General features: G+C 35.8%; 2 protein-coding genes and 3 long non-coding RNA genes across 6 annotated transcripts in view; all 5 read right to left on the minus strand.

The window, feature by feature from the left end:
- Positions 1 to 3,509: 3,509 nt before the first annotated feature.
- LOC147076645 (gelsolin-like) lies at positions 3,510 to 97,664 on the minus strand. The gene is made up of 23 exons (XM_085940386.1): positions 97,555 to 97,664; positions 80,013 to 80,254; positions 77,060 to 77,137; positions 42,820 to 42,894; positions 41,470 to 41,662; positions 39,492 to 39,607; positions 33,785 to 33,962; positions 24,553 to 24,653; positions 23,326 to 23,445; positions 21,099 to 21,167; positions 19,490 to 19,552; positions 18,743 to 18,854; positions 16,628 to 16,748; positions 15,058 to 15,214; positions 13,758 to 13,823; positions 12,653 to 12,725; positions 11,301 to 11,395; positions 9,504 to 9,629; positions 7,892 to 8,012; positions 6,854 to 6,996; positions 6,561 to 6,671; positions 5,192 to 5,317; positions 3,510 to 4,581 (listed from the first exon to the last, which is right to left on the minus strand). Exons 2-23 carry the CDS (start codon positions 80,208 to 80,210, stop codon positions 4,522 to 4,524), a joined length of 2,502 nt encoding a protein of 833 aa, XP_085796512.1. The 5' UTR covers positions 80,211 to 80,254; positions 97,555 to 97,664; the 3' UTR covers positions 3,510 to 4,521.
- A 13,124-nt stretch (positions 97,665 to 110,788) lies between these two features.
- On the minus strand, positions 110,789 to 114,008 carry LOC147076646 (uncharacterized). Its single transcript, XR_015069347.1, has 2 exons — positions 113,855 to 114,008; positions 110,789 to 111,137 (listed from the first exon to the last, which is right to left on the minus strand). It is a non-coding gene; the product is annotated as an uncharacterized LOC147076646 (long non-coding RNA).
- Positions 114,009 to 114,545: 537 nt separating this feature from the next.
- Positions 114,546 to 117,680, minus strand: LOC147076647 (uncharacterized). 2 transcript variants are annotated; one of them, XR_015069346.1, is made up of 4 exons: positions 117,570 to 117,680; positions 116,134 to 116,643; positions 115,419 to 115,943; positions 114,546 to 114,665 (listed from the first exon to the last, which is right to left on the minus strand). It is a non-coding gene; the product is annotated as an uncharacterized LOC147076647 (long non-coding RNA). The 2 variants fall into 2 exon arrangements; XR_015069345.1 differs by lacking the exon at positions 114,546 to 114,665 and having other exon boundaries at positions 115,302 to 115,943.
- Positions 117,681 to 128,343: 10,663 nt separating this feature from the next.
- LOC147076648 (uncharacterized) lies at positions 128,344 to 133,589 on the minus strand. The gene is made up of 2 exons (XM_085940387.1): positions 133,520 to 133,589; positions 128,344 to 128,839 (listed from the first exon to the last, which is right to left on the minus strand). Exons 1-2 carry the CDS (start codon positions 133,562 to 133,564, stop codon positions 128,369 to 128,371), a joined length of 516 nt encoding a protein of 171 aa, XP_085796513.1. The 5' UTR covers positions 133,565 to 133,589; the 3' UTR covers positions 128,344 to 128,368.
- Positions 133,590 to 142,161: 8,572 nt separating this feature from the next.
- The window catches only part of LOC147076649 (uncharacterized), a 2,816-nt gene continuing 798 nt past the window's right edge, over positions 142,162 to 144,179 (minus strand). Inside the window, exon 2 of the long non-coding RNA XR_015069348.1 lies at positions 142,162 to 143,767. This is a non-coding gene — a long non-coding RNA (uncharacterized LOC147076649). The remainder of the gene's footprint in view (positions 143,768 to 144,179) is intronic.

Here is a 144,179-nt window from a genome sequence, read left to right on the forward strand (position 1 = left end):
CGAAGAACAAAGCTGGGATGGATTGCTTTCGGACGTCTGAATAGAGAGTAACCTACCATTATGTCTTAAGCGTAGGGTGTTCGACCAATGTGTGCTACCCGTGCTCACGTATGGCTGCGAGATGTGGACCCTCAACACGAGAGATGTACAAAGGCTAAGAGTCACACAGTGAGGCATGGAGAGGTGTATATTGGGCATCACGCGAAAGAGAAACGAATGGGTTAGGAAGCAGACAGGAGTACGCGATGTAATAGACGTTGCCAAACAGCTGAAATGAAGATGGGCGGGGCACATTGCTCGCCGAAAGGACAAATGCCGTCATCCAGTAGTACCCAAGGGGCACGAAACGGCCACAGGGTCGCCCTAAAATGACGCTGGATTGACGAACTGGTAAAGTTCGGCGGAAATACGTGGCAGCGAACGACACAGAAGCTTGGGGAAGCCTTCATCCAGCAGTGGGTTGACCCCAGCTGATGATGCTGATGATTTAATTATTGAAGTAGTGAAGTAGATAATGATTGAAATTATAGTAATTATATCGTTTTCATTTAAATACTTTTCAAACGTTTGCTTGACAATCAAAGTGTGACAAGGTAATAATTAGTTTGTTATTGTAAAAAGCGACACAATAAATTAACGTTATTTGTAACAAGTTGAAAATATTATAATATTTCTGTTTTGTTTATCGTAATATTGATAATGTTCTTGTAATCACAATTTGTAACGTAGAGTTGTAAACTCTCTAGGTTTAAAGTAGTATGTGGTGTCAGATATGAAACACAATTTTGAAAATGATATAGGTATCTCTAGAAACGTCATTTTTAATTAGAATATTATACTCGATTCAAATTTTAGAGATTGAACATATTTTTTGTTGCTGAACTAAGTCATATCTAAGAATGTTGACAGGTGGCACTCCCACCTGGTAATATGTTCTAGTACCTATCGTATATATTTACAGGGCCGGCTCTACCTTAAGGGTTCATAGGGACCATCCCCACATCATTACTATGGGGAGAGTGTGTAAAAAACGTCCGAATTTTTTATCATTGTCATAATATACCTACTTAATTAAATGAATTATTTAATTTATTTCATCTATCTACACCCGTCGCAATTTTAGAGAGATGTTTATTATTATTATATAAATAAATAAAGCAATAATTTATAGTATATTATGTAATAACATAATAATGATTACGCGGTATTAAAATAATCTTTTAAATTAAATACGCTATATTTCACGGTGACACCTATGTACCTACAAGTTAAGAAAGCTATGGCGTCTATTTTTCGCTAATCGGGGTCACTCAGTCCCATCCCGTTGCTGCGATACAAATCTCCTTCTACAAAGTATGTGAATGCATTAGCGTTATTATACGCATACTAGGGATCGCATAGAAGGACCCATAGGTGAGTAAAAATGCTCGTTGTATGTTGTTGTTCAAAACTGATGATGGTAAATAAATAATAATTATTATTATTAATTAAGTTTATATTTATAAGCATGAATTTTAGATGTGATTAAGTAATGACGATGAAGTAAAGAAATCATATTATTATAACTAGCTTCGTTTATAATGTAACTACCTATAATAATATGATAATGTAGGTAGGTACATAGTTGTACATATATTTGATAATTAATGACTAAACCCCACCACTTAGAAAGTCGACGAGCCGCCACTGTATATTTATATAAAATTCTGAATGCTTCAAAATTGGTTACACGTAAATTGTACGTAAAACATTTCAGCGTGGCACAGTTCACCGTGCACTTTCTTATCGGAAAGAGATGACCGTATACGATATCGTATATCGACCATGTCCGAACCTAATAGGATCATAATATGGACCTCCACATAGTAGAGGTTTGTATTAACAGATTTTGTATTTTACGAGAAATGGATGTCAGCCACTTGCTCAACCTATTAGGTCCATACCCTGACTCACACACAAATTAAAAAACAATATGTGTGCTTGCCAGACCCAGGATTCGAACCTGGGACCCACGGCGTGATAGTCCCGGCCACCGTGCGTGTATACTATACGGAATCCAATAATCATATTAGCTTCAATATGAACAATAGTGCAATTTTCATAGTTGATTTGGCAAAATTCATGAATTCAAGAATCACCTTACTTACACTTACGACCATAATAAATTTCCAATACAAAATTTCTCGGTGAAGTGTGATACGGCGAACTGCATAATATGTAGAAATTTCTGGACACGCCCTGAGCCTGGGCCCCCAGGCTAGAGCCATGTCAGCCCGCCTGTTGTTGTGACTACAGCCATCGTCTTTGACGGCTTTAATCATTTATAATCATCCTAAGTACACTCAGGACCATGGCCCCCATAAGGGGGGGGGGGGCTGACAGGGCTCTAGCCTAGGGGCCCGGGTTCAGGGGGAGCCCGGCATTTTTCAATTTCAATTTATTTATTTTACATATTGTGGACATTACAAATTATAAGTTTAAGACGTTCACAACATGACATTTAGAAACAAAGAAATATTATTAAAACAGTATTAGGTAAAAGAGATAGATCAGTATTAACTTATTATACAGTAGAAATATGTACTTAAATACAAAAAAATATATATATATAAAGTATATAGGTACATGGAAGTACACCAGATGAGTTAAGCAGACCCTATTTTAAGAATTTATAAAACAAAGTCCACCTATACTCATCCTCACATAGATGGAATATATCAACATCCGAAGCGATTTGGTTGAATAGAGTTATTGCCCTCCCAATTGGCATCACCAATGGCAGGTTAGTTCTGCTCCTCGGGAGAACAAACAACTGTTGCTCCCGATTTCTAAGATAGTTATCAGGGACACACAAGTCAATACTACCAAGAATGGCAGAGTTCTCATTCACACCACGTATAAGTCGAAAAAAATACGTGGCCAAATATTGATATCTTCTAGCACTTAAACTACAGTATATAAGCATACCTACCTAAGTGAATCGGTTGGATAAAGCCACGGATAGTATCCATATAACCTCAAATAAAGGAGTCTCAAAAATTTCTTTTGGACTCGCTCCACCATAAGGTCATATTTCAACTGATGAGGGGCCCAAGCAATCGACCCACTCTCAAGCCGGCATGGCAGTTCGACCACATAATTGAGATAAACACACATCGTAAATTTGCTCTTATAGTAAAAAAAGTCGCCTGCGGCACTATTTTACTTCAGGGTTATTACCATTTTAAAATAGGTATAATAATTATGGTTGTGCGATGCAATTTTTGGTTATTTTGCGATGATACTCGACAACTCCATAATTAGAAATGTTATTAATCGCTAAAAATAGATAAACAGAATTTTTATTGACCTCCAACACCATTTAGAAAACGCCGCTGTAGAGCGTCAGACTGCCTTTAACCTTTGTAATAGGTAGGGGGGCCCGCCAAAGATCCTGGCCTGGTGGTCCGCTTCAGGATGTGGGGGCCATGCTCAGGACACAATAAAATACATTAAATTAAAACAAAATATTAAATTTTATATATTTTTTAATGTATAATCTTATTAAAAATACAAAAATGTACAAATTTTGTTGATAAATTCTCTTTTTTCTTCATTAAATATTAGTTTTAAATATTAAAAGTATAACAAGTGTGTTTTGTTTTATTTTCTATACTAATCCTGAAGACATTAAATGGTAATATTTATACCTCTATATAATAAAATATATTATTATTTTGTAAAAAAATTGTGACAAATTTTTAAATGAAGATTTGACGATTCCAACATCGGAAGACTACGTTTTTGTGCGAATAAAATCAAATTAAGATTAATCAATCGAGTCGTTGAAAATTGAAATCCTGTTAAGTCCAAACTGTCTTTATAAGACAGCTAAGTCCCTTGTAATATTATTATTTCATATAAAAGCCAAAGTTTGGTAACTTGAGTTAGTTTTTTCTTTTAACCATGTCCAATTGTAATAGATTCATATGGGTCACCACAGTATGAAGGTTTGTATTAACAGATTTTTTTGTTTTTCACGAGAAATAGATGTTAGCCACTTGCTCAACATATTAAGTCCATACTTTGACACAAAATAATATGCATATCTGCCAGAATCAGGATTCAAACTTGGGATCTACGACATTTACAGTGTAAGAATTCATTGTAAGTCCAACTGAGTTGAACAAAAAAGATATGTCTACTATAATGCCTACATAATTATATAGCTGATATTAATGGTATTTCAGATTAAAATTGATTTTAAAACATGACAAGGTTAGGTTAGTTGGACTAAACATAAACCATTTACAACTGAAGAACTTATTCATTGTAAGTCCAACCAAGTTAACAAAACACCTAAGTAAGTAAGTACTTTTTATAATACCATTCATTGTAGTTAGTTTGTAATTCCTTTACTGTTTTAACTGATCGACTTAAACTATTTCAATTTTCAACGCCTGGATGTTTTCTACTTGTAAATACTATTGTTACAATTAATATTAACGTTAAGTTGTTCTTCTTTGACAAGGCACTGTAGGATTACATAACCTCATTCAATTGGATCGCTCTGCTTTTGACGTCATCGTAAGACAGTTGGTTCTGAAAAAATAAATTAAAAATAATTAGTAAAATGAAAACTATTTGGAACTAGACAGGCAGTCCCGGAAACATACAATGACCACCTCTCATTAATTCTTTCAGCATTTACAAACACAAGGCTGTGGCGAATGGTAAAGGTAGGCTGTTGAGATTTGACATAAATAGTGCACACTAAACTTTGTCTTGAATGGGAATGGCTGGAGAAATATTCATCTCGATGTCTGGAACTTACGACTGTCCTCGGTTAAAACTAAAAGCCGTCTATTTGATGCCTGCATTCTGACAGTACTAGGCTCAGAGCAACGGTATACTGAGCTTCAAGAGCAGATGTTTGCGACAAATACTGGGTGTGCGGATGATTTTAGAAGTAACGTCACTGATAAGAGAGCGAACCATGCAGCCTCTCATCATGCAGAGAGTGAAAAGGTGATTTAATTTTTGACAAATTCAAGTTATATTACTGATAAATCTGCAATGCGAAATGACTTGCAGCTAATTTAATCATCATACTAAACACATCTGTACTCAATTTCTCATAAAACATATAGAGCAAGGTTTTATTCAATGATCTTCTAAAATGAGATCTCATCAAGAAGAACGATGTACTTACGGTCCACATGTCTTCGTCCCATTCCTCGAACATCCTCTTGAAGATGTGAGGCTCCTTTCCTTGCTTGACGATCACAAGGACGGTGGACGCTGAGGTCCTGTCGGACGGGTCCGTCCTCAAGTGCTCCTGTTGGCAAATTAAAAGGTAAATTGGCATTTTCTTACATTCGCCTAATTGAAATTTGCTTTGTATTAATGAATAAACAGCTCTTTAAAGGCGTACACTTTGCCACTTGTCCACTGTGGGTGCAAATATATCCCTGGTTAACACATTATTAAAAATGCTGTCAAACAAGATCTTTTTGTCAACGTGTTAAAACTGTGAACTAATTAGCACCTCCTACTTTTAACTGCAATTCGACTGCAACGACTTCTAGTTATTGACGACTTGTCCACGTCTTAAAACTGAGAAATAACAAGCCCCTCCTATTTAGTTTATCGCACTTCGACTACAGCGGCTCGCGGTTATCGCCTAGATCTTCTTGACGGACACTACAATACGATTCTACCATTAATTACTCATTAATTACTCATTAATTACTCGTAAATATTAATTACCTAAGTGTATCGAACTCTTCTCTCCGTCTCTGCTCTGATTTCTCATCGTGAATGAGTCATCGTCGCAGATGCGGGTTGTTTCTTTACTCATTGTTTCAATGACGAGTTTCATAATGTCTTTCAATTATTTATTTGCTATACTTATGACCTATCTATGTACCTATCGTGGAACATAGTTGCTTGAGTTATAAATTTGTTTACCGTTAAAATGTAAAACAAATGAGGTGTCTAATACCAAAAAGCGATAAGTCCACATAAAGTCAAAAACGAGAAAAAAATACGCACAATATATTCTTTGTATAATTTTACACAATATGTATTGATCTATAAATTCCAAAACGCGACATAACCCTATGAAAAAAAATATTTTAAGTCTCGATTTATTACAAAAAGCGCCAAGTCCGTGTTTCTTATTATTTAAAGCTTGGTTGATTTCGCGCGTGTTTAAGTCAACCAATAAGGGAACGTTCAATATTGAAAAGGGCGTCTCCCATGCTGTTGCATCTGGTAAACTCATGACAGTGCCACGGAAATATGTGCCTTATGCGGAGTAAATTAAAAAGTGAGATACAAATAGCGCTACGTCCAATTTTATTTTGCCTATATTTATTACATTTAAGAGTTTATCGGCTGAAACAAATTGCCATTTGGTTCTAATTTCGACATAGAATACAACGGAAAAAATAATCTCACGTTAAAACAAATAATTGAAGCTTGAAACATAAAAACGTCGTTTCCTGAAAATATTGAATTGTGGACTTGTCGCTTTTTGTAATTAGATGCCTCAAATGTAATTAATTGAATAAACTCACTTCAACTGCAGCCTGCACAGCATCTTTCTCTTGCTGGGAAGCGTGGGTTCCGATCCAAGCGTAGATCTCTTCACCGGAGTCCAAAAGGAACATAGAATCATCGTCGAGGTCCTGCAATTCGATAATTCAATTTATAGAACCAATTACGAAAAATGTTAGAAGCTAACAAAGAGAGCTATGTTGGACTACCTATCCAATAACGGCATGTAATAAAGCAAATAGGCAACGATGCCAGAATCAGGACTGAAAAGGGCAGGCTCACGAATAAACATTAATATAATAATTATTATTACATGTTGCACGTATCCGCCGATGTCCTGCAGTTTAACCTTTCCGGCGTAGTTGACATGGGCCTGCAGAAGATGTGGCTCCCTTCCTACCCTCAGCCTGGACTTTTGATGTGTGGAAGTCTCGGGGATGGAGTCAGGTGCACCACCTGGAAGACAGAAATTTAAAAAAATTACATTTAACTATATTGTAAAACCATTAAAACCTTTTTGCATCTTCCTAGGTCATGCCAGCATGCCGTAGCTCCACTGTATATATTTCGTTTTGCAAAATCCTATCTACCATGATGTGTAGCCCCAGATATGTAAGGCTATACTTCAGTAGAGGTATGGTCTAAAAAGATCGTGGCTAGACGATACGCGGATTATGCAAATGACGCGTGCCGAACGAAATATAATTTGTCATATAAATACAACATTCGTACATTTAATGTTCTGTTTATTGTTCTATTAGTAACAATAATAATGTATTCATTGACATGTTTTCTTTTTCAAGTAAATGGGTAACATTTTTAGTCATCTTTATACGATTTAAGAATTAATATCCCCGTCGCCATCACGAAACAAATTGACGTATTCACACCTCGACGTTCGCTCTCAAACTGCCAGCGAATTTCGTCGCGCCTATAGTTGAAAATTATTTGCCGTTTCACTGAAGTATCGCCTTAATGAGATCCCTGAGGCTGATGCTGTGAAACTAAATACTGGATATCTGGCAAAATTTTTGTGAGGAACAAACGAAGGCCTCCTCTTTTGGAAATATTCAAGCGGTTTCTTTCTTTGGTCATAATATGATTAACAGCCCTAAAGCATGATTCTTGAATTTTATGAAAGCATAGTGAAAATGTTTTTAAAACCCCTACCGCCCACCATGAATGCTGGAACGCCCACTAGTGGTCGGTAGGGACCAGGTTGACTACTCCTGATGTAGAGAATTAACTTATCCCTAGTCGCACTTGAGCTTAGATTTTGTCAGGCCTTGATTCCAGTTTTACAGTTACAGTGAAGTGTGGTCATAATCATTGGATGAATTATTTAACTCACCAAGAATTTCCCAGAAACCTTCAGGTTCTTGCTCATCTTGGACGACTTCCAGCTCTTTGTCTTTGCCGAACAACGTATCAGCGAAGCTTTGGTATGTGCTCTTCTCTTCGGAAGACGATCCCTGCAATACATAATTACAACAATTACTATAAATTACTAAGCGAATAATTTTATAAAAACATGACTAAAATTTAAAGAATTAGACAGTAATCAGCAAGGAATGGTTCTCCGAAATGTGTCATTAATACAGTGTTTTCCAAACAGGTTCCACTAGCTATAACTAAAAATTCTATCAGGGTTATTGGTTTTTATATGATAATATTATAATTTTAGAAGGCGGTCTCCGTTTCTTTCTGGCGCTACAATCCTACGTGTGTTTTAGCATCCATGCAGTTCTGTGCAATGCCGCTTCTATCTAGTTTAGAAAACTCAAAGTCTTTAAATTCAACTAAACACTATCTTCTACGAGGTCGACTAGATCTTTGTTTACTTTCTGACTTCCCAAATGTAAGTTTGTCATTTGTGACTCCCATCTAAGGAAGGCACTCCAATTAATTAATGGACAACTCGTTATTGTATCTTTGTCTCCACATTGACTATGTGTCATGGATGGATCCAAAGTGTACCCATGCACAGGTTTCCGTACCATATATCACAACTGGTCTTATTAGTGTTTTGTACAAGATGCATTTCAAGTCACCTTGGTTAGTCCGAGGCGAGATTTTTAGCACAATTTTAGTCTTCTTTTAATTTCGATTTCCATGCTACCCTCATAGTTAATAGAGGACTTCAGTGGGTGTATTCTATACACAAAGCAGCTATTGGTGGCTATCAATGGTAGTTTATCATATTATTTATAATATATTGAGGCAGTTAATTGTTACAATAAGTTAACCGTCTAAACTGTCAAAAAGTGCTATGTTTTAACAGCCCCTCTCTTGGCTGTATTAACTTTAAGAGTTTTGACAGTTTAGACAGCTAACTTATCGTCGCTATAGGATTGGTTTCCCGAATATCCGTTTTTGTCGAAATCGACCTTTTAATGCAGAATGTTTTTTTTGTATCTAATTGGACTAGAACCATCCCTTTATTTAAACTACTTTGTAATGGTAATGAATACATCATTCATATGCTGTAAAAATAACAATTTAAATATATCCATGTATTTAAATATAGGATTATGAAATTTGTTTTTCGTCTCCTGAACATTTGGTCTATTCGGGAAACCAATCGTACAGCGACGTTATTATAACAATTATAATACCTCAATATATAAATATGATAAACTTGCCTTCATAGCTGCCGATAGCAGTCTTGTGTATAGAATAGATACGCAAGTACACACAATTTTTGACCCTCTCAAAAGGGCTGCTGTGCACCCTGAAAGTATTACAAAGCTTGTCCAGCCATCTGGATACAACCATATATTTGATTTTCTCTACATTGACAGTGAGTTCTAGTGTGCTGGTTCTCAAGGTTTTCTCAAGTTCCAAAATTATACTTCTCTGACAGTAATTTCGCTCCGGCTGGATGTTAAAAAATACTAGTTATAAATTTTTCAAGAACACTTAAAACTATGCTATACAAAGATTATTAGAAAAGATTGTCCTACCTTTCCTAACCATACGTAGTTTTTCTCTGGTGTCTCCAACAGCATGACGTCATCGTGCGAGAAGGATGATGATACTTCGGGAACCTGTTCAGCGCGCATATCATCACCTTCTTCATTGCCATGGATCTGTAATCACAAAGAAATATTTTCAAATATCTGATAATGTGTAAAAATGTTGAAGGCAGAAAGATGGAGTTTTGGTATTATTATGAATTTTAAATTAAAAAAATGAAGCGAAAAACAAAAGAAAGAAATTGTAGACACTAATTGACAATACGCTATGACCCGTATGACACCTTTTAGCCGGCTCGCACATCACAACTCGCCTCGTGTGCCTAACCGCCATAAATCAAAGCTTCCGAGAACGGGCAGGCGGTGTTCCTTGATAAAACCTCGCACATCTGCCTAGCAATATCGACAGTCTGGAGAGAAATGGCCGTTTGTGCAGCTGTGCGCGTGCGCGGAGTCGACTTTTATTAGATACAACATGCAGGCTGTATGAAATGCGACATGTTACATCTGCGGATCGTCTCGCGTCGCAGTTGCATTGGCCAATCTGCGAAGCTCCATTTGATAACGTTTGTTTCTTGGTTTACGATGACGTCACATCGACGAATTCGTCGTAAGACGCATGCGGCGAGTTCTGATGTGCGAGCCCACTTACAGTAGTGGCGAAGGGTGGAGGTAGGCTATTAAGATCCAACAATGTGTGGATAGTGTTTGTTAGTTTTTACAATTCAATTAAACAATGCCTAATCCAAGCCGTAGTAGAAAATAGTCAAAAAATATTTTAGGCGTCTAATTCCAAAAAGCGATAAGTCCACATTTGGTCAAAATCGAAAAAAAAAAAATACACAATATATTCTTTGTATAATTTTACACAATATGTATTGATCTATAAATTCCAAAACGCGACATAAACCTGTGAAAAAAAATATTTTAAGTCTCGATTTATTACAAAAAGCGCCAAGTCTGTGTTTCATAATATTTAAAGCTTGGTTGAATTCGCTAATTCAACCAATAAGGGAACGTTCAATATTGAAAAGGGCGTCTCCCATGCTGTAGCACCTGGTAAACTCATGACAGTGCCACTGAATTATCTGCCTTATGCGGAATAAATTAAAAAGTGACATACAAATAGCGCTACGTCCAATTTTATTTTGCCTATATTTATTACATTTAAGAGTTTATCGGCTGAAACAAATTGCCATTTGGTTCTAATTTCGACATAGAGTACAATGGAAAAAATAACCTCACGTTAAAACAAATTATTGAAGCTTGAAACATAAAAACGTTGTAATTAGACGCCTCATTTGTTTATCTATAAAATATCTAAAGTTATGCCATTATACCATAGATAATTTTGGATACCTACTTAATAGATAGAAGAATATTTTTTATCGATTACAGTTTGGCTTAGGCACGGCTTAATGAATTTTAAAAAACTAACGAATAATATGTATTCTTAGTTCAACGAAAACAAATAAGTATGACTGAAAAAATGTGCACTATTTTTGTCGGATCGCCCATAGCATACCTAAACTATTACAGTTTGGTTTACACAGGGTTTAATTGAATTTAAAAAACTAACCAGCACCATCTGCAAAGTGTATTCTTAGTTCAATGAAAACAAATAAGTATGACTGACAAAGTTTAGTGTGCATTATTTATGTTGAATCTTAAGAGCCTCCAAGCCTCACCACTGGTTTATACTATAAGTATGTTGAGGAAAATAATCCTGGATTTACGAGGCTTACAAGATGATGATTAATAGAGTATGTATAGCAAAACACTCACCTTGTATAATCTGGTACCGTCGGTATCATAGCTGTCTTTTTCGTTGAGGTTCTTGAAGGATGATGCATGGCCTCCAAGATGCATGACGAGTTTTCCTGGAAATATGACAAAGATTATCGGTGAGAACAATTTACACCTGAGGGCATGGCTCCCACAAAGGTGGGGCTGATAGGGCTTTAGCCTGGGGGCCCGGCGTAGCGACTCGACCAGATAACTATGTTCAACAAAATTGCTTCGGGTGTTGATATTATATTCCACCTACGTGAGAATGAGTATAGGTGGACGTTATTTTATAAATTTTTAAAATAGGATCTGCTTAACTCATCCGGTGTACTTCCATGTACCTATCTAATTAATATTTCTGTATGTACATATTTCTACTGTTTAATAACATACCGATCTCTCTCTTTTTTATGTAATACTGTTTTATATTTCTTTGTTTCTAAATGTTATGTTGTGAACGTCTTAAACTTATAATTTGTAATGTCCACAATATGTTAAAAATATATAAATTGAATTGAATTGAATAAGTGAGATAAACACACATCACAAATTTGCTCTCATAGCAAAAAAAGTCTTTGCAAAAGGCGCTATTTTCATTCGGTAATTTTATTATTTAAAATTATAATATGCTTGTACAATACAATTTTTAATTGTGTATCGATACTCGACAACTCCACAATTCAAATGGATGTATTAAAAGACACTAAATATATATGACTAGATAATAACTAATTAATCACCACATTTAAATAGCATGCTAATAATATCTAATGGCCACCTAATCGTTATACACTAGGCGCGTCGTTAGCGTCCAATAAGTTAATTTTACCGCGTACTCCATTTGGAAAACGCTACTGTACACCATCATAGTGCCTTTATCCTTAGCGATATGTAGGGGGGCCCGCTTCAGGATGTGGAGGCGATGCCTGAGGGTATTGCATGTTCTAATATGACAAAGTAATAATTATATTATCACTGAGAATAATTTTCACCTGACGGAGTTCCACGGTCAGATCTGAATGTTCAAGTCTGTGATCCGAGGTGACGGTCCGATGTAGCAGCCTTCACATTAAATTTATGTACACCACTTGTCCACTGTCCACTTGTGTTTGGTGACAAATTTCGCGTCAGTCTAATGAAAGTGCTACGTTCCAATAAGACCAATCATTGTCTTATATGGCTTGGACACCTGATAGATACACCAAAAACATGTAAAGGCGTCTTATCTGCCGTTATCCGAAATAATTATTTTTGTTTTTGGAGGCCGCCATATTTCCAGATACCCTTCAAAAGTAAATCCAGTCCAGCCTGAACTTCCTACTCTAATATTTGAAGGTTATGTAACTCACCCTTGAACATCCTCAGGAAATGTTTGGGTTCTTCTCCTTGCGGTACCCTGACCTGCACAGCCACTCCGTCCAGCTGAAATGTAAAAAAGTAATATTTTATTTAAGGAAATCATTCTTCGAAAGTCAGATCCTCGCCGGTAGGTATCCACGGTCTAAAGCAGGTCAGAAGAACGTCAGATAGAACACTGAGCTATACAGTCAGTAAAATGATTCTATTATAGCTCTATCAATCAAGATTGGGAGACTGTTGGAGAAAATTGATTTTTAAATTCCAATAATTATTAGGCAGTGGTGAAGAGTGGAGGTAGGCTGTTAAGATCTGACATAAATAGTGCACACTAAAATCTGTCAGTCATCCATATTTGTTTTCATTGAACCAAGACCACAATTTACAAATGGTATTATTTGTTAGTTTTTAAAATTCAATTAAACCCTGCCTAATCCAAGCCATTGTAACAGTCAAAAAATATTCGTTTATTTATAAAATATCTAAAGTTATGCCATTAAATTATACATTATTTTAGATATTTTATACATGAGAGAATATTTTATATAGATTATGGTTTGGTTTATGCAGGGCTTAATGAATTTTAAAAAACTAACCAACACCATTTGTAGTTTTAGTTCATTAAAAACAAATGAAAAGACAAAATTTAGAGTGCATTATTTATGTCGGATCCAGCCTACCTCTACCCTTTGCTACTGATATTAGATTGTGTTCATTTCTTTAAAATTATGTGATGTTATATTGAAACCACCCAGCGTAATGTGTGATTAAAACAAAGCGAAAATTTCAAACAATCAACAAATCGTCGCTATAGGATTGGTTTGTCGAATATCCGTTTTGTCGAAATTGACCTTTTAATGGAGAATGTTTTTTTGTATCTTAATGGACCAGAACCTTCCTTTTCTTTAAATTACTTTGTAATGGTAATGAATGCATCATTCACATGCTGTCAAAACAACAATTTAAATATCTCCATGTATTTAAATATGGGATTATGAAATTTGTTTTTCGTGTCCTGAACATTTCGTCTATTCGACAAACCAATCCTACAGCGACGAAAAAGTCATTCCATATATGGTAAATATGGTAGGAATTTACCTTGTTGTCCATGGCAACGGCTTGCATTGCGGCGGCTGCCTTTTCGTCGATAGTGGAGTCTTTGCCCTGAAATAATTAAACAAAAATATATAACCAAAATGATAACATTAGTGTGACCATATGCTATAAACTTATTGTATATTATCTGGAGGTATGAAGAATCGTTGTTGCTTGGTTTTTGAGATGAGGGTTTATTAGTTGATACAAGAATACACTGGATGGAGTAATAAGGATGATGACATCAGATTATAATCACGAGGTAATGATGTACTGGTGAGATTGATATTAGCAGTGACATCCCGTGGGGGTAAGCAGATTGAGCGTCTCTTGGGGGTGGCAGTTACTCGAAGGGCGGCAAATCGAGGAGAATCATTAGGTATATCTAGAAATAGCTACCAAAACTTAGTAATAACAAAAATATCTTTCAATTTAAAAAAAACCAGCTCACTGCTTGGAAACAAAATGTAGGGATTAATTAACATACAAGGTTTGACAGGACTGTATTTTTTGTCGTGTTCGCGATGTCTAGTTTACTTACGTTGTTCTTGGATGTTACGTCATTGATGACCATCAATGACACGTGCAGATTTTAGAATTATTGGTAGGTACCTACATACTTATCTAATGTAAAATTGTAAAAAAATACCGGTGTATTGAAATATTCATTCGGTATTGCAATCCCTAGATTACTATGTCGAGTGAATAACTCGTGACAATAGCAGCACGTCTTGTGACGGAATCGATGAGTTGAGTGAGTTTTCATAGATTGTTCTTCTTATTTATATTATTGTAGTACATATATTACCATAGATATTGTCATAATTCTCAATGAAAACAAACACTACTGGTCTAGTTATGATTGAGGAATCGCTGTATATATAAAGAACATTTTTATATAAAGAAAAATTTGGCTCCTGCAGTTGGGTGTTTTGTGTGAAGAACGATAACGCATTTATTTGTAGGCTTAGGAGTTTGAAATTTTGTGTGAGCATAGAAAACATGCCATCAAAATCGCATTTTTGGTCAAAAGTATAGTTGGCTGGTTTGCAGTTTAAGCAGTCAATATTATGTTTGTCTTGCGATTGAACATGGCTTAAAAAAAAAACATTGTGATCAGGTACGGTGCAAGTGGATACAATTCCTATGTTACATAGGCCAGAATCCGATCGAATCGAATCGATCCGAAATTATATAAATCTAAAATTCGTAGCTATTTCAAGCATTGTTTTTTCTAGGTGGTTTTTTTTTAGGTCACTTTTCTATATTTTAATCTCAGTTTGTATAGAAAATAATTACTCACCAGCCAGAAGTAAATGACGAAACCGCTTCCCTCCTTGACTTCGTACTTGATGACGTACGAGTCTCCCTGGTAGAACTGTCCAAACTTGGCTCCGTTCTCGTCACTTCTCTCGGGATCTGAAGAGTCTGCGACTTCCACCAACTCCAGGCGTTCGATTCTATGCAAGGAATGATAAAACGAAGCCATCGGTGACAATTTGTTTCTTAAAAAAGCCATTTTTCTTTTATTCAACGAATAATTCATAGAATGTAACATTCCAGAATAATATATTGAACATACATGACTTGAAAACACCTCAGATATATCGTTGCTATAGGATTGGTTTGTGGAATATCGGTTTTTGTCGAAATCAAACTCTCAATGCAGAATGTTTTTTTGTATCTAAATGGACCAGAACCATCCTTTTCTTTAAATTACTTTGCAATGGTAATGAATACATCATTCATATGCTGTAAAAATAACAATTTAAATATCTCCATGTATTTAAATATAGGATTATGAAATTTGTTTTTCGTCTCCTGAACATTTGTCTATTCGACAAACCAATCCTACAGCGACGATATATCCACTAGAAAAAAATACGATGCTCGACGGGATTTGAACCCGTATAACCACTGGTATTGCGCCAACTGTACATTAACCAATTATGCTACGAGGTATCTAATTACTACAATTTAAACTAGTAGGTCATACATGAAATGCTTATCAAATTGCGCTATTATTGACTATCAGTTTTTGTATATTAAATCGAGGAATATTATAGTATTTTTTTCAAATATGATTTTTCTAGTATATATCTGACGTGTTTTCAAGTTATGAATGTTCAATATATGGAATGTTATATTCTCAAAATCTTGTGAATTATTCATTGAATAAAAGAAATGGTTTATCAAATATAGTTAGCAAGTTCAAGTAGACGTTGTTACACTCCCGAATGGTCCCCATTTGGGGATGACTCTGTGTATCTGGAGAGGCCCAAGTCGGTATCAAACCAACAAAAAGTAAGGGTTGATTACGAAAATAAATAATAATAAAGCCGGCGATGCTGTAAATCCCGGCCGTTTAAAAATATCTGCAACGTCGCCATTGTCGCCTTTTCGACAACGCTTCTTGCTGGGAGCAAAACATAAAATGGCGGGTAATACGCGGCTGACGGCCAAATAGTAAACATTGTTAACTCGCTCTACGCATAAAATAAATTATTAAAAATCTAACTATTATTATAATATATTAACCCAAATAAAACTCGTCGTTTTTGATCACAATTCCGGTGTGTTATTTGTCCACCTCCAAGTCCCGAATCCAGACGAAAAACCACAAAGAATAAAAGTGACAGCGTGTTTTCACTTTCGAAAATGGAGGGAAATGACAACGTTATAACTAAAATATTTGGCGAGAACCGGGTGTTGGTTAGTAATTAAGATAATTTTTATTCCTTGATTTAATACACAAAAACTGATAGGTAGTCAATAATAATATCTGAGGTGTTTTCAAGGTATGTATGTTCAATTGATTTTTCACGCAAAGTATAGAAGAAAGCAACTATCGCCGGCTGTGGTTGTTTTGTCACCTGTAAACAATGGCGTGTCCATCCCCTCTGTCGGGCATGAATCCTCTCGCTGAACCGGACTTTGCAACCTTCTTGATGCGGGCGGTGGCTACTTCGGTGTCGGATGAATACATCTCCTCGTCTAAAAATACCAAAGACATTGAATTACTTTAAACATATAACTTTCTCATAATATATCCAACATCGTCACCTTTCAATTATTTTGGCAGAGTACATTCAAATCCTTACGAACGCTCAAAGCAACCGAATACTTTCCAGTTTTAAGAGCAGATGTTTGCTGCGGCTACTGAGTGTAGCGGCTACATGTAAATTGTACTTAAAACATTTTACCGTGGCACAGTCCGCCGTGAGCTTTCTTATCGGAAAGAGATGACCGTATACTATACGGTCTGATATACAATTTTGATGATATGTGACGATGGGATAATGGGGGAGGTGGTAAAAAAATGACATTATTTTTCAACTACCAACTTGATCGTGTTGACGCTAGATTTGATCAGTTCGTATATTATGAACTGCTCAGTTGGTAGTGGTAATAATTATAAATAAACCAAAAAATATCTGTTGGTCAACTTAGTGGCAACACTAAACAGCAGTGGCGAAGGGTGGAGCTAGGCTGTTAAGATCCGCCGTAAACAGTGCACATTAAACTTTTTCAGACATACATATTTGTTTTCATTGAAATAAGACTACAATTTACAGATTGTTAGTGTTGGTTAGTTTTTAAAATTCAATTAAACCCTGAGAAACCAAGCCATAAAGCCGCGTTAACACGGTCCAAGTACGATCCAAGTCTACTTGGATAGGAATAATTAGTATGAAGATGGCTCATCCAAGTGACAGCTTCATACTATTTATTCCTATCCAAGTGCACTCGTATGTGACATCTTCATACTAATTATTCCTATCCAAGCTACTTGGACCTCGTCCTACTCACCCAAGTTAACTTGGATAGGAATAAATAGTATGGAGCTTTCACTTGGATAGGAATAAATAGTATGAAGCTGTCACTTGGATGAGACATCTTCATACTAATCATTCCTATCCAAGTCTACTTGGATCGTACTTGGACCGTGTCAACACGGCTTAATAGATAATAGTCAAAAAATACATGTCTATCTACAAAATATCTAAAATTATGCAATTAAATCATACATAACTGTGAATATTTTATAGATAGAATAATATTTTTTATTTATTATAGTTTGGTTTAGTCAGGGCTTAATGAATTAAAAAAATTAACCAACAATATGTGTAATGTGTATTTTTAATCCAACGGAAACGAATAACTATGAATGAAAAAGTGTGCACAATTTTGTCGTATTGCCCAAATTAGACCAAAACTATTATGGTTTCGTTTAGGCATGGTTTAATTGATTTTTAAAAACTAACTAACACCATTTTGTAAATTGTAGTCTTAGTTCAATAAAAACAAATACATAAAAAATGACTAATAAAGTTTAGTGTGCACTATTTATAGCGAATTTTAACAGCCTACCTCCACCCTTCGCCACTGCTAAATAGTCTTCTCTCATATTATTTTGTTACTTTAAATGCCAATGGAAACTATTGGAGATGACAATTAGACAAGCAACGTTGCTTATTGTATTTACTAGGATATTATTTATGTTTTGTATTTTTATTGTCTGTTAATATAATGAATAATGTCAGCCACCCTTCATTTCATTATGTGAATGTCTTACATCAAATTTGTGTTGTTATGTCAAACGCTAGATAGGATACGCCACATGTGGCCATACTTGGAAGCTTTGAATATTTTTGTACGTTTTCGGTAATCTTTGACACGATTTTGCCCAAAAATAGGAATAATTGTTCCAATCCTGAGAATCCTGCTTTACTGAAATCAATTATTTACAACAAAGACTCAACAAAGTGAAAATAATAATAATTATTCTTAATAATTTTTTTATGAGGAATGGTTGCTAGCCAGGCCACTCACTCACCTAAACTATTGGATCTTTGCACTAGATCAAATACACATTGAAAAAACAATGTACATTTTTTTTTCCAGCTGCGTAATCAAACCTGTGACTCACAGCTTTATAGACATCCGCTAACCTTGTTAAGTAGAATACAATAATTAAATATCTTTACCGCTGGCGGATCTGACCAGTCTGGTATGAGTCGCTCCGTGGTCTCTCCATGTTGAGAAGTACTGCTTGAAAGCCGCTGGTTCGGTTCCCTGGGGCACCCTGGTGACATGAACCTGCACATAAAATAACAATAATTCAGAACTGATGTTTTTTTTATCGGTTCACCCTCATACTGGAATGATCGGCTAATAAATAGCATATTTTGTTCAATGAAAACTTATAATAATAAGTATGACTAACAAAGTTTAGTGTGCACTATTTAAGTCAGATCTCTATAATAGAGCCTGTACCACGTGCATGGATTTACTTGCACCAATAGTATGTATTTTAAACTATCGCGATAATAATTATTTACGTGTAAAAATGCTGACTGTCTCTCCAATATTATTCTTCAAGAGCAAGTGAAACGCGATGTTATCATTTTATGGTACTATTTGACATGTCGTGAAAATCGATTAACCTCTAAATGAGTCTGCGTGGTGTAGTTGGTTTTTTTACTGATAGGTTCACCACTATCGTTCTACCGCGCAGGCGCAGATATCACACAGTCCAATTGTCGCGTGAAAATTCAGAGACTTCTGAACTTTTTTAATCCATGCATGCAATCTTGCAGCGTGCACGATAATAGGTGTTTACATGTGCATTTTTTGTTATTGCCACGATAATACGTATTGTCAGCAGTAAATCCATGCATCTGTAAAAGGGGTATAAAATCGAAGAGTTGAAAAATATGGATGGTTCTTCTTACCCATGACGGATAGTTCTTGGTTCTCATGTACTCGTCAGCCTTTGACATGACCTCCGCCCTTTCCTATAAAAACAAAACAAAAACAAGAATGTAAGGTACTTTGAAGATCTTCAAATAGAATTTGTATCGGTGCAAATATGGGCTTGGAGATCAATGAGACATGAACAAAGTTTAGGTATGCCCATTATGATCAACAAAGTAAATAGTCCCCAATACTGCAATCGGCTGCTATAGGTGGCTATCTAGGGTAGTTTATCATATTTATGTATTGAGGTATTATGATTGTTACAATAAGTTAGTTGTAATTGTTAATAAGTGCTATTGAGATATCCAGGGTTCCAGGGGCTAGCTCAGGTGTCGATCGAACCCCGGATTCACAAACAAACGATTGGAATAGATATAAAACAAGGTCTTTCGTGCTCGTAGCGTGGTCTTCTTATATTTTTAATTTTAAGTTTCACAAATTTATATTTGGGCTTTTACAATTGTAGTCATCAGGTTCGTATGGTTTGAAAACCAGACAGACGCTCACTAACTTTTCTTCTCGGGGTTCCCTTTTTTTGAAATTCCTCCGAGCCCACGCCGACTTACCAAGAGCCCTAGTGATTAGCCAAATCTGATCAGATGATCTTTGGATTCGGCGAATCACGAGCCTAACCCTGGCGCCGGCTCGCGAAGATTTTACCGTTGCGCAATGCGCGGCAAAATTTACAACATTTGAATTTTATATTTTATTTAGTCTTAAAATTATCTCTTACATCCATCATCATTTATACTTTAAAATTTAATTTAATTACACCTTCGCCCAGTAAGTGATTTTCACACACCGGACGAAGGCCTTTACCTATGAATAAAAATATTTACGTAGTCGAGCAAGGAATCAGATTAGATGTTTTATGAAGCCGTTTCTAGAGGTTAGGGTTACATTTCGGCTTATAACTACTGAATTACTATTTTACACCGGGAGAAGCCAGCCTGTAATAGGGATGTATCACTTTGTTTTAACAGCACCTCTCTCGACTGTGTTGACTTTAATATATAAATAATATGATAAACTACACTAGCCTTGAGTATAGAATAGATGTGCAGATCACCGAATCAACTACCTCTTCGAGTGTGTCGATAGTATTGTTTATCTTGGTTTCTTGGTAACAAACAAGAATGTCATTAGTGAAGAAATAAAACGGAGAGTCATTACATTCAAGGGTGCTACATTGGTCTACAAAATCAGCTAAAGTCTCACATCCTCTCCTGCTGCGTTGGATATGTATGAGCCCATATTAGAAGAAGAAGAATGGCGTATTCGGCATAACCTGGAGGTATACAACCTCTTCCAAGAAGAATGTATCTTCACATTCGTTTAACTTGGTACACTCCAATGGGCGGGCTATATAGTTTGAATGGAAAGTAGACTGGCAGACCCAAATTCCAGTGGTTGTATAAAATGTCAACAAATATGCTAGAGCGGCTGGCACAAACATTTGGAGGACACTGGTCTAATATAGAAGAGTTGGGGATGAGGCTAGGATCCGCCCTGGGCTATTGGAACATTTATAAAGTTCTATTATTCATGTATCATAAATTTTAATTGATAGATTCACTTAGGTACCTTTTGGTTGCATTTCTTTCCGACCCACACGTAGATGCCTCCGGTGACAGTATCAAGAACGAAGCAGTCCTGGAACATAACAATAAATCAGATATTAGATTACATCCATAATAATGGCTTACCGACACGCTCTGTCAGCGCTGGATTAACCTATAAGGAAAATATGCCCGTGCTTAAGGCCTAATTAGACCAGCTGACTTGCAGACCCAACCAGATTTGATGATCGTCATCTCGATCGTGTCAACGCTTGATTTGATTGGTTCATAATATCGAGGGCTTAGTGTCAAACAACACTATCTACAAAAGTGCAACTTTACAGGATAGCCAAAAATCGTTATTTTAGATTCTTGTAACTCAACAAGGAAAATGTTTATTTAAAACCTAATGTTAATATTTTATAATTTATTGTGTATTGTACATTTATCTTGCTTATGATGATGTTAAGATTTATAGGGATAGTTTTTAAAAAATATGAAAACAAGGGTAACTTCTGTAGTTAGCGTTAAACTTTACTGACGATTTAATAAGAAATTAGAAAAGATTGTACATGTAAAATAACGTTATCTCAAAAAAAAAAACACTTTTTTGTAGATAACGTTGTCTGACTTTAAGCACTCGATATAAGCTCAATAATTGCTAGTGTGAGCAATTATAACGTTTTACGTAGGCGAAGTCGCGAGAAGCATTGAGCGGCATGCACAACTCAAACATATAACCGTGTGTGAAAATGTTCGTACCTAAATAGTCTTTTTTTGGTTGTACATTTATACATTTGAGTTGCGCGCGCCGCTCATCGCTTCGCTGATGTCGCTCACGTAAGACGAGCCGTAAGTAAACCAACAAATGAAATTTAGACAAGTAACAAGTTGCTGATTGTATTAACGAGGATATTATTTTTGTTTTGTATTATTATTGTCTGTTAAAATAATGAGTAACGTCAGGCAGCGTCCATTATATAAACGTCAAATTTGTGTTGTTATGTCAAACGCAAGACAGGACACGCTCGCGCAGCCTCTCTTAAATGTTGAAGGCTAATTATTCAGATATTTTCGAACGTTCTCGGTAATCTTCGACACGACCGTGCCCGAAAAATAGGTATTAATTATTGTTCTAACTGGTCAGGACTCTAGGGAACAACTCAAAAGTGACTTTTCACAATGGCAAACACTCGGGCCTGACAGTAGTTGGCTTTAGAATCTGCCAGCATTGTGACGTCAACAACGATCGTGGTTAGCATTTCTTTCTGATATTATGAACAATGATAATAAATCATCGTTTAGAATTCAAAGAGTTTAAAAACATATTCTTTAATTTAAAATTATTTTTATTTAAACATCACGCTGAATTCTCTTTTAGACATGCCGCATTAAAATACTAAAGCACAACGGATGCCTCAGATGGTTGCACCAATTCATGAGTATCCCAGTCTTACACTGACACAGGCCATGTGTGTCACTGTAATAAAATTCCGAAAGGGGCCTGGAAATTGCCTGTGATATAAGAGTTTGTGTGTTACTTGACTTTAGTCCAGGGGTAGTCAACCTTTTTATACCTACCGCCCACTTTTATGTATCTCAGTAGGGAATAAAATTTTCTAACCGCCCACCGGTTTTACAGTAATGGTGATTTATAAAGAGTAGTGAAGTAACTTTTCTTTATAAAATTTATAAAGCAGAGTTACAGCAAGTTAAAGCATATCATAATAATTACTTATCAAATACTTTCTGTCAGACTTTCGCTAAGTTTGGCAGAATAAATCTTTATAAAACAACTTACTGTAGTTAAATCTATCTTTTTATTTATACTTTGCATACATAGAAGCATCAAGTCTGATGAAATTACATTTAATAAACATAGTGTTTAAAACCGCTACCGCCCACCATAAAAGCTTGAATGCCTACTAGTGGGCAGTAGGGACCAGGTTGACCACCCCTGCTTTAGACGGATACATTCTTTTTAACTTTTGGTCTCTGTTCTAACGTTGTGCGTTAAAGTATACATAAATAATCTTGTTTCTATCTGAATGTGATTTTTTTATTAGATATTATATGGGGTGCCAAAATTCTAAGTACTTAGGACCCCTGAGGGTATTAATCCGGCCCTGGATCCTGCCTCGCAACATACAGGAAGCACGTGGTGACGTCTCTATATCCACTCTTAGGCTTACTTTAGACTATAATGTGAAAGCAAATAATTTAAAAGTCTAATAAAATGAGTTTCTTCTTACATTTTCATTGAGTTGGTCCTGTCTGAAAGGCTTCTGTGCGATCTTGATGGCTTCCAATTTGCCAGACTCATCGGTGATCCTATACAGCGAAACCGCTTCTTCTTCGGACCTCTCAAAAGCCTAGAAAGTGAATAGAACAATCATTATCAATATATAAATAAATTTGAATTTATTTGGTACAATGCAATTTTAATATAACCAAATAAATATGTCATGGTGAGGGTGTGGAGTTTGCTTGACTTTGACAGGGGAATTAAGTGGCTTGCTCAAAGCACACAGCAAGAAGCCTGCCATCTTACTCACACTTTCGTTGCAATGTCGTCATTAGAAGGGTCATATTGTCAAATATTTTTTTTTTGAAAATTTGAAGAGATCATGTCACCGGTTAGCAGTGGCGAGGGGTTGAGGTAGGCTGTTTAGATTCGACATAAATAGTCTACACTAAACTTTGTCAGACATACTTGTTTTCATTGAACTAAGAATACAATTTTAGAGATGGTGCTGGTTAGTTTTTAATTAAACCCTGGCTAACCGAACCATAATAGTTTAGATATGCTATGGGCGATCCAATAAAAATGGTACTTATGCACATTTTCAGTAATACTTATTTGTTTTCGTTAAATTAAGAATACATAATAAATTACAGAAGGTGTTGGGTAGTTTTTAAAATTCATTAAGCCCTGCGTAAACCAAACCATAATCGATATAAAATATTCTCTCATGTATAAAATATCTAAAATTATGTATAATTTAATGGCATAACTTTAGACATTTATAGATAAACGAATATTCTTTGATATCTAAATTGGCTTGGATTAGGCAGGGTTTCATTGAATTTTAAAAACTAACAAACACTATCTACACATTGTAGTCTTAACACAATGAAAATAAATACGTTTGACTGACAAATTTAGTGTGCACTATTTATGTCAGATCTTAACAGCCTACCTCCACCCTTCACCGCTTCCGGTTAGTAACTTTGATTTAAAATACAAAAGCTGATTGCCAATTAATGACAAAATTTAGAAAGCGCTTCAGTAAGAATTGTAAAAATACTAGTTAATGTTGTCACAATTAGATAGGACACACATAGCGAAGTGGTTAGAGCACATCGATTCGAAATCCTTTGGGTCGTATTTTTTTCAAAAAGATTTTTTCTAGTGGTTGTATACATTTCTCTGAGGTGTTTTCAAATTATATGTACCTAATTATTTAATTATTCCTTACTTGGTCGTCTCCTCCGGAGCTCTCTTCAGGAACGGTGTCCTTGGAACCGGATCCCAGAGCAGTGAAGAAGTTCTCAAAGTCCATCAAGCTAGAGAATTCATCTGAAATAATTCAGGATACAATATTAATGATATGATATATTTTATTATAGTGACACCCCGGAAGTCCGGGTAGGGAGGGGAGTCGGGGCCGCACGGCCGATCCGACCTCAGAGCTCGACTCGCCGGTCAACCGGGCGTCAATGAGGCCCTCGTAGCGTGCCGTCGGCAGAACGCGGGAGACACACGACCAGCTTCCACCCTTCGACTAGCTCAGAATAGTTCAAGGCGGTCAATAGTAGCTGGTTTTTAGTCCGGTAGAGCACGTTCAGTGCACGGTAGGTCTTGACAGTTGGGGGTAAATGCAGGATTGACGGGATGGAAAAATGATGAACGCACGTTGTTCGTAGCACCAATCGTTGCCGAAAGTTTTATTACCTAATTAGTTAGGTTCACGAAAAAAAATTACACAACACACATTACATACACAACACAATATTACTACACATTAACAATCTCACACTTTATAAATTTTTAACAGCCCTAAATTTATTAAAAACGGGCGCCTAGGCTGTCAATTAAAAATTAAGCTTCCACAGGGCACACAGCCTGTCGCGTTTGGGAGTCTTACGCTAACTAACTTTCTACCTGCAGTGTTGCGGCTAGCTCTCCTTCTTTTGAGCTTTATCGCTGTCTCTTTCAATCTACCCCTGAACGACCACCCCTCTCTATCATTCTTGCATGCGGCGAATGTTTGGCTTTTGCCTGGGTTTTACCGTAAGGGTCGTCCAAGCTACCTTTTTGGCAGGCAGACTGAAAGTTACAGAGATTTCTAAGAATTGAGCCCAAAAGAAGCAACATTTATAGTTGATTACTAAAGAGCATTTTATGCATAAAACGGCGATGGAAGGATTTTGGCGGGATATGAGAAACATGAATGTGGCATCCATATCTTCGCTCGTGATTTACTATTAAGGGGTCCTCCATGCCCGTAGAAACGTGGAGGTATCAAGCGGCCCCATTCAGATTCGAGCGAAGTGCCCATTCTGTTTCCCGCCATCGTCCCTCCATCCTCGCTCGTATTACCGCAACACAGCGGTGTGCTCCTTGCCCCATTTACTTTATTGACGGTGACATGACCAAACTCAATAAGTTTACATATAACGGGCCCTTCTTAGGGTCAGTTTAAAATTATATTCTCGCAAGTAATTCATTACAATTCAAGAAAGGCATCGGGGCGTCGCCATGAGCAACCTAAGTTCACATAGTTTTTTTTTCAGACATGAAATATAATTCGTATCTATAAGGAATTTACATTACAAGACCGGACGTCATTGTCCGCCTCCGTATCCTGCTTGAAGAGCTTATTAATTAATCTTATTAATAACGACCCTTTTCCATTACAAAAATATTTTTTTTTTTTAAACAATGCCTTTCGCTACCTTTCGCACACGTCACGAGTCTCCATGACGCAGCTACATTCGCGACTTCTATTTTAAGCTTACAACTTTCATGGTTATAAACAAGCACTAAGCAGCACTCACACACGGTTATTCTGGGTCCTCGCCATTTGGTCGCAACACCCAACCGTTTACCGCTACTTTGGGTTTACCAACGAGACTATCCCCCACCGTTCATATCCCGAGGGAGGGTCAGACAGACCTTTGCGTGGTCGATCCCTCGCCCACATGCTCAGAGCGTGAACATCGCCCCCCATCGTTCAACCACCAGCAGAGTATACCTCGCTGCAGTGCCCCCGCGGTGGACAGTGATAACCAGCCTCAGTATATCCTGTCACCTAAGTAGCGGTTACAAAAACAAAGCACAATCTTACAAGGTGGAATCTGGCATGAACGACATCGTTACAGGCTCATCACCTTCAGTTCGCTACCAATTACGCACACCGGTATTCTTACTCGGTGACGCTACATTTGCGAGAAATTATGTTTTGACAGGCATAATCACAAAGCAACATCTATTACACATTACAATAAAAGAAAAAGAAGACAATTTAACAGCAATCGACTTCTGGGTAGAACTCTATCATTCCTGCCTCACTACGCTAGTAACAACATATTTTTAAATCACAACAGAAATTCAAGACATAACTAGGATGAAAACCACAATTACAATCAATAAACAAAGTATAAAACCTTAAAAACTCGTCCCTCCGCCATGAGGTGACCCTGATGCAAGCTTCCTACCTACGTTTCGAACCGCAAGAAGAAGGCGGGTAACTGAAGTACCCACATCGCTAGGTTGCGAGCGATTGCGTCAACGACGTTTTCGACTCGTATGGCGGCAGTCCGTGCTATTTTAATTTCTACCTGTTTATTTCTACGCACCGTTTTAGGTCGCGTACGTCTACGGTGGCTATCCCCACCGATTTCCGTGGTCTGAAACCTCCTCGATTTATATCCTTCTCGGTGAAGGCCCCCCCTTGCACCTTTATATAAATACCTTGAATTTCTAACTATAAGGGTAGATTCCACACCACCCGTATCCACTCTTCTTCAAAAGAGTAGATGGTGGAGCATCGCCCGTTTTAGCTCCGCTGAAGGCCTATCCTCATCGCCTACTTCAACACTACACTACTTCGCTACTTCACCCTCCTACATTTTCCAAGATAGCTACGTCAATCGCTGACCCGTGTCACATCATTCCTCTCACCTTCCGGTTTCTCCTGGGTTATATAATCAACATTTATATCTACAATGTTGCCGGTGTCGGCCACTTATTTCTACCTAGAATATACGCACCCACAGCTCCTAGTAACTATATTCTACCGCTATAACTTATCTAATCAGGTATATTTAGACATCTCTTTTTTTTTTTTTTTTTTTTAAATTTAAAAGAAAACAATATGCAATAGCACACCCCACCGGCCACGCATAGGGGCTCAAGCTCTGCGCGCCAGCATGGGAATAGGTATCCCACCAAGATACCTATCGTTTGAAATTAAAGGCATCCCGCTTGCCTATTCTACAGCGATGTCACACATATTATTCGTAAGTAATCCTAGTATTCTACTTCTAACCCTAACTAGCAGTTGGCCATTACGGGTAATTACGTCACTAAGTTACACATTTTTTTTTTTTTTTAACGAATTACTTTTACAGTTCGAGGGCGAGGACTCCTATTGGTCAGATGCGCTGGGTACCGCCCTATCCGCACTATCAGCGGGCTCGTTTGCTGAACCCTCGGCACTAACATCATTGTCACGAAGCGGCGGCGTAGGCTCCGTCGGCACCTGCGCCTCTACCCTCTCCCATTCTACATCAGGCCCCCTGGGCACTATTTTCCTTATCTCATCGACGTGCACCTTGACAGGTTTATTGCGCCGTTCTACCCAATATCCTTTCGCTCCCGCACGCATAAGTATAGTATGTGGTCCCGACCACCTCGGTAGTAAGCCCGCGCATTCCCTCGAACGCGGCATCGGGTGTCGTTTCACATAGATCTTTTCACCGATTTCGTACGTCGGTGGTCTACCAGTACCGGCGTCACGACGCCCGTCGAAATACGCCCGTTTTCGGCGCTGAACTTCGGCGTCGATTTCATCTCGGTCGAATGTGTCCGTCAAACTCGGGTCTACCGGTATAGGGTGTCTCCAATCACCTGGTCGCGTCATTTCTCTCCCTAACGCTACTTCGGCGGGCGTTAATCCGGTGGCGGCGTTACGCCGGCACCGTAGATTGAATAAAATCTCAGGTAAGTACGTGTCCCACCGGTTCTGATCGCGACCTTGTATTCTCATCCTCAAGCACTTCTTTATTTCTTGATTACGCCTCTCTGTAGGGTTCGCACGCGGGTTGTAGACGGCCGTGGTCCAGTGATCCGCTCCCCATTCTTCTAACGATTGTGCCCACCGCGGGTGGAGAAACTGCGGTCCGTTATCTGTTAGGATCGCGCGGGGGTACCCATGTTGTTGTAAGACGCGTTCCTCAAGTAGTGGTATAATCGTCGCCACCTTGGCCGTCCTCACCGCAAATGCCTCGAGCCAGCGCGAGAATAAGTCGGTTACGACAAGAACAAACCTGTTCCGGTGTCTCGTTGTGGGGTAGGGCCCCATAAGATCTAGCGCAATGACCTCCCACGCCCTCTTGGCTTCGACGTGCGAAGTCTGCGGCGCAGCTGTCTGTAATGCGCCGCGCTTCCGCGTGGCGCAGATGACGCAACTTCTCACGTACCCTTCCACATCTGCCCTCTGTGCCTTCCAATAAAATTTTCGCCTTATCGTCAATTCCGTTTCTTCCGCTCCAGGGTGATCCCTCTCGTCATGAAACGCATGCATCACCTCTTTTCGGACACTCGACGGTACGACGATCGTCGGCTCATGATGGGCACATAACCTCAGTAGCATACCGTCTCTTAGCACTAAGCTAGGGTACTTCGGATCCACCCCGCGGCTCCTTTGCAAATGCGCTATTACATCGGCAGTCGTACGATCGGCCTTCTGTCTTTCCAAGACGATGTCGGCGACGTGTCGCACTTCTGTCAACATAGCCAAGCGTTCATTCGGGCGCGTCGGCACACCCATTCTTTCGCCTTCCTCTCCGGGGCTTATTACTTGTCCAGCTGGTTCCTGCGGGTATCTAGACAGATGGTCGGCTAGATAATTTTCGGAGCCCGGACAATGCTCGGTGGTGAAATGAAATTCAGATAGCATCATCGCCCATCGCGCGAGTTTTCCGCGTTGGTTTTTGGCTGTATTTAACCATGTTAGCGCTTGGTTATCGGTAATCAAGGTGAATTTCCGATCTTCCAGGTACCCTCGGTACCGGTTAATTCCCCAAACGGCGGCCAGCGTTTCTAACTCATTGGAATGGTATCGCGTCTCGGCATCATTCAACCTCTTGCTGGCGTACGAAATAACATCCTGCCCACCATCGCTTCTAGGTTGGAACAGGACTGCGGCGATACCGTGTCCGCTCGCATCAGTTTGTAGGCAATACGGCCGAGCAAAATCGGGCCTGGCGAGTCGCAGGGGTTGTGCAAACGCGCGCTTTACCTGCCGGAAAGCCTCATCGGCCGCCTCTGTCCAACGGAATTTAACTGTAATCCTCAACAGCCGAGTAATGGGCGCTGCGATTTCCGCAAAGCGTGGTATATACTCCCGTAACCACCCGCATAGCCCCAGAAAAGCCCTTACTTCTCGGCGCGTTTTTGGTGCTGCTGCCGCTTCAATTTCGGCCAAGTGATGACCTTGTGGTTCGTTGCCTGTTGCTGTAACACGGTGTCCAAGATAGTTGACTTCCCGTCTCCCAATATGACACTTGGCAGCGGCTACACGCAACTCATGTCGTTGCAGGCGTTCCATCACCATTCGCAAGTGGTTGGCGTGTTCCTCCCACGTCTGGCTGTACACGATTATGTCGTCGAGATATACCAGACATATCTTATTGATAAGTCCGACCAGCACCTCCTGACTCATCAGGCGCTGAAAGGACCCCACTGCGCCGCGGGCGCCAAACGGCAAGACGCGAAACTGGTAACAGCTCCCGTCAGCCGTGGTAAAAGCCGTCAGTGGTTTCGTCGAAGGGTGGAGGGGTAACTGCCAATAGCCATGACGAAGATCCAGAGAGGAAAATATCTTCGCGGTCCCCAAATCCTTCAACGTTTCCAATATCAAAGGTATCGTTGTCGCCTCTTCGCGGGTGGCGGCATTAAGCCGTCGGTAATCCACACAGAATCTTGCCTTGCCATCCCTGCACTCCGCCTGAGCCTACGCGGGTGCGAAGGATCCGCCAGCTTTCCTCATTCTTGGGCGGCCGCCGGAACTCTGTCTGGGCAGTCAGAGGCATAGTGCCCCGTACCCCGACACTCGTAGCACGTCAGTACTTTCGATGACGGACCACCACGGTAATTCCTCCATCCTCTTTTATCGCTGGCCGCCGCATCACCACTAGTCCGTTCGTCGCGGGCATGGCTCGCGCCACCGCCCGTTCCGTCTGGCCCCTCCGGTCGCCGTTTTCCAGCCGCGCCGTTTTTCTGTTGACCTGTCCTCCAGTTTTCGCGCGGTTGAGTCGACCGTTCAGCGCATCCGCTGGTGCACCTACATCTGCAGTTCAATTGCGGTGCCTGCTTCTTTGTGGCGTTGTTGCCACGGGGTGGTGTTGCATCTTCGTCATAGTCCGGTAGCGGCTCTGGTCTGGGTTCCAGTTTGGCAGCTACTTCGGCCAATTGTTCGAGGGTCTTCCAGGGCCGCTGGTCTACGCGCGCCTGATCCCTCTCTGACAATAGCCTATAAAATAACAGCGCCAATGTGGCGCTCGGAGTTGTCGGAAGGAGTATGTCTGACAACTCTTTCTTCCCCCAAAGGAACTCGAAGGCATCCTCCTTCGGCCCTTGTCGCTTCCGTTTGAGCTCTGTTTCCTGCTCATGGCGCCTGATCGGTGATTCAAAATAATTGTGCATCTTATGCGTAAAGATGCGCCAACTTATGGTAGGCGTCACGGTATTCGCCCAATTTCTAGCTTCCCCGCGTAGTTGTTTTAAGGCGATGGAAGTCCACATCATTTCCGGGCTCTTAGCTACTTTGAAATGAGCCTCACACGCTTCTAAGAACGTCTTCACGAGTAATCGCGCACCGCCGTCGAATGTAACTTCTAATTCTGGCTTCGGCCCACATCGTCGTGGTGACGGCTCCCTGGGCGGGGCGGCCACGGGCCTCGATTTTTCTATTATCTCCGAGCTAGGTGGCGTGAACACCTGTCCACACTGGAGCTCACTCACGGACATGTCGCTTGCTTCCGTTACAGGAGAGTCGATAGGCATGTTGATGCGATTTAAATCGATTAATCGCCACTGCGGTATTTCGATTCCTCCCGATTTTGAACGGGTTATCATCAGCTTTTTACTTTTCACTCGCTGAGTTGAATAGCCACTGTTAAGTTTGTATTCTGATTATTCATTAGAAAATAGCACTTATAATTTAATATGAAAAATCGAAAATAGTAAAAGTTGGAGTTCACTATTTTATCGTTATTATCGTATTCTCGAGCACGTACGGTTCATGAAAGACGAAAATTAAAAAAATAAATTTGAAAAAAAATTAAAACTTTTATGAAAATATTAAAAGTTTAATTTAAAAATCCATCATGATTAAATGTTTTCACTGCATTTGTATGCATCGACAATTGTTCGTATTACAAAATAAGAGAAAAATATAACTTGAAGAAAAAAAAAAAATATGTCCAACTGACAGATGACAGCTGTCAAAAGCGACAAATAACAACACTCACAACCGATCCAAGATGGCGGGTGTCAACAGACTCAGCATTTTCAAGATGGCGGACGATCACAACACCACAAGCGTCAAAATTACAGTCGTCAACCACAACAACCGTCCTCCCACTGTCACAAATGTCAAAATGTCACTGTCCACGTCAACTGTCTAATACTTTAAGCACACTAAATTTATAACACTGAATTTAGCACTGACTCTTCATTTCAGGATATCGGTTCGGTGAAGCTCCTTCAGTTCTTCACTGCCCTATTTCTGACAGATGCTTGCCAACATGACAAGTACTGTCACAGGTCCACGTTGGGCTCGCCAAGCTTGACACCCCGGAAGTCCGGGTAGGGAGGGGAGTCGGGGCCGCACGGCCGATCCGACCTCAGAGCTCGACTCGCCGGTCAACCGGGCGTCAATGAGGCCCTCGTAGCGTGCCGTCGGCAGAACGCGGGAGACACACGACCAGCTTCCACCCTTCGACTAGCTCAGAATAGTTCAAGGCGGTCAATAGTAGCTGGTTTTTAGTCCGGTAGAGCACGTTCAGTGCACGGTAGGTCTTGACAGTTGGGGGTAAATGCAGGATTGACGGGATGGAAAAATGATGAACGCACGTTGTTCGTAGCACCAATCGTTGCCGAAAGTTTTATTACCTAATTAGTTAGGTTCACGAAAAAAAATTACACAACACACATTACATACACAACACAATATTACTACACATTAACAATCTCACACTTTATAAATTTTTAACAGCCCTAAATTTATTAAAAACGGGCGCCTAGGCTGTCAATTAAAAATTAAGCTTCCACAGGGCACACAGCCTGTCGCGTTTGGGAGTCTTACGCTAACTAACTTTCTACCTGCAGTGTTGCGGCTAGCTCTCCTTCTTTTGAGCTTTATCGCTGTCTCTTTCAATCTACCCCTGAACGACCACCCCTCTCTATCATTCTTGCATGCGGCGAATGTTTGGCTTTTGCCTGGGTTTTACCGTAAGGGTCGTCCAAGCTACCTTTTTGGCAGGCAGACTGAAAGTTACAGAGATTTCTAAGAATTGAGCCCAAAAGAAGCAACATTTATAGTTGATTACTAAAGAGCATTTTATGCATAAAACGGCGATGGAAGGATTTTGGCGGGATATGAGAAACATGAATGTGGCATCCATATCTTCGCTCGTGATTTACTATTAAGGGGTCCTCCATGCCCGTAGAAACGTGGAGGTATCAATAGTTCATGCTCATTGTGATTGTAGAAGAATTTGTACTATACTAAGAACAATGTTATACAACTTGCGGCTTGTGGCCTGTGAGCGACGTATTTTATTAAAATTATAATATACATAATATTATGTAAGTACAGGTATTTATATTAAGCAATTGTACGTAAAACATTTCACCATTGCACAGTTCTCCGTGAGCTTTCTTATCGGAAAGAGATGACCATATGGGCCTCCACAGAGTGGAGGTTTGTATTAACAGATTTTATTTTTACGACAAATGGATGTCAGCCACTTGCTCAACCTATTAGGACCATACTCTGACTCATTCACAAATTGAAAAACAATATGTGAACTTGCCAGACCCAGGATTCGAACCTGGAACCCTCGACACTATAGACCGGCGCTTAATCCACGCGGCCATCGTGGGTGTGCCGAAAGAGCTTGGACGGTCTTTAATATACTGCCATATATTTCCGATACAACATTTCACAGTGAAGTGTGATACGGCGAACTGCATGCGTAGAAGTTTCTGGACACGATAGTTTTCAGCACCGCAGGAGAAAAAAATCTCTTTATCATCAAATCTAGGTATTTATCTACTATTATTCTGTTTCATTTTATTTAGAATGCACGATCTATAGCATTGCATCACCAGCTGTCTACCCCCTGTAATGACTTTATACACGAACAATGACGGACGAACAAAGTTTAATAGATTGTTATAATATTATAATAGCTCACCAATAATCTCCACTCTAGCACGCCCTGCGTGATCCTGGTCCCTGATTTGATTGGCGGCTGAAATGGCCTTCAGTTTTTCAACCCTCTTGGCCTTGGCTCCAACGTAGACGTAGATTGAGTTTCCAACGTCCAGGATAAAGCAGTCTCCGGTGTTCATTGAAGATAGATCAGGCCCAACCTTTAACAGGAGACAAGATAATGAAAATCACCGAATAAAAATAGTTTATAATAAGAGGAAATCATATATTTTTTTAGAACGTTTCGTTGAAATAATGTGACTTCCCTCCTTGATCCATTATACGGTTGTATACCATGGCATAACGGACATTAGGCACATTTCAAAGTCTTTCATGCTGTGCAGTGACAGTTTTCATTACGTGGATGACCTAGGCGCTGACAGGTTTAGAGGTCCCTTTGTGTGATATTTCTGTGGATTATTTATTTCTGTGGATTATAATAATTAGAGGTCTGGATTATTTGTTAGGTTAACCTAACCAAACCTAACCTAACCTAACCTAACCTAACTCAACCTAACCTAACCTAAACTAACCCAAACTAACATATAATCCAGTTTGTCGGCTATTTTCAAAATGCGTTTTCCACTGTATCCGCTTTAACCGAACAGTACCGTTTTTACTATTTACTATAATAATAATGTTGCCAGGTTTGCTCCTAATCGGAGCATATTGGCCTCAACACAGTGGACACAATCCTACAGAATTTTTACAAGGAATAGATATTAACCATTCGCCCAACATATTAGGTCCTTACACTAGATCAAAATATACATTTTGAAAAAATAAGTTAAAAGTCTTGGTCTTGGTTAATTTAGTCAATAAACGTGTGCTACGCAGTCACTTTATGATATACATCTGTCCATGACCCCCACATCCTGAAGTGGGCCCCCAGGCTAGGATCTCTATAGCCCCCCCCCCCTACCTATCGCTAACGATAAAGGCAGTGTGACAAAGTAGCGTTTTTTAAATGGTGTACGCGGTGAAAGTAATGTGTATATTTAGTGTTTTTTTGTATATTTTAATACATTTTTTTTCTATTAGAGAGAATTTGTGATGTACGTATAAATCACTTATCTGGTCGACTCGCCACACCGGGGCCTTCCTGAGCTCGGGCTCCCAGGCTAGAGCCCTGTAAGCCCCCCTTTGTGGGGGCCATGTATCTGTGTTTTCAATGCAGCAATGATACTCGTATTATGTAAGTATCTTTATCATAATTATTATTGTCCCACTCAAATGCATAAATTCTCTTCGAGGAGTGTCGTTGAGGGTGAGAGATTCAGGGAATGGGACAACTGGACACCAGGACAATTGGACGCCGCACTGTCGTAGATACGTAAACAGAATGTAGACGATGAATTTTAATCAGTTTCTATCTACTACTTAGTAGTTTTAATTCATTTTACTCTTGACATACTGTTTTCTTTATTGCGGATTGAGAATTACCATGCCTAAGGCTTTATATAAAAATAAAGAACTCTTTTTTCGTCGGAACTTAAACATATGCATGATTAAATCATTATTTACGTGTGCATATTTAAATTCTCACCAACTATTAAATCATAATATGGCGATATTACATTTATTACAAATTGATTTAATAAGCATTTCCATGCAGTGACGTCCCGTGGGGGTAGGCAGATTGAGCGTCGCTTGGGGGCGGCAGTTGCTTGAAGGGCGGCAAATCGAGGAGAATCATTAGGTATATATAGAAATAGGTACATAAACTTAGTAATAACGTAAATATCTTTTCATTAAAAAATTGAGCTCACTGGTTGGAAACAAAATGTACCTATTAATTAACATGTAAGGTTTAACGTGAATGAATTTTTTTGTCGATTTCGTGATGTCTAGTTTACTTCCATTGTTCTTGTACGTGACGTCCTTGATGACCAGTAATGACACGTGCAGATTTGCGAATTATATTTTAATTATAGGTAGGTACATAATAACCTAATAAATTTATTCAAATATTTTTGCCAGTCACTCAGTGAAAGTTGTCAGATGTATTTTTAAATGTATTTGAAACCGTGGACCCGCAATATTATCTACTGAAGTAGAGATGGCGTTTAAATTAAATTTAGCGATATATATTTTGTTACTAATGTATCCATACAACACATTTTTTTTAATATTGGAGTCATGAAAGGATGGTAAAAAATACTGTATAAAAATACTGTAAGTATAAAAAAGTAGATTGGAGTGAGTTGCGTGAGATTTTTGATGTGAATGAGGCGGTACAATACTTTTATAATGTTGTATATAATGTGTTTAATAAATGTTTTTCAAGGAAGTCACTATGTCGAGGTGGAAGACGATATCCGAAATGGTTTTCTCGGGAGATTATTAGAGACATTAGTGTCAAACACTACTATCATACAGCCTGGAAGGCTAAGCATGGTCAGCATGACTATGAAATGTTTGGCCTTTATCGTATGAGAGTGAGCCAAGCTGTTCGGCTGGCCTATCGAACATATCGCACCGTGAGTGTAAAACCAACGTATGTGCAAATTACATAGTTTGGAGATATAAGGGTTTGAAGTTTTCATTTGGTCAGGATAAATAGAGTTTCTAAAATAAAACCATAATATTTGGTGTATGTATACATTATGACATGTTCTTTTATTAATTTTATTTTTTTTCATATAAATCCATCAAGATTACAAGTTTTAGCAGTTGCTATGGTTTTACACTTTCATGATGCATAGAAAATGTTGATATTTCGCAGTTACCTGAATTGCAGTAAGATTTTTATTGGGAACTTTGGTAATACCATTATAATATAATATATTATATAATTATTAAATAAATCAAGAATGATATTTACCTATAATATTTTGATATTTTAAGCTTACTAACTATAATTTATTAAAATAGATGCATACAATTTTAAACCAAAATAAAAATAGCAAATTACAATAATTGTAATGTTTTTATAATTAATTTTATCGACGTCAATTATTATCTGAATCTGTATTTAAATGTTTAGATGAAAGTTTTTTTTATAAAAATTGTGGTGTATTTCTGGTATCACTTTTGATGAACATAGGGAAATCAAGTCATTTAATTTTGCTTCGGAGATCCGAGGTGGTTTTATAAATGCTTTGTGTAGTTGAGGTTGTACTGATTGACGTCCGCCCTGACGTTTTCTAATATTTATTACATCAAACACTTCTGTTTCATACTTATTTTTATAGAACAGGCAATAAGGATTGTTTTTCCTCACTTCAATAACGCGAATGTCTACCCAACTAACCTTTTTACTATTTTCGTTGAGTTGAAAATTATTGCCCATTTCATTTGCTAACTTGTGAAAATCAAAAATCTCGTCAGTGCCAATTTCCAGTGAATCACTGGAATCCACTGTATTGGTATATAAATTGGACCTGACTTCAAGACTATTTTTTTGTTTCTCTATGCAAGAGTGTTATAGAGTCACCCTCATTCTAGGTGTGTCCTACGACCAAAAAGTTGTGTGTGATTTTTGGGATATTAAAATTCTGGACGGCGTATAAATACATTGCTGTAATAAATTTATTTTTATTCTGTCCGGCACAATTATCCGAATAAAAAAAGACTTCCTTCCCAATTGATTGGTCTTCCAAAAATTTTACAACACAAGAACCAATTGCATTGGCCCCTTTTTTGTAGTCCCTTCATGCTAAACAAAACAGTAACCATTTTTATTATTAATGTGTGTAAGATGCTAAAATTATAGGTTGAAAGCTTTCTTTTATATAATAGCACTGATATCTGGGCATTTGGTGTTGATAATACGGCCTGCAGATTATAGCAACATACTATTTTATTCGTCTTTCGCCTTCTGTGTTCTCGATAATTGTTTTTTTTTTTTGATGAATGTCATATATTATTTAACTTGAAATATATTTTTCTCTTCGCTACTGCAATTTTTATATTTTTCACAAAAGTCACATAGGTCCTTGTTTGGTTGAAAAAAGCCTATATTATAATGGGTATTGTTCCTCTTGCAAACCAGCAGCATCCTTATCTATATCCAACATGGGTTCTTCAGCATCAGGAAATGTACTTGTCACATTTTTGAAAATCTGTAACATTGCAAAAACAAAAATATCATAGATCTAATTGATATACTGTTGTGTTAATTGAAAGAGTTTATTATTGTAGGTGCATAAAATAAATACATAGGTACATAAGATAAGTCGATAATAATAAGTTTCATAACAATAATAATATTAAGGTTAGTTTTGTATATCATTTTAGTATAATATTTATCACAAAGTCTTACCTTTTTAGAAGTTTTTCAGCTTTTAAAGCTAACTCCACCATCATTCGAATCCTTAAACTCATATTTGATAAAAAATAAAATACACTGCACTACATTACTTGAATCAAAGGAAACAATAATGTATTGTAGAATACATCTGGATGCGTTATCTAAGTCTTAACACTGAATCATTTCAATAATTGCCTGCTATCACAATAATAAAAACAATGCCACATTGCATTCACCAAAAGAATGCGTCTGATGCTCGGGTTTCACAATTAGTCATGGATAATCATTTGCAGATACTATGGTTTTACATTAACAATGGAAGTAAATCTTTGTATTGTAAAACCCAAATATCTGTCTTTTTTAATGAAAATTTTTAAGTTTGCAGTAACTTCAATTTTACATTATCAAGTTTATGACTTTTGCAGTTGTTTTGCATTTAAATCTCGAAATTGAAAAATTTACACTTGCTATGGTTTTACACTCACGGTGCGATATATGGAATCGGTAAAGGAATGCATTCGCGAAAATCCTAAATCGTTTTGGGATTATATAAAATCATTAAGAAAGGATGGTGGATTTGCCAATGCGATGACTTGGAAGGGCGAAGAGGTGACTGGACATAGAATGGCAGAAGCATTTGCTGGTCATTTCAGGTCCGTCTACGCAAGTACCTAGTACTCCGAATCTGGATGTCGCCTCAACGTCAAGAAAACGATCGTGCGGTGCCCAATCCGTTGACATCTTCCCAATTGATGAACGTGAAGTGTTTAGATTTATTAAAAAACTTAAGAATACGCGCTCTTTGGGACCGGATAACGTCCCTACATTTTTTTTAAAGGGGTACTGTATAAAAATGGGGCGGCATATTGGCGCTGCTTAGGGGCGGCATTATGTCTAGGGACGTGACTGTTTCCATGTAGGTATCAAGTTATAGCTAACTTTGTAAATCAATGACCGCGACAATAATCTTTGTACCTATATCTGTTCTCACTTAGTTAGTTAATAGCCTAATTATTACATAATTATTATAAGTTGATAAAATAATAATCAGTACGTCATGATTGATGAAAAGAGAATTATTCGATTGTAAGTTTTCGACCGAAGCACATTGCTCTGTGCTGTGATTCACATTATTGTAACAATTGTACACCTGTACTTATGCAAGTTAAATAAACTCACACCCTTCATAATCACGACAACGACTTCTCACCTCTCCTCGTCACAACACCATTGGCCCTCACATCGACGACCCCTACTAATAATATAATAATAAATTTAAATATAAATAATAATATTAAATATTTTTTTTAAAGTACGTATAAGTACCTAACGTATTTTGGAATTGCGTGGCGTCCAGTTGTCCGGCGCCAAATCGTCCTAGACCCGAGATTCACTACCTACATAATTAATATTATGTAATTGATTTTTGTTTCCATACCTGTCTGACTCGGATATTCTTCTTCCCTTTGACCTGGAACATGCGCTTCTCGGCTCCAGCATTGGTTGTAACGTGGGTGAATCCACTCGCGTGTCCTCCATCTAAATACCGGATTGCTAGAAACACAAGAACGACGAAGATTATTATCAAATTTATTAACTTCTTCATCATTACTTCTCCTTCATCAGCAAGAATCATTAATGGAAGAAGAGATAGTACGTCAGACAAGATTAAGCTATTTTGAAAGTGACATATCCGAATGGAAATTGGTGATTGGTGATTGGCGATGATGGTGGTATTTCTAGTGAGCTTGGAATCCGCATGGATGTGGCGCGCTCTGCGTTCAACCAACTTGGAGTCGCATGGAGGTCAAGGCTGTATTCTGTGAGGACCAAATGTCGTTTGTTTAACGCGTGCGTGCTACCTGTGCTCCTGTAGGTATGGCTGTGAGACATGGCATCTTACTAAGCTTCAAGAGTCTCGGCTTTTGAGCTTTGAGAGTCGATGTCTCCGCCGAATCTTAGGGGTACAATGGTACGACCGTGTTACAAACACCCGAGTTCGTGAGCAGACACAACAGCCTTCGGTGATTGAAGTTACACTTCAAGCAAGAAGTTACACCACAGCCTCAAGGGTTCCGTCGCCGTGGCCGGCCCTCCCTCACCCTGCAGCGATGCTACAAAAGCGACCTACGTGCTGCAGGTCTGACATGGCGGGAGGCGCAGGAGTTGGCGATGGACCGAGGGAAGTGGCGCCAACTTGTGCTTACCCTATGCCCCAATGTTGGGACGTTACAGGGTGAAAGAAGAAGACATTGAGATGTAACTAGTCTGGTCACCAGAGGGGGGGATGCAGTGGTGTTGTCGAAGGACAAAAGGTTTTTCCGCTATGAATTTTGTCATACATGGACAATCGACGCCATCTTGGTAAATTGGTGACCATTGACGATTTCCACGTAATTCTACCAACTGTTAAAATGGCGACAATCTAATGGAGTTATCAAGACTGGCATTGAATGCGTTTGGCAGCCTGAATAGTATCTTCAAAATTATTGACTTCCCATTGTGTCTTAACCCATAGCTTACGGGCCGCACAAAATTGTGTTTTTGCTAATTACTTTTCAAATGCAAATTAACATATTAATTACAAAATTAATTAAAAGGGCCCGTAAGCATTGTGTTAAGCCTAAAATGTTCAACCAATGTGCGGTACCAACTCACGTTTGCATGTGAAGCATGCATTCTTAATGTAAGACACATCTGAGTAACACGGAAAGGAGCATGTTGGCCATAACGTGGAAAGATCACAAAAGTAAGCAGACAAAAGTACGCTATGTGATAGAGGTCGCTAAGTAGTGCGTAGTTCTCTGACTTTCATTTGGGGGCTCCGAGTTTGACCACGGTAAGGTCACAATCTATTCAAGTGATTTTCTCAAAGCCTGGGTGCTTGTTATTGTTTCACTTATATTACTAAATACACTATTGTCATTGGTCTTCATAAAATGAAGTAGATAAAGTGACAATGAGCTGGACATGTCACTCGATGAGCTTGCGGATAACCGCTAGACAAATGCCATCATATAGTGGTACCTAATAGACACTAAACGATACTGGGACGCCCTAAACCCGCTGGAAAGGTCAGTGGATATAATATGTACGTTGGCAGCGAAGTACTATGGATAGAGAATAGTTTAGAGAGCTATGGGAGGCATTCATCCAGCAGTGGATCGACCACGGATGATGATTAATGATTATGATCAATTGTTATTGATATCAATATTTTACTAATTAATTATTGATAAACTCTCTTGCAATACACAAATTTCTTCGAGTATCGTCTGCAATTTTATTATTACAGCCCACTAAACTTTGTCACAAAATAAACTCTGCCACTAGTCCAAAATGTTGATGAAAGAAGGAGGGCTAACAGCATAATATGGTAACAACCCAAGTACCAGCAAAAATGTGTACCCACTCACCAGGTTTATAGTATCCCAAGAAGAGTGGCGATTCGTGTCCTTGGACCTCTCTGTACTGAATGGGACCACCTCCCAGATGGTCATCCAGAGCGACAGTCAGGAAAGCAGCAGCACCGCTCTCATCTTGAGATGTCTTACTGCCCAGCCAGAAGTGAAGATCGTGCGAAAGGCGTTTTTTCGAATCCTCTTTGGTCTGAAAAGTCAAAGATAAAAAGAACTTTTTATATACCTACCACATTTTTAAATTTTCTGTTGAATCATATTATAAACTTGGAAATTATATGTACCTATTAATAAATACTTTTTTGTACTTGATAGAAATACTGAATAAATAATATTTATTCAGTATTAAGTATATTATAGAATACTGAAATGTCATTTTGACATTGGTATTGATTTCCATAGTAACGTACGTATATATTAATAATTTAGTTGCTAGGACCCCCTTAGCAACCAATAATAGTGTTTAATTTAAAGGAATTTTTTCCGAAACATACAAAACAGAATTAACTGAAAATGAATTCAATTCTGCTTAAAAATGGCTAAAAGTATTAAAATAATGCATTGTCGTCGTGTTCTGATATATATTCTAAAAGTTTCAAATGTCTAGCTAGTCGGGAAGTTAGTTAAAAATCTTCAATCGTCCAATACAAATCTTGGACAAACAAGAAAAAATCTGTACCGGACAAACAAGAATACGAGCTAGTAAAAACGTGGTAAATAATTATTTTTAAAGAGGAAAATATGACACTATGAATGAAAGCTGAGGCTTTTTAATTATGTTTATGGCTATACTTACCTCAGTTGAGGCATGGTCTAAAAAGATCGTGGCTAGGCGATGGGTTGCGGGTGCAAATGACGCATGCCGAACGAAATATAATTTGTCATAAAAATCCTACATGCGTCCAATTAATGTTCTGTTTATTGTTCTATTAGTAACAATAATAATATATGCATTGACATTTTTTCTTTTTCAAGTACCTAAATGGGTAACGTTTTTTGTCATCTTTACACGATGTAATAATTAATAGCCCCGTCGCCATCACGAAACAAATTTACGTATTCACACCTCGACGCTCACTCTCCGAATCCCAGCGAGTCCAAAATTTCGTCGCGCCTATAGTTGAAAATTATTTGCCGATTCACTGATGTATCGTCTTAAGGGCGACACTTTCTGTAAGGATATCATTGTCCGTATTATGGCAGTACTACAGTTTTCCCGAGACTATGTCGGCGACGCCAAGTCGGCTGCGCCAAACCGGCCACGCCAATTTGGACACGCCAAACGATGTCAAATCGTTACGTTCGCATTATGAAATTTAGTCAAATAGTAAATGGTAAATAACTCACATTCAGGATGATGTAGGAATCCCCTGTGTAGAATTTTCCATACTCTGCCTTTGAAACGGGCACCGGTTCGAAATTCTGAAACAAAAATAACAGAACATTATAGTCAGATACAATATTATTATTACCAATATATACTGATAAAAAAAATAGTCCACGCACTTTACAGAGTCACTGTTGTACGCTAAAATTGCTTCGCATCTGTTTTGGTATTATTTGTGTGTGCATTAAGGCCTGTAATAAAACACTACTTAGAACCGCCTGCAATTATTACCGTATCACCAATTGGTTAGGCGTACAGTGCAGGGTCGTAAAGGGCGGAGTTTCTATTGTTATTGAGAGTCACTGGTCATAAACAAGTCATAAACTTATTCTTTGGATTCGTCTACAGAGTGTTCATATAGTGATTGTTATCTGGTTATCTATATAGCTGGGCGCGTCTTTAGTGTCAAATGTATGAAATTATGTTCTTCCTATTATTGATTTTACTTTAACAGCATTATACTTATGTGTTGAAAATGCCAATTGTAATTATTGTTCTCCGAAGTCCTAATGATTATATGTATAATTAAATGACATTGCCAACGAAATTATGTATTTCCGGTATTATAATTGTTTATTTCTCTATAAATTTATAACTAATATATTCAATAACGATAATGAGATCGGTAAGGCTAATTCATAAATTCCAAAACATTGTATATTCCCAATCCCAACTAAATAAATAATAATACACGATGTTTTCATTGAATTGTAATTATCGGTATAAGTAAATAATATATAGGTACCTATGTTCTAATGTACGCATTTTTATTCCATATTTTATTAAAACAATAAGTCATAAAAATATGCTTATTTACCGTAATTCTTCATGCACACCCTGTGTCAATACTACCAAAGAACACCAACACAACTGCAAATCGTTTTTAGCGTACAACAGTGCCGATGTAGAACGAATCACTCATCCATCATTCTACCAAATGAAATGGAGATGTAATAATTCCTAATAAAGAATCACGCGAAGACGGAAGTAGTAGGGTAGTTTAAATAATTAATAGCTAACGTGTCCGGTCACCCTGAGTTGTTGTCATGGCCCCCACAAGAGGGCCTAAGTGTGATAAATACACAATACATTACAAATTTTATATTTTACAGAGTTTTATTTTTTAGGACATTCCCAGAGTATGTGGTTTGCATCTTGTACCTATTTCTACGCCACTGTGGACATGTTGAACGAGGAACAAAACCAAGCTGATGGAGCCTGCCAGCGAAGCCTGCAAGAATTTACTGGTGTAATGATCTGGAGTCAAAGCAGTTCGCCATTAAATTTGACATTTAGAAAAATATATATATGTACTTATTATCATGCCCCCCCCCATCCTGAAGCGGGCCCCCAGCCAGGATGTTTGGCGGACCCCCCCTACATACCGCTATGGTTAAAGGCAATGTGATGTTCTACAGTAGTGTTGCCAAAATGGTTTTACGCGGTTAAATTGAGGACATTCCGTGTATTTTAAACCGTATCCGGAAATTTATACGTAAATAGTTTACCGCAGGACACTTATTCGTGCGCCGCAGTACGTGAAACACGAGTTCGTGTAACATTTAATCAAATGACGAGTTCTTCGTTAAACATTTCACCGTGGAGTACCTATATTTGTACGTATGCTACAACGTGTGGCGAATTTTATGAGATGTATTTACTAGGTTAGGTTAGGTTGTTTTTTTTTCGACCATGTCCGATCCTAATAGGATCATATGGGCCTCCGCAGAGTAGAGGTTTGTATTAACAGATTTTGTTTTTTACGAGAAATGGATGTCAGCCACTTGCTCAACCTATTAGGTCCATACCCTGACTCACACACAAATTGAAAAACAATATGTGTACTTGCCAGACCCAGGATTCGAATCTGGGACCCACGGCGTGATAGCCCAACGCTTAAGCCGCGCGGCCACCGTGGGTGTACGTGGGGATATTATAGTCAGATATAATATTATTACCAATTAATATGATACCAAATGAAAAAGATATGTAATAATTCCAAATAAAGAATCACGCGAAGACGGAAGGAGTAGGGGTAGTTTAAATAATTAATTGCTAACGTGTCCGGTCACCCTGAGCTGTTGTCATGGCCCCACAAGAGGGCCTAAATGAGATAAATACACAATACATTACAATTTTTCTTTCCATGCCAATTATGTATGCCTGTCTTTGGTGACTGTTTGACAGACAAATGACTCTCAGTCATGACAAAAAAGAAAAAGTGATAATCTAGTTGAAACTCCCCCCCCCCCCTACTGTGTAAGCGTGTTTACCACTTGAGAAACACTGCTTCAGTGGTCTTACTAGGTCTAAAAATAGTACCAAAGTTATATTTTGATTTAAACACTGTATCAACAACTGCTTAAGTTAAAACGATAATAAACGTTTTTATGGAGCAAAATGATTATTTTATTTTCTTTATTATTTTTGCGGCCAAAAATATCATAACAATTTCTAGTGTTGCCAGACACGTACGCAGGGAATTCAGAAATAATGGGAACTGAAATACCTAACGGGTAAGGAGTAGCAGGTAACCGATCTCGAGTAAGGAAGAATCCGGGATAAACTTAAATACGTGTCAAGAATACGTCATACGTCGAATACTGACAACAACTGCTCTCGGTTAATGCATTGACGCCAATGACATTATTAATGGACGACGCACTCAGTACAGTAGCACATTCGCACGTGCATAGGTAAACGTCACGCAATATCCATTATGCGATATCACGCATCGGGAATTTATAGCAATATCACCTTTATTGTAATGGCGTTAGAACAGAGTTTCTAGTATCAATGTACATTTGAGCGAACCCGTTCGAAGCAAACCATGCGGCAGACCCGACAAAAAGGATTGAGAATTTATAGCAATATCACCTTTATTGTAATGGCGTTAGAACAGATTATGCCATTCGGCAGACCCGACAAAAAAGTGAGTGTCATTTTTTTCCAAATGCGTCGTCCATATTAATGTCATTGATTAACGCTCATTTAATATTGGTGTATTACACACACTATTGCACGTGTATAATTCGCGTTTCATTTTAGTAGGACACGCACATATTCAAAACCCTGCATCAAAATGTAGCGTATTGAATATAGCCTATCGGAATTATATTTATTATATTCTGTTCTGTACACGTACGTTTGTGAGGTTGTGATAAACGTGCCCTTTACCTATCAGAAGCGGCGAATACTGTCTGTTGTACGGAGTGGAATTTAATAATAATTAATCAACAGATTTTTTTCAACTCATTGGTTCCTTGCTCTGGATCAGTCATATTATATAAGTTAGAAGATAATATGCATTTTTGCCATCCGCATAATCGAATCCTTAGCCCACATCTTTAAAGACGCTGCATGTCACTAAAGGTCAGACATAGAGGTTGAGTTGAAAATACTGTCATCAGTTTTTGTACACAAGTATCGGATGAAACTACCCATACTCAGTACGTGTGGCCCAATAAACTTATTCCAAAAAACTTGTGATGATATCATCGCGAGTCGCTGGCTAGTTGAAAGACTTTCAATACTATTGACGTTATATGCGCGCGAGAGAGGTGAATACAATTATATTTTAATTTATTAGTCTATGCTTGCGAATGACATCATCTTATGTATGAACAAATGGGTCATAAATTTTCTGTAGCAGCCTATTATTCCCTCTAAAATATGGTGAGGTGACTGAGTGACGCAGTTTACAAAGAATTACAATTAACAAGAATTTTACAACATAACATAAAAACAACTCATAAATTTTAAATATGTTTAAAATTTTAAAATGGACATTTCGAAAAGCCCAGCTCAGTGTATTTTTAGCGATTCTATTGAAGCCGATATTTCAAATACTAATATGGAGTCAAGTTTTAGTTCCAGTTTAGTATGAGACTACGCACGCCAAACGCTATATATAGTATTCCAAATACTAGTAAGTATTTTGGAACAAGTTTTGATAGTAAGTATTTTTTTATACTGGTAGTAAGTATACTTAGTCTTCAAAATCGACCAGTTTTCCCACCTCTAGTCAGGTATGTCCAATGCAGCTTTTCAAATTAACAACGAGGAAGCCTATGCCGCAGTGCAGAGAGAAAGAGAAGATTTTTATCATCCCGATTTAAACAGAGGCGTAATTTCTTGAAGTTGCAGTTAGTTGTACCTTAATTATGTCACCATTTCTTAACATTTCTTACACATTTTTTTCTTAGTGGTGACAAGAACTTAAAGGTTGTGTACAACACTGCTGTAGGCGTTTATTCTATCAAATACCTACTAAATAAAATTTGATTGACAGTAAAGAAAGACAGACACTTAACAGCGTGTTATTTTTGATAATAATATCAACTTGGAAGGTGTCCAAAATAAAAAAAAATCCAATTAAGTAAAAAACGCAAAAAAAACTGGTGAGCAAATGGGATTCTTGGAGGTGCCACGTGGTCTCCATATGCTCCAGTAGCGGACATGGCCGAAGAAGAAGAAACCAAGCCATACTATATACGTAACAGTGGCGAGGGGTGGAGGTAGGCTGTTAAAATCCGACATATTATATTGCACACTAAGTCATACTGATTATAAGCTTTGTCAGTCATAATTATTTGTTTTCGTTGTACCTACTAAGAATATAATTTGCAGATGGTGCTGGTTAGTTTTTAAAATCAAATCAAACCCTGCCTAAACCACACCATAATAGTTTAGGAATGCCATGGGCGATCTGACAAAAATAGTGGACACTTTTTCACTCATACTTATTAGAATTATTGAGAATATATTATTATATTACAGATGATTTAGGCTAGAAACAATAATCGATAAAAAGAATTCTTCTATCTATAAAATGTCTAAAATTATGCAATTAATCCATACATAATTTTATATATTTTATAGATAAATGGTTATTTTTTTATAATTATCTACTATGGCATGGATTAGCCAGTGTTTAATTGAATTTTAAAACGAACAAACACTATCTACACATTGTAAATACGTTTAACTGACAAAGTTTAGTATACCTATACCATGACCCCCACATCCTGAAGCGGGCCCCCTTACTTATCGCTAAGGGTAAATGCAGTGTGACGCGCTGCAGTAACGTTTTCCAAAATGGTGTACGCGGTAAAATTAAATTGTATTTTTAGCGATTTTTTGTATTTTTAATATGTACTTACATCCATTTGAATTGTGGAGTTGTTGAGTATCGGCACACAGTTTAAAATTGCATCGTACAACCAAATATTATTACAATATCGAAGCTAAATAGCGCGCAGGCAACTTTTTTTTACTATTAGAGCAAAGTTGTGATCTACGTTTATCTCATTTATCTGGTCGACTCGCCACACCGGGCCCTTCCTGTGCCCGGACCCCAGGCTAGAGCCCTGTCACCCCCCCCCCTTGTGGGGGCCATGACCTACACTATATTTATCTTCTTCCACGGCGCTACATCCCGGGGTGGGATTTGGCCTCCTCCACAACCGCTCTCCACTCACTCCGGTCTCTCACCACACTTTTCCAGTTACCGGGTCTTCCTATATGAAGCCAGTCCACTTCTACGGCGTCAGCCCATCTCCTTCTTGGACGGCCTCTGGGTCTCTTCCGTTGGGGTAGCCACTTCGTCATGATCCTTGGCGCTCTAGCTTCAGGAATTCTCTCCAAATGTCCCGTCCATCGTAGTCTTTGGGACTTACAGTATTTTATGATTGTTTGCTGTTCAATCAGCTCTTCCAACTCGTGGTTCATTTTTATTCTGTAGTTCCCATTTTCCAACGTGGGTCCAAAGATTTTGCGGAGTATTTTGCGCTCGAAGACAGCTAATTTGTTTTCCTCGTTTTGAGTTAAGCATCAAGTCTCACAGCCATAAGTGACCACTGGCCTTGTAATTGTTTTATAAATTAGAAGTTTACTTCTTCGGCCTAGAATTTTCGACCCCACCAGTCGCTTGCAGGCATGCCAGCATTCATTCCCGGAGATGAGTCGGATTTTTATCTCCTCTGCTATCTCCTATATCCTCTGCTACAATATATTTATGTCGGATCTTCTATTATCTTAATTATTTGCGCCGTGGCAATATTGAATGTTGGAAATCCCTGGAATTACCTAATATAATTTTATTAATGATTGGTCATAATATATAATTAATAATTTATTATTTAAGAGCATTTTTGTGTTTTTTTTGCCAAGTTAGAATCGTATTATTTATCTAGTGTGTTTTTGATTTTTGTATTTTTTGTCTTATCTTATCTGAAAGTGTTAGCGATAAAACATATTATAATACCTATTAATAACTAGTCAATACAGATGACTTTTTCATATTATTCAAAACGTAAATAGGTATCTACATAATATTGTATTAGTAGATAGGTAATATTGTGTACACAGAACAGACCAATACATATAATTCCGATAGGCTATTCCCCAATACACTGCACCAGGGTTTCCCAAACTTTTTCTGCAATGGAACACTTCGCAAATCCGGAAATTTTAACGGAACACTTAGTTTATTTTGTAGGTTATTTATTAGCGCAGCTAACCGTTCTGCTAATTTTCGCAACTGTCGTTAAACTGTCAAGACTTGTCAGCCGATCAGTTAAAAACAATATAGGTACCCCATCTTTTTCATACGCACGGTGTGAGGAAGATGGTCCTCCGTCTGTACCTAGATCATGGCCCCCACATCCTGAAGTGGGCCCCAGGCTATGATCTTTGGCGGGCCCCCTACTTATCGCTAACGTTAAAGGCAATGTGACGATCTACAGTTGCATATTCCAAATGGTGTTTGCGGTAAAATTAAGGGTATTTTTAGCGATTTTTTGTACTTATATTTAATACACCCCTTTTTATGTTGATATGCACAATTATAGACATGTTAAATATCAACAATAATCAAAAATTGTAAGTATAGCAAAACCACATATTATTAAATGTTAGTATGTTTTAAGTGAAACAGCGTCGCAGGCGACATTTTTTTACTATTAATGGATGTTTGTGGTGTGTGTTTATCTCACTTGGCTGGTCGATCTCTCACGCTGGGCCCCCCGTAACCCCATGCCCTCAGGCTAGAGGCCTATCAGCCCCCTCCTTGTGGGAGCCATGACCTATCTAGATACTTCACGTCATAAACATCATTGGAGATCATCACTCGCCTTTCAATATGAAGTAGATTCTTTAATTATTTTAGTTTTACTTATTTTACTTCTACTTATTAGAAGATCTTTAAATGTGTTGCAGTGTATAAAACCTTTCCAAATGGACGCGGAACACCTATTCAGGTTCTGCGGAACATGGCTTGGGAAACCCTGCACTACACTTTGAAGCAAGGTTTGGTCGAGGTAGAGGAATAAAAGTATGTTTCGGTGTATTACGGTCTGTGCAGTGACGCGGAAATGGTTGGGAAACACTGACTGAGTATATTGTGTTACGTTTTTTAGGCGCCAGTCACATTGGCAAGCTAGTGTAAACATATTACAATTACTTTACTTCGCAAACATCAACTCGTTAATCCAAATATGTCGTCAATAAAACTAATCAACAGACTCTAATATAATAATTATTATAATCCTGGCTTTATAAATCTGCATTTTTGTAAAATACAATGTAATAGCCTAATCCCAATGGCAAATGCACAGATCAGACAAACATACATCTGCCTATAAAAAACATATTGAACTGTATAAAAATATTTGAATTATTCCTATACAAAATGGTTACATGTAAATTGTACGTATTACATTTCACCGTAGCACAGTTTGCCATACGCTTTCTTATCGGAAAGAGATGTATAGTATACGGTCATCGCAGATGATCAGGTCATCAAGATACCTCGTCGCAGGACAGATGTTGTGTTTCATGATGCTGTGTATCTGTGCGATTAACTTATTTGATGGCACCATAAAGGTTGATTTATTTTTTATTAACTATATAATGTTTGTGGACGTGTTAAATAGTTTAAATTTATAATTGTATATAATATTATCATGTTTCTTTAATATTTACATAAACACATGCGTTCTTTTCTACTTTTTTGTTATATTAGTTGTTATTTGTAATTAGGATATTTTTATAATTTTGTATTTATTATGTATTATGGCGCATTGGCCAATAGCTGTAATGCCTTAATACTCTTTTTCTAATTAAATAAATAAATAAAAAAATAAATAAATCTCTATATAGCAACGAGATGAAAAAATTACGCGTTGTTCGTGGAGCATTGCAGACAATAATGTTCCAATTGTATTAGATCCTAACCTAACCTAACAAATAATCCAGTATATCGGCTATTTTCAAAAAAACAATTTCCGCTGGCTTCCTGTAAAGTTTACAATGTAAACCGACAAGAACCGTGTTTTATTTAGACGTGAATTTTATGTCAGTAGTACTATACGACCCAAAGAGGTCGTACGGTCTTTAATATACGACCATATATTATTTCCGATACAACATTTCACGGTGAAGTGTGATACGGCGAACTGCATACGTACAAATATCCGGACACGTTACAAAATTGGGGTGGCCATTCACAGAACATGGATTAAGAACTTTGAAGCCATTTTTCATTTTTTACTGACCGTAATAAAATGTAAGAAATATAAAGCCAGCTTTGTGTCGTCAAATATCACCAAACTTGAACGAGCGATTCGTTTACGTCACAAGCTAGGAGACAGACGTAACTATTGAAAAGAAAAAAATCTTTAACACCTGTTCAAGTCTATTCCATATTTCTCCACACTCGAGAATCGTACCTTTTTACATCTACACCCAGGTTATCCACTTGTAATTCGTGATGGTTGTTTTAACTAATGGAAGTTTCGAATTATTGTAAGTTTGTGGAATGATTTTTTACAGATGTAGATACGAGTATAATATGTATAACATAATAATATTCACGCATAGTGTAAATCAGTAATAATCCAACATTTCTAATTTTATGCACTGGAATGTGACTCCAACGTTAAACTTTGAAAACAGATGCTTGTGGTGAATGCTGGGCATCAGGCGCACACACAGAAAAAAAGGGTTTTGGGTTAGAGTTAGTATATTGAAAAATAATTACAAGATAAAAAGAACTTTTTATATATCTACAACGTTTTTAAATTTCCTGTTGAATTATTATGCTCAATATGCTCAAACTTGTACTTGATATGAAGTAAATAAAAAACAAACAAATATAGAATACTGAAATGTCATTTTGATTTCCATAGTAACGCACGTATATACTAATAATTTAGTTGCTAGGACTACCCACTTAGCAACCAATAATTGTGGATTGGATTACGGATTTCTTCCGAAATAACTTTTCATACAAAAACAGAATTAACTGAAAATGAATTCAATTCTACTTAGAGATGGCTAAAAGTATTAAAAGAATGCATTGGCATCGTGTTCTGGTATATTCTAAAAGTTTTAAATGTCTAGCTAGTCGGGAAGTTAGTTAAAAATCGATTGCAAGATTTGTACCGGACAAATAAGAATACGAGCTAATAAAAACGTTGTAAAATATCCAAGATCCCATCTAAAGTATCGTGGGAATAAAACATTATCTATTCTAATGAAGCACTCTCTCATCACGTCGAGATGAAGATGAATTTTGAAATGAATTCAGTTCGCTGAATATTTAGAGGGATTGCAATACCGGTATTTTAAAACCCGTATTCCAGTATTTATCAATACCAAAATACCGGTTTTTAAAATCCAAAATACCGGAATTTTCGGTATTAAGAAATCACGATCGTTTACGTTTTTGAAAATGAATTTTAAGTTAATGCTGCTAAAATGAGAGTATATTGAGTGAATCCAACAGAGGTGAGAAAATAATAAAACTAATTTCATCAAATATATGTATAGTAATTGTCGCGATGAATTATCATAATATTATTTCGAAATAGAGAACATCCGTTGTAAAAATTTTCAATTAATCTTTAATTATTGATTGTACAAGTGTTGAATTTAAGAAACACTTCCTGCAGCCGGACTTATTTGCACTTTATGAACTTTTGAGGGCTTTTGTTAAAATTATCAATATATTCAAATTATTTGTATATATAATCACTAGTTCTACAATTATGATTAATACATATTTTTAAATGTCAACATAACAAATGTAGGTATGTAAGTTTTTGCTATAAAATAATATTTTTAAATGATTTTAATAGCTATGTTTTTATTGATAAGCACCTACTTCTGTTTTTTTAATGTTTAAGAAATACCAGTATTCAATACTATACTCAAACAAAACATAATGTGTCATAAAAATTCAACATGCGTCCATTTAATGTTATGTTTATCGTTATTCAAGTAATAATAATAATATATTCATTGACATGTTTGGTTTTTCGAGTAAATACGTAACGTTTTTTTAGTCATCTTTACACGATTTAAGAATTAATTGCTCCGACGCCATCACAAAACAAATTGACGTGCTCACAGGTCTACTATCGCTCTCCGACTGGCAACGCATGCAAAATTACGTCCCACCTACTGCTGAAAATTATTTGCCGTTTCACTGAAGTATGCTCTTAATACAAACCTCCACTTTGTGATCTCATAATATGATCTTATTAGGATCGGACATGGTCAAAAAAAATAAAGTGTAAAAGATGGTCGACATTCTCGGCAATTTGAATGTTAGTTTTTATCTGTGTTGATTTATGTGTCCAAGCGAGACAACAAAGCCTAGTCTCTTAAATTCTCCTGATAAAAAGCATATTATCGTGGGCGTACAGGCAGAAATCACTAACTCCAAATACACAGTTCTGAGATAATCAATGTTTTGTATTTTTGTTTTTAAAACGGTTTTGAAGTACTTGGTCATGACTCATTTCCAATAATGCATATTTAATTTTAGCCCAATTAATTAAATTAAATACCGAAAATTATGTAAATCTAGTTTGTAGTCATATGAAATTTTCATTTGTCATCATCACTCAGTCAATCTAGCCCAGGATATTTTAATTATAAGGAAAAAAATCAATTAAAAATGAAAATGTTGACAACAACTGGTTCGGTCGAAATATAATTTAATAATATCTACACAAGCGCCACCGTGTGGATTTTCACAAGAATCATTGGTCAATGACATTCGCTATAAATATAATATACATATTCTAAGTAAAACAAAATTTGTCGGAAGTTATAAAATGGATAGGTATGTACATAATATAATTATGTTCTTTGAAGAATTTATGTGAAACCGAACATGTGCTTTGATCCTACCTATTATACTAAATTATCTTTGAATAATTATACTGAATAATCTATTAAGACGATACATCAGTGAAAAGGCAAATAATTTTCAACTATAGGCGCGACGAAATTTTGGACTCGCTGGCATTCTGAGAGCGAAGTCGAGGTGTGAATACGTCAATTTGTTTCGTGATGGCGACGGGGGTATTAATTCTTAAATCGTGTAAAGATGACTAAAAACGTTACCCATTTACTTTAAAAAGAAAACATGTCAATGAATATATTATTATTGTTACTAATAGAACAATAAACAGAACATTAAATGGACGCATGTTGGATTTATATGACAGATTATATTTCGTTCGGCATGCGTCATTTGCACCCGCGATCCGCGCATCGCATAGCCACGATCTTTTTAGACCATGCCTCCACTGAGGTATAGCCTTAAGCTTTATATTATAATATATTTAAATTAACTTTCTTTATTCAACACTGAATAATTTACCTATACGACATTAAAAAAAATGCATTCTTTTCATTTTGAACAGATCAATAAATAGAATTCCAATAGACTATTCCCCAATACACTACATTTTGACGGAGGATTTTGAAAGTGTGAGTGACGAGTGTCCAACGAAAATGAACCATACATTATATACGTGCAATAGTGTATGTTGCAAACTTCAAATACACCAATATTGAATGAGCGTCAGTACATAAAACAAGAGCAGCTGTTGTCTGAAAGAAGGGCAGTCGTATTATTGACACGTGTTTAAGTTTATCCCATATTTTTCCAAACTCGAGATCGGTTGCCTGTTTCTCCACACCCGTTAGGTATTTCAGTTCCCATTATTTCTAAGTTCCCTGACGTACATCTATATCGACTGTGTTTAGGAAAAAGGGCGTAACCCTCGATTTTTATAAAAGTGCTTTATTAGATATTAACAATGTATACCTACAACTAAATACACGTTCTGTAAAAAGGAAGTAAGCCGCAAATGCCGAATTATTATCTAAATTCAGGTTTTAATTTAGCTTTAATTATGTTTTAATTTAAGGAAAAAAGCATTTACCGTCAATTTTAATGATTTTTCTGTAATAACTTCTTTAACATTACATAAGTGAAACGGAAAATAATTTTCAACAGTACGTGGGACATAATTTCGGCCGCGTTGCCAGTCGAAGAGCGAGAGTCGACTTGTGAGCACGTCAATTTGTTTTGTGATGGCGTCGGAGGAATATATTCTTAAATCGTGTAAAGATGACTAAAAAACTTTCCGCATGTACTTGAAAACGAAAACATGTCAATGAATATACTATTATTATTACGAATATAATAATAAACATAACATTAAAAGGACGCATGTTGAATTGTTATGACAAATTGTATTTCGTTCGGCTCGCGTCATTTACACAATCCCCGCATCGCCTACGATCTTTTTCGACCATGCCTCAGCTGAGGTATAATAGCCTTTAGAGCGGAATGCAGAAACATTTGTCATAACTAAAATTTCCTTAGCAGAAAACACTATGCAGAAACATTGTCCTTAGTTAAGATCATTTCTATTGAAAATAGTACCATATTTAAAAATTCTCTTTCCTATAGTTTAGGTAAATTATTTTATAATTGTTAAACGATGACAAAAATATGACAACTGCATTTTATAAATGCAATAACTATAAATACATATTAATATTTAATTATAATACTCTTATGTTTCCGTTATAAGTCATTATACGTGATTCCACAAGCACCGCAAGATATTTTTTTAACATAGTAACACTAGCGCCAAGTGTCATTATCACCTGACATCTTGTATTTCTGCGAACTGGCGTATAAAAGTAAAATAATATTCTGCAAGTACATGCCAAACGAATTCTATCAATATCCATATTGAGATATATTGTTAAATGAATTTGAGTGTATGGACTGTTTTATAGACATATATTATAGACAGCAGCTGTCAATGGTAAATGGTAATACAGAAAGGAGCGTGTTCATAACAAAAGTATCTAGTCTATGGTTAAGGATTCCTTCACTCTATACTCAGGATTGTCTATAGTTAAGTCATGCTTTTCGGCGACTTATCCTTAGGATCGAAATCTTAGATTGTGCATTCCGCTCTTAACCTAACGTCTGCTCTATGGTCGGCACATTACAATAATTAGATTACTCTTTTAATAATGAATTATCGGTATAATCATACCGCAATCTATTTTTTAAGTAAGTACCTAGGTACAGTTAAGTAAAACAGTGTGTATCTACTTACTATATTATAAGAAGTACACAGAAATGCACAGTGTGAGATAAGATAAAAGAAAAATTATAATATTATGGGTAGAGATAATAATTTTAACGACTAACGCATGACAAATCCAAGAGAATGAAATAATTTACGTAGAATTATTATTCACTTTTTTGTATTTCATTCGCATTGAATGACATTGAAAATAAACACCTGTCTTTGAGAAAATAAAACAATAATACATTGTTAGAATATTCAGGTGACTGGGCAGGCAAGCGATCTAAATGCATGGATGACAAAGTTGATTAGATATGCCTTCATCTTTTGAAATATTCTTAATTTTTCCACACTAATTTGTTACGAAAATATCGAGATATTATATTCTGTGTTTACGTTACAAGCTGTACCCAGTAAATATCATATAATCACATACAATATCCAGAAACATGTTTAAAAACTCTGACAGATATATATTCAGTAGGAAATCAGATTTTTTTAACACCTCAGAAAAATACATATTATTAAAAATACTATTTCTACCAAAAGAGATTTGAACAATGATCGATTGAAATGACACCTCAGATACGTCATATTGTTAGTTAATTTCGGCGTTATTAATTATTGTATCGATAGCTCAATTAGATTATCCTAATTGATATATTATTCAATAAAAAACAATTCTTCCTTATTAAATAGAATAAAATTGTTTAAGTCTTCTTAGAAATAAATAAATTAAAAAATAGGTTTCAAAAAGCGGCCTTTATTATACCGGGGATTATGAAATTTTAAAATTAAACTTTATATATAAAAATATATTATAATCAATAAATCTACAGGTACGATTATAATCTCAGAATACGATAAATCAAGATAAAGACACATTTTAAATCTAAAACATTGATTGATAAGCGTACCGTAATACCTCATATAGACGAAAGCATTTTATTTGCTCATTGAATCGATGTTGCCATTTTTGTAATTTTTTGAAAAATTCAGAATGAAATAATAACCTACGCTAAGATTATTTTATTATTACATAGTTTTTCTTAGCACGTATTCTTATTTGTCCGGTGGTTGTTTGTCCGGTACAAATCTTGCAATCGATTTTTAACTAACTTGCCGACCAACTAGACATTTGAAACTTTTAGAATACATCAGAACACGATGCCAATGCATTTTTTAAATACTTTTAGCCATCTTTAAGTAGATTTGATTTCATTTTCAGTTAATTCTGTTTTGTATGAAAAGTTATTTCGGAAGAAATCCGTAAAAAGTAAAACACTATTTTTGGTTGCTAGGGGTCTGGGGTCCAAACAACTAAATTATTAATATATACGTGCGTTACCATGGAAATCAATATAAAATGTCAAAATGACATTTCAGTATCTATGTTTATTCAGTATTTCTATCAAGTACAATTTTTTTTGATCGTTTAAGCTAGTCAAGTCAATTTTATATGATTCAACAGAAAATTTAAAAACGTTGTAAGTATATAAATAGTTCTTTTTATCTTGTAATTATTTTACTCTAGCATGGTTCTAATTTTACATTTACAGAGCAGTCCCACACGTGAATCTATTTAGTTTTTCGCGAATAAATAATAATGAATACTTAGGTATGTATATTTTGGCGATTGTCACTTGTACCTCTTGGGCTTTAGGCCTTTCAATTATTTCGTGTCTAGGCCACCGGAAAAACCGACGGATGTACGCATATTAGAATACAATATCTTATAGAATCTAAATTCTTGTGTAATTGTTTTTGAGGTGAGTCAGCCATTCGCAGCTGCGTTGTAGGTTTATATTGAGAACTAAAAAATAATCTAGTCCTAGTGTAAAGCGAACTACAATTTTATTAATGAATCTGCAATGCGAAATAATGTGTAATTTATCTAGAGCAGATATTAGGAAACTTAATTTGGGACTTATAGGTATATCCTATGGCCCCCACATCCTGAAGCGGGCCCCCAAGCTAGGATATTTGAAGGTAGGGCCCCCCTACCTATGGCTAAGGATAAAGGCGCTGTGATGCTCTACATTCTACAGTAGCGTTTTTCAGATGATGTACGTGGTAAAATTTATGTGTATATTTAGTGTTTTTTTGTATAGTAGGTACATCCATTTGAATTGTTGTTGTCGAGTATCGATACACAATTAAGAATTGTATCGTACAAGCACATAATTTTAAATAATAACATTATTGAAGGAAGACAGTGCCGCAGTCGACTTTTATTTACTGTTAGAGAAAATTTGTGATGTGTGTGTATCTCACTTGTCTGGTCGACTCACCACGCCGGGCCCCCAGGCTTGAGCCCTGTCAGCCCCCCTCTGTGGGGGCCATGGTATATCCCCAATGACAATAGATTGTCTTTTGTTTAATTCATCGACACCCTAAGTTACTAATTATGTACCATTGTTAAGAGTATTACCTACTCAATATTATATTATTGATCAACCCTATCTATCTGTGTTACTATACATGTCATACCCTTGTACATGAACTGAGCGTCTCTAATATTACTTACTTACTATTTCATATATTGCATACCATTGTAAATGACTCTAATATCATTCAACTCAGATCATTCAACATGTTCAAACTTAACTAAACTCTGCTCACCGAGTTGTTTCACTGCGGATTGAACTCTCCTGAGTTCTTTCCCTTTTATTTACAACATATAACTGTGTTTTGAGACCATGGCGAATACACTTTACTGCAGATTAACATCCATCGAGTCTTATTACTGACATTGAAGCGCCTAGTTTCAAAAGCCCCTAAAACGGCTTTTGATAATTTTTGAGTTAGATATGTAGTAGTTAGATAGATATTTTTGTGACGTATATGATGGCCAAAAATTTAACTTTAAAAAACGCAAAAATTCGTCAATACATATGATCAAAAATTAGGGTAAATTTCAAAACCCGCTAAAATTGTTGGGTGTGCTTTTCAAATACCGCTAAAATGGAAAGCAAACGAGAAAGAATGTAACGAATGAAAAAATAAATACATAAAGTTCACATATTTAATAGATATGATTTTTTCTCATTTTTCTCAGTACTACCTAAAATCGTTTTAGGGGCTTTTGAAACTAGGCGCTTCGTATCTACACCTTCCACTGGACCACGTATCAGGGCCCGTTGATAAGGATTTCCTTTGCCGAAAACATAACAGATAATGGATTTTTTTGGTATATACGCCGTACGAACTATTCTATTTAGTCAAGTTATTCTGCAATGATTGTTTATAGTTTACACTTAAAACCACAGGTGTGAATCAGCTGATGAAACCGGCGCCTCCAGCGCTTCAGGGAAAACCTCCACTGGGTCTGACGTATGATATTATTAATCGTACGTTGACTCAGTCAGCTGTTTTGTAATAATCAATCAAACAATAATAATGATTAATGACTTTCACATGGTATGTTTAGTATTGACGTATTTTGAAAACAATAATTCCACTACTTACCTATTACTCCATTTGTTTTAAACACGTTAATTAAAAATGTTGCACTGAAGTTTTTAATAGTTCTAATTGGTTAGTGCTAATTAAATGCAGGGCTGTCAGAAGTAACGATTAAACTAAATTAATAATAATAATATCTAATGTATAACTATTTTCGCAGGGTAGAGGGAAATGAAAGAGCCGAGGAATTGGCTCGGCATGGTGCCTCCGTATTCAAGACCACGATACCTTACGACAAAATAAATAACTCCGTAGCTACACGAAAACCATTTAATGGTGAATAACGGATAGAGGTAGTGGTATGTACTTAAACTCTCCAACACAGAAGCTGATAGGAGAGCTTATACCATCCATTTCAACAGCATGAGAAGTTAAGGTACACAAAGGACTATGTTTCGAGATTAATCAGATCACGGAGTCTGCAATTGCCCATGCGACGAAGGAAGCGACCAGGGCGTGCTACATCTACTCCTTGATTATCCAATTCTCACCAAGGTGCGACACAACCTGAACTTTTTAATACATGACAGACGCGGATATCCTAGATCTTCTTGGGACAATCGCAAACGAGGCTGGAAGGGATGCGCTTTTTAATTGTTTCTGCATTGATTTAATAAGAAGCATCAAAATAATAAACTATAATAATATGCAAAAACAAATAAATATGATTTATGCCTTTCAGATACAGTGATTGTACTCATATATAAGCTAGGATAAGTATTTTAAAATCTTAATTCTACAGCATGTATTCTCAGAAATTCTGTCTATACGAGATCTAAATGAGATGTCATGTGACTTCCAAAACTCACTAAAATCACACGAAATGATTAAAAACTTGAGGTTACCACTTGCAAACATGGCTCGTTTCAATATTCTTGAAGAAATTAACTCTGAATCGCATTTTATAAAGAAAAATACAATATTTTAGACAGTGGCCTCAACCCTGGCTTTTTTACATACACCATATCAAATCAAAATAGCGCGAAACTTTCAAATGTGGCTTATTCCACAATAATTATTATGTATTATTTTAGTTTCAAAGACGGTTCGTTTCACATTAGCCAATAGCAGCTCAGCTTTTATCATTAGTCATATCACTTGCAAAGGCGGATTTATTCAAATTGTTAAGCTTTAGAGACGGTTCTATCCGACTTTCACTTTCAAAGTTGGCTAGATAAATAGTAAATAGATTTTTTATTCATATTGAAATGAACAAGTTTCAATCTGTTTTCAATTTTAAATATACCACACTAAAAAATCATACAAGTAAGTTTTTTATAAGTATGTAACAGTTAATTGCATTTTGCCGCAAAATATGTTTTTGGGAATGAGCCAAGATTGCAAATAGTACCCTCACATAATGACACACGTCATAGTATGTCTAATAATTTGTATTTGACGTGAATCAGCTGACAAAAATGACAAAATATTGTCATAATTAAAAAAAAAAAATATGACAAAAAACAGAAACTAAATTTATTTAATACCAACCATTTGCGCTTGAAAATAAAAACGTAATTTAATAAAATTGTTGTTAATAATAGCCGTACAAATGTATTAAAAACAAATTAGCTCCGATGAAACATTTACCTACTTAAGTAAACCACTTGACAGTAGGTACAGGCATAATGTCATATTAGATCAAATCAAATCAAATTTATTTATTTTACATATAATGAACATAACAAATTATAAATTCAAGCCGTTCACGACATGACATAAAATAAGTGTTAATAATTTTTTAAAAATAAAAATACAGAGAATAAGTAATAAAATAAATAAAATAAGTAACAAAATAAAAGTAGATGGAAGCACACAGAGTGAACTTTGATAGACCCTATCTTAAAAACTTATAAAACAATGTCCACCTAAATTCACCCTCACGTAAGTGGAATATATCAATATCCGAAGCGATTTCATTAAACATGGTTACTGCCCTCCCAATTGGCATTACTAATGGCAGGTTAGTTCTGCACCGTGGGAGAACAAACAACGGATGCCCTCGATTCCTAAGGTAATTATTAGAGACACACAAGCCAACATCACCAAGAATGGCAGAATTCACATTTACGCCGCGTATAAGTCTGAAAAAAATATGTAGCTAAATAAAGATCCCTTCTAAATTTTAAGCTACAGTATGTAAGCATCCCTAAGGCATAAAGCCCACCAAGACGGACAAGCGGGCGAAGTCGGCGTAAGAAGCGTATATTCATAACCATAATCACACGCTTCTTGCCGCGCATTACCCTTCACCTATGTAATAAAGGGCCCAAGAAGTACAAAATAATTATTATTACAGCGCCTCTCATAACAAAGCAATAAAAATATTATATTATTTCTCGGGGCTTGTAATTAAATATCGGACACGCAATAACTAAACAAAGCGTACATTGTTCTTAATAATGGCTTCTCGCCCGTCTTATCGACGACGCTTCGAGCAGCGTGATTTTGCTTGCTGTGTTCAATGAATGGACTCCGTTGTATTTTCGTTAAATCGTATCGCTGAGAAGCGAAAAACGGTGACTCATGCGGCAGGCGGGGCACAAGGCATCGTCAAATCCAGTGTGCGCTGGCGTATTTGATTACGTTGTATTTTCGATGATTTACGCGTCACTTGTAGAAATTTTGCGCGAGCGCCGCACTCGCTGCGTCAATGGGCTTTATGCCTAAGAGAAAATCAGTCGGATAGAGCCACGGATAATATCCATACAGCCGAAAGTAAAGGAGTCTTAAAAAATTCTTTTGGACTCTCTCCACCATAAGGCCGTACTTCAACTGATGCGGGGCCCAAACGATAGACCCACTCTCAAGTCTGCTTCTAACTAAGGAGTTATAGAGAATTTTTAGTACCGTAACATCCTATATAGATAACTATAAGCATATAAAGGAATTGTATTATTGTTATTTTACCGGTAAAAGTATCATATAAAACCGACCGGTCAAATCCCGGTTATCGATTGCACAATCCTGTCAGAATAAATGTCATAATAGACTTTACGAAGTACACGATGTTTGTTTGTCATAGATACGAGGTAGGTAGTCACACAAAACTCATAAAATATTACAATGTGCCTACCTATATAAGTGTTAATCGTGTATGCATAATTCTTTGTTGCACGTATTATAACACAATATAAAATATAATACTTATTCAAAGTCGTAGTAAAATTAGATTGGTACATAGTAATTGTTTAATATTATCGATCAGTATTATGATCCTACCAGCGCTCGAAATGGATTTTTTACGAACTGGAGCGCTCGATAATAATTTTCCTAATATGTCAACATATTTGAGTTCTAATTGCTAGTTCCTAAAAGCGATAAGTCCACATTTGGTCAAAATCGAGAAAAAAATACGCACGTATTCTTTGTATAATTTTACACAATATGTATTGATCTATAAATTTCAAAAAGCGACATAACCCTACGAAAAAAAATATTTTAAGTCTCGATTTATTACAAAAAGCGCCAAGTCCGTGTTTCATATTATTCAAAGCTTGGTTGATTTCGCGCGTGTTTAAGTCAGCCAATAAGGGAACGTTCAATGTTGGAAATGGCGTCTACCATGCTGTAGCATCCGGTAAACTCATGACAGGGCCACGGAAATATGTGCCATATGCGAAATAAATTAAAATGTGAGGTTCAAGTAGCGCTATGTCCAATTTTATTTTGCCTATATTTATTACATTTAAGAGTTTATCGGCTAAAACAAATTGGCATTTGGTTCTGATTTTGACATAGAATACAACGGAAAAAATAATCTTACGTTAAAACAAATAATTGAAGCTTGAAACATAAAAACGTTGTTACCCGCAAATATCGAATTGTGGACTTGTCGCTTTTTGTAATTAGACGCCTAATTTATCAAATTTAAGGTATATTTTATAAAAAATGAGTATATTAGATTATTGAACCGGATGTGCGGTCCATTTAGAGCAATGATACTAAACCTTTTTCTTCTTCTGGCCAAATACATATTTGTAAAGTAACGCGGGCCGTATCACTACTGGTGTGACTAAAAAAATCATGAAACCTTTTTTACAAAACATTTTTGAGATTTTAAAAATTATGCGTGTTTTTTCAATTAATCGTGTGCAATCGCAACACTCTTATACCAGATCTGATGTGGACCATAATGACAATCCTCTTCGGGTGTCACTACATGTGCGTCAAAGTCGAAACGAATCTCAAGATATACGAAATTCCTGATAATAAATGTGTTTCGGGCCGCACATAAAGCTTAAAGGGCCGCAGGTTGAGTATCGCTGATTTAGAGCATTGTATCCTACGCAGAATAGGTACATTATTATTATTATTATGGGTTATGAGATTGTACATATATGACGTCACACCATAAGGGGGTAGGGGGTCTGATATGACGGGATGACTGTCTAAAATGGTAATATAGGGGAGAGGTTGTAGAAAATGTAGAGTCACAAAACCGACAAAATAATAAAATAAACTCATTAGATATATTGTATCGTCTGAGAGAGTGCATACAACATGGAAGACGGCAAAAAATGAAAAAATCAAAATACTAGATTACAAAAATAAACCTAAATAAAAGACTGAAAACATAATCGTACAAGCGGTGGCGCGTTTGTTGGCGTAGAGGTCCAGCGCACAGGCTGATCACATTAAAATAACATTTAAGACTTTGTTATTATTTAATAATTATATGACAGGTTTGAACGGCTTCGAGGCCCCTTTTTAAATTATCTGACGAATCCATTGCGTTATCTGCGTCAAAAGAAAATTGCCACTGCGTTGGTACACGTCAACATACAATGTACAAAATCTTAACAAAAAGAATCCTCCAAGTATAAAATTTTGATAAAATATCTTTGATTGCCGAATACTGGCTTAATGCATGCGCTGACTTAATAAATATAACCTTCCCTTTACGAACCAAATAAATTCCGTCCGTTCCGGTGATGTTACCTTGGATTACCGTATGAGATTGACTTACAGTAAGCAAAAGGGAAATGCCTATTTTGATAACATAAATAAATCTAATAATTTTTTTACTATCTATAAATGATCAAGAGGGATTTAAAACTTTAATAAAATTATTATTTTATATATTTTAACACATTCTTCTATAAGTCTTTATTTCACCGCTTACTTTCATAATATCTTTTTCTCACAATTGAGTACGTCTGTTTTTGTCGCATACCTATACTTTTAGATCTATGCATTTTGTTCATAATGGAATGTAATGCTCTGTTTGCAATGAGCATTTAAAATAAATGAAATCTGACAGATACTATCGATTTAGTATATCTATTTACTGGATAATGCCACCAATTTTTAAATAATACCATTTTAATTATACGTAATATTGATGATTCTACGAAAAGCCGATATATAAAGATGACGAAGCTCATTAAACTGCAATATTTGTAATTTAATGGGCTGAGTAACCTACAGTGACACCACGGTAACGGGCGTGTTAAGGATGTATTACTAGTTTACACATTAGGCGAAAAATTTCACAAACCGGCATATCATCGATATAATAAATTTGTAACAAATTAGAATTATCTATATTATATAACGAATGTTGATTATGTACCCACATAGAGTTCATTGTATTCGAAACAAGTCATCCTTGACAAAATTTCAATACTGTATAATACAATGATTCATTTGTTTATTTATATACTATGTAAGTACATAAGCTGCTTTGAATTTATTTTTAAACTATTAGAATTACCTGTCACAGTAATTATAATAGACAAGCAGGGCAGGGCTATTCTAAATAGTTAACACCGTTATTTTTAGTGCTCCAAAATAACACGGATGTCACTCAGAGCAACTCCATAAATAAGACGGATATCTACAATAATTTATCGTTAACTGTGTTACTAAACGACATTTGACAACTCGACAGGCAGTTAATTACCTCGGGAAGTTAACTGTCAGGCGTTTAACAAGGCCACCCATGACCGCATTAACCACGAGCTGTCAAATGTCGTTGAGTAACACGATGTATTAACACGACGTATTATAATGGTTTCCGGCTCGATGCAGAGGCCATTATCAAGAGTTATGTGTTATGATGAAGTGTAGTGTAGTTATGTGAATTCAAACGCTGCTCTGAGAATGCCAGAAGGAAGCCGATTAGCTAAGAGCAAACGTTGCTCAGAGTAATATTGTGTCAATAGTTACGAACAATAAGCCCGAAACGTCGTGGAAAGAATGAAGAAGGACACGTGGTGGAAATCCAAGAATCTATTAACACGTATTACTTGATTTAAAATGCATCCCATTAGAAAAGTGAAGTAACAGATGTTAACTGTGCTAACATTAATCGTTAATAATCGTGTAGTTTATATCCGTAAAACAAAGCGCTCCGACTATCCTCAAATATTGAATTCACGTTACATTTCCATGACAAAATTGAAAATATTGTATAACATGTGTTTAAGTTTATCAGATTATATGGGGTAAGCAAATTCCCATTATTTTTGTGTTCCCTGGTTCATAACTTTAAGACAAAGCCAGTGTTCGAAATGGGAAATTGTACGAACCGGAGCGCTTGGTAATTATACGAAAATAATAACAAAAAATAAGTGTGTTAGATTTTATGTTATATGGCCTAGGTACCTAACTGGTACCTAATCATATTTTTCATGAGACGAAGCGATTATCTCAACAGAATAGTTTCGGCTATAGTTTTTATTTATTTATTATATTATATTTATTATATTATATATTATTTTATTAATTATTTACTATTATATTCCACTTACGTGAGAAGCAATTGAATTGATCGATATGTAATAAATTATTACAATATAATGAGCATAGATACTCAGCTACACAGAAGACTCCTCTTCGCAGTGACGTCACTAGATAAAATGCCGCCCCTAGGCAACGCCAAAATGCCGCCCCATTTTTTATACAGTATTTTTATCATCCTTTCATGAGTCCGATATCTAAGAAATGTGTTGTATGTATACATTATTAACAAAATATCAGACTGTAATTATTCGCAAATTTGCACGTGTCGTTTCTAGTCACCAAGGATGTCACAGGGCAACGGAAGTAAACTAGATATCGCAAACCCGACAAAACCAGTGAGCTAATTTTAAGTTTAAGTGGCTATTTCTATATTATATTCCAAATGATCCTCCTCGATTTGTCGCCCCCAAGCGACGCTCAAACTGCCAACCCCCACGGGACGTCACTGCCTATTCGATAGACTAACCAGGAAAATGAGGGTCGGGAAACCTAGGAACAATAGATAGTAATGCTGGTGATGCTGACGATAACCTAGATATTGATAATGTCCACGAGAAAGTATATTAAAACTAGGTAAGTATATTATAGCTCAATCGCTTGTCCTATGAAATAATTTTTCTGTGACCTTTCATAATATCGATCGGGAAGTCCCCTATACAATTTGTATCTGTCCCGAGAGACTTCATTGCGGTTCTATTGTTAAAAATCACTTTTCCGGCACGACAGTTAGGCGCCTACCATGGAGCAGGTGATTGAGCATTTTTTTATGGCGAAGAGCCAAATTTTGTGTATTTCCATTTTTACAACGTTTTTATTTGCTCGCATTCTTGTTTGTCCAGTACAAATCTTGCAATCGATTTATAACTAAATTCCCGACTAGCTAGACATCTGAAATTTTTAGAATATATCAGGACACGATGCCAATGCATTCTTTTAATATTTTTAGCCATCTTTAAGCAGAATTGAATTCATTTTCAGTGTATTCTTTTTTGTATGGAAAGTTATTTCAGAAAAATCCGTAAAAAGTAAAAGACTATTATTGGTTGCTAAGCGGGTGGTCCTAGCAACTAAATTGTTAATATATACGTGCGTTACTATTAAAATAAAATGAAATGTCAGAATGACATTTTTGTATTCTTTATTTGTTTGTTTTTTATTTACTTCAAATCAAGTACAAGTTTGAGCATATTGAGCATAATAATTCAACAGAAAATTTAAAAACGTAAGTATATAAAAAGTTCTTTTTATCTTGTAATTATTCTTTTTAATCAATATAATAATTATAAAGGTATAGGTATTCACATTTACAATTTCGGTGATGCAAATTGTTAATAGGTAAGTGATAAATTTATATGCCTAGCCCAAACTAAACACATCATTCAGTTATCTGTAGGTGAACAATGTTTTCCATCCAAAGACAATACTTTGTATCAGACAATTTTAAACATCTTTAAACAGTTTTTATACAATGTTCATTCATTGTTCGCGTACATAATTATTGTGTATCTTGTTATGCACTATGTTTTAACCCTGTCGCACATAGATACTCGTATTTAATGTAACACGCCGAATTTGTCGATATGATTTTGTTATCATTAAAGAAATGCGACATTTTTGGTAGATTTTTTTAATTTTTTTTACCACTTTTACCACTTTTTAAATGCACGTTAATTACAACGATCGGCCGCCTGGTCATTACGCGCCAGGTGCGTCTTCGGCGTCCAAAGTATTAACTATTTTTTTTATTCAACGAATAAGACACAAGATTTTAGAATATAACATTCTATATTATACATATTGAATATGCATAATTTGAAAACAAAACATGCATATACACACTAGAAAAAACCCGACGGAATCTACTGGATTCACGCTAGTATGCTGTTACAATTAAGCTATGGGCATCTTAGTTAATTACGACATTTTTAACGAGTAGTTTTTACATGAAACCCTTATTGATTTTTTTAGATACCCAAAACTAAGGTCGCTACGTGAAGTGTGCTTTGACAAAAAGTGCCTATTAGAGAGAGGAGCACGGTGAACTAACAAAAAATAAATGACGCTAATCAATAAAAATATAGGTATTATATTAAATGACAGACCTTCAAAAAAAATAAAGTTCGTCTTTGTGGCGACCAAATCGGACGGCAAGTATTGACTTCTCCATCAAAGGAAAAAATCAAACATCTTTGAAGTAACTGTACACGCTGCGCACAATTTGTAAATTGAACTCAATAAGTCTGACCACAACATAACAATAATTATCATTAACAATATATTTAATAGATTTTTTAGTTTTTGGACCGTAAACGGCTCGATGAACCGTCTTTGCTACACCTGACTGCAACTAACAACATCAGTAGTATCATAACATAATACAGCCAAACTGTTCGTCCGTAAAAAAATAACATCTCCAGTAGCGGAACATCGTGGTTTTGGCTCATGGCTTGTTCGTATATTCCTACTTATTTTTATGAGATAAATTAAATAAATTCTATGTACCTATTTTATTATTACCACGTTTTTCTTGAGTTGACTATCAAAAGTCACTTTAAACCATGTGAAAATCGTTAACAAAGTCGATCGTTGATGTCATAACACAAAAAAAAATAATGTAAATCGACTCACTCACTCATATTTAAGGGAGTTCAATATTTTACCACGTTTTTATTAGCTCGTATTCTTGTTTATCCACTGAAAATCTTGCAATCGATTTTTAACTAACTTCCCGACTAGCTAGACATTTGAAACTTTTAGAATATATCAGAACACGATGCTAATGCACTCTTTTAATACTTTTAGCCATCTTCCACCATAACAACGAAACAGTGTTGTAATACTATAGTTTGTGAATGAGATTTCTCGTTTCTTGATAATTTGCGAATTCTCGAGAATCGATAATATTTTACCACGTTTTTCTTAGCTCGTATTCTTGTTTGTCCGGTGGTTGTTTATCCAGTCAATCGATTTTTAACTAACTTCCCAATTAGCTAGACATTTGAAACTTTTAGAATATACCAGAACACGATGCCAATGCATTCTTTTAATACTTTTAGCCATCTTTAAGTAGAATTGAATTCATTTTCGGTTAATTCTGTTTTTTATTAAAAAGTTATTTCGGAAGAAATCCGTAATCTAATCCACTATTATTGGTTGCTAAGGGGGTGGTCCTAGCAACTAAATTATTATTATATAAGTGCGTTACTATGTAAATCAAAATTACATTTCAGTATTCTATTATATTTTGTTTGTTTGTTGCAAAATAGCATAATAATGATTTGTTGACAATTGCCTTATTTGTCCTAAATTATTAATACATAGAATTGTCAAGTTTATATGATTCAACAGAATATTTAAAAACGTGGTAAATAAGAAGTTCTTTTTATCTTGTAATTATTATCTTATCATTCGTAATATTACAGCTTATCAAAATATGCTTTGTATGCGATTAAAATGTGTCTAATAAATATAGATTTTTCTTTTCTAATTATTGTTTATACGTCATAAAATATTTTGTATCACGTATGTCGTAAACAAAAGAATTCGGAAGCTCTAAAAATTCTGAGAAAATGACTAAACGGAAAAGGTATAAAAATAGCCACCAGAGTAAACTTAACAAAGAATAGTCTTTTAGAATGTGTTTAGCCAATTTAACACCGTAGATAGGATATAATTCGTACTGATCACCATTAACAGTAATGAGATAATCAGGGAACTCAGAAATAATGGGAACAGAAATACCTAACGGGTGTGGAGTAACCGGCAACCGATCTCGAGTGTGTAAGAATAATTAGAGGTGAGTTGGAAATACTGTCACCAGTTTGTGTACTCAAGTTTCGGATGAAACTACCCATACTCAGTACGTGTGGCCCAATAAACTTGTGATGATATCATCGCATGTCGCTGTTCTGTGCACTAGCCAGTTGGTAAACTTTCAACACTATTGACATTAAATGCGCACGAACGAAATAGCACTTGAATATAGGTATATTTTAATTTACTTGTCTATTGCGTTCGAATGTATGAATAATAATAGGTCATTAATTTTGTGTCGCAGCACAGTGTTGAGATGACGCACAGGCTTAGTGTACGGCCTCAGTAAGCGTTGCGTGCAGCGCGGCGCGCAGCGCAGCGTGCGGCGTTCTCTGATCTGTCCTTAGTGCACAGTGAGCGTTTGGAGCGTTTAGCCAAAGTGAAAATTTTAATAACTCTGGCTCTCTCGCGTACGGAAGTGTATTGAATGTGTTCTTGGGAGTTTATATGCAAATAGGTGTATATTAAGTAAAGCGATAGAAACGAACGTGGAACATGCTTGTCTAATAATAATAGCTACATGCATTTTACACAATGTTATAAGAGATCTCGAAGGCAATTTTGATCATCATCCACAATAGATTTCTTAGATTTCTCTACTTAAGAACATACGGGTTCTTTCCTTGTGATAATGATAATAAAATGAATTTCCCGACTAGTTTTATTCTGGGTATGCTTTCAATGCAATCCCTGTCCACTAGAAGAGTGATTGCTCTTTTAAAGCATTTCTTTTTACTTCTTCGTGGGTTCATTTACAATCCGTAATACTGGCAAATATTAATTTTCATGTTCCCACCAATATTACCCGTAACTCTACGGTTTTCATGATACCTCGTCGCAGGACAGATGTTATGTTTCATGATGCTGTGTATCATGCGATTAACTTATTTGATGGCACCATAAAGGTTGATTTATTTTTTATCAACTATATAATGTTAGTAAACGTGTTAAATATGTTAAATTTATAATTGTATATATCATGTTTTTTTAATATTTACATAAACACATGCTGTTTTTTCTGCTTTCTTGTTATATTAGTTGTTATTTTTAATTAAGACATTTTTATAATTTTGTATTTATTATGTATTATGGCGCATTGGCTAATCGCTGTAATGCCGTAATACTCTTTTTCTAAATAAATAAAATAAATAATTAAATAAATAAATAAAATCATTACATTATAAATAATATTCCTACAGAATCAACTACGAATAAATTCTCAGGTAATAGACGAAACAACAGTTCTTCCGTCACAGCGCGAGATGTAAGAAACCAATTTTCAACTATTTTTTGGAAAACAGAATAACTCCGGCCTGAATAAATTTGTAATGAAATACTTAATAATACAACGAACTTTATACTAAAAAATAAAAACATTATTTTCCTTCAATTCCGACTTTTACTGCTAATTCCCTCCACCGAATAACGAAAATAATTTGCGCGCCGAAGTAAACGCTGTTAAATTTCAAACTGGTTTGTCATGAGCGCGCGCGCTCGTCAGCGCGCCGTAACAAACACAAACACCCCTGCTGTTTTTCATAGCCAGTAAGGCCACCTGCATTGCGTAACACGTGTTTGTCCTCCACGCTGCGCGCTGCGCTCTGCACAACGCTCGTCACTGAGGCCACACACTTAGGCTTGTTATATACCGCTCAAAACATGTTTAAATTTAAAAAAATCACTGTTATTCATTTTTGTTAACAATAATATTGTAACCTAACAGAAAAAAACTCATAAATTTAAAATTTTGTAATAAATGGGACTTTTCGACAAGTGGAGCTCAGTGTATTTTTAGCGATTATATTGAAGCCAATTCACAGTCTGAGTTCCCTGAGCCGATACGTATTTTAAAATACTAATAATATGGAGTTGGTTTTAGTTTCAGTTGAGTATGAAACTTTTGTCGCATACGCACGGGAACACGTTTATATACTAAGTATTTTTTTATACTGGTAGTAAGTAGGTATACTTAGTCTTCAAAATCGACTCTAGTAAGAATATGGGATAAACTTAAACACGTGTCAAGAATACGTCTGCCCTTCGTTCTGACAACTGATTTCGGTTTAAGCACTGACGCTCATGCAATATTGGTGTATTGATGGTTGTAACACGCACTATTGCACGTATATAATGCGTGTTTCATTGTCATAGAATACTCACACATTCAAAATCCTGCGTCAAAATATAGTGTATTGGGCTATATCCAGGTTCGAAATGAACTGGAGCGCACCGGAGCGCCGTTCCGGTTCATAAAATCGGCAAAAATTATCGCTCTGTCTCGTGGAAAAAGTAATTTAACCGCCTGGGCTAGATAGACCATATAACAAAGAATCTAACACACTTATTTTTATATAAAATATATATGGAATATATTAACATTTTCGGAATATTATGCGTTTCGGTTCGTAAAATTTTCTATTTCGAGCGCTGGGTATTCCGAAAATCAGAATTCTATTAATTATCAATCTGTTCTGTCGAGATAATAAACAAATAATTACAAGATAAAAAGAACTTTTTATATACCACGTTTTTGAATTCTCTGTTGAATCATATAAACTTGACAATTATATGCATTAATAAAAACTTTTTATTGTAGGTACTTACTTTTAATAGAAATACTGAATAAATATTAGATATAGAATACTGAAATGTCATTTTGACATTTAGTATTGATTTCCATAGTAACGCACGTATATATTATTAATAATTTAGTTGCTAGGACCCCCTTAGCAACCAACAATAATAACTTTCCCTACAAAACAGAATTAACTGAAAATGAATTCAATTCTGCTTACAATGGCTAAAAGTATTAAAAGAATGCATTGTCGTCGTGTTCTGATATATTCTAAAAGTTTCATATGTCTAGCTTGTCGGGAAGTTAGTTAAAAATCTTCAATCGTCCAATACAAATCTTGGACAAACAAGAAAAAAAATGTACTGGACACACAAGAAAAAATCTGTACCGGACAAACGAGAATACGAGCCAATAAAAACGTGGTAAAATAAATAATATATACTTATGTAGTTATTTTAGAAACCAAATAACCATTTCACTATCCAATTTTAATTGAATGTAATTTATATATCTACAGAAGATGTGTAAATTGTTATTTTTCTGGATTTTGACCATTCGGGATTTCGATCAAACCCACGTGGCAATGTGAAAACTGCTCCTAATGCATTTTTAATTACATACATAATTATACTCTCGGTCAGTTGGGATAATTTGTTATTTTTTTATAATCAAACAAACTACCTATCCAGAGTTTTTATGACATTAAGGGGAGGTTTTTTATGATTTTTTGGAGTGGCAAAATTCTAAGTTCCGCCACTGAACATCTCGTAAAAAATACATAGCGCGAAACGAATTTGCTTTGTTAAAGAAATGTCAAGGACGATTCAACCAACAGACAGTCGGATTCAGAAGCTAATGAATTTAATATAACTTCTTCATATTGATGTGTATTTTCCAGCGCTCGAAATGGAAAAGTTTACGAACCGGAGCGCTCGACAATTTTCTGAAAATATTTACATAGGTATCAAATTTTATGTGTATTTTATAAAAATAAGTGTGTTAGATTTGTTGTTGTGTAGCCTATCTAGCTCAAACGGTAAAATTATTTTTTCCACGAGACAGAGCGATAATTGGAACTGGAACAGCGCTCCGGTGCGCTCCAATCCATTTTGAGCCCTGGTATTTTCTAATATTTATAATAAATGTATGAAACCGTTTCCGTTCCATTATCCATAGTCCGTAAATCTGATAAGTAAAACCTACTCACTACATGCAAGATAATATCTAAAATCTCATCGCATACTATAATATCTGAGAGTACTCAGTGACAGCATTGGCGAAGGGTGGAGGTAGACTGTTAAAATCCGACATAAATAGTCCACACCAAATCATGGCCCCCACATCCTGAAGCGGTCCTCCAGGCTAGGATCTTTGACGGGCCTCCTACCTATCGCAAAAGATAAAGGCAGTGTGACGCTCTAGAGTAGCGTTTTTCAAATGGTGTACGCGGTAAAATTAATATGTACCTATATTTAGTGTTTTTTGTATATTTGAATTATGGGGTTGTCGAGTATCGATACACAATTTTTTTTTACTGTTAGAGCAAATTTGTGATGTGTGTTTAAATCACTTATCTGGACGATTCGCCACGCCGGGCCCCTCCTGAGCCCGGACACCCAGGCTAGAGCCCTGTCAGCCCCCCTTTGTGGGGGCCATGCACCAAACTTTGCAATACTTATGCATATTTGTTTTCATTGAACTAAGATTACAATGTGTAGATAGTGTAGTATATTATGAATTTACAATTAAAAAATAAGGTCAAAAGCGAATGAAAGAAATCGTAGACGCTAATTGACAATTCGCTATGAACCGTATGACACCTTTTACAGTAGTGGCGAAGGGTGGAGGTAGGCTGTTACGATCCAACAAAGTGTAGATAGTGTCTGTTAGTTTCTAAAATTTAATTAAACCCTGCCTAATTCAAGCCATTATAGATAATAATCAAAAAATATTCGTTTATCTATAAAATATCTAAAATTATGCGATTATAACGCGAAAATGCGAAACGATTAAACCATAGATAATGTGTAGGTAGTAACCAACACAATCTGTAATAATATGTGTTCTTTATTCAACGAAATGTATGACTGAAAAAGTGTATGCTATTTTTGTCAGATCGCCCATAGCATACCGAAACTATTGTGATTTTGTGTAGGCAGATTTTAATTGAATTAAACTGACCAGCACCATCTGCAAATTGTATTATTAGTTCAATGAAAACAAATAGTATGATTGACAAAGTTTATTGTGCACTATTTATGTCGAATCTTAACAGCCTACCTCCACCTTTCGCCACTGGCCAGTATTATATCGTCTCTGTTCTGGCAGAACACACTAACTGGAGAATACTAGTTTTGAGTAATTTGACTTTGAAGTTGTTAAAATGTTTGAAATGGTCTATCATGTGAGTTTATTAAGTAATCGTAAAAAGGATGACTTTTATTAAGAAGGTTTCCAGACGGTAAAGTTTGAAATAAGGAACATTTTGGTATAACTAACTCAATATGTAATTTTTTCGAATTAGTGTCTTCCGCCAGAACAGTGACGATATTATACTTTCGAGCTTCTGAGGAATGGTATTTCTTTTTGAAAAAGGTAGGTACATACATAAATGAGTTGCCTAGAAGAGTCATAACTCACATATTCAAAAAATCGAGTTTTGAGATAATCGCAAAAAACCATCAGAGCACTAGAAGAAACATATTTTTGAACTCCCTTAAATATTAATGAGTGAGTGAGTCAACTTTGGCAGCGATTTTTACATACTTAGTGACTTTTTATGGCCAATAGGCCATAATCTATATAAGGGTTTCCCAAACCAGTGTTCACCACACACCAGTGTTCCGCCGAATCTGAATAGGTGTTCCGCGACCATTTGGGAAGGTTTTATACACTGAAACACATTTGAAGATCTTCCACTAAGTACAAGTAAAATAAGTAAAACTAAAACAATTAAAAAATGTACTTCATATTGAAAGCGAGTGATGATCAATATCCACTGATGTTTATGATGTCAAGTATCTAGATAGGTCATGTCTCGCACAAGAGGGGGCCGACAGGCCTCTAGCCTGGGGGCCTGGGCTTACGGGGGGCCCGGCGTGAGAGATCGACCAAGTGAGATACCAAGATACCGAGTGAGATAAACATGCACTTATAGCGGCGCTGATTCACTTCACGAATGGTGACATTTGATAATATGTGGTTTTGCCATACTTACTATTTTTGATTATTATCGATATTTGACATGTCCATAATTGTGCATATCAACATAAAAGTGGGTGTATTAAAAGTACAACCTCGAGCACCATTTGGAATATGCAACTGTAGACAGTCACATTGCCTTTAACCTTAGCGATAAGTACGGGGCCCGCCAAAGATCCTAGCCTGAGGGCCCGCTTCGGGATGTGGGAGCCATGATCTAAGTACAGACGAAGGACCATCTTTTCTCACACCGTGCGCATGAAAAAGATGGTATATTGTTTTTAACTGACCGGCTGACAAGTCTTGTTAGTTTAACGACATTTGCCAAAATTGGCAGAACGGTTAGGTTAGGTTATAAATAACGCGCTAATAAATAACCTACAAAATAAACTGAGTGTTCCGTTATAATTTCCGGGTTTGCAAAGGAAGTGTTCCATTGCAGAAAAAGTTTGGGAAACCCTGATCTTAAATGTCTTTAGAATCACTTGATACATTCAACTCAACAATTTCAAAATTGCAAATTGTTTGTGCGACTCTGGGCGACTCAAATGTAGATATCATATCGGAAAACAATAATTATCGTTCCAAAATTGTCGAATTTATCGGTCAAAAAATATTGCTACCTACTTCAAAGTTCGTATAATGTATATTGATATAATTATTTGTGTGCAATTTAATTAATCGTTTTATAATGCCGAAAAACTAAAACTTTTTATCCTAGTCACTAACTGGCCTACGGCTCAAAAAGATTGAGAAACCCTGGATGAGTTCATAGTATTTATTAGGTTACGCTCCGGCCCCTGGATCAACAAACAGACAGACAGGCATAATGAATGAATTTAATACGTAAACAAGTTTTTATACAGTCGGAACAAAATGAAAAAGAACTCAATTCGGCCGGATAAAGCAGACAGGCAGATGTAAAAATAGTAAACAAAACGAATCGTAGAGCAGTGTTTTCCAAACTGTATTCAATGGAAGACTTACCTCTATTCTCCATTCCTCGAGTCCCTTCTCGAGTCCTGCCCTGGCGAACGCTGGATGGTCCATTCCTCGTCTTTTATCCTGTTAAATATAATAAAAATATTAATTATAATAGCAAGCATTAATAACATCAAATCAATACGCGATATTTTTGTGCTACAAATCTAATGAGGTGAATTTTTCATTTTTCTGCTGGAATCGGAACCTGAACCGAATAATTTGGGGTTCTAACCTTTAATAACATATCGACTGTTGAAAGGAAAAAGGAGATAACCCTCAGTTTAAAAAATAGGTTTTATTGGATATTGAGATTGAACACGACTAAATACACGCTATGTCCAAAGCTGCAAATTTAATGCCGAATTATTATCTTAATTTAGTTTATATTTTATTAAAAAGAAGAAAGTGAAGTGGGAAAAAAGCCAACCAACATTTTATTGATTTTACCACGTTTTTCTTAGCTCGTATTCTTGTTTGTCCGGTGGTTGTTTATCCAGTACAAAACTTGCAATCGATTTTTAACTAACTTCCCGACTAGTTAGACATTTGAAACTTTTAGAATATATCAGAACACAATGCCAATGCATTCTTTTAATACTTTTAACCATCTTTAAGTAGAATTAAAATTTTCAGTTCTGTTTTGTATGAAAAGTTAATTCGGAAGAAATCCGTAATCCAATCCACTATTATTGGTAGCTAAGGGGGTGGTCCTAGCAACTGAATTATTAATATATACGTGCGTTACTATGGAAACCAAAATGACATTTCAGTATTCTATATTTGGTTGTTGCGAAATAGCAAAAAAATGATTTGTTGACAATTATTGCCTTATTTGTCCTAAATTATTAATACATAGAATTGACAAGTTTATATGATTCAACAGAAAATTTAAAAACGTGTTATATAAAAGGTTCTTTTTATCTTGTAATTATACACCAAATCATCATACACTTTTCATGCATTTTTTTTTAAATTATTAATGACCATGTCTTTTCTTTTTCGTACAAGGTGGTTGTTAGTAATTTTAAACAATCACAAACACCCAGGCTTTGAGAACATCACATAAATATTGTGTCCTCACCGGGTATCGAACCCAAAAAGCACCCGAATGGAAGACCAGCGCCTTACGCACTACACCACGAGAGCCGCTGATTATGTCTATTGTAATTATAACCGACAATCCTTTATCACTTTGACAGTCAATATAATATTATTACCACCAAGAAATATCAGTTTTATAATTAATGCATTTAAATGTGGCACTTTGCGTAAAGATATCATATTTTGTCATAGTCACCTTACAGTAAGACACAAGAAAACAAAAAAAACAATAATTGTATTTAAAAAAACAAACATGTTTTTTGCAAATTTTATATAAAAATTGGAGATAATTAGGTTTTGTTTTGCAACTAACATTCTCAATTTCAAATTGTAATTTAATTGATAAAATAATTTTGTGTGGCCTCCGTGTGCGTCTGAAGTAAAGTCCAAATTAACCATTTTTTAACTTAAAAGTACCCACTAATAAAACTTGTTTTATTTGAGAAAATTGTAGAAAACAATATCTTTTGTATTTTTAAAATTTTAAGAGAAATGGAAAAGTTTACGAACCGGAGAGCTCGACAATGTTCTGAAGATATTTGCATAGTTACCAAATTTTGTATTTTTATGTGTATTTTATAAAAATAAAGTGCGTTAGATTTTGGCCTATCTAGCCCAGACAGTCAAAATATTTTTTCCACAAGACGGAAAATAATTTTACTGATTTCACGAACCGGAACGGTGCCCCGGTCAATTACAAGCCCTGAATTTGACTAAGGAAAAAAACACTAATAATTTCACTATTTTCCAATGCTCTATAAAATACTGTTCATTCATAATTCATCAATAATATGTCACATTATGAAAAAAACTCCTCGCACATTAATTGATGACATTGCGTGACGAGTTTAGGTCTTATATTCAAAATAAACGTTACTGTCAGTGCTCGAATTGAACCGGAGAGGACTGGAACGCTGCTCCGGTTTTTTCTATCTTAGAAACTAACGCTACGTCTTATGGGAAAAATAAAAAAATGTGTTTTTAGTTAGTAAAAAAACATAATTAAATTTACACAATTATTTCACGTAGGTATGTGTGTTTTGTTAAAGATTAATAAGAATCTTGTCGGATTTCATAAAATAGCGTAAGCTAATATTTCTGCTAGGAATAATGAGGTTATGTGTTAATTTTCACTCGTTGCGCTGACAAACTTTGCCTGTTTTAAATGTTGGCAAGTTAATAAAAAAAGTCTTACTTATTATCTTTCTTGTATGTAGGTATAGTTTCTGAAAAAACTATTCTTAAGTGACAATTGTTATTAGTATGTATCAGTGGCAAAGGGTGGAGGTAGTCTGTACTCTGTGGAGATCTATATATATTTATCTATCACCGTTTGGGTTTGGGAAAACAAATAAGTATGACTAAAAAGTGTGCACTATTTTTGTCGCATCGCGCATAGCGTACCTTAATAATTATGGCCTGGACGAGGCAGGGTTTAACTGAATAAAAAAAAACCAACCAGCACCGTCTGCAATTTGTGCTCTTGATTCAATGAAAACTAATAAGTATGACTGACTGAAGTGTAGACTATTTTAGTCGTATCTCCAAAGGCTACCTCCACTATTATGGTTTGGCTTAGGCAGGGTTTAATTTATTTTTAAAAACTATTCAACTCCATCTTTAAATTTTAGACTTAATTCAATGAAAAGAAATACGCATGGCTGACAAAGTTTGCTGTGGACTATTTACGTCGGATCTTCACATCCTACCTCCACCCTTCGCCACTGAGGTATACAACAACATTTAAGTAGGTACAGTATCGTACCAAACACAGTTTTCGGGAAAAAAATTGAGCGTTCCGGTTTTATTTTCACATTTCGAGCCCTGGTTTTACTTTTTTAAACACTGTAATTACCTTAGCTACGACTGCTTGAGGAACACTCTGCACTTGGACAGGCCTCGCCGGTTGCCTGCTGTTCGTGGTAGCGGGCTTTGCACTCGACGGACTCGCGAACAGAACTAGAGCAATTGCCACAACAGTGGTTATCTTGCACAAATTCACTGCGCCCCTCCTTCCGGCGCGTGACGTCACTGACGCCGCGGCGGTTGCCATGGTTACGGGATCGATCGTACTGCCTCAGCTGATTGCAGAGCGAGCTGTCAAAAAAAAGGCGCGAAAATTTCGGTTAGTATTGTCATAATGTACAGTCAAAACGGCGGGAAAGGGGAACTCTCAGATGCAAAGATACTACAGCATAATATTCTAACATTGAAATTAATGGCCCCACCATACCACAACCGGTCTTAATCGGGCGTATCACGGAACCCTACGAACCCTATATGAAGCATCATTTTTATTTTTATGACTGGGAATGTCTCAGGAGCAGTTACCCAAGACTAAGGTCGCCATGCACTTAAATAATGTGCTTTGACTGAATATACATGACATTAAGTTAAGGTACCCATGGGAGAGATAAGCACGTAGAAGCATTATTAAAAATTGTACTAAGTAACAAATAAAAGCTTATACAAAACTGTCGAACATTCTAAGTGAAGAGATCTTCACGTTGGCAGTATGACGTCGCAAATTTTCTAAAAAATGCAATAAAATTGGCCTTTGTGGCGACCAGGTCGGACGGTCCAATGGGCCCAACAGCTGGTTGAATATAATAATATTCTAACATATCACTGAACTCTAAAATCAATAAAAGTTTGATAGGTATATCGTATTCAGACAGTTAATAATTATTATCCCGGAAAGTTCACTGTAACAGTCGCCCATGACCGCGTTAACTTTGAACTGTGTATTAATATCGTTGAGTAACACAGTTAACACGTCTTTCTTGATTCCAAATGCATCCCATTAGAATCAAGTAAGACGTGTGTTAACTATGCTAACAATTATTGTAGATAACCGCCTTTAGTATAGAATTGCTAAGAGTGATATCCATGTTATTTTGGAGCAAATAAAAACAACCGAAACGCATTACACTATAGGTCTTGCAGATGTCACATTCGTGCCCCCCAGCCCAGGATCTTTCCTACCCTTTCCTACCCTACCCATCGCTAAGGCTACGGGAAGTGTGATGCTCTACATCAGCGTTTCCCAAATGATATTCCGTGGAGCCCCATAGTTCCGCGAAGTAAAATTAAGGGTATTCCGTGTATTTTTATTGAATTTATGAATCTACTTCAATTATTGAGTTATAATATGAAGCACTAAAACCCGATGCGACCTCTCGCTATATTGAATAAACAGGCAGGTATTGCGTTGCTTAGGGTCTTAAGGTGATTCATCAGTGAAACGGCAAATAATTTTCAACCATAGGCGCGATGAAATTTCGCACTCGCTCCCATTCGGAGAGAGAATGTAGGGCTGGAAACACGTCATTTTGCTTCGTGATGGTGACGGCCGTAATAATTCTTAAATCGTGTAAAGATGACTTAAAACGTTACCCATTTACTTTAAAAAGAAAACATGTCAATGAATATATTATTAATATTGTTACTGATAAAACAATAAACAGAATATTAAATGGACACATGTTGGATTTATAAGACAAATTATATTTGGTTTGACATGCCTCATTTGCACCCGCGACCCGCAATCCGCGCATCGCCTAGCGACGATCTTTTTAGACCGTGTCTCAACTGAGGTATGGCCTTAAAGTTTATGTGTGTACTATTAATTTATAGCGGATATCAACAGCCTACCTCCACCCTTCATCTAATTATTACTTATTATTTATTATGTTTATTATTAAAATTTAGTTTATTAAGTTGTCGATAATGTAGGTACCTACTGTAAAGATTCTTATGTTTTTAATATTTATTTAAAAAAAACATCGATTTTTATAAAAAATATAAATGTGTATATCTTGAAATCATTTTTATTTATGTAAACTATCAAAAATAATATATAAAAATGCCAAGCTTCATACATATTTTGCTTCTGCTGGATCCAAATAATAAAAAAACCATAAAAAAATATTATTACATGTAGTGACATCTGTGTTGTATACTTCAAAGCTTAAACTAGATTAAATTATATTTGTTAAAATAAAATACAATAGATGTCACTGTACATTAATAATTATTATTATTAAATTTGAAATAAATAATAATATTATTTATTAGATTGTTTTTGGATCCGTATTTTGGTAACCACTTTCACGATTTTTTAGATAGTATCTTGTTTTATATTCTTATAATAATAATACATTGGATAAAAATTTTTATATGTTGAGAATGAAATGAATGAATACTTTTACCTTGACCCTTGGACTATGTACTTAATATTATTGAAACATAATAATTACTATGTCACTGTCATTAGTTAGAATTAATGATTGTCTATTTTCAGTTACATAAGAACAAACTAAACAAATTGTCATTCATAGTTTTGGTTTTGGCTCCTAGGCCAGGATCATTGTCGGGCCCCCCTACCTATCGCTAGTGGCTCTACAGAAACGTTTCCCAAATGGTATTCCAGGTAAAATTAAGGGTATTCAGTGTATCTTTAACGATTTTTTGTATTTTTCAATAAATTCATTATATATGTTATGAAGTTTTTGAACATCGACACAAATTATTCAAAATCTGCATCACACATTCACATATTTTAAAATTATAACATTTTTAAAGTAAAATATCACCGCAGGCGACTTTTTTACCATTAGAGCAAATTTGTGAAGTGTGTTTATCTCACTTATAATGTAGACGCGCCACGCGGGGCCCCCCTAGAACCCGGGCCCCCAGGCTAGAGCCCTGTCAGCCCCCCCCTTGTGGGGGCCATGCCTACATCACAAGGTGGTCTCTAGGTACAGTGCCGCCCATAAGCAGACGTCTTATAACACTATCTCCTTTCATTTTTAGTCTCAAATTGTATGCAGATTTATTGGGTAGGTACTAAAAGGTCTTTTTATGACGGCACCCAGGGAACACAGAATTAATGGGAACTGAAATACCTAACGGGTGTGGAAACAGGCAACCGATATCGAGTATGGAAGAAATGGGATAAACTTCAACACGTCTCAAGAATACGCCATTTCAATTCACTTTATTTATTTTTAGATATTGTGGACAATACAAATTATAAGTTTAAGACGTTCACGAGATGATATAAAACATTATTATAAAGAAGAAAGAAAAACAAAAGTAGTAAAAGGGATAAAAATGAAAATATAAACATACAACAGCAGTGAAAATACAAAAGTTCAAAGAAGTACACCGAGTGTGCTAAGGAGACCCTACTTTAAGAATTTATAAAATAGCGTCCACTTAAACTCACCTCACGCAAGTGGAATATATAAACATAAATTTAATATAGACATAGAACATAGATAGTTATCGCCCTCCTTGGCATTACCAGTGGCAAGTTAATTCTGCAGCTTGGGAGAATAAACAACTGATGCTCCCTATTTCTAAGAAACACACAGGTCAACACTGCCCAGAATGGCAGAGTTCTCATTTATACCTCGTATAACATAATATATACCATTCTAAGCTTGCCTTTCGTTCTGACAACTGCTCTCGGTTTATGCACTGACGCTCATTCAATATTCGTGTATCTGAAGATTGCAGCACACACTATCGCACGTTTATAATGACGTGTACCTGTATCATTTTTGTAGGACACTCACACACTCAAAACCCTGCTTCAAATATAGTGTATTTATAACCTATATGAATTCTTTTTATTAATCTGTTCTGTGACGGCCCCCTCTGGATCCGTCCTCGGTTTGGCATAGGCAGGGTTAAAATTTTAAAAAAAACTAATCAACACTATCTGCATAAGATTGTAATCTTAGTTCAACAATAACAAAATATAATATGTACCTACGTCCAACTGACAAAGTTTAGTGTGCACCATTTATGTAGAATCTTGACAGCCTACCTCCACCCTTAACGACTTGACTGCCTGACATAAAATAACTAATTTACCAAACTATTGTACGACCACATCTTCTTGGCTACGCTTCTAGGTGCTGTTGTCTACTAAATGGGAGGAGCTTGTTAGTTTATACCGGAATTGCGGGTAAAAATGGGCGGACTGTTAGTTCACAGTTTTAAAACATAGCCAAAAAGATGTTGTCGTACTGTAGCTTTAAAACTTTGACTGGTTTTCGCATTTCTATACTGTGGTGTCGCCCCTAAACAGTGCATGCCCTGCCTATACCCACGGGAGGTCATTAATCACCGGTACCCTTAAAATTGGCTTCAATTTCCTGAAAAACTCAGAATAGAAACACTAGTTTTATCTGTTTATTACTACCAATGACATTATTAATGGACAACGCACTCAATACAGTAGCTAGCAAGTAAATTCGCGCATAGCGACATTCGCACATGTATAGGTAGACGTCACGCAATTTATATTATGCGATATTACGCATCGGGAATTTATAGCAATATGACCTTTATTGTTATGGCGTTAGAACAGTGTTTCTAGTGTCAATGTTCATTTGAGCGAACCCGTTCGAACCGAACCATTCGGCAGACCCGACAAAAAGCATCGGGAATTTATAGCAATATCACCTTTATTGTAATGGCGTTAGAACAGATTATGCCATTCGGCAGACCCGACAAAAAAGTGAGTGTCATTTTTTTTCCAGATGCTTCGTCCATATTAATGTGATTGATTACTACATCTATAATATTACGTAGGTACCGGTTTAAAATTTTGGATTTCCCCGAAGAATCGAAGCGGGCGCCTCATGCGCTTTTAGGAAAACTGCCGTTAATATTGATTAATAAAAAAAATGTCTTAGGTATCCGTTTATGTTATGATATGGCTATTATCTTATCTCGGGTCACAGAATGCTCCCTGTGTCACAAGGTCATGACGTGACTGAATCGCAAATGGATATCTTTTGTGTTTAGTAATCAAAATACATATTCTGTTACAAATTTCAGTTCGTATTGGACTACTACGCCAGAATATAATTAGCAATACAATGAGGTAAACGATGATGTCATTATTCACTTAAAACCTCTTTACCAGCAATTCGCAGAATACATAGTATCTAGAGTGGCACCAGCGAGAGTTTAGGCCATTAGTGACGTCTCTACTAGCCAACGTGCCGCCCTTAGCAGACTTAAATGTAGTCCCCTCTCATGTTTATACAAATTCCTTAGGTATCTAACAGTGGCGAATGTTGGACGATCCGACATAAATGGTGCACACACAGAACAGCTGATAATAAAAATAATTCCGATTGGCTATATACCAGGGGTGGCCACACTTTTGTTTTCTAGGATCGACCAGTTGAAAAAAATATTTATGGCGAGCGACTGACATCACCTGTAATTATAATATTATGCAAGAACAATAAAACCTCATTTTTTTATAATTCAAATATGGATTTTGAAAACATATCGAACTTCCAAAAGTATCGCTGGCAAATCGTGGTGAATCGCTTCACGTAACATCGATAATCTGCGAGTTCGTGTTGCTGAATTTGCTATTTTTTGTGTTAAACATAAAGTCATTGGTATATATTTTTTTTAGTTAATTAAGTAGGGAAGGTGGTTCTGCGTGTTGTATTAAAATATGGTAGCCGTACTAATAAGCAAGAAGATGGTATTACGTTTCATAGGTAAGTTGATACATGTTCGTGACAATTTATTTGTATATTATTATTTATTTTAATATCAGTGACCTAGTGTTTCTTTAAAATAACTTAAATTATGGATATCTTTACCTAATGGTTGCATTTTGACCGCTTAAAAATACTATATAACATAAAAAAATTATATTTTAATTCTGAGCGTCTAGTGCGAGCACTTTGGGCGAGCACTAGCGAAATGGTCTATGGTCTCGAACATTTGTAGGCGAATGCGTTCGCTCGCCCACAAACCAAACGCACGGCACGTAGCTTCATTTAGCAATGCAACGGGTGGCGTCTAGATGTATCTATAGTCTATGTATCGAACATTTGAAATTTTGTAGTAGCCAAGATGCAATCCGTCGCCAGAAAACATACTTGAAATAAATTCTATACAATATGAATTATCATTTTATTACATCAATAATCATATTGCATCGCACAGCCATGTATTTTAAAAATTCAATATTCCTTGATGAAAATAGCGCCTTTTTTAGTATTGGAGAAAATTTGTGGCTTGTGTTTTTCTTACTTAACTGGTCGACCCGCTACGCCGGGCTCCCCACAGGCTAGAGCCCTGTCAGACCCCCCTTGTGGGAGCCATGCCTGCTGGTGTATTTAATGCAATGATAACTGATAAAAGTGGGTACTGTTGCCTCATTTTTACATAAAGTAATAAACCCAACCAGTGGCGCACCCAGGATTTAATATTGGGGAGGGCCCAAGGAGGAGAATGTAAATTAGTCCCATAGGCTCTTTTTCTTCTTCACATCCTAATTTCTCGTTTATCGGTATTTTGTCTATTGCACTCGGTGTACCTATACCATGGTCCCCACATCCTAAAACGGGCCCTCAGGCTAGGATATTTGGCGGCCCCTTACCTACCGCTAAGATTAAAGGCAGTGTGAAACACTACATTAACGTTTTTCAAATTGTGTTTTCGTTCAAATTAAGGGTACTTATACAGTGAATTATTGGCGATTTTTAATACATCTACTTTAATAATGGAGCTGTTGAGTATCGACACATAATAATCAAAAAATATATTGCACAATTATATAAGTAATTGAAAATGTTCGCAGGCGACTTTTTTATTATTAAAGCTAATTTATGATGTGTGTTTATCTCATTTATTTGGTCAACCCGACACGCCGAGCCCCCCACAGCCCAGGCCCCCAAGGCTAGATCCCTGTCAGCCCTCCCGAGCCATAACCTACACCACTCCGGAATTCGGGTGGACACTGAGAATTTTTTGACAGTTCCATTAGGGATTGGGTTTCTAAATAAACCTGACATTAGTATTTCGAAATTGTTGTGTTAGAAATTAACATCTAAGAATTTTTTCTAAAAAGGGTGCTGGAGAATTATTACTAATCATTTTTTATGCCGTGTTTTTATTTGTCTAAGCCCAAAGGTTATAGTTTATTGGCTTTCAATTTCAATGTTTAAAATCATTCTGATAAGTTAATTTTTGGGGGGTGCCAGGGCCCCTTGGCTCCCCCCCTGGGTGCGCCACTGAACCCAACATGATTCCCAACCATTGCAGGAGCTCCATCAGTCGGTACCGATACTAGTTTATAAAATAGGAAATTGACTACGATTAATATAAGACTTAAATGCATTAAATATATTATAATCTTCTCTTTTGGATCGTTCTTTCAGTAGTAAAACTGTTAATAATTCTTCTGAAGCAAACATGTCTTCAAAAACCAATCGAATAAAAACGTATAGTTGTGCAATATCCGTGTAATCTGCCGACTTGTCAAATTGCAAGGATAAGAATTTACATTATTTATTTTATTAATGTTTTCCTGTAGAATTTCTTCCAAGTTCTCATCACTTGTGTTCTTCGCAAGAGTGTATTTCTTGATAATTATATGTAAGAGAAGAGATAAGAACTAGCGGATTTGAAGAGGTGGAACATCGAGTAGTTTTGACTCGTTTGAACAAGAAATATTACAATATTATTATTATGTCCGCGATCGACCAAAAATACCTTCGCGATCGACTGGTCGATCGCGACGACGCACTGGCCATCCCTGCTATATACCTACCAATACAGTAAATTTTGACGCAGGGTTTTGAATGTATGAGTTTCCTACGAAAATGAAGCCATTTTTTCACTACTTCACAACTTTACAAGCGTACGTGCACAGAACAGATAATAACTAGAATTCTGATGTGCTATATTCAATACGCTACATTTTGATGCAGGGTTTTGAATGTGTGAATGAACTACGAAAATGAAGCACGCATTATACACGTGCAATAGTGTGTGTAATACACCAATATTAAATAGGCGTCAATGCATAAACCTAGAGCAGTTGTCAGTATTCGACGTATGACTAATTCTTGACACGTGTTTAAGTTTATCACGGATTCTTCCTCACTCTAGATCGGTTACCTGCTACTCCTTACTCGTTAGGTATTTCAGTTTCCATTATTTCTGAGTTCCCTGTGCACACCAAGCTTTCTCAGTCAAACATATTTGTTTTCATTGAACTAAGACTACAATGTCTAGATCATGGCCCCCATAACCCGAAGCGGGCCCCCAGGCTAGGAACTTTGGCGGGCTCCCGTACCTATCGCTAAGGTGAAAGGCAGTGTGACGATCTACAGTTGCATATTCCAAATGGTGTTCGAGGTAAAATTAAGGGTATTTTTAGCGATTTTTTGTATTTTGAATACGCTTATTTTTGTGTTGCTATGCACAATAATTATAGACTTGTAGAATATCGACAATAATAAAAAATTGCATCGCACAACAACATATTAATATAATACATTAGTGCAATTTTGTACTGTGTGTTTATCTCACTTGGCTGGTCGATCTGCCATGCCAGGCCCCCCTTAAGGCCGGGCCCCCAGGCTAGAGCCCTGTCAGCCCTCCCCCCTTGTGGGGGCCATGGTCTAGATAGTATGTGTTAGTTTTTAAAATTCAATTAAACCCTGCGTGATCCAAGCCATAGTAGATAATAGTCATAAAAATATTCGTTTATCTATAAAATATTTTTAATTGATTATAATATTTGTTGAAGGCAGGGCTTAATGAATTTTAAAGAAACTAACTAACATTATCAGCTGTAATATGTAGTTGGATACTAGAGGTGAGTTGGAAATACTGTCACCAGTTTGTGTACTTAAGTCTCGGATGAAACTACCCATACTCAGTATGTGCAGCCCAATAAACTTATTCCAAAAAACTTGTGATGATATCATCGCGAGTTGCTGTTCTGTGCGCTCGCCAGTTGATAGTCTTTCAACACTATTGACATTAAATGCGCGAAAACGAGATAGCACTTGATTATAGGTAGGTATATTTTAATTTATTAGTCTATTGCAAATGCAACATTTAAATAAATGTATAAACAGTATGTAATAAATTTTGTGTCGCAGCACAGTGGTGAGACGACGCACAGGCTTAGGCTTGTAATAATTAGGACCACTTAAAACATGTTTAAAATAAAAAAAATGACTGTTATTCATTTTTGTTAACAAAAATATTATACCATAACAGAAAAACAACTCATAAATTTAAATATGTTTAAAATTTTATAATAAATGTGACATTTCAAAAAGCGGAGCTCAGCGTATTTTGAGCGATTATATTGAAGCCGATACACAGTCTGAGTTCCCTGAGCCGATATGTATTTCAAAAATACTAATATGGAGTTGGTTTTAGTTTCAGTTGAGTATTAAACTTTTGTCGCATATGCACGCCAAACGCTCTATATAGTACCTATTCCAAATACTAGTAAGTATTTTGGAACAAGTTTCGATACTAAGTATTTTTTTATACTGGTAGTAAGTATACTTAGTCTTCACAATCGACCAGTTTTCCCACCTCTAGTAGGTACCTATTTTTAATTTAACGAAAAAAAAAAGTACGACTGGAAAGCTTGCACTATTACTGCCTGATCGCCCATAGCATACCTAAACTATAATAGCTTTGTTTAGGCAGTGTTTAATAATTTAGTTCGATGAAAACAAATAAGTATGACTGACAAAGTTTAGTGTGCACTATTTGTGTCGAATCTTAACAGCCTACCTCCACCCATCGCCGCTAGTATCAAGTATCTACCTTCTTATCAATTTTGCTATTTATTTTCAGCCATCTTAAGCAGACAAATACCCACCAAAAACCTTTAAATCGACATAAGCACAATCTACTGAGAATTAAAGCGTTTCCATGAAACCTACTCTGAAACAACGGTGGTTTTAGGTATGTGGATGTCTATTATTTCACTGACAGGTTTGAAGACACCCTTTCGAAAAAAATATGTGCGATAAACTGCCATTATAATATAGGTATATTACATTTTATTTATTTTTGATTTTTGTCTAAACTAAGATGCCGTTTCATTGAAAACTGGCATTTTCAGAGGTAGGTACCTATATTGACTAAGCTTATTTGAAATAATTACAAGATAAAAAGAACTTTTTATGTACCACGTTTTTAAGTTTTCTGTTTAATAAATACTTTTTTTTGTACTTGATAGAAATACTGAATACATATAGAATACTGAAATGTCATTTTAATATTTCATATTGATTTCCATAGTAACGCACGTATATATTAATAATTTAGTTGCCAGGACCTCCTTAGCAACCAATAATAGTGTTTTACCTTTTACGGAAAACAGAATTAACGGAAAATGAATTTAATTCTGCTTAAAGATGGCTAAAAGTATTAAAATAATGCACTGTCATCGTGTTCTGATAATATATTCTAAAAGTTTCAAATGTCTAGCTAGTCGGAAAGTTAGTTAAAACTCGATTGCAAATATTTATATTGGGCAAACAAGAATACGAGCTAATAAAAACGTGGTAAAGTACTAACCCACTATACCAACCCATGGACGTATTTTAGCACAATTAAATTAACATGCATATTATATACTTAATTTTAATAGGTGCTTATCTTTAAACATAAATTTCTATTTTGTTTTTGTACTTTCATAATAATATAAGGGTGGCATTTTTAATTTCACATCGAGGCGACCAAGTCCCTTGAGGAGGGTCTGTATCATAGAGGTATTAAATAAAAAGAGGTGCAAGAAATCGGCTTTCTCATACAACTGAATGAAGCAGGCCAACAATAGCCGACAACTTACGAGTAATAGCGACGCGATAAAAAAAAATGCGGAGGATTTACTTTGGTCATTATAACCAATGACATTAATATGGACGAATCATCTGGAAAAGAAAATGACACTCACTTTATTGTCGGGTCTGCCGAATGGCATAATCTGTTCTAACGCCATTACAATAAAGGTGATATTGCTATAAATTCCTGATGCTTTTTGTTGGGTCTGCCGAATGGTTCGGTTCGAACGGGTTCTCTCAAATGAACATTAACATTAGAAACACTGCTCTAACGCCATTACAGTAAAGGTCATATTGCTATAAATTCCCGATGCGTGATATCGCATAATGGAAATTGCGTGATGTCTACCTATACATGCGAATGCGCGAATTTACTTGCTAGCTACTGTATTGAGTGCGTCGTCCATTAATAATGTCATTGATTATAACGTACCCATATAATTAATAATGTTAACGTTAATTTTGCCGCAAATTGATTATCTGCCTGCCTCACACTACTTTTTTTTATATAACCTGCCTGCTTCACCATACTTTCATATAACCTGCCGCTTATAGGTCTGAATATAATAATTAGCCATGTCCAGATGAATGACAATTCCTTGGAAAATATCGTCGAGGATGCAGGGACCAGTTGTACCAAAGCGTGGATGAACAACTTAGAAAAAGAATTAAGTATAATTATTATCGAATCTTCGCTGTACAGCTGTGGTCTACCCGCAAACTCTCGTTGGGAGAAGTATAACTGAGTATGACAAAATTTACAACTCGAGCGTAGAAATACTACATAATTGGTTAAGACATTGAACTGTCCTTCAAAAAAACAACACTGCGCTGGTGGCTTCAAACATGTTCAACTCTTGGGGAACGGAGATCTAATATAACTAACTAACAAACCGCCCTCATAGTCCCGGACGAATGCTGTGTTGCCGATACACCCAGTAAGTTTCACTGCGACCTATCGCACCTACAAGTCGTCATCGTATACCCGTGACCATGGCCCCCACAAAGGGGGGTCTGACAGGGCTCTAGCCTGGGGGCCCGAGTTCATTAAGGGTCGACAAGACAAGTAATATAAACACACATCACAAATTCTCTCAAATAGTAAACAAAGTCGCCTGCGGTGCTATTTTTCTTCAATGGTGTTATTATACAAAAATCGATACTCGCCAACTCCATAATTCAAATGGATATATTAAAATATGCAAAAAAAAACACTAAATATACACATTAATTTTACCGCGAACACCTTTTGGAAAACGCTATTGTGTCACACTGCCTTTATATTTAGCGATAGGTAGGGGGCCCGCCAAAGATCCAAGCCTGGGGGCCCGCTTGAGGATGTGGGGGCCATGCGCGTTACCTAATCGTACTAAGTATATAGTCACCTCAATACTACAACTAGATAACTCGATTTTCACTGTTTTTGAGATACTTAGCTATTGAATATGATTCTACATTAATTCCTTCTCTACAAAATGATATAACTAGGTAAGTCAGAAGTTAATGGAAACTGTATTAATGTTGTGTTTGAAAATATTAGATTACTTTAAAACTATAAATGCATTAAGCCAATGACATTATTAATGGACGACGCACTCAATACAGTAGCTAGCAAGTAAATTCGCGCATTCGCATGTATAGGTAGACATCACGCAATTTCCATTATGCGATATCACGCATCGGGAATTTATAGCAATATGACCTTTACTGTAATGGCGTTAGAGCAGTGTTTCTAGTATTAATGTTCATTTGAGAGAACCCGTTCGAACCGAACCATTCGGCAGACCCAACAAAAAGCATCAGGAATTTATAGCAATATCACCTTTATTGTAATGGCGTTAGAACAGATTATGCCATTCGGCAGACCCGACAATAAAGTGAGTGTCATTTTCTTTTCCAGATGATTCGTCCATATTAATGTCATTGCATTAAACAAATAAAACAATATATTATATTATATACAATATTTTTTCATACAATTGAACATAATGTAATTGTTCCCAATTAGACAAAGCACAATTTTCCATTTTTATTTTAAATAATAATTATAGCTCAGATTTATTTTAATCAAGTAAAGCTTAAATTTCATTTTGCCCACAATGACCAAATCAGAGTTATCTAGTAAGTTGTAGTATCGAGGTGACGGGGTGAGGTGAATTGGGAGAGCGATAACTATGTTCAACCAAATTGGGTGTTGATATATTCCACTTGTGCGAGGTGAGTTTAGATGGACGCTATTTTATAAATTCTTAAAATGGGGTCTCCTTAGCAAACTTGGTGTGCTTCTTTGAACTTCTACAGGATGTATAATTGTATGGTTATATTCTGTTCTCGTTTTATATTTTCATTTTTATCGTTTTTATTACTTTTTTTTTTATAATAATGTTTCATGTCATGCTGTGAACGTCTTTAACTTATAATTTGTAATATCCACAATACGTTAAAAGAATGAATTGAAATTGAAATGTATAATTAGTGTCCTTTTCTTTCCTCCGTGCCGCGTTGTCTCGTATTTTAGACAATATATCGCATGGAATTACGTTCATTTTTCCTCGATTCCCTTGTGTGCGTCAGTGATGGCAACCGCACTATAATTATTACAGTACAATACTATAATTTTAATTTCGCGAAAAATGTAAGATACTATAATTTTAAAGGATTCAGATGTTCCTGTACTATTATATATCGTCACTGTTCTGGCAGAAGACACTAACTTACATATTACAATTACTAATTACATATTGAATTAGTTATACCAAATGTTCCTTATTTCAAACTTTACCGGCTGGGAACCTTCTTAATAAATAAACAGTCTTTATTTTAGAGTCATCCTTTTTACGATTACTTAATAAACTCACATGATAGATCATTTCAAACATTTTAACAACTTCAAAGTCAAATTACTCAAAACTAGTATTCTCCAGTGGGTGTGTTCTGCCAGAACAGAGACGATATTTTTCAGAAATACTATAATATTTACACCTTTGTACTATAATCAGCATAGAAAAAGATGGCAGCACTGGTGTGCGTACATATACGTACAATATAATTTATTTACTCATGAATCAATGCATGAGTAATTTTATTAACCAACTTGTCATAACCAACTATATACAAAGAAATCTAATACATAATTTTTAAATCAACCGTTTACCTCTTAGTCATTTTTATTATTGTTTCATTATAATTTATTATATTGTATATCCCTTTAATTAAAAAAAATATCACTGACTGCATCAAGCAATATATATTTGTCATTCAAGGAAACTGTTTATAAATAATTAATATGTTTGATCTTGAAGTAGGTTGCTACATAAGTGAATCAGATAATAATATTATATGACAATATTTAATATAAATATGTCACTTTAAACATATTAAATCAACAAAGTGACGTAAACACAAATCAACAAAAAAAATCACAGACAAAAAACTTAAGCCATATATTAATTTATTCTAGGACTGTTTGCCATTCAAATTTTAATTGAAATTTATTTATTTAACATTATGACTAAGACTTTTTTGTAATACGATATAAAAACTTAAAGTAACATAAGTAACTACAAGATAAAAAGAACTTTTTATATACAACGTCTTTAAATTTTCTGTTGAAACCATAATATGTATCTATAGTCTAAGATTGAACCATATAAACTTGACTTGACTAGCTTAAACGATCAAAAAAATTTGTACCTAACATGTCATATTGACTTACAATACCGCACTATTACATGTTTAGTTTCAAATTGTCAGCAAATTTGTTAGGTTATGTATCTTAAATTGAGATAGGTATACACAATATACGGTAGTGGCGAAGGGTGGGGGTAGGCTGCTAGCCGACATAAATAGTCCACAATAAACCGTCACTATTCTGGCAGAAGACACTAATTCGAAAAAATGACATATTGAGTTAGTTATACCAAAATGTTTCTTATTTCAAACTTTACCGTCTGGAAACCTTCTTAATAAATAAACAGTCTTTATTTTAAAGTCATCCTTTTTACGATTACTTAATAAACTCACATGATAGACCATTTCAAACATTTTTACAACTTCAAAGTCAAATTACTCAAAACTAGTATTCTCCAGTTAGTCTCTTCTGCCAGAACAGAGACGAAACTTTGTCAGTTAAAAGTAAGTAAGTATTTGTTTTCATTGAACTAAGTCTACAATTTACAGTTAGAGAGCAGTTACGGTTGGTTAGTTTTTTAAAAGCCATATCAGCGCATCTATTAATTCTATACACAAGGCAGCTATCGGCGTCTATCTAGGATAGTTTATCATATTTATGTATTGAGGCGGTTAACCGCCTGAACTGTCAAAAAGTTTTGACAGATTAGACGGCTAACTTATTGTAACAATTATAATACGTCAATACATACATATGATAAACTATCCTCGATAGCCGCCGATGGCCACCGATTCTATATATATACACCCTTGTGTATAGAATAGATGTCCGTAGTTATGCACTTTTTTAAAGTATTATCAAATTGAACAGGTCATAGTCAAATATTTTCTGTAAATAAAGTTATTCAATGGAATTTATAATCTTCATTTTGCGTTCCGTTTTTCCATTATATAATGATATATAATATTATATGACCGTTTAATTGTTCACCGAACCGACAATATTAGGCAATAAGAATTTATAACACAGCGTCCACGTAAACTCGTCCTCACGTAAGTGGAATATAGGTAATAGGTATCCTCCATTAATTCTTTGTTTACCTCATTCAATTTACATTAATCAGAAATGGATGAAAAGAAGAATCTTCTACTAACTACAACTTTTGTTTGTAATATCTATCATAATGATGTGTTAATATTTTTTTGAACACGCCTGTGAATGTGTCTGATACTAGGTATTTATATTACTTAAGTATTAACGATCGCTCACGATTTCGACCACGTGAAATTGGAAATAATAGACATATTATCCTACCTACTATCTATACACACAGAACACACAACATTGAAGTTAACGGTCTCACCAAACAACACCCGGCCTTAATCCAGCGTATCACGTTTGAATGTAAAGGATCAGGATTTTTTTTTATAACTGGGAATGTCTCAGGAGCAGTTACCTAAGACGCCATGCACTCAAGTGTAAACTGATTAATAATATAAGCCAAAGCAACTCGCCATAGTCCAAAAACAGAAACCATTTTTGCTTGATGACTAAATCACGGTCAAGCCATCAAACGCAACTAATATAAACCCCACTGAATGTCTTTAAATATTACCAATATTGAATGCGCGCTTCGTTTACGTGACAAACTTTAATATCCTTTATTTCTCCACAATTGAGAATACAGAAGGTAGTCAATTTCCCTTATTGTTGTGTTTACTGACTACCTACTTATACCTACACAGTGAAGAAATTTTTAATACGTTGTTTCATATTATTATTGTTAATGATTATTTGATATCCAGGATTCTCTACCCGTACCTCACCTTTCCTCCGCTGCTATTTCATAACTTAATTTCGAACTAATGGTGGACTTTTACAAGTACGTTGTTTTATCTTAACTTCAGAGCGTTTTGATATAATATTTATATTATTAAAGTCGACTAAATTGGGACCAACAATGTCGTCTAAAAGCTAGGCAAGTTTCATCAATTTTGATGGGTATTTTTTTAATTATAACGGAACAAACAGATAACAAAATTGAAATAAAACTATTGCTAATTTGTGTTTAGTTATCATGGAAAGTCAAAACGCTGTTCAAATAGGAAATGTTTAGAAAGTAGATAGGTACATACAGAAATTTCAATTGCTTTATGGGCAGATATAATATTTTTATTTACACTTACAGGGTGTTTTTTGGATACAATTAATATAATCATCCCGACATTCTAGAAAATTTGAATTTTTATGCACCCGTCAATTACAATTGCGTGGTCGCAGCCATGACCGACTTATTTTGGGTGAAAGCTGTTTCGTCATGTCAGGCTCACCATACATCAATTATAGCGAGGGCTCTACGGCTGGTCAATGCACTCCCTAGAGATGTAGATATTTTTGGCCATGGCCCCCACAAGGGGGCTCTAGCCTGGGGGCCCGGGTTCAGGAAGGGGCCGGCGTCACGAGTCGACCAGATAACTGAGATAAACACAGATCACAAATGTGCTCTAATAGTAAAAAAAAGTCGCCTGCGGCGCTATTTTACGTCAATGTTATTAATATTTTAAATATTTGATTGTACGATGCAATTTTTAACTGTGTGCCGATACTCGACAACTCCATAATTCAAATTTAATGAATTTACATATTAAAAATACAAAAAATCTCTAAAAATACACTTTAATTTTACCGCGTACACCATTTTGGAAAACTCTACTACAGTGCGTCACACTGCCTTTACCCTTAGCGATAGGTAGGGGGGCCCGCCAAACATCCTAGCCTGGGGGCCCGCCTCAGGATATGGGGCCATGTTTTTGGCGATCCATTATATATTCTGTTTTTAAATTCTATTTTATTGTTTAATTTGTATTTTTTTGAATAATTGTTTTATTTCTTTTGTATAAAACTATTTTTTGCTTTGTTTTTTTTCTCCACCTTGTTTTTTCTCTAACTGATTTCTTGTACTTTTTATTCTAAATGTCATGTTGTGAACGTCCTGAATTAATAATTTGTTATGTACTCAACTTGTCTTTGTTAAATAAATAAATTATAATATCACCATCAAAATATGGCTGTAACTCACACAAAATAAAGCAAATAAGTAGATAAATACTCACATTGTGGTTGAATGCTTCGCGTTGTTTGTAGAACAGTCACAGCTCTAATAAATTGCTGTTGTAGAATTTATTAGAATACGTCAATCGTCTATCACTGAACTTGCCACAATAACCAGTTTGTTGATTTCGTCGCACTCTTATGTCATATAAATACATTTCGCAATTAACTTGATAGGGCAGAGGTATCACATCTGCGGGTCGGAACGCACTGGCCGTAAAATGCGGTCAAACCCGACCACATCAACACAACTCATAATAATTTTAATGGGTACTGTTCGGTTATACGGAATACAGCGGAAAACGCATTTTGAAAATAGCCGATAAACTGGATTATTTGTTAGGTCAACCTAACCAAACCTAACCTTACCTAATCTAACCCAACTTAACCTAACCTAAACTAACCCAAACTAACAAATAATCCAGTTTATTGGCTATTTTCAAAATGCGTTTTCCGCTGTATTCCGTATAACCGAACAGTACCTTTTAATGTTATACATACTTATATAATTAGAAAACACCTCAGATTAGCGCCAATGTGCTTTAAGCAATTTTAATCTACGAGTATCCTACTTAATTGCGACGAATTTAACTAGTAGTTCTTAGCCGGCTCTCACATCAAAACTCGTCCGCCTGCAACGTGTCGAATACATCGATGTGACGTCATCGTTATTCACAAAACTCACATTGTCAAATAGAGCACCGCAGATTGGTCGAATGCGACTTTTTAGTTTGAAAAAAAAACATCTGATGTTGCTTTCGATAAGTTGCATGCTTCTCGGGCTCCAAATCGAATATGCCAGGACCCATGCTTCTTCTTCTTCTTCCACCCTGTCACGTCCCAACATTGGGACATAGGGCAAGCACAAGTTGGCGCCACTTCCCTCGGTACATCGCCAACCAGAGCCTCCCGCCATGTCAGACCTGCACAGGACCCATGCTAACACCTACGAATTGGTCATTCCTATACGAGCTCGCCGATCGCCGCATCCAAATATCTATAGGTTTAAAACATGTATACGTTGCGACTATCATATTCTGACATGCTCTTACATATGTATTCTTGAATCCTTAGAGGCGGATGGCTCTGCTGCTTTGAGAGTTGATTTTTTTTATTATTGAAATGTTTTTTGGTTTTTTACATTTATATTTTCTTAAGAAGGTAGACTTTAAATAACCACAAGAACGTAGTCAATATTTGATAGTCAGAAATTTGATGCAAATAAAAATAAATAAACGAAATATCTAGCGTATTTTTAGTACATCTAAAGCTGTTGGAGGCATCAAAAAATGCTAGCAAAAACGCCACAAGCTAGATGCCTGTCGAAAAATGCTATATCTGGCAAGAAAATTGCTAAATTGGGAATACTGGTGATATTTATTGCCAGTAATTAAATACTCGCAATTATTAATTAAAACAATATTTATTAGGTGCCATCGGTTGAAAGCGCCTGCTATAAAAAACGCGTCTGTATAGCGAGAATTAAAACATTATAATTATTGTCGAAATCTCTCTTCTTGAAAACCGAAATATTATCTGGAATTTAATAAACATTCAAATCCAAGAAAACCATTAAATTTCGTATGTATATTATTTTACTATCGATATGTTTTTGTTTTTGAGTCCAATTAAACTGATAGTAATTGACTACTACTTGCTCATCAGTATTAATGAAAACGATATAAATGCCATATTATTTTAATACTTTTAATAATTATTCCAAAGAAATAATTTAAAAAACCTTCTTCTATTCTATAATAATATTTTTTGTTCCTGCCTTATATTGTGATAACGTCTCATAAGAACAAAAACTGCCTGCTGTCAAAATATAATAATTTATTACTATGTAAAAACACAGTGTTAATCTAAATAACGCTGTGTTTTCACTTAGCAATATTAATTAAGTTACTGTGGTTTTACCATACTAAAACATTATTATTCTTTTCTATTGTAAATGAGAACTCTGCCATTCTTAGTACTTAGTACTCTAGTAGCATGGCCCCCACATCCGGAACCGGGCCCCCATGCTAGAATCTTTGGTGGGCCCCCCTACCTATCTCTAAGGATAAAGACAGTGTGATGCTCTACAGCATCGTTTTCCAAATGGTGTACGCGGTAAAATTAATGTGTTTTTTTCGACCATGTCCGATCCTAATAGGATCATATGGGCCTCCACAGAGTAGAGGTTTGTATTAACAGAGTTTTGTTTTTTTACGAGAAATGGATGTCAGCCACTTTCTCAACCTATTAGGTCCATACCCTGACTCATACACAAATTGAAAAACAATATGTGTACTTGCTAGACCCAGGATTCGAACCGGAGACCCACGGTGTGATAGTCCAACGCTTAAGCCGCGCGGCATCTACCTATATTTAGTGTTTTTTGTTGTAGGTATATTTTAATACATCCATTTGAATTAAGGAATTGTCGAGTGTCGATACACAATTAAAAATTTTATCGTACAACCATATAATTTTAAATAATTTAATAATATTAATGAAGGAAAATAGCGGCGCAGGCGATTTTTTTACTATTAAAGCAAATTTGTGTTGTGTGTTTATCTCACTTATCTGATCGACTGGCCTCGCCGGGCCCCTCCTGAGCCCGGGCCCCCAGGCTAGAACCCTGTCAGCCCCCCCCCTTGTGGGAGCCATGTCTAGTAGACTTGTGTGTCCATGATAACTGTCTTAGAAACCGAGAACATCAGTTGTATGTACTCCCAAATTGCAGAACGAACCTGCCATCGTTGATACAAATTGGGAGGGCAACAACTATGTTCAACCAAATCGGATGTTGAGACATTTAAATTCTTAAAATAGGGATCACTTAGCGCATTCAGTGTGCTTCCATGCTTTATATTTTTTATAATTTTTATAATGTACCTATTTACTTTTCATACTTACTGTTTTTGTGATAATGCATATTATATTTCTTTCTTCTTTAAACTGTTTTAATATTATTTCTTTGTTTTTTTAAATGTCATATTGTGAACGTCTTAGATTTATAATTTGTAATGTTCACTGTAGGTACTCATGTGAAAATAAATAAAATTGAATATTTTAAAACACCTCAGAACCACTAGAATCTTCTTTAAAAAAAAAAAAAAAAAAAAACGACACCCAGCGTGACTCGAGCCCGCACCTTTTGGGATTCGTGCCCATATGCTCTGACTACTAAGCTATGTATGTCCTATCTAATTGCGACGTTGTTAAACAGTGTTTTATTATTTTAGTTCAATTTTATTATTTTTCACCATAAATTTATTCACAGTGAAGCGCTTGCAAAGCTTCAAAAGCAGAACATGTCCTCCTATAAGATACCATCTGGTATATTGTATAAGACGATGTATACAATTATTCTTCTTGGTTGCACCCTCATGGCTGAGGATAGTGACCGCTTTTGAATTTTACCATCCTTTGAGCTACCAAGACTTTACATCCCTCTCGATATTCCTCTTCTCTCAGGGCATAATGAATGCTGGCCCAAGTCAGCTCCTTAACTTAGTGGCTCCAGCGCGCCGACGCTCTTCCTCTGCTTCGTCTTCTCTGGAGGCCACCCAAAACCACTAGTTTCTCCAATATGTCCAAAAAATGTCATGTGTTCTGTCCAATAAATACGTATACGTCCATAAAAGCATTTGTCGCCAACACCACATCTTGAAGGCATCAATTGTCCTCCGTTCACTTGCCTTCAGGGTGCATGACTCAACTCCGTATACAAATATGGAGAACACTAATATTGGCACAAGCATCATTTTTGTGGTAATTATTCCGACCATGTCCGATCCTAATAACGTGCCTCCAAAGAGTGAAGGTTTAACAGATTTTGTTTTTACGAGAAATAGATGTCAGTCACTTGTTCAACCTATTAGTTCCATACTCTGACTCCAAACACTAATTGAAAACAATATGTGTATTTGTCAGACCCAGGATTAAAACCTGGGACCTACGACACTATAGGCCGACGCTTAAGACGCGCGGCTATCGTGGGTATCTTAAATGACGTTACAATTAAATTATGACAGATTGACGAAAAGATATAAACAACTATATTATATCGGATAGGAAACACAAGAAAATGTTATTTAAGAGCATACTTCAGTGAAACGGCAAATAATTTTCAACTATTGGTGCGACGAAATTTTAGACTCGCTGGCAATCGTAGAGTGAAAGTCGAGCTGTGAACATGTCAATTTGTTTCGTGATGGCGACGGGGGTATTAATTCTTAAATCGTGTAAAGATTACTAAAAAACGTTACCCATTTACTTGAAAAAGAAAACATGTCAATGAATATATTATTAGTATTATTAATAGAACAATAAACAGAAAATTAAAAGGACGCATGTTGAATTTTTATGACAAATTATGTTTTGTTCTGCAAGCGTCGTTTTCACAATCTTCGCGTCGCGTAGTCGCGATCGTTTTAGACCGTGGCCCAGCTGAAGTATAGCCTTAAACAAGTGAACTCAGAAATAATGGGAACTGAAATACCTAACGGGTAAGGCGATAGCAGGTAACCGATTCGAGTAAGGAAGAATCCGGGTTAAGCTTACACATGTGTCAAGAATACGTTGTACGTCGAATACTGAAAACTGCTCTCGGTTTATGCATTGACGCTGATTTAATGTTGGTGTATTACACACACTATTGCACGTGCATAATGCGTGCTTCATTTTCACTCGCACATTCAAAAACCCTGCATCAACATGCGGCGTATTGAATATAGCCTATCGGTATTCTATTTATTATCTGTTCTGTGCCTTAAACATTATTAGTCAGTTGCAAAAAGGTGTCAAATTTAGCACATACCACGTTTTTACCGTACAAAAACCGACGTTTACATTAAAATCGCTATACTGTCAACAAATCAAGAGGTCAACCGAGAGTACTAGATTGCAAAACAATTATTAGGTACGTAGAATTGACATTTCTTAAAAAATACAATATATAAATATTATTATCTATACCTACACATTATTACGTATTGAATTAGTTAGTGCCTACTTAGCAGAATCCATATAATCAAATAGAAATTCCAATGTTTTTGTTTATCAAAAAATATTCATTTATTTAATTCTAGTAGTTACCTAAAATAATAATTATCTACTTAGATACATTACTTAGTAATAATTAATATAAGTATATATATATTAAATATTACTGAAATAAGTAAGTATGTACCCATATTTTTATAAAGAATTTCTATGTGACCATTAAATTCGATAATACATTAATATTTTATGTATTTCTGAGAAATTGGAATGAAAAACATGTTATTTTGTTTTAAAAAAAATACCACAGGGTGTCATCATTATCATTCATGGCGATTCTTGTTCAGAGCTGTAAAAATGGAACCGGAACCGAACCCAATTAATTGACTTAGTCAACTTTTTCTGACGTTTTTTCTAATTATGAATGTTCAATAAAGAAACATATTACCACTCTTAAGACGGTACTTCAGTGAAACGGCAAATAATTTTCAACTATAGGTGCGACGAAATTTCGGACTGGCTGGCAATCGGAGACCAAAAGCCGAGCTGTGAACACGTCAATTTGTTTTATGATGGCGATGGGGGTATTAATTCTTAAATCGTATAAAGATTAATAAAAAAAACGTTACCCATTTACTTGAAAAAGAAAACATTTTAATGAATATATTATTATTATTAGTAATAGAACAATAAACATAACATTAAATGGACGCATGTTGAGTTTTTATGACAAAATATGTTTTGTTCTGCACGCGTCATTTGCAAAATCTTCGCATCGCGTAGTCACGATCGTTTTAGACTGTGCCCCAGATGAATTATAGCCTTAAATCGTGTACATTATTCGTTGAATAAAAGAAACAGTAGTTTATTATATTTTACCATATTTTTTTATATGAAAACGACAGTCAAGAGTCTTGGCCGCGAGACCATTCGATATTGAATCCAGTGGCCGTACATAACAAAAATTACATCGCTGTAAGCACGTTAGTGTGAAATACCTACAGCCTCAGACCACGCGATAGTATGAAACTAGTTTTGACATAGTGTGTGTGTTTTTTACAATACGTGTGTAATCGTATGTATGTGTTGTATGCGTGACATGGTCGAAACTACTTGCAGTATTTTTTTTTATTATATTAGTGTCATGTACATGTCGGTCTCGTTAGGCAAGCAAGCAATCAATTTATAATACATAGAGTACCTATACGTTTTATAACTTTGCACTTTTTACTACACTGATACGCCTCTTTGCTTGATTACCTCGCATAAAATTAAATCAAATGATATTCAATTGTATTATAAATAAATAGATAATATATGTAAAAAATATGTTTAGCATAATATATTACTTATATCATTTTCATCCTAGCGCCGGAGTACAAAGTTATGAAGCATATACTCTACCTACAGACAGATGTCGTTGGCAAATTATATTATTTCTGTAAAATATAAAATAATGAAGTTATTATTAAAACAAGTACGTTAATAGGCAATTAAAATTTATTTTTCTTAAGAGTAAGCTTTAAATAATAGCCTAATATAGAATCTCCAACACTGATAGTAGATATTGCATGTTATGTAAGTATTTAGTATTTTAAAAGAACCGGAAGTTAGCCGTAAAGCTAAGTTTCCATTTTTTGACTTGATGGAATCGAACCTCATTTTGTTTTTTTTTCACTGCTACCAAACCCAGAAACCCGAACCTTTAAATAAAATTGGGCTTCTAACAGCTCTGCTCCTGGCCTCCTTCAGAAAATTTAAACTTTCTCCATTCATTGTTATTATTTACTAGCAGTAAGTTGTAATTCATAATTAGTTTTTCTGTACATATTATATATATATTTGTATTGATTATTACATAACGTGGTCCTAGTTAGAGTATCAAACTAAAGTCATTTAACTTCTATCTAAGTAAGTGATTCTCAACCAGGGTTATGGCAGAACCCAGGGGTTCTACGAGGACTCTACTAATAATACTAAAAATTACAACTTGAAACCTTTTGGTAATAGACGTAAAAAATATTAAAAATAATTACAAGATAAAAAGAACTTTTTATATATTATAAGTACAACGTTTTAAAATTCTGTTGAACCATATAAACTTGACTTGACTAGCGTAAACGATCAAAAAATTTGTACATAAGTATATTGATTTACATAGTAACGCACGTATCTATATATTAATAATTTAGTTGCTAGGACCCCAGACCCCTAACAACCAATAATGGCGTCGAAATAACTTTTCATGCAAAACAGCATTAACTGAAAATTAATTCAATTCTACTTAAAGATGGCTAAAAGTATTAAAAAAATGCATTGGAATCGTGTTCTGATAAATATTCTAAAAGTTTCAAATGTCTAGCTAATCGGGAAGTTAGTTAAAAATCGATTGCAACATTTGTACCGGACAAACAACCACCGGACAAATAAGAATACGAGCTAAAAAAAACGTTGTTATAAGTTTAGTCGTGTATACCAGTGGCGAATAGTGGAGGTAGGCTGTTAAGATCTGACATAAATAGTGCACACTAAATTTTGTCAGGCAAACCTAAGTATTTGTTTTCATTGAACAAAGACTATAATGACTGCTAGTTAGTTTTTTTAAATTCTATTAAAAATCCTGCCAAAATCAAACCATAATAATTTAGGTATGCTATGGGCGATCCGACAGCTGCGACAACTTCACCACTGCTATACCTACAATCTATGTCATCATCATCAGCCGGGGTCAATCCACTGCTGGATGAAGGCCTCCCCTAGCTTCTTCCAACTCTCTCGGTCCTGTGTCGTACGCTGCCACGTATTTCCGCCGAACTTTACCAGTTCGTCAATCCAGCGGCTTTTAGGGCGACCCTGTGGCCGTTTCATGCCCCTTGGGTACCACTGCATGACGGAATTTGTCCAGCGGCCGTCCTTTCGGCGAGCAATGTGCCCCGCCCAACTCCATTTCAGCTGTTTGGCAACGTCTATTACATCGCGTACTCCTGTCTACTTCCTAACCCATTCGTTTCTCTTACGGTCCTTACGCGCCCAACATACACCTCTCCATGCCTCGCTGTGCGACTCTTAGCCTTCGGACATCTCTCGTGTTGAGGGTCCACGTCTCGCAGCCATACGTGAGCACAGGTAGCACACATTGGTCGAACCTACGCTTAAGACATAATGGTAGGTCACTCTTGAAGATACTATTCAGACGTCCGAAAGCAGTCCATCCCAGCTTTGTTCTTCGAGCAATTTCATCGTGCATGCTTCCGTCTATGGACACCTGCTGTCCGAGATAGACGTAGCTGCTGACTACCTAGGGGCGGCATTTTGTCTAGGGACGTCACTGAAACAGTTTACCATAATATTTCATCCAAAGAATGAACAACAACTAGCACTACGATCGAAATTTGCAGTTTCCGGCCCCAGTATGAATATAGTAGGCCTCAGTTTCTACAGGTAATAATTTATTATTTCTTATTTACTTATAAATTACTGGTAGAGACGTCCCGTCGATCATGTGTTGCTAATGGGTAGCTGAAGGATCAGATAATGAATACAATATGCACACTACAACTTTCCAAAGTGGTTTCATTGGAAATGATAAAAGGTTCGATATATTTGAACAGGAAGTTATGATTATCATTATGGATTGTACAACCCTTAGCGGATTTTGGTTTACTCCAGAAAATTTTACATAGTCTGTGAAGAGTAAATCGTTTCATTGTTTGATCACACCAAAATAAACAGTGTGAAAAATAACATTTAGTCAGGACTCAGAGAAATGTACATGACAGTGGTGAGGGGTGGAGTTGTCTAGATCCGACATAAATAAATAGTGCACATTAAACTTTATCAGTCATACGCAATGACATTAATATGGACGAAGCATCTCGAGAAAAAAATGACACTCAATTTTTTGTCGGGTCTGCCGAATGGCATAATCCGTTCTTACGCCATTACAATAAAGGTGATATTGCTATAAATCCCGATGCTTTTTGTCGGGTCTGCCGAATGGTTCGGTTCGAACGGGTTCGCTCAAATGAACATTGACACTAGAAACACTGTTCTAACGCCATTACAATAAAGGTGATATTGCTATAAATTCCCGATGCGTAATATCGCATAATATAAATTGCATGACGTCTACGTATACATGTGCGAATATCGCTTTGCGCGAATTTACTTGCTGGCTACTGTCTTGAGTGCGTTGTCCATTAATAATATCATTGGTCATACGTATTTGTTTTCCTTGAACTGATAGTGTTGGATAGTTTTAAAAATCAATTAAACCCTGCGAAAATAGCTATTATAGATAATAGCTATAATAGTTTTTGTACTTGATAGAAATACTGAATAAATATAGAATACCTACTGGAATGTCATTTTGACGTATATATTAATAATTTAGTTGCTAGGACCTCTTAACAATAGTACGAATGATACGATTTTTTTTTTCGAAAAAATAACTTTCCATACAAAACAGAATTAACTGAAAATGAATTCAATTCTGCTTAAAGATGGTTAAAAGTATTGAAAAAATGCATTGTCGTCGTGTTATGATATATTCTAAAAGTTTCAAATCTCTAGCTAGTCGAGAAGTTAGTTAAAAATCTTCAATTGTCCAATACAAATCTTGGACAAACAAGAAAAAATGAGTACTTACTGGGAAAACAAGAATACGAGCTAATAAAAACGTGATAATAATATCTAAAATTATGCCATTAACCATACATAATTTTGGATATTTTATAGTGATAGAAAAATATTTTTTTATTTATTATGGTTTGGTTTACGGGGGGCCCGGCATGAGAGATTGACCAGCCAAGTGAGATAAACACACATCACAAACATGCACTAATAGTAAAAAAAAAAATTCACATCATTTAATGATATGTGGTTTTGCCATACTTACAATTTTTGATTATTGTCGATATTTGACATGTCCATAATTGTGCATATCAACGTAATAGTGGGTGTATTAAAAATACAAAAAATCGCTAAAAAATACCCTTAATTTTACCTCGAACACCATTTGGAATATACAACTGTTGATCATCACATTGCCTTTAACCTTAGCGACAAGTAGGGGGCCCGCCAAAGATCCTAGCCTAGGGGCCCGCTTCGGGATGTGGGGGCCATGATCTAGGTACAGACGGAGGACCATCTTTTCTCACACCATGCGCATGAAAAAGATGGTGTATATTGTTCTTAACTGACCGGTTGGCAAGTCTTGTCAGTTTTACAACAGTTGCCAAAATTGTTAGAATGGTTAGCTGCGCTAATAAATAACCTACAAAATAAACTAAGTGTTCAGTTAAAATTTCCGGGTTTGCGAAGTGTTCCATTGCAGAAAAAGTTTGGGAAACCCTGCTCTGAAGGATACTGCAGCCCGATTTCCTAACTATCGTCTCGTGTGGCACCAGACCACATGACGTAATTGTGACATCAGCCAATACACGCTCGAGCGGGCGGCATGTATTGGCTGACGTCACAATTACGTCATGTCGTCTGGTGCCACACGAGACGATAGTTAGGAAATCGGGCCCCTGGGAGCGTACGGGATCCCTCCTAAGATCATTGCCATATTAATGGGCATGTTGAAATGTTAAATAGAATACATATATATATATATATTATATTTAGATTACAAGTGTCTAAAAATACAGTAACAGTTAATAAAATTTTGATAATTGATAATCCGCATTTAAAATAGACTATTATAAAAAAGGACCATGACTCGATAAAGATTGGCAACCCATGACCTAATGGGTATATATATGTATTCAGTAGTATGTATATGATAATATATAATGTTATTGTTTATTATTTTACTTAGTCAATATTAAATAGACTAATTTTTAAAACAATGGGTAGGTTGGTACACATGCAATATTTTCCTTGTAGATAGTATTTATGGAAATAGAAACTTGCATCATCGGATATTAATATAAACAAATTTAATTGGTAAGCAATGAGTCCATTTATTATCAACATATATATATTACTTACCTAATTATTAAATTATCTGTAACGCATGAGAGAAAACAAATGAAAATGTGTAAGAGAGAGCGAAACAGTGAGAAGACGTATTAAACGGAGTTACACTATACGCAAATTGGACATATTTATGCAGAAAGTAGCCAGTCCACGAAAAATAAAAAAAATGAGATATGATTTAGATCAGATGCGAGAAGGTTTTCTCTACGTTCTGCTGAAAATAGCCAGGCCGCAAAAAAAATATTCTTGAAATAAAATACTATTTACAATTTTACATTTTGCATTTTACATACATTTTTATTTTTATTCATCATGTTGTTGCTAAAGTGCCATTAGGCGGCCATATACGTACAGTTTTCGTAAGAGGTTGAACATGCCAGTTAATACGTAATGGCGGCCATACAGTTATCTTTGGTAGATAATCTGCTGCGCCCATAGACGGACAGTTTTCGACCTGTCAGATGTGTGCCATGTTCAAACTGCCAGCGACCCCCCACTCCCTTGTTTTTGTAAAACTGTTGGAATTTCAACCCACAGAAAGTTTTCGGGTGACTTTAGCTAGCTGTGTCGTAAAGTAGGAGTAGCTGGCGCGATTTGGCGGCAAATTTTGACAGTTCTGTCATAATCTTCTAAGTTCGTTCGATAAGAAGTATATTATTTTTGTTGCGTATTCTTTTGCTACTCATATTATATAATTACGAATATTGTGAAGTGTTAACTTAATAAATCAACAACTTTACAAATAATAAATCTAACAAAATCAATATCGTTCAATATACCCTACTTAAAACTAATTTAACACTAGGTAGGTACCCCTGCGTATGATCTCCGCGAACATAACCTCCACAGTTTTGACACTTGATCTGCCACAGACAATAACTGTACGTATATGGGCACGTCTGTTGACAGTTCGACAGATTTAAATGGGGTAGTTAAACTGATCTGTGGTGTGGCCACTAACGTACAGTTATTGAACAGTTATCGTCTGTGCCATGTTCAACCTGTTACGAGAACTGTCCGTCTATGGCCGCCTATTATCTCAGTTCGACATTATTGTGGACTGGCTACATTCTGCATAACTACGTTCAATTATAAATTTGAAAAATCGGGAAAATTGTTTATTTTAATCGGGTCGTGAAAGAAAACAAAATGATACTCTCATAATATTGTGAAAAATATTTACAGTGCTGTAATAGTATATCAAGCGATTGGTGTGTTATCCAAAAGATTTAATGGCAACTGTGATAGGGTGAGGAAGAGGAAGAACCATCAGCTAAGCGTCGCCACTTGGCAAATGAACGAGTTCTGCGATGGCGTGCTCGACAAATTCAGGATTTATTAAGACTAAACTTTTAAATACACAAATTTTCACGGTTTAATCAAAGCAACATTCCAAAAGACTATTTCCGATGATTTTTTCACAAATATGACTACATGTACTATACGTATTAACTGCATTATAATGGTTTTGAAAATAAATAAAGTTATTTTTGTTAATTCTCTTTTATCTGAGTCATTTATTTACGTTGACAGTTGTTTCGGGCTATAAACCCATTTGTGATATAGGTACAGGGAAAAAGTGGCTGGACTCATCTCCGACGTCCAATACCAGTAAGGTAACCATTTTCTTAAATAAGAAACCAGGACATTATTTATAATTCATTTTGGATGAATGGAATATTTCAATTTTAACTCGTCATTGAAGACACACTTTTCCGGCGCCATGGATGTCCAAAAATTAAAAATGACCTACATTAATATTGTTTATGTTGTACTTACTCATTATCCGGCTCCCACATCTAAACTCGCCTCGTCTGCCGCACAGTCATAAATCAAACCTTCTAGGAACGTCGATCCGATTTTGCGTGTGAAAACCGCGCACATCTACCTAGCGACGGTCGCACGTAACCTCTCGAAACGTATAGATATTTTGATACGGCGACCGGCGAGCCGATATAGGAATGACCAGTTCGTAGGTGTGTCTATGTCTTCTGGCGTCTTCGACTCGCAGCCCGAAACGCATGTGATTTGTTGATAGCAGCACTAGATTTTTTTCAAACTAAAATTTCGCATTCTACCAATGTCCGGAGCTCCATTTGGCAACGTGTGTTTTGTTAATAACGATGACATAACATTGACGTATTCTATTATTGTCACAGCCGGCTAAACTGTCAATGTCAGAAAAAAATATTACCAACTGTACTAGTAAAATCAGTACATATGGTCACATTAGATAACGGATATGGCACAAAAAGAAGAAAAGAGTGTTCAAGTTTATATTTTATTGTTCAACGATAACGTAAAGTATTACTAAGTACCCTAGACCCATAAGATGCAATCCGTGGTAGCCAAACGCTACACCTATTCAACTTCAATAGAGATAGCATAAGTGGAACGTCTAGAATCGAAATTTGTAGAGCTATTTTCTTCACTGCTGGCTTCTGCAGCCGTTACTATGGGGTAGCTTCTTTTGAAACTAATCACTGGTCTAACGGTTTCTTCTAAACTAGTTGATGTTACGCGGAAGCCAACACCAGGGCTTGGCGTCTCATTCTCGACTTCTTCTCCACCCAGCATCCTGTCTTCGAATTTGGCACGCACGTTTGAAGGCCTGCAACAATGAAAATCGAATATAAGTAAATATGATAGTTACGGGATTACGTAGGGTGTTGATTTACAAAAACACGGATTCAGGGACATGGTACCTAAGTATATTTCGCTTGACAAGTAACAATTAATTATTAATAACATTTGTAAACGCACGCTTTGGCGCAAAAAGGTGGCAAATCGTATTTAAAGGTGACGTTCAAGGCTCAAGGGTAGGTTACCGACTGACCGTACCTACACTCGATCCTTCGTCCGCCCAGAAACAGATAACGGTAATTTTCTTTTTGTTTGTTTCGCTGTGCATCCTGGTCTAGCCTTGACTCATTTATAGTTTCAATAATATTATCATTATATTCCCAACTCTGCCGATTGGAGGATTTTTGATGGGGGATTTTGGCATTATGATATTTGGTATCAATAGTAATTCAATTTTCACTTGAAGGATCGAAGTGACTAACCATAGGTGGTAATAATCCTCTAATAACTCCGTGGAGGTCCATAATATATTCTTCTTAGGATCGTACATGGTAAAAAAAACAATATAACTGGAGTTACTGTTTGTTCGATTATAACTCAAAATTTACCAAACCTATACCTATCGATGAAACGTATACAGCTTATAAACTACATTATTCCTACTAATTCAGTAAACTTTCATTCAAATTTTATTTATTTTTTACATATACCTACTTAGTGAACATTACAAATTATTAATCTAAGACGTTCACAACAAGATATTTAGAAGAAAAGAAATATTAATAAAACGTTAGGTAGGTACAATAATTTTTTTTTAAAAATCAGCATTAAACAGTAGAAAAGTGTACCTATATACAAAAAAAATATAAATTAGATACAAGGAAGTACACCGAATGAGCTAAGCAAACCCTATCTTAAGAAATTTATAAAACAATTGCCACCTATTATTATACTCATCTCACGCAGGTGAAAGTGATTTGGTTGAACAGAGTCATTACATTTCCAATGGTCATTACCAATAGGCATGGCCTCCACATGGGGATGATCTGACGGGGCCCGGCGAGGCGATTCGACCAGATAAGTGAGATAAACACACATCACAAATTTGCTTCACTAGTAAAAAAAAAGTCTTATCTTTATCTTCCTTCAATAATATTATTATTTAAAATTATGCGGTTGTAGGTACGTGAATATTCAATAACTCCATAATTCAAATGGATGTATTAAAATATACAAAAAAAACACTAAATATACACATTAATTTCACCGCTTCCAAAATTTGAAAAACGCTACTGTAGAGCGTCACACTGCCCTTATCCTCAGCGATAAGTTGGGGGCCCGCCAAAGATCCTAGCCTGAGGGCCCGCTTCAAGATGTGTTTTTATAAATGACATAGCATTGGTAATTAATAATGCTATGTTTTTGTTGATTACTGACGACTTGAAACTCTTCATGGAAGTTGTCACCTTCGACGATTGACGTCAACTCCAACTTGATATAGATAATATATTAGATTGGGGCAGGCGTAACAAACTGGACTTCAATATTGATAAATGCAATGTTTTATCGTTTACTAAAGCCTCACGAGTATTGTTTTTCCAGTACTCGATGCATGGCAGAGTTCTCTCGCGAATATCATCTTTAAGAGATCTTGGAATTACGTTTGACGGTAAACTGACGTTTAGTGGTCATATAGATACCAATTGTAAAAAGGCGCAAAAGATGTTGGGCTTTGTCTTGCGTACTTCCCGGGTCTTTTCGGATGTTACGGTACTAAAAATTCTCTATAACTCCTTAATCAAAAGCAGACTTGAGAGTGGGTCCATCGTTTGGGCCCCGCATCAGTTTAAGTACGGCCTTATAGTGGAGAGAGTCCAAAAGAAATTTTTAAGACTCCTTTACTTCCGGCTGTATGGATATTATCCGTGGCTCTATCCGACTGATTTTCTCTTAGGGATGCTTACATACTGTAGCTTAAAATTTAGAAGGGATCTTTATTTAGCTACATATTTTTTCAGACTTATACGCGGCGTAAATGTGAACTCTGCTATTCTTGGTGGTGTTGGCTTGTGTGTCTCTGATAATTACCTTAGGAATCGAGGGCATCCGTTGTTTGTTCTCCCACGGTGCAGAACTAACCTGCCATTAGTAATGCCAATAATTGGGAGGGCAGTAACCATGTTTAATTAAATCGCTTCGGATATTGATATATTCCACTTACGTGAGGGTGAATTTAGGTGGACGTTGTTTTATAAGTTTTTAAGATAGGGTCTATCAAAGTTCACTCTCTGCTTCCATCTACTTTTATTTTGTTGCTTATTTTATTTCTTATTTTATTACTTATTCTCTGTATTTTTATTTTTAAAAATTAATAACACTTATTTTATGTCATGTCGTGAACGCTTTGAATTTATAATTTGTTATGTTCATTATATGTAAAATAAATAAATTTGATTTGGTGTGGGGACCATGCCAATAGGAGGTTAATTTTTCACCTTGGGAGAAAAAACAACGGATGCCCTCGATTCATCTCGATATCTCAAAAATAACTTCTTGAAAATAGCATACTTACAAAAATATGACGTACCTAAGACGCAGATTGAAAATTTGCGTCAATATGAGGTGAGGAGTTCTACGAGAGAACCTACCACAAATATGTTAGGTTCTAAATTTTTTCTCTCCGTATTTAACGCGGAAGAAGTCTTATGCGATCGCTCGTGTTATTTAAAAGTTAAATATACTCGCCCAACTCTGATTTTCAGTACATCTGTGATAACTGTTATTTCATCTCCAATGTCTGGCATGACTGATGCATTATCTTTCGCTGTTGATGGATGTTGTTCATTGTGACCTCCAGATATTGCAGTTTCCGAAAAAACTGTTGTATCTTCAATTTCTTTTGGTGTAACAGTCGAAATACTATTTGCTCCACCAAGATTTATTCCAGATATTGCAGCTCCGGAAAGAATCACCGTTGTCCTTTCTGTAGCGTCTGGAATAACTGTAGTGGTTTCTTCTGATAAAACTGTTGTAGGAAGTGGAATATTTGTTACAATTTTTTCACTCATCACTAATTCCAAGACAGTTCCTTGTGTTGTTGGATCATCGATTATTATAATATCCCCTTTTGTATTATGTTCAATATGTTCTACAATATTTGGACTAATCGTTGTTATAACATTATTTTGCGCCCTTATAGGAGGAAGAGGAATAACTTTTAAAATGTCTTCTTCCATTATGGATAATACAGCTGTTTCAGTTGTAGGGTCATCGATTATAATTACACCATTTGTTGTTTTTTCTTCTGAAACAATTGCTCTTTCATCTATCTCATATATTGTAGGTAGTGTTCTCAAAAAATTGCCACTTAATCTATACAACACAGCCGTTTCTGTAGTAGGATCATCAATTATAATAACACCACTTGTTGTTTTTTCTTCAAACCCTTCTCTGTTAATTGTTGTGCTTTCTACAACTTCTAAAGTGTTTATATTAAGGTCATATATTGTTTTCCTTGGTGGCGGTGGAAAAGCACTCATCTTAGACAACACAGCACCTTCTGTGGTCGGATCATCAATAATGATACCTCCAATCGTCTTGTATTCAATACCACCTGCAGAATCTGTTGAATGTTCTAAAACTTCAGGAACTTCTGGTGTACTGTGTTCTGGTGGTAGTGGAATACTTTTTATTCTATTTTTAGCCATCATATACACGACAGGTATATCTGTTTTGGGGTCACTAATAATTATACAATCGTTAGTGATTCTTTTAAATCCATTGTCATCTGCAACAGCTGTTGAATGTTCTAAAACTTCAGGAACTTCTGTTGTACTGTATTCTGGTGGTAGTGGAATACTTTTTATTCTATTTTTAGCCATCATATACAAAACAGGTAAATCTGTCGTTGGGTCACTAATAATTATACCATCGTCAGTGATTCTTTTAAATTCATTACCATCTGCAACAGCTGTTGAATGTTCTAAAATTTCAGAACCTTCTGTTGTACTGTAATCTGGTGGTAGTGGAATGCTTTTTATTCTATTTTTAGTCATCATATACAAGACAGGTAAATCTGTCGTTGGGTCACTAATAATTATACCATCGTCAATGATTCTTTTAAATTCATTACCATCTACAACAGGTGTTGAATGTTCTAAAATTTCAGAACCTTCTGTTCTTCTTTTTTCTTCAAACCCTTCTCTGTTAATTGTTGTGCTTTTCACAACTTCTAAAGTGTTTATATTAAGGTCATATATTGTTTTCCTTGGTGGCGGTGGAAAAGCACTCATCTTAGACAATACAGCACCTTCTGTGGTCGGATCATCAATAATGATACCTCCAATCGTCCTGTATTCAATACCATCTGCAGAAACTGTTGAATGTTCTAAAACTTCAGAACCTTCTGTTGTACTGTATTCTGGTGGTAGTGGAAGGCTTTTTATTCTATTTTTAGCCACCATATACACGACAGGCAAATCTGTTATGGACTCGCTAATAATTATACCATCGTCAGTGATTCTTTTAAATTCATTGCCGTCTGCAACAGGCGTTGAATGTTCTGAAAGTTCAGAACCTTCTGTTGTACTGTATTCTGGTGGTAGAGGAATGTTTTTTATACTATTTTTAGCCATCATATACATGACAGGTAAATCTGTTGTAGGATCACTAATAATTATACCATCATCAGTGATTTTTTTAATTTCATTACCATCTGCAACAGCTGTTGAATGTTCTATAATTTCTGATCCAACTGTTGTATTCTCTTCTGTACTATGTTCTGGCGGTAGTGGGAGACCTTTTATTCGGTTTTTAACCATAATATTATATAACACTGGAATTTCCGTTGTGGGGTCACTAATAATTATGCCATCGTCAGTGATTCTTTTAAATCCATCACCATCTGCAGTAGCTGTTGAATGTTCTAGAATTTCCGAACCAACTGTTGTATTCTCTTCTGTATTATGTTCTGGCAGTAGTGGGAGACCTTTTATTCGGTCTTTAGTCATAATATTATATAACACAGGAATTTCTGTTGTGGGTTCACCAATAATTACACCATCGTCAGTGATTCTTTTACCCCCATTACTATCTGCAGAAACTGTTGAGTGTTCTATAACTTCTGAACCAACTGTTGTATTCTCTTGAGTACTATGTTCTGGCGGTAGTGGGAGGCTTTTTATTCTTTTATTCATCATCATTGACAATACAGTTGCTTCTGTTGTGGGATCATCAATGATTATAATATCCTTTGCAGTAACTGTTACGTCTTCTACAACTGCTGAATTAACTGTTGTAGTTTCTTCTGTATTAATTCCTCCAACAATTGGCACACCTGTTCCACTTCCATTGTCGTTTAATTCTCTCAACAATATAGCTCTTTGCGTTACATGATCATCAACTGTTGGTATCTCTTTGGTTGTTGAAAAAACGTCAAACAAATCTTCAACTTGTGGCTTTTCTGTAGTACTGCTTTCAATGCCAGGCAGTATTGTTGGGTTGGCATCTTCTATTTGAGCGTCTACCCGTTCTATCTGAAATATATAATTAAACATTATTTACAATATTATATGCCATTTACAAAAAAATACATTGAAGTTAATAGTCTCACCAAACCACATCCACACCCGGTCTTAATAAAGCGTATCTTGAGACCCTACGTATGTTGTGAACCATCAGTAATTTTATGACTGGGAATGTCTCAGCAATTCCAACATATTACTTCACATCCAAAAAGAGCTAATTGTGATAAATATATCACATTTATCACTTTAGGTATTCTGGCGGTTGATCATGAACTTTGAGAATGAGACAGAGTATGTCAAATTTACATATTGAGAATTGAGATGCAAGATTCGACTGATGTACTGCAATCGCAATGACATGACGAATAAAATTGTAGGTTATTTTGATATATCTGACGTGTAAATACAAAATTCGTTTCTGGTTCGGGTTTATGTGCTTGTGTTTGGTCTTATCCGCCTGGGTTCGGCAACACGAAAGTATCCAAATTTCAGCGACACGTCTACCAACCTAAATTTTCACCGTAATAGAGACAGCCGCCGATAACTGTTTTGTTTATAGAATACCTTCCATGATAATTTGGACCAATGAAAATAACGAAAATGTGCTAAAGTGATAACCGTTAAGAAAAGACCTGCAGGAACAGTTACCCAAGACTTAGGTCACCATATACTTTAGTGCGGTTTGACTGAATTTACATGATTTTACGTTATAAGTTCCCATGGGAGAGAGGTACATATAAAGCCTAAAAATTAAGAAAGTGTGATAAATAATTAAAGCTTATACAATACTGGCGAACAATTTATGTAAAAATATACTGGTTGGGGGAGGGGTGTAAATTTTATGACGTCATCTATGGACGATTCTTAATTTTGCCGTCAAAATGTCTCTAATATCTCTCTAGTAAATAACACTTCACTTCACTTTAAAGACTTACCATTAATATATATCCAAACATAACAATTATTATTACTAAACATTTTGACAGACACATTGTCGATTCAATTACAAAATATCTTTAATACAATCCAAAAATGTAAGCCAGACTAAACTTGTAATAAATGTTCAATTGCATTTTATAGATTGTTTAAATATAGTGGTCGACAACCGGAGACCGCGGACCGCATGCGAGTCTATCGTGCAGTTTTTCACAACATAAAAAGAAGCTTTTTTAAAAGCTCTTAACATTGATATTGGACAGACGGAATACACTTTGGGAGATAGAGAGAGAGCTTTTAAAAAAGCTCTCGAATTTTTATTTACGAATTGAATAATTACGAGTAAGTTTGAACTAAGATGTTGAACAAACTTTATTATGTAGAGATGAAGCCTAAAAAGTTGCCTAGATTCATAACTCACATATTCCAAAAATCTAGTTTTGAGATAATCGCAAAAAACCACCAGAGAACAGTTTTTTGTAATTAGATTAAAACTATTGAGCTCCTTTAAATATTAATGAGTGAGTGAGTCGATTAACATTTTTTTAATATAATATATAATACTTCTAAGGCTGCAGAGCATGGCCCTCACAAGGGGGAGGCTGACAGGGCTCTAGCCTGTTAAATATAAATAAAATTCCCTACAATTTAGGGAATACTGGTGTAGGACATCAAACTGTCCTTAACATGATCCCCATATGAAGCGGGCCCCCAGGAAGGGATCTTTGGCGGCCCCCCCTACTTATCGCTAAGGATAAAGGCACACGCTCTACAGTAGCGTTTTCCAAATGGTACACGGTAAAATTAATGTGTATATTTAGTGTTATTCGTATATTTTAATGCATCCATTTGAATTATGGAGTTGTCGAGTATCTTATTAATTATTAATAATTTTATCGTATAACATTATTTTAAATAATAACATTATTGAAGGAAAATAGCGCCGTAGGCGACTTTTTTAACAGTTAAAGCAAATTTGTGATGTGTGTTTATCTCACTTATCTGATCAACTCACCTCGACGGGCCCCTCATGAGCCCGGGCCCCCAGGCTAGAGCCCTGTCAGCCCCCTCCTCTTGTGGGGGGCACGGTCTTTAATCTTAGCGGTAGGTAGGGCCCCCACCAAACAACCTGACATGGGGGGCCGCTTCAGGATGTGGGCCATTCTGCAGATACAAAACACTATGAGAAATAAATCTCCCTGATTGGTTAGAAAGGCTTTGGTGACAGAACTCACATTATTCATTGAAAAATATGAGATATGACATCAACAGTCAACTTTGTCAACGATTTTTACATGGTTTACAGTGACTTTTGATAGCGAACTATTTTTCTTTATATATTATATAATATTAATGCCTTTAGAATCACTTGGTACCTATATTTAACTAAAAAATGACAAAATTGCAAAATGTGAGTTATGACTCTAGGCGACTCAAATAATATGTAAACGTTCTGGCAAAAAAGGACCAATAATTTTCATACAAACTCCGAACACGGTCTAGTGTATTCAGAAGTGGTCCTAACGCCAACTAAAATTGCTTCAAATGGACATCACAGAAATTTCCGTTTTGAAGAATATTCACCATGTTTGGTTCTACAGATGGATATTTTGGAAATTATAACATTCACACGTCTATAAAGAAGTAAATTTTCTACCATGAGTTTAGAAAGAATAGATCGTCTTATTTACTGATTAAAGCCTGTGTTAGACTATTTATAAAAGAACTTTGAGAATATCTTTTATGAACAATATTTTAAAAATCTTTTACAATGTCTTTTATGAAAGGTGATAGCACGATATAAGATTGATGCCCGTGGCAGCGGCACGATATTTACTAAGCCTGTGCAGCTGCTGGCGTATGCCGATGATATCGACATCATTACCATATCAGAATTGGCACTGAAAAAGGCATTCACAGCACTAGAAGCCTCTGCCTAAAGAATGGGTTTATAAACAAGGCAAAAACACACGAGAAGTCGCACCAAAGTTAGATATTGGTGCATACAAGTTTGATACGGTCGATAGTTTCATATACCTCGGATCTCTTGTAACTCGACATAATGATATTACAGAAGAAATCAACAAGAGAATCATGTCTGCGAATAAATGCTACTTTGGCCTGTTATGTCATTTTAAGTCCCGCATACTATCTCACCGAACTAAAAGCACTCTTTACAAGACACTACTTGTAAAGCCAGTGCTCACCTACGCATCGGAAACCTGGACATAAACTCTGCGAAATGAACGAGCCCTGAACATTTTTGAAAGAAAAATTCTCCGCCGTATATATGGACCGATCAGGGATGGCACCAATTGGAGGAGAAGATATAATGCTGAGCTCTACGGGCTGTACGAAGATTGCAGCGCAGTTCACTCAAATAAGATTGGGAGACTGCGATGGCTAGGTCACGTGCACCGTATGAATGACAATGAACCGGCAAAGAGAGTGATGTCCAGCAATCCAATAGGACGTAGAAGAAGAGGGAGGCTAAAGATTCGCTGGTTGGATGGAGCTGCCAGTGACTGCCGTATTCTGGGGATACCAAATTGGAAAGCGGCCACACTGGATAGGGACAGATGGGGGGAGCTGTTGGAGGAGGCCAGGACCCACACCGGGTTGTCGCGCCCCTGATGATGATGATACTACGATATTTTGTTAAAATGGTAGTTTGTAGTGCTGTCAGACGTAATTATATTCAATGGCTTAACAAAAATGTATTCCAATCTAAAATAACTAAGTGGCCTTCAATGGATGTTATTGTTATAATCTCTCACGTATGTGACCTCCAAACCAATATTATATAGAAGATGCAACGTTCGGTCACTGTTGTGACACCTAAATTCAAAATGGAAGACGGCAAGAAATTAGCTAACAAAATTATTGATTATATAACACGAAATATATGAAGTGCTATTATAATAATACGACTTTAGGAGCAACGAGGAGATAAGAGAACGTAATATCAAGCAACCTCTCACCACGCTGAAAGTGAAGAGGCGACGTTGGACCTGGTTCGGCCACCGGATGCCAGAAGAGGACCTCAACCTGGCTTGCCTGTTGTTCAATGCTAAATACTATTTATAGAGTGTATATTGCGGAGATACGGGATGCTGGTTTGACCTGGAATGAAGCAAAAAGACTGGCTAGTGAGAGGGATACTTGGAGGCGCCGCGTGGTTAAGCGGTGGATATGGCTGAAGATAACACAGATTACAATAATATAAATAAAAAACAAGAGAACATCCAATCGTTGTCTGTTTTATCAGAACTTATATAAAATATTATCTGCTTATTTTATGTTTTATAAAAGACGACTCTTAAAAGAAATGTTATAAAAAATCTTTGTCAAAGATCTTCTTTAAAACACTTGCTAAAAACGAAAAATTGAATGTGACCAGCGCCATCTTTAGATTAATAAAGCCTGAGCATATTTTTTGCACAAACAACGAGTGGTCCACTGTTCGTTCAGCTATCAAAATCAGATCCCAGATTGCTTGACATATTGATTCGCCCTTTCCCATTTCAAATTGAATTATGAAAAATTCTCAAATCAAATATAAATTAATATATTATAAATAATATACATTCCTGTTATTCATCGGTTGTCAAAGTCACACTATCGTCCTTCACACAAAAACCGGTGGTAATATCGATTTCCAAAAAATATGTAGCATTGATCTATGCATTACATTTGTAGAAGGTGTGTTAATGCTAGTGTATTGTTTATCATGTACCTCATCTATTCAAATTAAACCATTCCCTCTGTGAACACGACAGATGCATCAGTATGAGCACTCTGTAGAAAAATGACAGACAATGACAGGTAATCCATAGACAACAATGGGAGGGGCGGAAAAAGTAGAACCAGTCGTTGTGAATGTATCGGCTTTCTACTTGAGTTGGCAATGATGTGACCCATAAGTTGAAAAAGATCAACGATCTCTGGTTTAAAACAAATACGAAATGCTGCAGTTTTCTACATGCGATACTACACTGTGTTGTTCAAATTTGAAAAATTATATTCTCAAAACAAACAGAAACAGTTAGAATATACATAACATTTAATTTATCGGCAGGTGTTTTGATAATATTAAGGCATACGTCACACTAAATTAATATAAGTATATTTGCACCATGAGTTTGGACTAGAGATGGGAAAACTGGTCGATTTTGAAGACCAAGTATACTTACTACCTGTATAAAAAAATACTTAGTATATAAACTGGTTCCAAAATACTTACTAGTATTTGGAATACTATATAGAGCGTTTGGCGTGCGTATGCGACAAAAGTTTCATACTCAACTGAAACTAATACCAACTTCATATTAGTATTTGAAATACGTATCGGCTCAGGGAACTCAGGCTGTGTATCGGCTTCAATAGAATCGCTAAAAATACGCTGAGCTCCGCTCGTCGAAAAGTCACATTTATTATAAAATTTTAAACAAATTTTAAATTCTGTTAGGTTACAATATTCTTGTTAGGCGGCTCTCGTGGTGCAGTTGGTAAGGCGCTCGCCTTCCACCCGAGAGTTCCTGGGTTCGATTCCCGGTCATGGAAAAAAAAACATTTATGTATTTTTCTCAAAGCCTGGGTGTTTGTGATTGTTCAAAATTACTAACAACCACCTTGTACGAAAAAGCAAGGACATGGTTATTAATAATTCTAAAAAAAAAAAAAAAAAAATATTCTTGTTAACAAAATTAATAACAGTGATTTTTTTTTAAATTTTAAACATGTTTTGAGCGGTCATATAACAAGCCTAAGCCTGTGCGTCATCTCACCCCTGTGCTACGACACAAAATTTATGACCTATTAATTCGTACATTCGAATGCAATAGACTAATAAATTTAAATATACCTATAATATTCAAGTGCTATCTCGTTCGTGCGCATTTAATGTCAATAGTGTTGAAAGTTTACCAACTGGCGAGTGTACAGAACAGCGACACGCGATGATATCATCAGAAGTTTTTTGGAATAAGTTTATTGGGCCACACATACTGAGTATGGGTAGTTTCATCCGAAACTTGAGTACACAAACTGGTGACAGTATTTCCAACTCACCTCTAGTTTGGACTTTGCTAGAGGGAGACATGCTAAATTTTGGTATTACACTACTAATGACATTTTAGGAACGTTTTTGGTGTGGTCTAATTTATAACATCGAGGTTTAGGACACGAAAAGTTGCGAAGAATAAAAATTAATGAACTAATTACCAATTAATATGCACAATCTTTCGATTATAAAGTCAAATTCCTAATACTATAATACTTTAATTACGTATAATGCTTTAAACACATTCCCGTCTCGTCACGTGTGCGCACGTATTATAACAATCAGAATATTCGATAATAAAAACTGATAACTTAAAAAAAACATTGTGTCAATTACGTGTCATTGGTAGCCCCTTTCCAAAGCACTAAACTCATCGATACGTGAAATCCCGTGACTTTTTGCTGAGCTTTTAAATGGACTGTAGTTATTTTAAGGGATGAGGAGGTCGGATCTAGGGGCGGGGGCGATGGAACAGAATGCCAGACACTGACTTTTATGATGATGTTTGATGGCTCCGTGGTCTGGTTTCAACTGTCACTCGGGCGGTTGGGTCACCCGGTTCGTACACTCCCGCACTTTGTGACACAGCTTTATGGATGATTATGATGGTGAATGATATGATGATGATAGATTATGAATGAGTCTGTATCTATTGAGTCAATCACTTAAGCGACGGAAAGCTATTAGAAGCCCGCACATGTCCACTTTTGCGATGCAACTGAATGTCTCTTTGCAATTACCGGTATTATTTTGACCCGTAATTGCTTATTAATTGTCTGGTGACAATAACTCTGGAGATTAGGAGGTGGGGAAATAAAGGAATGGAATGGGAATATAAATGGCCCAACCAATACCTATATAATTTTTCATAAAAACACGGTCTATCACACGTGAGGTGACCTTACTGTGATACGTTTTGGCAGATTTTGCTAATAGACAATATTCATTTTTAACTTAACATGTGCTACAGCATCTATCTTATAACATTTTGAATAACAATTAAAACAACATTCCACGTTATTTGCCCGCGGTGTGAGCATACCGTGAGCTCACATGCTCTCACGCTGAAATAGATATAACACGTGACGTAATGTATATGCTCCATAGTGTGTTTCTCAGTGGCTAAGGGTGGAGGTAGGCTGTTAAGATTCGACATAAATTTAATATTCCACAATAAACTTTGTCAGTCATAAGTATTTGTTTTCATTGAACTAAATCCACAATTTACAGACGGTGTTGGTTTGTTTTGTAAAATTCAATTAAACACTGCGATAACTAAGCCACAATAGAACTGATAATAGTAAAAAAAATAATTGTCTATCTATAAAATATATAGGTACATAGTGTTGTATATTTTACAGATAGAATAATATTTTTATCTACTTTGGTTTGGTTTACGCAGGGCTTATTGAATTTAAAATAATGAACCAACAATATGTGTAATATGTATTCTTAATCCAACGAAAACAAATAAGTAGGTATAATGAAAAAGTGTGCACAATTTTGTCGCATCTCCTAAAATATACCAAAACTTTTATTGTTTGGTTTAGGCAGGGTATAATAGATTTTTAAAAACTAACCAATACCATATTGTGTAACTTATTGTAGTCTAAGTTCATTTAAAACATATCCGAATGACTGATAAAGTTTAATGTGCACTATTTTGGTCGGATCTTAACAGCCCACCTCCACTCTTCGCCGCTGGACTGTTTCTAGGATAATATACCGTCTATCTATCTTTCCAAATTCTTTTGATATAATATGTCACTCTTGTGTGTGAATTTAGTTATGTAGACGTTGTTTTGTACGATTTGAACATAATAATATATAGTTTACTTAGCTCAGATGGTGTACATTCATAATATACTTTTCATGATTTTAAAATATTATTAAATTAAATTTTAAATTATTATATTTAAAATAAACATTTATATATATACTGTCTTATGTAATTTGTTTGTCATGTCACGTTGTAAATTTTGGTGATATTTATTTATGTTAAATAAATAAAACTTAGCCGAATTCGGTGTCTGTATTCCAGATGTGCTTATATTATAACTAGGGCCCGGATTTATATGCCAGTGCATGTTTTATTAGGGTGTATGCACAGCTATGAGAGTTGCACAGAAATCTGTTTTGAAAGACACAGAATCCAAAAATAAAATTTTACTGTATGCATATTTGAGACGTTAGAGCATATTTTAAACATTAGTGCATATTTCATAAATAAATGCATATTTTAGAGCTTTTGAATTTATAATTTTAGTTTTTTAAATTATTTTAGCAAAATATAACTAAGTTAGGAAGGTAGATAGTTTAGATGCACTTGCATTTTCATTACATTTTTTGATACATTTGCACTCCCATAAAAATGTAATTTTGTAACTGCTTATTTCTTTGGTTTTAGTGCATAGTTTAATGATTTTAAGTGCATATGTGCATGCATATAATCATGTTTTTGGTTGCATATAAATCCGCTCCCTAATTATAACACATACGTTTGGTTTGAAAGAGTCCCCACTCTGCGAGTGTGGCGAAATTCAGACCACGGAGCACATCGTGGCGTCTTGTAACATGTGTGCCTTCCCCGGACGAGTTTATACACCAGTAACGGGTGGTGGATGTAGGCTGTTAAAATTCGACGTAAATAATGCATAATAAACTATGTCAGTCATACTTATTGTTTTCATTGAACTTAGAATAGGTACAATAATTTACAGACGGTACTAGTTAGTTTTTTTAAATTCATTAAGCCCTACCTAAATCAAACCATAATAGCTTAGTAATGCTATGGAAAATCCGATAAGAATAGTACCTACAGACTTTTCAATCAAATTTTTTTGTTTTAGTTAAATTTAAAAATACATTGGTACTGTTCGGTTATCAGGAATACAGCGGAAAACACATTTTGAAAATAGCCGATAAACTGGATTATTTGTTAGTTTAACCTAACCTAACCTAACCTAAACTAACCCAAACTAACAAATAATCCAGTATATCGGGTATTTTCAAAATGTGTTTTCCACTGTATTCCTGCAACCAAACTAACAAATTAATAATCCAGTATATCGGGTATTTTCAAAATGTGTTTACCGCTGTATTCCACATAACCGACTTGTACCAAACATTCTTCTATATCACTATAAAAATATGTACGGTTTATTGGCATAATTTTAGATATTATATAGATAGGCGAATATTATTTGACAATTATTATCTATTATGGCTTGGTTTACGTAGGGATTGATTGAATTTTAAAAACTAACCAACACTATTTTTTGCAATTTGTAGTTGTAATTTAATGAAAACAAATATTGAGTATATTATTATATGACTGATAAAGGCAGGGAACTCAGAAATAATGGGAACTGAAATACACAACGGGTATGGCGATAGCAGGTTACCGACTCGAGTAAGGAATAATCCGGGTTAAACCTACACACGTGTCAATAATACGTTTTACGTCTAATACTGAAAACTGCTCTCGGTTTATGCATTTACGCTCATTTAATGTTGGTGTATTACACACACTATTGCACGTGCATAGTGCGTGCTTCATTTTCGTAGGACACGCACACATTCAAAAGCCTGCTTCACCATGCGGCGTATTGAATATAGCCTATCGGTATTCTATTTATTATCTGTTCTGTGGATAAAGGTTAGTGTGCACTATTTATGTCAGATCTTAATAGCCTACCTCAACCCTTCGCCACAGCTATACACCGAGTCGAACTGGTTTTTTTTCCGGTCCCACTGTGACTATGACTTACTATATGATTTTGTTTTTGAGGTTGTTTTATAATGTATTTTTTCTTTATGAAAGAATCGTTTTTTACGATTTCCACATGATTATATTATCTTTGGGTCTTTATTTTCATTAATTCAACCGGATTTCGGCGTGTACACAGAGTAGCTACAGACTGGTGAACGACAAGGGATTCTTAGAGGGACCACTAGGTGTCCATATGGCCCAATGGCGAAGGATGGACGTAGGCTGTTAAGATCTGCCATAAATAGTGCACACTAAACTTTATCAGTCCTTATTAATTGAGTTAGCATTTACTTGGTAGAATTCCATTTTACAAGAAATGAAAATATAATTAATATTAAATTCTACAGGTTTTTAAAAGGTTTGTCGATAGCTATTTCGGTTGTAACACCATTATCAAGACTAGTCAAGACTAGTCTTGATAATGACTAGATAGATAGTCTTGATAATAACTAGACAATACTAGTCTTGATAATGGTGTTACAACCGAAATAGCTATCGACAAACCTTTTAAAAACCTGTAGAATTTAATATTAATTATATTTTCATTTCTTGTTCTTTATCAGTCCTACTTATTTGTTTTAACTGAAATAAGACTAAATTTACAGATGCTGTTCGTTTGTTCTTAAAATTCAATTAAAACCTGCGAAAACCAACCCATAATAGATAATTGTCAAAAAATACTCGTCTATCTATAATATGTCTAAAATTATGCAATTAAATCATACATAAATTTGAATATGTTATAGATAGAATAATATTTTTTTATCTATTAGGTATAGTTTGGTTTAGGTAGGGCTTCATGAATTTACAATATGTGCAATATTATGTATTCTTAATCCAACGAAAACAAATAAGTATGTACAAAAAAGGGTGCAAAATTTTGTCGTAATAATATGTCGACAAAATTTACTAAAACTAGATTATGTTTTAGGCAGGATTTACCTATTTGATTTTTAAAAAACTAACCAACACCATCTGTAAATTGTAGACTTAGTTCAATGAAAACAATTACGTATGACTGACAAAGTTTATTGTGGACTATTTATCAAATCAAAATTATTTATTTTACATATAATGAAGGTAACAAATTGTTAATAATTTTTAAAAATAAAAATACAGAGAAGTGTGAGTTCATAATACAATAAGTAATAAAATAAGAAACAATATAAAATAAGAAAATAATAAAATAAAAGTAGATGGAAGCACACAGAGTGAACTTTGATAGACCCTATCTTAAAAACTTATAAAACAACGTCCACCTAAATTCACTCTCACGTAAGCGGAATATATCAATATCCGAAGCGATTTCATTAAACATGGTTATTGCCCTCCCAATTGGCATTACTAATGGCAGGTTAGTTCTGCACCTTGGGAGAACAAACAACGGATGCCCTCGATTTCTAAGGTTATTATCAGAGACACACAAGCCAACACCACCAAGAATGGCAGAGTTCACATTTACGCCGCGTATAAGTCTGAAAAAATATGTAGCTAAATAAAGATCCCTTCTAAATTTTAAGCTACAGTGTGTAAGCATCCCTAAGAGAAAATCAGTCGGATAGAGCCACTGATAATATCCATACAGCCGAAAGTAAAGTAGTCTCAAAAAATTCTTTTGGGCTCTCCACCATAAATCGTACTTCAACTGATGCGGGGCCCAAACGATAGACCCACTCTCAAGTCTGCTTCTAACTAAGGAGTTATAGAGAATTTTTAGTACCGTAACATCCGAAAACCCGGGAAGTACGCAAGACAAAGCCCAACATCTTTAGCGCCTTTTTACAAATGGTATCTATATGACCACTAAACGTCAGTTTACTGTCTTACATGTTTACTGTTTATGTCGGATATTAACAGCCTACCTCCACCCTTCGCCACTGGGCATATTATGCTCCACCTAAAGACATGGATAAAAAATAAATAATAAGAATAAAAACTGTTTTTCTTTTCAATAATTTATTTACTCAGAATCTGGCACATTCACATAGACTTGACTTGTAATATGGATAGCATTTTCTCAACCACGTAAAGAAGCACCTGCACCTCTTGTTCTCTGGATTTTCTCTGCAGTATTTCGTCAAAGCTTTCCTCAGGAGTTTGTTATCGGAGTATTCCTCAGCGTCGTATGTATCTGGTTCCGGCGGCTGTGTAGTCGCTTCGATCGGGTCAATGACGACAGTTCCGGATAACGGCTGTTCACGTGACAGATAAATTTCTGGTAGGTCCGTTACTGGATAATAAGTTGGTGCTACATGCTCTAATCTTGCTGATACTTCAGGAATTGGATCGTTTGGAGTCATTGGAGTGGTATCCACTTCTATGAAAGCGGCCAATTCGGGCGCCGTTAATGTTGGGGGTTGCTCGTCAAGTATTAGTGGTACGTCGGTTGGTAGAGTTTTGTCATCATCCATATCCTGGCATGATGACGGATTCGCCTGGTGAAATAAATAAACTTAATTTTATCAAAATTTTTGGGTTGTCACCGTGTGTCCTTTCCTCGACGCTCCCTCTGTAGCGATCTCTAGACGGCGAGAAAAGAAGAAGGAAGCACACGCGATGACAAACCAAAAATTTATTACGGAAACCAACAATCGTGAAAGTGTCATTACAATTTATTTTATTCAAATAATATTGGCTACAGCAAGAAAGAAACTTTTGAACTTATTGTTATCTTGCCCTTATTTTACAACGTTTTTATTAGCTCGTATTCTTATTTGTCCGGTGGTTGTTTGTCCTGTAAAAATCTTGTAATCGATTTTTAACTAACTTCCCGACTAACTAGACATTTGAAACTTTTACAATATATCAGAACACGATGGTAATGCATTCTATTATTACTTTTAACCATCTTTAAGTAGAATTGAATTCATTTTCAGTTAATTCTGTTTTGAATGAAAAGTTATTTTGACGCCATTATTAGTTGCTAGGGGTCTGGGGTCTTAGCAACTAAATTATTAATATATACGTGCGTTACTGTGGAAATCAAAATGACATTTCACTATCCTATATTTGTTTGTTTTTTATTTGCTTCATATCAAGTACAAGTTTGAGCATCCTATTGAGCATAATGATTCAACAGAAAATTTAAAAACGTTGTATATAAAAAGTTATTTTTATCTTGTAATGATTACCGTTGATTTTGAATGGTTGAATAAACTCATAAAAAGGAAACCTTCAAAGGAGAGTAGAATGGCCTACATATATAAATATTGTGATTTATGCAATTGATTATTTGAAACTACATCCTGCAATCTAGGTTATAATTTTGTGGTGTGAATACGCTAAACAGATGCGATATGGTTGTCTGTTAATTTTTACCACAAGTTTGATTTATTAATGCTCATTGTAGAAAATGTTTTTTCGAAAATATAGGTAGGTACCTAGTTCCATATAAAGAAGTCATTTTTGATGAGCATGTTTAATTATATTTGGATCTACCCCAAGTGAAAGTCCTCATTCTTGTCAGAGGATATTTAATTATAAATGTAATTTTTAATATTCGGTATGAAGATTAAAAAATAATACAGATGTAATGTAAATCTCGCGGGACACATCAAAATGTTACGCGGAACACACTTTGTGAACCCCTGGCCTAACCCATCAGTGGATCAACTCCGTCTACCGATGATAAGAATATATGGTGAAATTGTATGTCTTTTTAATCATGTCCGTAAACTTGTAGGCATACTGTGAGGAAAGATATGAGATGCTGTATCAGAAAGAGATGGCCGAATAATTTTTAGATCAAATTCAAGTCTACATAAACACTAATAAGTAGAAGATAAAAAGAAATTTTTATATACAACGTTTTTAAATTCAGTTGAACCATATAAACTTGACTTGACTAGCTTAAACGACCAAAAACATTTGTACTTGACATGTCATATTGATTTCCATAATAACGCACGTATATATTAATAATTCAGTTGCTAGGACCCCAGACCCCTAGCAACCAATAATGTTGTCGAAATAACTTTTCATATAAAACAGAATTAACAGAAAATGAATTCAATTCTACTTAAATATGGCTAAAAGTATTAAAAAAATGCATTGGCATCGTGTTCTGATATATTCTAAAAGTTTCAAATGTCTATCTAGTCGGGAAATTAGTTAAAAATCGATTGCGAGATTTGTATCGGACAAAGAACTACCGGACAAATAAGAATACGAGCTAAGAAAAACGTTGTAAAATATACGTAAGAATAAAAAATAAAAATAAAAATACGTCCACTGGAATACAAAGGAAAAACACAAGAAAATAATATGTAGGTAAGTAAATTATAAATGTCCACGATGGCCGAGTGGCTTACGCGTCGGTTTATGATGACGTGTGGGGTCCCAGGTTTGAATCTTGGGTCTGGCAAATACGCATATTGTTTTTCAATGTGTGCTTGGAGTCAGAGTGTGGACCTAATAATAGGTTGAGCAAGTGGTTAACATTCATCTCTCGTAAAAACTAAATTAATATGTTAATAGAAACGTCCACAATGTGGATGGATCACATTTGGATCGGACATAATCAAAAGAAAAAAGAAGAAATTATAAATACAATCATATCGTATATTATATTTAGGTACTTATATAGAATTCTCATAGCCATGGCTGCCAGACGTGGTCCCTCAACACGAGAGATGTCCAAAGGCTAAGAGTCGCACAGCGAGGCATGGAGAGGTGTATGTTGGGCATCACGCGAAAGGACCGTAAAAGAAACGAATGGGTTAGGAAGCAGACAGGAGTACACGATGTAGCAGACGTTGCCAAACAGCTGAAATTGAGATGGGCGGGGCACATTGGACGGCCGCTGGACAAATGCCGTCATCCAGTGGTACCCAAGGAGCACGAAACGGCCACAGGGTCACCCTAAAAGCCGCTAGATTGACGAACTGGTAAAGTTCGGCGGAAATACATGACAGCGAACAACACAGGACCGAGAGAGTTGGAAGAAGCTTGGGGAGGCCTTCATCCAGCAGTGGATTGACCCCGGCTGATGATGATGATATAGAATTCAGAATGATTCAAAAGTTAGTAAGTAGTATCTATCAAAAAATCAAATTAATGTTCTTATTGAATCTAATAAAATTGGATCATTACTGTCTGCAATGCTCCACGAACAACGTGTATTTTTGTACCTCAATGCTATATGGCCAGGGGCGGCTCTAACTTAAGGGTTCGTAGGGACCATCCCCACATCTTTATCATGTCAAAAATACACGTCTGATATTTTTGTCATAGTCATAATATACCCTTAATTGCATGATTAAATGAACTGTTTTATTTATTTTATCCATCTAAACCCGTCGCAATTTTATATTTATTATTATTACACAAATAAATAAAGCAATGATTGTAAATTATGTACTTGTTAACATATCGATTGATGATTATGCTATAGTAAAATAATTAATTAAATTAAAAACGTTATATTTTACGGTGACACGTCTTGTGTACAAATTAAGAAAGCTATGGTGTCTATTTTTCGCAGACTGGGGTGGGGTCACTCAGGCCTAGGGATTCCAATCCCGGGATCCCGAGCGATTTTCGATACCCATAAATCCCGGGATTAATAAACATAATCCCAAAACTTTCGGGATTGGTTTTTTTATCAATTTTTATAGAAAATAAAATAAAAACGAAAATATAACAGAAAAAAATACTTTCAATTACAAATAACTACATTAGAAAAAAATGAGTTTGAATGAAGTTTGATTTATACCCATGTGTAAGTTGCCGATTCGTTTTATATTTTCACATAAATTAATAAAAATGAGAAAGATTGGAAAAAAAACAATGCTTCGCACTTTTAACAAAGTAATTCCACCATGATCTTATACGTTTTACGGCAGTTTCATATTTGGCTGACTAATTAGATTTATGAAGCGGAAAGGCCATAAGTACACCTTGATTATTTGCTTTACAATTTTAAATCTCGCTAACCCATTCATTGAGTCTTTACTATCAGAAACAGCAATCTCATATTAAATTCACATTATTATTTACTCCATTAAACTTATGTATTTCCAAGATTGAACGTAGATATACAATATTAACAATAAATGTCTTTAATAGTATAATTAATTATACTAGATTTATTTTTGACCGATTTTATCAATGTTATTTGTAAATATAAAATTTTTATAATAACAATGGAAAAAAATGCTAACCCGGGATTGTCAAATTGTAATCCCGAAATCCCGGGAAATCAGAATTTTGGCTCTGGATTGGATTCCCTACTCAGGCCCAACCCGTCGCCGTGGTATATCTCGTTCTGCAAAGGATGTGAATGCATTAGGGTTAGTAAACGCCTACTGGGGAGCGAATGAAATGACTAGGTAAGTAAAAACGCTCGCTGTATGGACTGATTATGGTAAGTCTATAATAATTATTATTATTAATTAAGTAGATGTGATTAAGGGCGGGCGTGCTCAGCGTGGGTCAAAATGGAGCTTTTATTCTATTTTCAAAGCATGATCCTCGACATTCCTTAAACGTTATAGATAATCTATTTATATAATTTTGAAGCCTTATTATCTTTTATATTTATTTTAAACATTTGATGACTGCATAACGTATTTTTATTACATAAAATAGTATTCTTTTAAACCTCTCGTCTCAATATAGTCATATTTCAGTACATAAATGTGCATTGGTGTTAAGATTGTTTACATTTATTAATTTTTAAACGCATTTATAAAACCATCAGTATAATTAATGTCGACATTATTACAGTGAAATATTTACGATAAAAAAATATATTGATAATCTCTGTGATCCCAAATTTGACAAGAATTTGGCATTTTATTATTCAAAAAATGGGCAAGATTAACACATTTGAAGATAATTCTAAAGATACTAATTATAAGCTATGTCTTTGACCATTCAAGTCTGATAAACATCCTACGAATAATGATTGCTCTATAATAATTATTGACCTAAGAATAAGGTAGTGTTTTTTTGAAATAGGCCATTTCTTTAGGCATTCCCCAGTGGTTAAGCTACAACATACGGCCGTAGCCATAAATACATATAACAAAAAAATCGTCGAGCCGCCACTGGTAATGCGTACAATCTACATGTAACCCTGAATTGTATTAGGTAGGTAGTAAATAGTATGTTACCAGAAATATGCATCCGATTATGAGCAAACAGTACTTTCCAACCATCTTGCATCAATTTCAAACAATGACTGTTTGAATAAGCTTCGAAAACACATATTTATATGAAAAATCGTATTATTTTAACGACAAAGTGATTTTAATAACAATACCACGTAACTAACTAACAAAGCATTTAGCTTCATAATCATGGGCCTCGACGGTGGGTGCGATGACAAGAGAGGGACTCTTAGTTACCTCCAACAAATCATTCTTCAAGCTAACTTTGACTAATAAAGATTATTTTTTTATAAAAGATTTGTTGATTTCCCGAAAATCACAAGATAAAAGAATCATTTGACAGTTTGAGATCAAATTCTAGAAATTTTTATAACAAACAATAAAGTCTCCAATTTAAATCATTTTCCGGTTGACAGTCGAGAGCATTTTTTACAGCCTATCTTAGGACAATCATTTTTTTAATCGTCTACTTTTTAAAATAACATTTCAGTTGAAAGTTGAAACGAATAAGAAATTCCGTTCCGGTTCGAAGTGTGGTGCTTCCCCCCCCCCCCCCCCCAGGGAATTTTTGTAGTCGGTCCTGTCTGGTCTCTTCAAGGAACTAGTACCGGTTGGACCGACTTGAACTTGGGTGACAACTATAACCTCAAAGAGCTTGGCAGCGAATCCACCATGGCCAATCAAAAACTGACTGATTTGTCACGAGTCGATTTGGTTATCTCCAATGGCCATTGTACATTAATTTGGGAAAACAAATATGTCTACCTGGCCTTGGTGGAGACATCCCACTGTAACTGCCAGGTCTTCAACACCGCATTCAACGTGCTGTACTTCCTCAAGGATGCTTTTCACCGTCAAAGTTTGGGGGCGGTGAAAGCGAAGGTGAAAGTATCCAACAACAATCTTTTCACCTTTGAGGATATTCGTATTCATGAAATGACAAGCTAGGCTGTGTGGACTATAGCGTGAAATTAGATAATTTGTAGAGCCGTTTCAGACGGGACACCGGTGTCGCGCTCGTATACATAATATAAGAGGCCTTTGTATTATGTTTATGAACGCCCCAGAGCTAATATGAGTCAACGCATAATTTCGCGTTATAAATTAGAACATAAAACTGGCTGGCGTACGCCATTTGGAAAACGCTACTGCAGTGCGTCACACTGCCTTTACCCTTAGCGATAGGTAGGGGGGCCCGCCAAACATCCTAGCCTGGGGGGCTGCTTCAGGATGTGGGGTCCATGATTCTAATAAAAGGGCCTTTATTAGAACTGAAAAGAAATTAGAACATAAAACTGGCTGCGGTAATAAAAACAAGTGTATCGGCGGCTTGAGAATGTAGCGGCCAACGGAAAGGTGTACCAGACACGCGTTGACTCATTAGCTTTGGGGCGTTCATAAACATAATACAAAGGCCTCTTTATTCGAATTCAAAGGCCTCCTTATTATATACGTGCGCGACATCGGTGTCCCGTCTGAAACGGCCCTTACAGTAAAGCGTCAATTACATTGAGCTACTTTACGAGCTGTTTGTTGGCGAATTTAAAAGCGGGCGATTCACTGCCGTGATTGTGATGATGACACACAAAACTTTCCATTCGCTAAAAACCCACAAGCCAGCGACCATTTTGACAGAACGTAGTTCGTTTTTTTTACCGGGAGGTTGCTATTACGCTCTACTGCGCATACGCAGTAGGCTCACACGCCGGCGTGTAGCATGTAAAGTTGACCGGCTTTCAACTTTTCTCGGTAGATTGTTTACAATCTGCTTGTTAGCTTGCTCGATGATGACACTGGGCGACTTTACAGGCAGATTGTAAATTCGCCAACAAGCAGCTCGTAAAGTAGCTCAATGTAATTGACGCATAAGCAAGACAACCACACTTTTGCATTAAGCTTGATATAAGGACCCGACATAATTACTGCGCAGTAGAGGAAATCGCATTTGCGCACTAAAAATGGGGATTATTCAATCGACTGATGCTCCAGGATTTTTGGTGACCTCGTTTATGATACATGGTATTGTTTTTACATTATTAATAAGTATTTACTTTGCCAACAGATGTCAATTTGCATAAGAAGGTACCTACATATCTTCTGAACCATTTGAAATGTTATTGATTTTGCGATGAGAATAATTGACATACATTTTATTTAAATAAAGAATAACAGATGTTATAAATTAGATTGCACTGTGAAATTTTCAATATCTTTATTTAATACCATTAAAAATACAATAATTTTAATAAACTATTTTTTTTATTCAACGAATAAGGCATAAGATTTGAGAATGTAACATTCTATAATAATAATATATTGAATATACATGATTTGAAAAGATCTCATGCATATACACACTAGAAAAAATCATTTTGTAGAAAAAAAATTTGACACCCGACGGGACTTGAACCTACCTTAATTTAATATACTAAAACCAATAGCCAACATATCGAGGTTATACTGACAGAACGCATTATTTCAGTTTTTGCTGTTTTTCTGTTTTAAATGCCAAAATGTATACAATTTTACGCTCTACGTCCTGGTAAAACGCACAAAGGCATAGGATATAATGGTGAGAAAATAGAAAAATTATTAAATCATATTGTTATTTTTTTATTCTGATAGAAAGCATGATAATGACCTAATGCGTTCTGCGTATACAAAATACAGGACTTGTAACATGTCGTATAATATAGTGTTTGCCATAAAGGTTAGTCTTTATAATGTAGAAAAAATGTTTTTAAATCATAAAAAAGTCTACGTGGGAGAATGCTTTGAAAAAAAAATGAAAGTCCTTTTTGCGATTATCTCAGAACTTGTTTTAATGAGCTAATGCTTTCTGTCAGTATACCCTCGATATATAACGCAATTCGATAAGCATTTCATGTAACAATTACATACTAGTTAAATCGTCGTAATTAACTAATATGCCCGTAGCTTAATTGTAAAAGCATACTAGCGCGAATCCAGCAGATACAGGTTCAGTAGTATTTTTTTCTACAAAATGGTTTTTTCTAGTGTGTATATGCACGAGATTTTTGCAAATTATGTATATACAGTAATACTTGTCTTAAATCACAGAAAAGATTAATAATGCGTCAATTACATTGAGCTGCTTGTTGGCGAATTTACAATCTGCCTGTAAAGTCGCCCAATGTCATCATTGAACAAGCTAACAAGGAGATTGTAAACAATCTACCGAGAAAAGTTGAAAGTCGGTCAACTTTACACGCTACACGCCGGCGTGTGGGCCTACTGAGACTGCGCAGTAGAGCGCAGTAGCAACATCCTGGTAAAAAAACGAACTACGTTCTGTCAAAATAGTCGCTAGCTTGTTGGCTTCTCAGTAATGGAAAGTTTTGTGTGTTATCATCATAATCGCAGTAGCTGAATCGCCCGCTTTTAAATTCGCCAACAAACAGCTCGTAAACTAGCTCAATGTAATTGACGCATAACGGCATAAATATGTAAACTATTCGCCATGTATCAAGGCTTTGAAGGCAGATACGGTTTATTATGTTATGACGGGCAGGCCATAAAACCAAAGAAACACGAATCGTCTCGCGTGTCCTCAAACATTTCATATATCGAATGCGCGTTTCATTTACAGACGTAACTATTGAAAATAACATATTATTAATTTTAAATATGCCTAAGTTTATCCACAGATTTTGAATAAAAAGCAATACACTATTATTGGTTGCTAAGGGTGGAGATCCCCCATCAATAGTGCACATTAAACTTTGTTAGTCATACGTAAGTATTTGTTTTTATTGAACTAAGACTACAATTTTACATAATGATGGTGTTGGTTAGTTTTTAAAAAATCAATTAAACCCTGCCTTAACCAAACCATAACTGTTTTGGTATATTTTGGGCGATACGACAAAATTGTGCACACTTTTTCATTCATTCTTATTTTGTTTTCGTTGGATTAAGAATACATAACATTACGCATATTATTGGTCTATTTTTTTAAATCCATTAAACCCTGCCTAAAACAAAATATACTTAATAGATAAAAAAATATTATTCTATCAACAAAATTTCCAAAGTTATCTATGATTTATTATCTGTCAAACACCATCTGTAAAGTTTCGCCTTATTTCAATTAAAACAAATTCGTATGACTGACAAAGTTTAACGTGCACTATTTATGGCGGATCTTAACAGCCTACCTCCACCCTTCACCACCGCTACCTAATCATAACCCGACCATGTCCGATCCTGATAGGATCATATGGGCCTCCACAGAGTGGAGGTTTGTATTGACAGATTTTGTTTTTTACGAGAAATGGATGTCAGCCACTTGCTCAACCATTAGGTCCATACCCTGACACACACAAATTGAAAAACAATATTATGTGTACTTGCCAGACCCAGGATTCGAACCTGGGACCCACGGCTTTATAGTCCAACACTTATGCCAAAACCATAAAGAAAATAAATTACATGTTATATTTGGACTTAAAGCACACTGGCTCTCAGTTACATATTATATTAAATAGATTATGTCAACAATGTTTATATCAATGTATGTATTGGGATGATTTGTAGGTATAAGATAATAAAAATATTATTAGAATATTTGTTTAAACAAATGGTTTATGCTTCGAACTTAGGTATTTCATGAACAATTATTATTAGTATGGATAATAAAAATTAATTAAATAAATAAAAATCTTTTATTCAAATGATAATACATATTAAATATTCTTTTAATAAAATATAAGGTTATCAAATTAGTAGGTACTATAGATTTTAAAACGTCATAGCAGGCATTTTTTCTGATTCCCACCAAATTGACATTTCGTCGCTATAGGATTTGTTTCCCGAACATCCATTTTTGTCGAAATCGACATTTTAATGCAGTTCAATTTCTTTTATCGAACTCTACCGAAATCGTTTATAAAAACAATATATTTTTATCTAGAAACAGAGATATTTTTTTGAAAAACCCGAATACGCCATATTAAGTTACAATTACTCCGTGTTTTTCTCCCGAATGTCCAACTATTCGTACCTGAATATCCAAGTTAATTTCGGTCGAAATAAATCTATGGCTGAGTTTTTATTTCCCGAATATGACTTTTAGCCAATCAAACCGCGCTGACGCCGTGCATCTCGCTCCCACATTCACGCTGTCCAGCTCTAAAACAATCACGCCCACTTTCATATTTTTCGACCATCCGGAATGCTTTTTCAAATTTCGTCTTATTGATATTGTTTTTAAAGTTACTATTGTTTTAATAGTGAATTCATCAAATTTGAAGAGATCATTTATAGCTGATACATCACCAGTTCGCCCTGAACTTATAGTAAAGTTATGGAAGTGAGTATTTTAACCTAAATAACTGCATTTTGTTTTGATAAATGACACAAAATCCCAACGGTTATATGAATTCTACAGTGTGACCCGGCAACTAATATGACGTAAAAAATAATTATTACTTCAAATTATTATTAATTAAACATTGTTTGTCTTTATTTTACTTTTAATCTAGGTATTTCTATGAAAATAAAGGCGATGCTATTATTTAATTTTGAATGCGCTGATAGTTAATTTAATTTAATATGTATGTTAGTAACTATATATAATAACATATATATAATAACATAACTATATATATATAACATATTTGGTAAATATTATATACTTAGGATATTGGTACCTACCTAATATTAGCAGCCAATGGTAATTAATTTATAGATGCTAATATTTTGTATTGTCATTCCAATAATTAATATATAATAATTATTTGGTGGTTTGTAATAAGTTTAATTGTTAATTATAGAAATATATAGATATAATAATATACAGATATATATACATAGATTTTTTTTTTTTTTTGGAAAAAGTATTAATATAAAATTGTTAGCAAGTACGAGTAAGTACCATCATAAAATATTGGAGAAATCCGTGACGTCGGTTAGTAATTGAAGTAGTAGATACCTACTTTTATTTAATAAACCAAAACCGATCGCCGATAGTCGCATGATTTTGAAGAATACTGATGAGCAGGTATTAAAAGGCCAATAGTTAAAGTTTGTCGTCATAAGTATGTCACCTCGTAGCATAGTGGATAATTTGTGGACTGGGTCGTAAACCCAGAAGATGCAGGGACGATTCCTGCCGGGTGTCTTACTTTTTTCAAAAAGATTTTTTCTATTGGTTATAATATATTTTCTTAGAAGTGATTTTAAAAATTATGTATGTTCAATAATTAGAATGGTACATTCTTAAATCTTGTGAATTATTCGTTGAATAAAAAAAAAGATTATTAAAAACTATTTTATTATTTATTACGAAAAAAACCGAAAAAAGCGAATGCCGCATGTTATTATTACCTACGAACTTGGGTTATTACGATCATTAGGTATTTAAATAGTAAAAGTAATCATTAACAATTATCGTGTAAATAAATATAACATTTGAGGTGCGTACTTTTTGACCACTCAGTAATCCGTGGGCCGTGCAGCAATATGCTACGGTCTTAAGTCCCGAACGTCCTTGTTTTGTCCCGAATATCCATTATTCTGAGAGAGCGCTAAAAAATTCCCGAATATCCACAACGAGTACTTGTAAATAAAACGCATTTTCTGTGCATTTACTGATTTATACCAGTATATTATTCTTTGAATTTATTCTTAGATAATGTTGCAATCATACAGTGTAGAAAAAATGATTGATACATCTACTGATATTTCATAATACGACAATGAAATTTGTTTTTCGTCTCCTGAAAAATTGACATTTGGTCTATTCGGGAAACAAATCCTATAGCGACGATTTGTGTTCAGTATTGCTTAGCAAATCAGATAAACAGTAGTTATACATCATGTACAAAATGTAAAAAAAATATTACAACAATAATGAATCTATTCGATCTACGTTTCAGGCACTACGTGTAATTTATATTTAAAATAATTTACCTACAGAGCTTACTATACTTACATGATTTAATTGGAGAATTTGAGTCAAATGGTAATGTTTGCGATGTTAAGAATCCGACCTGTTCAAAAATGTAAACGTTCTGCTGAAAATATCGATGTTGTGAATTAATGAAAATTACACATCGTTCTCGAGAACTTGGACTTTCTTATGGCACTACATGGAACATCCTTCATAAAGATTTGCATTTTAAGGCGTGCAAAATACAGTACATATGAGAACTTAAAATTAATGATGGTTTGGTGCGCCGAATTTTTGTTGATAGGGCTTTAGAGCGACTTGAAAGACCCATTATTTCATAAAAAAATTATCTTCAGTGATGAAGCACATTTTTGGTTAAATGGCTTCGTAAGTAATTCAATTCAATTGAAATCCATAGAAACCCTGAAAATATTAATAGGGATGATGGATTACGGTTAAAAACATCATGGCTTCCGGCACTATCAGCAAAATTCAATATTCGAGCCGGTATCCCTGGTCGTAACGATTGAAACTGGGTGACGATGGGGAAGTAATCATTATCACAATGTGAGGAGAGCTTTAAGTTTTGATCAAATTGAGGTGCATGTCGCCTACTATCACGTGATGTCACAGTAAGCTGCCGCTACGGGAAAAAAGTGTATAATGTCGTTTTTCTTGGTGTTTAAAATGTTATCAAAATGATGCTCCCATCCCGGTTGAACATTTTGAACCTTTAAACGAACATTGTCAGTTAGCAAAATCTGCCGAAATCACCAGAACGATACTGAGGTCACCTCACGTTCAACTGCACTGCATCGACACCTGCATGGCTCGATGGACGTTTTCATCATCTTCCACATGCCTACATTTTTCGACTGTCATGTCAAAGTCACGTTTTTAGCGGTTGGCACTATGTATTTTATATAAAAATGTAGTCTATTATCTATGGTCTGCAGGTTGGTTTCTGTTCAAAATAATATCTACGGATGTCATGTTGCAAGTATTTTTAACGTACGCACACGTAGAAACTGTTAAAATTAATTGAAATTAGCATGAATAATTAATAATAATTCATATTACTAATACATTAGAGTTGGCACTCTCTATAATTGAATTTAGAGAGGTGGTAATCGTTCAAAATGTTCTGCGAAATGACAAAACGATAGACTAAATTTGTCGCAAAGACAGCGTGACAGTGATGTGACATGCACCTCAATTTGATCACAACTTCATTGTCCAAGATCTTTGATAGTTTAAAAATACATTATAGTTGGCACTCTTAATCAGTGTCATTCTTCAATGAATTTACATCATTCAAATATTCTGCAAAATGACGAAACCAATAAACCATATTGGTTTGAATGACTCCATTAATCCAAAAACTGGGAGCACGTATTGTTTTGTGTTAAATTTAATATAGAGTTAGTGGTAATTATTTTTAGTTAATTTAGTAGAAAATATGGTTAACTATATTGTGTTTAAATTTGGTAGCCGTACTGAGAAGCAACATGATGGTACAACGTTTCATAGTTAAGTTAATAATAAAAAAAATGAGGTTCTACTGGGCATTATACGCAATAAACATGGCTTCATTTTGAGGAACAGTACTCACTATCCTTATATTATTACTCTGAGTTCCGGCCTCTCTCGACATCCTCAAATGGTGACACTTTTGGGGGTGTGACAGTATGTATAAATCCCTAATATAAGTGTAAAATAAAAATGCTCTAGGTATATAGTAAATTATATAATATATATTATAATAAGTTATGTATAAATCGACATTTAAAAATTATTACACTATTCCAAAGAGAGAGCCTTTTGAAATTTTAGTATTTATTTTACAGCAGTGTTGACATAGATTTCAGAATATTTATTGTAAAATTGTTGACAAGATAATATTTTCTGGATTGGCACCACTTCGGTTACTTCTAGTGCGACTCTGACAAATTGAGTTACTGGAGACTAAAGAAGTACACACAATGCCACTAAATTCTGGTCGCGGCATAAAACTGTGAATTTCGACAGTAGTGCTAGTTTTTGCTGAGAAATTGAATGCAATAATATCGTAAACTGTATGTGAAAAATGATGATTATTTCGCGTTGAAAATGATTGTAATCCAATTGAAAATCTTTATTTACTGTAAACATATTGTCATCGTATTGCATTATAAGTTAAGCAATAACTAACACTACCATCGGAAATCGCATGCACATACCTGTTATTATAAGTTATAAACAGTTTCATGTATGTTGATTTACCTTGGGTTTCTTTTATCTTCCGGCCCTCAATTAATGTCAGAGAACAAACACTAAAAAAATTACCTGTAGGTAATACAAAATGACAATATGTAACCAATATAACCCAAAACGGAATGCAGGAACTTGCTGAAGTAAGCAACAAAGTAGGCTTGAAAATAAATGTGTCAAAGACAAAAGTCATGTTCAATTGCTTTGCGGGCCAAAAAGAGATCCTCATCAATGGCACTCAGCTCGAACAGGTGAAAAACAACATCTATCTGGGACAACAAGTGTCTATGATGGACGGATGTTTGATAAAATCGTTCGCAGAGTAAAGCTAGGCTGGAGTGCTTTTGGCCGCCTGAAGAATGTCTTTAAAAGTGACCTCCCACTGTGCCTAAAGCGCAAAGTGTTCAACCAGTGTGTGCTTCCTGTAATGCGTGTGAAACATGGGCCCTAAGTAAAAGAGATCCAGAAACTTATAGTAGCACAACTTGGTATGGAGAGTGGAGTGGAGAGTGGAGAATGGAGTGGACAATTGTTGGACAAATTTAGTCATCCAGCGATATCCAAGAGGTACAAAACGTCCGCAAGGTAGATCTAGAGGCCGCTGGATCGATGAAATGATAAAGTTATGCGGGAGTACGTGGCAACGCAACGCACAGGACCGAGAGAAGTGGAATCAGCTTGGAGAGGCCTTCATCCAACAGTGGATAGATTCAGGCTGATGATGATAATGTTAATCGATGTGATTTAGATACTATTATCAGATTATGTGTTCCAGAAGAGTTCCATCTGTACTGGATGTTTTCTTCAACATCTTTGGAATAGCTGAAGCTGATCATCTTGCCAAGCTAGAACCTGGCGACGTCGCAGATGACGGTCTTCTTGAGGGGGTAACAGACGTTCAGCCAAGCTTTGAAGTATGTACACTTTCTGCTGCTTGGGAACCGTACGCAGAAATCCGCGACTATGTTTCTCAGATTCTCATTTTGGTATTCGACGGCGTTTCTGACCACAGGTCCTGGAAAGATTATCACCGGTGCCGGGGGCTCCGTTGGGAATATGATCACATCTTGACACGAAGACAGTTGAGCCTGTGAAATTAATTCATTAAAATTAGACTGATTTTCAACTATCAAAGATCTTGGACAAAGTGCCACTCTCAAGCAATAACACCATTTATAGACGTATGGTCTTGAGTTGTTGCTTGTGCAGATATAACATCTATTAATTGTATGAAGAAGGTTGCGTCGTATGTGAGATGACGTTATATGTTGGATTTACATTGTAGACGACATTACGAATAGAGATACATTGATATTGAGAGGATTACGTAGGATTTTACATTATGAATTTTGATTGCGTTTGGACTGACTAATCGCTTCTTTCACATGTTATGCCCAGTTTACTGCTACAAATTATATTGTGTAACACAATGACATTGATATGGACGAAGCTCCTGGAAAAAAATGGCACTCACTTTTTTGTCGGGACTGCCGAATGCCA

The sequence above is a fragment of the Rhyacophila brunnea genome, unplaced genomic scaffold (genome assembly GCF_057557595.1).
Source record: "Rhyacophila brunnea isolate RB1 unplaced genomic scaffold, BYU_Rbru_1.0 scaffold_13, whole genome shotgun sequence".
NCBI lineage: Eukaryota > Metazoa > Arthropoda > Insecta > Trichoptera > Rhyacophilidae > Rhyacophila > Rhyacophila brunnea.

Coding starts and splice junctions, on each gene's coding strand:
- LOC147076645 (XM_085940386.1), bottom strand. CDS start 80,210: ATGGCAACCGCCGCGGCGTCAGTGACGTCACGCGCCGGAAGGAGGGGC. Junction 23,446..24,552: donor GCTCCGGAGGAGACGACCAA/GTAAGGAATAAT, acceptor TTCACTTTCTAG/GCTTTTGAGAGGTCCGAAGA. Junction 15,215..16,627: donor GGACACGCCATTGTTTACAG/GTGACAAAACAA, acceptor TTCCTTGCATAG/AATCGAACGCCTGGAGTTGG.
- LOC147076648 (XM_085940387.1), bottom strand. CDS start 133,564: ATGGTTGGAAAGTACTGTTTGCTCATAATCGGATGCATATTTCTG. Junction 128,840..133,519: donor TAATCGGATGCATATTTCTG/GTAACATACTAT, acceptor TTATTTCACCAG/GCGAATCCGTCATCATGCCA.